This window comes from Salmo salar, chromosome 17 (genome assembly GCF_965601325.2).
Source record: "Salmo salar chromosome 17, fSalSal1, whole genome shotgun sequence".
NCBI classification, from domain to species: domain Eukaryota; kingdom Metazoa; phylum Chordata; class Actinopteri; order Salmoniformes; family Salmonidae; genus Salmo; species Salmo salar.
The window spans coordinates 19,467,697-19,611,875 of record NC_138307.1 but is presented as its reverse complement, the minus strand read 5'-3'; the positions used below and the strand labels follow the sequence as shown (position 1 = coordinate 19,611,875).

Below are 144,179 nucleotides of genomic sequence, written 5' to 3'. Positions count from 1 at the left end.
GAAACTGCAGGTAAACACACACTTAACAAACCCTGCCCTGCCACTCACACCTGCGTCCCCCTGCTGATTCCGTCTCTACACATTCACACACTAATCTGTACATCCTCGGTGCTCCCAGCTCCTGGACCAGTTGAGGAGTAACCGGGCCAGTCTGAAGCCCCTGCAGCTGCAGATGCTGGAGCAGCTGGAGGCACAACTCAACCTAATGCAGCAGCACCAGCAGCAGGTACACACATACACACGCTTATTACCCCCAGATGTTTACCTGATGGCCTGCAAGCAGTATACTGTATGTCTCTTCTAATGTAGTGTAATATATTGACTAATTCATGTTAATCCACTGAAAGTGCTGTTGTTAATTAAAGACTAAACCCTGACGTTCTGTTCTACAGATGAGACAGAATGCATCTGGACAGCTGCGTCCCTCCCTCCCCAACGGCCCATCAGCTACCAACTCTCTTCCCCCTCCTCACTCTAGTCTGCCCCCCTCCCGGCCCCACCTGGCCCCTCAGGGCTTGTTGCGGCCCCCCTGCCCTCCTGGACCACTGGCCAACGGGCCTCTGGCAGGCGGGACACCACACGGACACTCTGACACTCTTTCTGTGGGCAATAATAATAATAATAATGATGATGACCCGGTGGCGGCCACAGGACCCAACGGAGACGTGCCTTACCTGCAGCCCGGCGCACTACTACCTCACACCTGCACAAGCACCCAATCACAGGACACAGCGCGCCGGGCCCTGCACCTAAACTCCACTCAGGTAGGACTCTACCTGTTCACTCTATTCAGGTCTGTGTGAAGCTCATATACAGTGGGGGAAAAAAGTATTTGATCCCCTGCTGATTTTGTACGTTTGCCCACTTACAAAGAAATGATCAGTCTATAATTTTAATGGTAGGTTTATTTGAACAGTGAGAGACAGAATTACAACAACAAAAATCCAGAAAAACGCATGTCAAAAATGTTATAAAATGATTTGCATTTTAATGAGGGAAATAAGTATTTGACCCCTCTGCAAAACATGACTAAGTACTTGGTGGCAAAACCCTTGTTGGCAATCACAGAGGTCAGATGTTTCTTGTAGTTGGCCACCAGGTTTGCACACATCTCAGGAGGGATTTTGTCCCACTCCTCTTTGCAGATCTTCTCCAAGTCATTAAGGTTTCGAGGCTGACGTTTGGCAACTCGAACCTTCAGCTCCTTCCACAGATTTTCTATGGGATTAAGGTCTGGAGACTGGCTAGGCCACTCCAAGACCTTAATGTGCTTCTTCTTGAGCCACTCCTTTGTTGCCGTGGCCGTGTGTTTTGGGTCATTGTCATGCTGGAATACCCATCCACGACACATTTTCAATGAGCCTGGCTGAGGGAAGGATATTCTCACCCAAGATTTGACGGTACATGGCCCCGTCCATCGTCCCTTTGATGCAGTGAAGTTGTCCTGTCCCCTTAGCAGAAAAACACCCCCAAAGCATAATGTTTCCACCTCCATGTTTGACGGTGGAGATGGTGTTCTTGGGGTCATAGGCAGCATTCCTCCTCCTCCTCCAAACACGGCGAGTTGAGTTGATGCTAAAGAGCTCCATTTTGGTCTCATCTGACCGCAACACTTTCACCAGTTGTCCTCTGAATCATTCGGATGTTCATTGGCAAACTTCAGATGGGCATGTATATGTATTCTTGAGCAGGGGGACCTTGCGGGCGCTGCAGGATTTCAGTCCTTCACGGCGTAGTGTGTTACCAATTGTTTTCTTGGTGACTATGGTCCCAGCTGCCTTGAGATCATTGACAAGATCCTCCCATGTAGTTCTGGGCTGATTCCTTACCGTTCTCATGATCATTGCAACTCCACGAGGTGAGATCTTGCATGGAGCTCCAGGCCGAGGGATATTGACAGTTCTTTTGTGTTTCTTCCATTTGCGAATAATCCCAACAAATGTTGTCACCTTCTCACCAAGCTGCTTGGCGATGGTCTTGTAGCCCATTCCAGCCTTGTGTAGATCTACAATCTTGTCCCTGACATCCTTGGAGAGCTCTTTGGTCTTGGCCATGGTGGAGAGTTTGGAATCTGATTGATTGCTTCTGTGGACATGTGTCTTTTTTACAGTTAACAAGCTGCGGTTAGGAGCACTCCCTTTAACAGTGTGCTCCTAATCTCAGCTCGTTACCTATATAAAAGACACCTGGGAGCCAGAAATTGAGAGCGGGTCAAATACTTATTTCCCTCATTAAAATGCAAATCAATTTATAACATTTTAGACATGTATTTTTCTGGATTTGTTTGTTGTTATTCTGTCTCTCACTGTTCAAATAAACCTACCATTAAAATTATAGACTGATCCTTTCTTTATCAGTGGGCAAATGTACAAAATCAGCAGGGGATCAGATACTTTTTTCCCCCACTGTAGGCTCTGACTGAACTGCTATTCTTCTCTGTGCTAGTTCTTGCTTAGTTAAATCCTTAGTTCTGGAATCTCAGATGTTCCTTAGTGAGAAGAGAACTAGACCGACTATGTTCTTTAGCTACAGTCCTTATTCTGATCTAACGGTGGGGTTCCCTCCCTGCTCCCGTCTCCTTACAGGGGCTTCAGAAGGGTTCCGCTCCACATTGGGCGGGTCCTAATGGGGATGGGTCTCTCTCCTCCTCTGGGGGGTCAACCCACCCCCTCTCGCACCCCCAGACGCCCCACAATCAGGTTGGACATTCCGCCACCCCATCGCCGCGGCAACAGGCTCTCAACCACCTCCCGTCCCCCCCTTCTCCCCCTCACTCTGCTACCTCAGGTGGAGCACCCGGCACCCCTGCTACCAAAGAGAGCACGCCCCTCGGCAACGGCCCCACAGCCACGGCAACAAAGGGGCCTGGGGAGACGACGACGGCCAATAGCACTGCCGCTGCGGAAAGCTTATCCAATCACATACAGTCGGCGGCGGGAGACGGCGGGACGAGCAACCGGTCCCCTCACCACAGCTCAGACAATCCTAAGGGGGGCGACCACACCCCCACCACCTCCGCCCCCCACAAGAAGATCAACAACATCCACCCGGCTGTCTCCTCGGCCGCTTCCTCCCCCATCTCTGCCATGTCCACCGCCACCCCCTCGCCCAAATCCACCGAGCCCGGCCAGTCGACGGGCCCGCACGGCCTCAACAGCCCCTCCACCACCACCGCCGCATTATCATCAGCCGGCCCCACCACCGTCGTCAATGGCAACGGCAAGGGGGGCATCTCCGAGGACTCCCAGAGCCCGTTGAAGGCGGACCCTCCTGCCACGTGTCGCAGACCCACGCCACCCCATGCCCGCACCCCCCCATCATCCTCTTCCTCCGTGTCCATCTACCCCTCCTCCACTGACGTGCTCAAGGCCTGCAGGTTAGACTGGGGGGGACCCACTAGCATGTCTTCTTGGGCTGTAGGAACTTTTTGATTGTCTCCCTCTTTTGGGAAGATGTAGTATTGCATTTGTTGGTAGAGGGAACTGTCAGAGCAGAGATTATACTGTAAAAGCAAGAGGCTAATCTTGTTTGTACCTTCTCTCTATTTGTCTCCTTTCCCTGTTTTTCTCTCTTTCAGAAATCTGGGGAAGAACGGTCTGTCTAGCAGCAGTATCCTGCTGGATAAGTGTCCCCCTCCTCGCCTGCCCCCTTCTCCCTCCCCAGTCCTGCCCAAGGACAAACTCAACCCCCCCACACCAAGCATCTATGTGAGTATGGAAGAAAGACTTCTTGTCATAGTATAATAATGAAAGGGGAATGTTTTAGTCAATGTTGTGATTCTGATGAGAATCTTACAAGTGTATATGTACTCAACATTCAAAAGGTGGTGTTTTGAAGACGTGAGGTATATATTTTCAATTGAAATAATATTGAATGTCCTATAAAAAAAAAATGTTATTGTGTATTTGATCCCCAGCTGGAGAATAAGAGGGATGCCTTCTTCCCTCCGCTGCACCAGTTCTGCACAAACCCCTCCAACCCTGTCACTGTCATCAGAGGGCTGGCCGGGGCGCTCAAACTGGGTGAGTCTACCATTTCTACTGCCACCTGCTGGTTAGGACTGTCATTACAATACCCGGTTTTGCCTTTTCTCATTTGGGCAAAAGTCCTTCCACCACCCTCTCTCCTCAGTGACCTTGAAACCGATAAGTGGTGGAGGAGATGTTAATTTGTTAGTAGGTGAACGGATGTGTCCTCCCCTCCTCAATAGCCATCTTTCATCAACTGCTCCCGAGTGGCGCAGCGGTCTAAGGCACTGCATCTCAGTGCTAGAGGCGTCACTACAGACCCTGGTTCGATTCCAGGCTGATCACGACCGACCGTGATTGGGAGTCCCGTAGGGCCCAGCGGGTTAGGGTATGGCCGGGGTAGGGCATCATTGTAAATAAGAATTTGTTCTTAACTGACTTGCCTAGTTAAATAAATAAATGGTTATGAGTATCCTACCTGATTCCTTCGAAGAGCTTTAAAATCCTCCCTTTGCCGCCTCCCCTCAATTACCTTTGACCTTTTTCGAAATGAGGCGAGAGAGGACGCAAGAGTTGAACCAATTCAGTTGAGAAATGCCCCATGAAGGAGTCCTTGGTGCCGACCATTAACTTTGATGTTGCACTTATGCAAGCCCCAATGCAGCTTGAGCATTAACAGGTTTCCATGCCCTTTATTTGAGTGAGTGCCCGCTTCCACCCCTTGTTCACTCTCGCTCTTTTTTTCATAACCATGTCCTACCTCTTTCCCCCTCTCTCAGACCTGGGTCTGTTCTCTACTAAGACCCTAGTGGAGGCTAACCCAGACCATCTGGTTGAGTGTCGTACCCAGCTGTCTCAGCCCGCTGACGAGAACTGGGACCTGAGTGGCACCAAGAAGATGTGGCGCTGCGAGAGCGGCCGAGCTCACACCACCATCGCCAAATACGCCCAGTACCAGGCTGCCTCCTTCCAGGAGTCACTACGGGTTAGTAGAGGGACATACATACATACATACACACACACGCGCGCCCACCCCCCCGAGTTTCCGTTAGGAAAATGTGGCGCTGGAGAACGTGAATGGAGAGATGTAAATTTACCGGATCCGTATGCAATGGGTGCGTAGACCATTAAGGTATCCACCTACGGTGCTCAGAATGACAGAAATCACATGTAGATTATGGTAATGCAGCTTAACAGAACATGCAACTCCTGTAATGAAGCTGACAATAAAACATCATTTTCAAACGTTTGCCAAAATGCAATTTGTTGGGAAACGCCATTCTAAACAGGTCACCTGGTAGCAGTTCCATATGTGACCGATGAAAATCTCTGTTAGAAACTTAGAAAGAGGGGGGATCTAGAGGAAACAACTAGGATGGGTTGTTAACCTCTATGGGCTAGGTGGGACGCAAGCGTCCCACCCGTGGTGCACTCCATCAACAGCAGGTGCATTTCAAGAGCGGCAAATTTGAATCCAAATAAATGTCAAAATTCAAATTTTTCAAACATACAACTATTTTACACCCTTTGAAAGATAAACATCTCCTTAATCTAACCACGTTTTCCGATTTCAAAAAGGTTTTACGGCGAAAGCATAAATTTAGAGTATGTTAGGACAGTACATTTACAAGAGTTGTGTGTAATGTTGTGCCAATTCAAAGACAGGCGTCACCAAAACCATAAAATCAGCTAAAATTATGCACTAACCTTTTACAATCTCCAACAGATGACACTCCTAGGACATTATGTTAGACAATGCATGCATTTTTAGTTCTATCAAGTTCATATTTATATCCAAAAACAGCGTTTTACTGTGGCGTTGATGTTCAGGAAATCGTTTCCCTCCAATAACCGGCATTCAAGTCAGCACCACAAATTAAATAATTAAAATTAGAAAACATTGGTAAAATATTATATTGTCATTTAAAGAATTATAGATTTACATCTCTTGAACGCAATCAACTTGCCAGATTTAAAAATAACCTTACTGGGAAATCACACTTTGCAATAATCTGAGCACTGCGCCCAGAAAAATACGCGTTGCGATACAGACTAGCCGCCATGTTGGGAAGATCTAAAATCGAAAATACTATGTAAATAATCCATTACCTTTGATTCTCTTCATCAGATGTCACTTCCAGGTATCACAGGTCCATAACGAATGTAGTTTTGTTCAAAAAAGCTCATCATTTATGTCCAAAAATCTCAGTCTTGTTAGCACATGATCTAAGCCCGCTGGACTTCACTTCATGAACGAGGGGGAAAAATATATTTACGTTCGTTCAAACATGTCAAACGTTGTATAGCATAAATCATTAGGGCCTTTTTTAACCAGAACATGAATAATATTCAAGGTGGACGAATGCATTCTCTTTTATAACGTATTGGAACGAGGGTACCCAACATGAACTCGCTCGCCAGGTGTCTAATGGGCCATCATCGTTCCATGGCTCTTGTTCGGTCAGATCTCCCTCCAGAAGACTCAAAACACTTTGTAAAGGCTGGTGACATCTAGTGGAAGCAATAGGAAGTGCCAAAATATTCCTCAGCCCCTGTGTTTTTCAATGGCATAGGTTTAAAGGTAATACAACACATCAGGTATCCACTTCCTGTCAGAATCTGTCTCAGGGTTTTGCCTGCCAAATGAGTTCTGTTATACTCACAGACACCATTCAAACAGTTTTAGAAACTTTAGGGTGTTTTCTATCCATATATAATAAGTATATGCATATTCTAGTTACTGGGTAGGATTAGTAACCAGATTAAATCGGGTAAAAAAAATTATCCAGCCGTGCAAATACTGCCCCCTAGCCCTAACAGGTTAATATGACTAGGATGGTGCCTTGGCTTCTGGACAACTAAAGAAAGTTGATCTGAAAACCAATAGAACAGTAGATAGATGGCATAGTGGTGGGTCCAATAGGGAAGTAGATGTAATAATTACACCTGTCTGTAGTCATTCTAAATACTTCACCAGAAAGCATTACTTGGCCACAGAGGGATTGAGGATCATTAGCTTATTTTGACAAAAATATCTGATTGTTTCAAATCACAAATCACCTATTCGGGAAGCCCGTAATGTGGGCAACGCGTGAGCCTATCTGAGTTGTGGCTGTCAGTAGAAAAAAACATCTCAAATATGAAGATAATGTGTGTTGAGTAAAATTAATGTTTAGACAAGAAGAAGGGGAGGGGTGTGTGGCAAAGATAGAGGCGAGTCGCTCTCCAGAATGACTCGACTGTTTCCCGCCAAATCTTACGCTTTCATTGTATGAATATTTAAAATAAATGTTTTATCAATTCCCCATTACATACAGTACCAGTCAAAAGTTTGGCAACACCTACTCATTTAAGGGTTTTTCACACATGGAATCATTTGGTAACCAAAAAAGTGTTAAACAAATCAAAATATATTTGAGATTCTTCTAAGTAACCACCCTTTGCCTTGACAGCTGTGCACAGTCTTGGCATTCTCTGCAGTGATATGCCATCACCAGTAGTAAATGTACCATTAATCCCTGTCATTTGGTAACATTGTTTTATAGTATTGCGTGTATTAGGGCTGGGCAATATGGCCAAAATGTCATATTCCGATAACAATACATATCACGATATAGCACATTTTCTGTAAATTCAATTTAGAAATAGACTCTCTCTGTACTGTTTCACATGATTCTTGCGACCGTCCTGCGGCATATTTTGCGTTGGACGGTTTTCTGGTCCATGTCAGACTTTTCATACCCTAACCACGTCCATGCAACCACCGGTGACCCTCTTTTAGGTACGAGCTCTGTGTCTCCGTGCTCTATGTCATGTTCACTCTCTTCCATGTTTGTGTTGCAAATTTCCTTCCACACGACAATTTAATTCCACTAAATTATTCAAATAATCTACAGACCGATAAGTATGTTAAAATGTATTTCCATCAAAATAAATGGCAATATTTTGTAATGGGATTTATTTTGGCCGGCGACTGTTTTATTCATCGGCTTTTCATCGGCAATTGTAGGCTAACGGAAACCCTGACCCACACACAGACCTGTTTCCCAATGCTCGGTGTCTTTTTGAATGGGATCCTCTTTACTCTCAGGAGGAGAATGAGAAGAAGGCGTTGAAGGAGCCCTCAGACACTGAGCCAGCATCAGCAGAGAGGTGAGCAACACACACACCTGTCAGGATTTCTCACTGATATATTCACAACCGTTGAACCTTTTCTAATCATCATTTCTTCCTGCTGTGTTCAGTGCGGCACGCAAAAGGAGGGGTCCCCTAAAGCACATCAAATTTGGGACCAACATCGACGTGTCGGACGAAAGAAAGTACGTGTTTGTGTGGTCAGACATGGCATTGGTCACACGTTAGAAAATTTTGCTAAACCACATTGCCTCCTCTGAACACACCCCCTTTCTCCTTGTCCCCCAGGTGGAAGCTACAGCTGCAGGAGCTGAGTAAGCTGCCTGCGTTCGCCAGGGTGGTGTCTGCTGGCAATCTGCTCAGCCACGTAGGACACACCATCCTGGGCATGAACACTGTCCAGCTCTACATGAAGGTCCCCGGCAGCAGAATACCAGGTAGATGGACACATTATACGCACGCGCGCACACACACACTGTACATATTAGGCAAGGGCACGGTACTGCGATTCAATTTTATAGGACAAGCTGTTGTGGCTTCTAGTGCTTTTTTATATATTACTTACAAAGACAGACTGTTAAAGATGCACTATGCAGAAATCCCTCTACCATTTCCTGGTTGAAATTCTAATAGTTTGCCTAATTCACTTTGTGCCAAGACAAGCAAGTACAGTGTAGAGAATCATTAAACCGCTGTGAAATATATTTTCCGTAACCAAGAATATTGTATTTTCAGCTGTTTTAAAGCTGGTGTACAAAACCGAAAGAGGCAAAAACTAAAGTTAAGAATGGAAAGCATGGAAATGTATCACATAACAGATCTAGTGCGTTCTAGACTTGCTTTCAATGAGAATGACAGATCTATAAATAACATTTCTATGTGATTTATTATTTTTTTGGTGGGGGGGGGGCGCCCAAAAAGTTACATAATACAGTTCTAACTCGGTCTTGCTTTATCTCTGTGGTCCAGGTCATCAGGAACACAATAACTTCTGCTCTGTCAACATCAACATCGGCCCTGGGGACTGTGAGTGGTTTGCTGTGCCAGAACCCTACTGGGGAGTGATGAGCAACTTCTGTGAAAAGTAAGGACCTAACAACCATAGAGGCTAGTGATTATACAATAGTGATGTTGTCAGTGAATGAGAAATGTGTGGGGGGGGTCTGCGAGAACAGCAGAGAAAAGGATATATACAAAAGAAGGAACGACGTCAGATGGGGTGTCAAGGTGAGGATCGGCTTCTTTTGTGCCTCGCTTTGAACACGAAGAACAAACTGTCTGAATGAAAAGGGAGTGATTCAGAGAGATATTGAGTGAAAGGAAGGAAAGGAGCTGAATTGAATCCAGGAATGAGGGCATTAATGAAACAAGGGAGATCTAACTAACCCATCTCTTCTCTCTGGCCTTCCACAACAAAACTAGTCTGATTTTAAACACAGACAAAGGAATGGCCCAGAAGACAGAAAAGACTGAAATTAGATGGTCTTTAATACGAGTCCTAATTCCACATCTCTTACAGAAATGAGAAAAGACTGAAAATAAATACTTCCCCTCGCTCTTTTCCTCCCCCTCGCTCTTTTCCTCCCCCTCGCTCTTTTCCTCCCCCTCGCTCTCCATCAGAAACAACATCAACTTCCTGATGGGTTCGTGGTGGCCCAACCTGGAGGACCTGTATGAGGCAGATGTGCCTGTCTACCGGTTCATCCAGCGGCCGGGGGACCTGGTGTGGCTCAACACAGGCACCGTCCACTGGGTCCAGGCCATCGGCTGGTGCAACAACATCGCCTGGAACGTAGGACCCCTCAGTGGTAAGCCTCTGATGCAGCTTTTGCTTGCTCCTTCGGTTACTGTAAAACACTTAGTAATTAAAAAAATACATTTATGAATAGAATTTCATACATGGATATTATCTCTTGAAGTGATAGTTGACTCCAGAATCAGTTTGTCAGCTGTTTCTGGACCTGTTAAGTGTTGTAATTAATTTCACAACATCCACAGCCCACCAGTACAAGCTGGCCGTGGAGCGTTACGAGTGGAACAAGCTCCAGAGCGTCAAGTCCCATGTACCCATGGTGCACCTCTCCTGGAACATGGCCCGCAACATCAAGGTGTCTGACCACAAGCTCTTCCAGATGATCAAGTAAGTCACCATCTTTTACAGTTTAGTTTCACCCTGTGAGCATCTCTCCTGCCACATGTTAGAACTGTGTGTCCAGTCTGCCATGAGGGGTGGAGAGTGACACAGGGATGCAAACTAGTTTCCTCTCGGCCAAATAGGTGACCTATGTGATTCGTGTAGATCCGATGAGAGGGGGGGGGGCACTTTGGATCACTACTGGCTGTAAGCGAACAAGTGATGTGCGATAGGCGCAATACTGGCTGTATCCAAGGCTCAGCCAATCATTCACATAACAACAGAATGCAGCACAGCACGCGACTGAAGAGATGATCAATTTGCTAGTTACAGAATCAGTGCGCGCTCTGGAAAGACAGCAGTAGGGTGCAAAGGCAGTTTGCCAGTTACAGTAGCGCATCCCTGAACGATAACGAAGAGGCAGGTGAGAAGTTTGACCACGGAGACGGGGTGAGAAGGTGATGAAGCGTACTTCATGAGCTGCAACCGAAACACAACTGGTATTTGGAAAGTTTTTGAGGTGAGGGAGAAAGTGTGGTGGATCAAGAATTGTAAGCATGATTAAATATCTTGCTGTGGTAGCTGGATCGAATTCTCTGTTAGCTAGCCAGAAAAATGTTGAGCAACAACTTAACTGATCAAATAATTGAGTTTGTTTTGAAAATTTGCTGCCTAATGAAGTCCGATAGCTAGCTAGATAACGTTACAACATCAGATGAGCTAACGTTAGTAACCTAACCAATTCGCTATAGTATTAACTGGTATATGACTCCTTGCAGTGGATAAAAAGAGGTATGCCAGGTGTACTCTCTGCCTGAAAGAGATCAATTATGTCAACAAAGGGTATCATGCTCTGCTGGCACATTGTACAACAGATGTCCACAGGCAGAAAGTGTACAATGTAATAACGTGCAGTGTAGCCCAAAGATATTGCTTTTGTTGTGTTGAACTTGACAGTAAAACTTTTGTGTGAGTGGGGAATATTACATTTTTTACTCAGTGAACGTTATCTTTGTACAAATGTGCACTTGATCGACGTCTACTAGACTGGCCACTATTTTAGAGCAAAAATAGAATGCCTGTTTCATTCTATTTCTACATAGTTTTTTCCCCTCGTGCAATATTTAGGTGTGTGTGTGTGTGTGTGTGTGTGGTCACAAGCGTTCTATTATAAAGGCTGTCATGGCTAACTGCAATATTAGTGTATTGTTTTTTTCCCTCAAGACTTCGAGTGTCATTTGCAGTAAAGTCTAGGCAACAAATAACACTGGATTGCTTTCCTTACGTTATTTTGCTCTGAGTTAGGTTCACATTAACTACTTTTTATTTTACACAGAGACTGATCATGTTATTTTGTTGTTTAATTAGTTAAAACCTGCATTTCCCCTTAGCAGGGATATTTTTGCATGTCTCAGCGCAACCAAAAAAAAGTGACCTTTTTATGCCCTCAGCAGTTTGCATCCCTGGAGTGACAGGGCTTCAGATTGGATGATGACGTGCATTTTGATGATGTGGCTGCTGGAAAACGTAACCTTAAAATGTGTAGGTGTCTGAGTTTCTTTTAATGTGATGGTGTGTTTGCTGTAGGTACTGCCTGCTGAGGACGCTGAAGCAGTGTCAGTCGGTGAAGGAGGCTCTAGCCGCAGCAGGGAAGGAGACAGTACTGCAGAGCAGGAACAGGGATGAGCCTGCGCACTACTGCACCATCTGTGAGGTACGTCAGGGGCTCCGGCCCATTTCAACCCCTAGTCCCTTACCCAAGCTGCTACCCCACACAGTCATTACATTGTCAGTATTGATAGGTTTGTTTTGAGTAACTGACAGTAATGTTCCGGTTGACGACTGAGTAAATGACTACAGTCCATGACTATCATATGAGTAACTGACAGGATTATGTGTTGACGACTGAGTAATTGACTACAGTCCATGACTATCATATGAGTAACTGACAGGATTATGTGTTGACGACTGAGTAAATGACTACAGTCCATGACTATCATATGAGTAACTGACAGGATTATGTGTTGACGACTGAGTAAATGACTACAGTCCATGACTATCATATGAGTAACTGACAGGATTATGTGTTGACGACTGAGTAATTGACTACAGTCCATGACTATCATATGAGTAATTGACAGGATTATGTGTTGACGACTGAGTAATTGACTACAGTCCATGACTATCATATGAGTAACTGACAGGATTATGTGTTGACGACTGAGTAATTGACTACAGTCCATGACTATCATATGAATAACTGACAGGATTATGTGTTGACGACTGAGTAAATGACTACAGTCCATGACTATCATATGAGTAATTGACAGGATTATGTGTTGACGACTGAGTAATTGACTACAGTCCATGACTATCATATGAGTAACTGACAGGATTATGTGTTGACGACTGAGTAATTGACTACAGTCCATGACTATCATATGAGTAACTGACAGGATTATGTGTTGACGACTGAGTAAATGACAGTTTCTGACTTGAGTGTCTGTGTTGGTTGACTGTTACTGGTGTGTGTGTGTGTGTGTGTGTGCGCGTTGGTTGATTGTATTACAGATAGGAATGGGCATTTTACATGTTTTGACTGTTCATATTTTTTTTTAGTACTCAAATGGAGAAAAAAAAGCACATTTATCTATTTGTGAACGACAATGCCTAATATCATAAGCATTACAGATAACGAATCCTAATTGCTAAATTGCCTTATATTTATTCAGTGAATGAAAAAAAAAAAAAGTGCCATTTAAGATGAGTTTGTTAACTGTAATATCAACAGGTTATATTATATCGTGGAACAGTCCTCAAAAAAGTAGTAACCTCAGCAATGTGGCGCTTGCTTGTAGAATGGCATAACCTTGTTTTGTTAATTTGGCAGACAAGACTCTTCTTTCCCGCGCGCTTATCAAAGTCAAGACACCTACACTACATGACCAAAAGTATGTGGACGCCTGCTCATCGCCTATCTCGTTCCAAAATCATGGGCATTAATATGGAGTTGCTTCCACTCAGCCGCGAGCCTCAGTGAGGTCAGGCGATTGGGCCTGGGTCGCAGTTGGTGTTCCAATTAATCCCAAAGGTGTTCGATTGGGTTGAGGTCAGGGCTCTGTGCAGGCCTATCAAGTTCTTCCACACCGATCTCGACCAACCATTTCTGTATGGACCTTGCTTTGTGCACGGGGGCGTTGTCATGTTGAAACAGGAAAGGGCCTTCCCCAAACTGTTGCCACAAAGTTGGAAGCATAGAATCATCTAGAATGTCACTATGTTGTAGCATTAAGATTTCCCTTCACTTGAACTAAGGGGCCTAGCCCGAACCATGAAAAACAACCCCAGACCATTATTCCTCCGCCACCAAACTTTACAGTTGGCACTATGCATTCGGGCAGGTAGTGTTCTCCTGGCATTCGACAAACCCAGATTTATCCGTCAGACTGCCAGATGGTGAAGCGTGATTCATCACTCCACAGAACGCGTTTCCATTGCTCCAGAGTCCAATGGCGGCTAGCTTTACACCACTCCAGCCGACGCTTGGCATTGCGCATGGTCAACTTAGGCTTGTGTGCATCTCCTCAGCCATGGAAATCCATTTCATGAAGCTCCAGATGAACAGTTGTTGTGCTAATGTAGCTTCCAGAGGCCATTTGGAAGTTGGTAGTTAGTGTTGCAACCGGCAACAGACAATTTTTACGCGCTTCAGCACACGGCGGTCCCGTTCTGAGCTTGTGTGGCCTACCACTTCGCAGCGGAGCCGTTGTTGCTCCAAAATGTTTCCACTTCACAATAACAGCACTTACAGTTGACCGGCGCAGCCCAAGCAGGGCAGAAATTTGACGAAATGACTTGTTTGGCCATGTGTATTTTATTGTTAAAAAAATATGTAATTTAACAGAATAACATAGAATAGTGTGAATTGCATCTTGCGTCTGGAACAGTTATTCTCAGGGATCATTTTAAACGGGGCTCAATTTGGCCAGTTCAGGGTTACAGACCCAAACCTTTTGGATATACAGAAGTTCTATTTAGTTATTATGCCTGTTCTTTGGAATATTTTTAATGGGTTAACAGTTCTCCATTGAACACTGCATGGGGATGAATTATGGCCAGGACATCAGTTTCGTGAATAGGCCTAGGCTTAGTGATTCTGATAAATGTCTTTATCAAAGTCATGTTTTTAGTGTGGAACAACGTTGAATAACCAATTCTGAATGCCGCTAGCAGTTTGCAAGGTAGGGTTGTCATTAATGTTAGTTACCACAGCCACATAGTCAAAGTCAGCCTGTTTCAACAATTTTAGTTTCATAAAATCTCTTATTTTAAACCTTTATCCCTAACCACACTGTTAACCTTATGCCTAACCTTAAGCACATTTTTGTTTGCGGGACACAGCCCCTATATGGAAAGATAAGACTCACGAACATGGTGTTCTCCATTTTGCTTTTAGGAACCCAAAAGCATCTTGACTCGTCTGAAGTCTGTACAGCCGATTATGCCAACTTCTGTCTGTAGCCCATCAGTTTGGGCTACACACTAATATGACCCCTCTGTGGAAAGGTTTTGCTCCACAGGCCTCACAAGACTCGTCTGAAGGTGCACCAGTTGAAAAAATGAATGGAAGTATATATGGAGACAGTTTAGTGCCAAAAATAAGGGTTTAAATATATGTAAAAAAACAAAAATATTTTGTTGACTGATCTTATCTCTCAGATATAGGACAGACACTACAGAACAAACTTCATTGGGTTTATTTTTGGGAACTGTTCCATGTAGTGAATCTGTTATTCATTGTGTTTGTATGGGCTATATATCTATCGCCCTCTCACACTACCGGGGTCACTAAGAAAGGTCCATGTTTTTGAAAGAAAAGCAAAACAAAATTGCCCTTTTAAAATAATATCAAATTGATCAGAAATAGTGTAGACATTATTAATGTTGTAAATGACTATTGTAGCTGGAAACTACTTTTTTTTTTTTTAATTTCATGGAATATCTACATAGGCGTACAGAGGCCCATTATCAGCAACCATCACTCCTGTGTTCCAATGGCACGTTGTTAGCTAATCCAAGTTGATCATTTTTTAAAGGCTAATTGATCATTAGGAAACCCTTTTTGCATTTGTGTTAACACAGCTGAAAACTGTTGTTCTGATTAAAGAAGCAATAGAACTGGCCGCCTTTAGACTAGTTGAGTAGCTGGAGCATCAGCATTTGTGGGTTCAATTACAGGCTCAAAATGGGCAGAAACAAAGAACTTCTGAAACTCGTCAGTCTATTCTTGTTCTGAGAAATGAAGGTTATTCCATGCGAGAAATTGCCAAGAAACTGAAGATATCGTACAACGCTATGTACTACTCCCTTCACAGAACAGCGCAAACTGGTTCTAACCAGAATAGAAAGAGGAGTGCTTCACAAGTCCTCAACTGGCAGCTTCATTAAATAGTACCCGCAAAACACCAGTCTCAATGTCAACAGTGAAGAGGTGACTCCGGGATGCTGGCCTTCTAGGCAGAGTAGCAAAGAAAAAGCCAGATCTCAGACTAGCCAATAAAACGAAAATATTAAGATGGGCAAAAGAACACACACTGGACACACGAAGATTGGAAAAAGTGTTATGGACAGACAAATTAAATTTTGAGGTGTTCGGATCACAAAGAAGAACATTCGTGAGACGCAGAAAACATGAAGATGCTGTAGGAGTGCTTGACGCCATCTCAAGCATGGTGGAGGCAAACTGATGGTCTGGGGGTGCTTTGGTGGTGGTAAGGATTTGAACAGGGTTAAAGGGATCTTGAAGAAGGAAGACTCACTCCATTTTGCAATGCCATACCCTGTGGACGGCACTTAATTGGAGACAATTTCCTCCTACAACAGGACGGGACCTAAAGCACAGCTCCAAACTATGCAAGAACAATTTAGGGAAGAAGCAGTCAGCTGGTATTCTGTCTATAATGGTGTAGCCAGCAAAGTCACCGGATCTCAACGCTATTGAGCTGTTGTGGGAGCAGCTTGACCGTATGGTACGTAAGAAGTGCCCATCAAGCCAATCTAACTTGTGGGAAGTGCTTCAGGAAGCATGGGCTGATATCTCTTCAGATTACCTCAACAAATTGACAACTAGAATGACAAAGGTCTGCAAATGGAGGGTTCTTTGACGAAAGCAAAGTTTGAAAGACAGTTACTTCAATTAAAAATGTATAACACAGCCTTCCCTGTGGCTCAGTTGGTAGAGCATGGTGTTTGCAACGCCAGGGTTGTGGGTTCGATTACCACGGGGGGCCAGTACGGGGGGAAAAAATTGTATGTATGCATTCACTACTGTAAGTCGCTCTGGATAAGAGCGTCTGCTAAATGACAAATGTAAAATGTATAACCTTGTCAACATCTTGACTATTTCCTATTCATTTTGCAACTCATTTCATGTATATTTTAATGGGAATTTAAGTGACCCCAAACTGTTGAACGGTAGTATGTATGTTAATTCTACTTCAAGGTGTGTTAAAATTCTAAATGAAATAGCTAGATGGTCCTTGGTATGACCTTAAACCAATTCCCTACAGCTCAGTAGAACCCTCCCCCGGCTTACAGGGATATGACTGAACAGCTTCAAGATGGAGTTTTCACCTCAGGTCCACTACTCTATTACGCATGCCCATCCCTAGTTACTGACGTGTTGGTTGACTGTGTTCCAGGTGGAGGTGTTTAACCTGCTGTTTGTGCGGAGCGAGCTCCTCTCCAGGAAGCAGAAGCAGTACGTGGTTCACTGTCAGGACTGTGCCCGGAAAGGCAGCGCCGAGCTGGACAACTTTGTGGTTGTAGAGAAACACCGGATGGATGATCTCATGCAGGTCTACGACCAGTTCACACTAGTAAGTCACACTTTGATTTGGCTCTATTGACATTGTTGGGTTGTACATAGAGATCCTATTAAAGGACTACTTCCTCATTTGATTGGTATATTGGCCAGTGTTTGTCGTGTGAGTTCCATGTGCATTTCAATAAATGGAATTCTATAAAATACCTTTTCCTGTTTCATGCGTTGAATCGGTATTGAACTCTCCCCCTCTTTCTCGCCAGGCCCCTCTGCATTCATCTTCATCTTGACATTAGACATCCCTTTGGCTTCTGTGGGGCGACCAAGCATTACAGGAACTTTCATTTCAAAGGAAAAATGGACCATTTCTGATATTCAGGAAAGTCGAGACAGTCTCCCCGTATGGCTGTTCTCCACAGCGACGGCTGGAGGCAGCAGCGGCTGCGTGTGTCTATGCAACCTGTCAAGTGCGCCGTGTCAACCCCCCTCTTCCCCCTGGGGGGCGCCAGAGAGCGCACTTCCCAACACAGGACTCCCCCCCTCGTAACAATGGTTCAGCTCTTTTTAATGGAGGACTTAATCCAAAAACATTTGGGAAAGGGGCGGGAATTATTATTGAGTGAAGATGTTTTGTAGATATTGTATCCGTCACAACTGGCAACACCACCCTAAAAGACTACTGACTGGACAACCTGTTCTCTTTTTTTATTTTTATTATTCTGTTAACAGGCTGAGATGTGATCCCTTTGTTTTCCTGAATTCTCCAGGTGTTTTCCTTCCCTCTAAGGAGCACTAGCCTAACTGGTCTTTTTCTATGGTAGATAGTAATTTTAAGACTCTTTGGATGGCAAAATCTACAAAAAAATTGTAATGTGAAGAGTTTAGGTGATTATCCTTTTTTTTATTTTTTACAGCTTTTATGTTTTATCTTTGTTATTTTGGAGCTATGACGTTCAGTTTTTGGTTGTTTATTAGGTTTAAAAAAAAAAGAGAAATGTTGGGGAAAATCAATAGCCAAGTCACAAAGAAAAATGGGTTGCACATTGACCTAAAGGAGAATTTAGCTTTTTTTTTTACAACCAAATATATTTTTGATGTAAATGGCATGTTATTGAAGGGTCCAGACAGTTTTTATAGCGATTTGAGAAACTTACCGCAACCAGCGATTGAATTCCTTCATCCCCGTTGTGCAGTATGTGGGCTCTGAAAAATGAACAAAGGCTCCAAAAACACCCAAATATGTCCTTTTTGAAACGGAAATGCTCTCAGTAGTGATGCATGTCTTTAGATAGTGTACAGATGACGTTGTCATTCTGAACTTTATCCGCAACGTTAATATTCCATTTTGTTGCGACTCAAGCGATACCTCTGTCCATTCTACAGGTCACAGCCAAAACACTTGCGTAAATGAGGGATACAAAGTATATTGAAAGCAGGTGCTTCCACACAGGAAGTTCCAGACGCTTGTTGAATCTATGCCAAGTTGCATTGAAGCTGTTCTGGCAGCTCTTGTTGTCCCAACACCCTATTAAGACGCTTTATGTTGGCGTTTCCTTTATTTTGGCAGTTACCTGTAGCAGCAGTCTACACGGAGAATGAAACGGCTGGATATGGGAAACGTCTTGAGACACACAAATGGAATATAGCATTGCGGAATGACACAATTTCAAAGACCTGCATCATGTTTTTTCAGGGGCCCCAAATAATTAGCTGGTTGTGTTAAGTTTCTCAAACAAGTGAAATCGCATAGAAGTGTGGACTTCAATAACATGCCATTTATATCAAAATACAGATTTGGTTGTTAATAAAAAAAGAGCTAACTTCTCCTTTTAAGGAATAAAGTTTGATTTGTGATTTTTGTTATGTTTCTAATCTTGATGTAAATTTACACTATTTATAAATACATATTTATTGCTTGAAAATATTTGTTGATGGAATGCTGTTATTTTTTTCCAGAGTACCTGCCATTAAATTTGAAGGAGTTTTGTCATTTTAACACAACTCCTCGTACATTTTCTATATATAAATAAAACTGCTTAGCAAGCGTTGTACAGAAACTGACATTTAAAATTGTTTTATTGTTTTGAAGAATGTTTTATGATGAGTCATTAAACACAATTGTCAAATAATCCATGAATGTAATTACTTTCACCAGTGTGTGCGTACAGTATGTCTGCAGAAATAATGAATTGTTTTGTGCTGCAACTTCTAAGACAATGTACATTTCAAGGCCACGGTGAAATATTGTTCTTTCTAGACAAAAAAAAACAATCCAAATACAGCGGACCTCATTAGAAATCACAACTCTGCTTTTATAACTTGTATTTATTTGATGAAAAAGCATTGTCACACGGTCTCTGAATTGGGAGAAAATACTTACCGTGAGATTAAGTGAGTGATTATTTGAGTAGGGCCTAAAACCCAGCAGACAATGTAGCTGTAGAATCACCCACACAGAATTCTACACTGTATGCCAGGTCAACAACCTACCAGCAAACTGAAGTAAAGATGGCTGTATGTACATTTAGAATACAACATATACTAAATCATAATCACAATATTTGAGACATGAAGAACACGGCAGCCATCAGCGACCCAGTAGCCAGATGTAGCTGCTGACTGCCCCACAGGATCTACACTGACTACTGAGCAGCTGACAGACACCGACACGTCTGCCCATCCGTCCACAAGGACCCAAAAATGGCCAACCTTGCTTGGCACAGTCCAAGCAAAGACCGCCGTCTCTTGTCACTGAATACCTGGGAGCTTGTGACTCATTTAAACACATCCAGCTGAGGATCACTAGTAATCTAATAAGGCCTTGTTAAGGGTTTCTCCGTGTCTGTTTTTAGCCTCTGAGATGGAGTACTGCTGGTTAAGACCCTTGCAGTAAGTAATCCTGACTGGGCAAAGAGGGGAGTTTTTCTGCAAGGCCAGTCTGTATAGCAGCGCTGTCATCACGTCTAGGCAGCTTCATACCTATACAGTGAACAGAGAAGAGAGGTCAGTTGCATAGAACTGATGTTAAAATGCAGTTATTGACATGCTCAGTTGACCACATCTCTTCCAGGTTAATGGTTCTTGTTTTATTATTATACTGAGGACTTCTAGTTGGAGGGAGATTGATTCTCCTTTAATCAGCCTGTTGTGACGTGGAAATAGAAGATCAAAGGGAATCTGGTGGCCTTGGGTTGAAGAGAAAGTCAAACAGAGGAGCAAAGTTCTACCCCACCTTAACCTAACCCCAATCCCCAGGTGTTGGTGATAAACCATTTTATTTAGCCCCTCCCCCACCTGTGTTTGTGCAGTGTGGCTGTATGTGATGGTGTCTGAGTGAATTTTACACATGTTATAGGTCGCACTAGGAGGGAGATTATACAATATGATGCCCCAGACCCCTCAAATTCAACTCTGGACCTCGAAGCCAGTTCCACTGCATTGTTCCCCTCTAATCAGGGACTGATTCAGGTAGAACAGACAACCAGAATCCTCCAGACCTCGTAGGGTAAGAGTTGAGTACCCCTGCCCTAGACGTTTCTGCTCTGAACTGCTGATTTAATCATTATGACACTGATCCAGGTGCAGTTAAGTAGACTAGTCACTAGAGTGACAAAGCACTTTTCCATGACGCCACTGAACCTGGCTGGCCCATAGAGATTGATAGAGGAGTCATCTTTATATCTGTACCATTATAGCATCTGTGACAGCTTGGGTAGCGCCATTGAGGTTACAACCCATAGGAATCCCCACCCAGTTTACTACTAGACTACTTTAAAATGGTGGATGATGGCAATGTCTATGCTAAAACGGGTTATATCCATGATGAGTCCTCTATCTACCTCTATGGGGTGGCCCCCTCTATTACTGTATCCCTTTGGTTGAAATCTTGAGGCCCAGGTAAGGGAATTGGGTGGTCAACTGCCATATATGGGTATGGAGACACTAAACAGTCAGGTGTGTGTGTTTGTGTGTTGAGGGACTATCACTTGTGACATAGGCTAGGATTCAATCCGATCGCGCCGGCAGAGCAGTGCCGACAATTCATGGTAAACGCTGCAGATGTTGGCTCAATCTGAAATGACCTTGAAATGTCAAGACAATTTAACTGCTATCCACTGACTTCTCTGTTTTCCCCTCAGACCTGTCTAGCTATAATGGACAGAGCAGACAACACCAAGGCCTAGATTCAATCAGATCAAGTGTTAAACAGCGATAGCAGACACCCGCATAGCAGATGTTTTGGCAGTGTTGGAAGTGGAACTGGGTTGGAGCCCTCAAAGCAGCTGCTCTTGTGATAATTGTCACGAAGCCACACCCACGCGTTAGAAATTCAGAATGAGAACATTTAGGCTATATAGAAATAATTACACTCAAATTGAAAAATCATTCAACGTAATACACAATCCGGTGTTTGAACTTGTAAAGAAGGCTGCATGGGATTTCTGTTAATGCGACTCCGTTCAGCCAATGGCAATGTCCGCTTCTGGTATAATGCCAGGAGCCGCTTGTGGATTTGCCAGCTCTAACACAGCTCCACCACCGCCAAAACAACCCCTATGCAGATGTCGGGCAAAGCGGATCTGATTGAATAGAGCATTAAATGAAGAGTCAAGTTCACCATGAGATGGATCATGTGACTCGCAGGCTTCTTAGAATGAAGGCTTTAAATGCTAGTTCCATTTACAACCAGTTGTGCAAACGCAGTCTATGGCTAGGTTCCTACTACCCATGGTGATTGAATTCTCCTAGACTTGCCCTTGTCCTAGAGACTGGGGGGAAAGGTAGGGGCAGCAGGTGAGAAACAGAGGAGACTTCATGGCTTGTCTGCTATCAGGTAGACAGGAAACTAGCGGGACATGATAAGATGTTAAAGAGTTAGCAGAACTCATAACACTGAATATGTCTTTCCACCACCATGTGAGCACTAACCAACGGTCATGGCCCATTTCACTCCCCCCTCTCTCTCTCCCTCTCTCTCTCCCCGATGTGAGAGGTATTTGAAGAGAGAGGCAACCTTTCTGCAGGGGTAAGTGTGAGCTTTGCCCTTAATGGCCCCCGTTTCTCCCTCCCTCCCCCTCTTCGTTTCCTTCCTGTTTCCTCTCTGTGGCCTTGACTGCTAATTTTAGCCCTGTTCATTGTCCCGATGGGTTTCTCACAGCTATGGGCCTGCAATCAACCAACTGGTTCAGTGTGTGAGCTGGGGTCAGTCGAACAACTCTCTTTGCACATGCACATGCACACCCACACACTCACCTTCATCATCTCTGACTCATTCATTCATCCTGACTTCTACAATTAACATGCTGTATTTTGATTGGCTCCTGTCCCCAGCCAATGCCAGGTCTCTCTCATGTAGCCCATTGATAAAGTCAGGGTCCTATAGAACATGGCACACACTGTTCCTCCAGAGGCCAAGTCCATTCATTCATAACACAGCCATATGCTCAGAGGGTGTACAAGTGACACTAAGCCCTAAACATTACCATACATAACAACAGAATTACAACCACATGCACACACACACTGCTGCACACATGAGAGAGACCTGTACAACTAGTAAAACATCTGACGGATACATAACCACGATGACACACACTCGCCCCAACAGGTTTTGTACTCACTGTGTTTGATGTGTGTGTGATTCCCAGACCCAGGGCTCCTGGCATCTCTTCCAGTCCAGCTTCACAATTCACACACTCACTCTCCCGCTTCTCTTCTTTCTCTCAGTGGCAGCTCTTTTCCTTGTCACCTTTCTTTCCTCTGCAAAGAACGAGAGAGGGGTCAGAGAGAGGGGGAGGGGAAGAAAGAGAGAGAGAGGGGTCAGAGAGAGGGGGAGGGGAAGGAAGAAAGAGAGAGGGGGCAGAGAGAGGGGGAGGGGAAAGAAGAAAGAGAGAGAGGGGAGAGGGAGGGGGAGGGAAAGAAGAAAGAGGGGGCAGAGAGAGGGGGAGGGGAAGGAAGAGAGAGAGAGGGGGCAGAGAGAGGGGGAGGGGAAAGAAGAGAGGGGGAGAGAGGGGGAGGGGAAAGAAGAAAGAGAGAGGGGCAGAGAGAGGGGGAGGGGAAGGAAGAAAGAGAGGGGGCAGAGAGAGGGGGAGGGGAAGGAAGAAAGAGAGAGGGGTCAGAGAGAGGGGGAGGGGAAGGAAGAACGAGAGAGGGGTCAGAGAGAGGGGGAGGGGAAGGAAGAAAGAGAGAGGGGTCAGAGGGAGGGGGAGGGGAAAGAAGAAAGAGAGAGAGGGGAGAGAGAGGGGGAGGGAAAGAAGAAAGAGGGGGCAGAGAGAGGGGGAGGGGAAGGAAGAGAGAGAGAGGGGGCAGAGAGAGGGGGAGGGGAAAGAAGAGAGGGGGAGAGAGGGGGAGGGGAAAGAAGAAAGAGAGAAGGGCAGAGAGAGGGGGAGGGGAAGGAAGAAAGAGAGGGGGCAGAGAGAGGAGGATGGGAAAGAAGAAAGAGAGAGGGGGCAGAGAGAGGGGGAGGGGAAGAAAGAGAGAGAGAGAGGGGGCAGAGAGTGGGGAAGAAAGAGAGAGAGATTCCATGTGAAACAGCATTCCAGTGTGTTCAATAGGTAATGAGCTTTAGATGTGCCAGTCTTGAGGCAGGGCCCAGTGTTCTCTATTTCTTCCTACTTGTCTGTTCTTTGGCTCTTTTCTCACCTGTGTCCATCGTGTACTTCTCCTATCCTAGATTTCTCCGTCTTTTATCTCTCAATGAATCCACATACTTCAGTATGCATGTGTGACATTAAGTCACTCAGTGACGCAGTGTGACATGGAGATGGCAGACTTCTTTAAAAGGAGCCGGTGGCATTAGGGGGCTGGGCATTCTCAGTCTGGCCAATGACTGGTCCGGAGGCGCAAGTAACTCTGACATATTTGTGAATGGGGAGGCTTGGAAGAGGACACTCATTGAGAAAACTAGGGGAGTTGGTTTTCCGTGTAGCAACTGACCCAGAGACAGTGCCATGATCTCAAGTACAGAGCAATCATATTGTGTTGCATCTGACTCTTGATCCTTCATTGTGTCAGTGTTTTAATCAAATAAATGAATACAATTCATCTACAGTAGTTCTGTCAAAATTTGTTTGGCCATCAGGTGACCGAGTGGCGGTTTTCCATTGGTTCTTCCTGTGCTGCGTTTCTGCAGTATGTTGCCATGGAAACCTGGAGCCAAGGGTACTTGGCTGTTCAAAGTGGAGGAGTGGAGGAGTTATGTGTGTGTGTGTGTAGAGATGGATTTTTAAAAGTAAAACACTGCCCCTATGGGGAGGGAAACAGTAAAACACTGCTCCTATGGGGAGGGAAACAGTAAAACACTGCTCCTATGGGGGGGAAACAGTAAAACACTGCTCCTATGGGGAGGGAAACAGTAAAACACTGCTCCTATGGGGAGGGAAACAGTAAAACACTGCCCTATGGGGAGGGAAACAGTAAAACACTGCCCCTATGGGGAGGGAAACAGTAAAACACTGCCCCTATGGGGAGGGAAACAGTAAAACACTGCTCCTATGGGGAGGGAAACAGTTAAACACTGCCCTATGGGGAGGGAAACAGTTAAACACTGCCCCTATGGGGAGGGAAACAGTAAAACACTGCCCCTATGGGGAGGGAAACAGTAAAACACTGCTCCTATGGGGAGGGAAACAGTAAAACACTGCCCCTATGGGGAGGGAAACAGTTAAACACTGCCCTATGGGGAGGGAAACAGTAAAACACTGCTCCTATGGGGAGGGAAACAGTAAAACACTGCTCCTATGGGGAGGGAAACAGTAAAACACTGCCCTATGGGGAGGGAAACAGTAAAACACTGCTCCTATGGGGGGGAAACAGTAAAACACTGCTCCTATGGGGAGGGAAACAGTAAAACACTGCTCCTATGGGGAGGGAAACAGTAAAACACTGCCCCTATGGGGAGGGAAACAGTAAAACACTGCTCCTATGGGGAGGGAAACAGTAAAACACTGCTCCTATGGGGAGGGAAACAGTAAAACACTGCCCCTATGGGGAGGGAAACAGTAAAACACTGCTCCTATGGGGAGGGAAACAGTAAAACACTGCTCCTATGGGGAGGGAAACAGTAAAACACTGCCCCTATGGGGAGGGAAACAGTAAAACACTGCTCCTATGGGGATGGAAACAGTTAAACACTGCCCCTATGGGGAGGGAAACAGTAAAACACTGCCCCTATGGGGAGGGAAACAGTAAAACACTGCCCCTATGGGGAGGGAAACAGTAAAACACTGCCCCTATGGGGAGGGAAACAGTAAAACACTGCTCCTATGGGGAGGGAAACAGTAAAACACTGCCCCTATGGGGAGGGAAACAGTAAAACACTGCTCCTATGGGGATGGAAACAGTTAAACACTGCTCCTATGGGGAGGGAAACAGTAAAACACTGCCCCTATGGGGAGGGAAACAGTAAAACACTGCCCCTATGGGGAGGGAAACAGTAAAACACTGCCCCTATGGGGAGGGAAACAGTAAAACACTGCTCCTATGGGGAGGGAAACAGTAAAACACTGCCCCTATGGGGAGGGAAACAGTAAAACACTGCCCCTATGGGGAGGGAAACAGTAAAACACTGCCCCTATGGGGAGGGAAACAGTAAAACACTGCTCCTATGGGGAGGGAAACAGTTAAACACTGCTCCTATGGGGAGGGAAACAGTAAAACACTGCCCCTATGGGGAGGGAAACAGTAAAACACTGCCCCTATGGGGAGGGAAACAGTAAAACACTGCTCCTATGGTGAGGGAAACAGTTAAACACTGCCCCTATGGGGAGGGAAACAGTTAAACACTGCTCCTATGGGGAGGGAAACAGTAAAACACTGCTCCTATGGGGAGGGAAACAGTAAAACACTGCCCCTATGGGGAGGGAAACAGTAAAACACTGCCGCTATGGGGAGGGAAACAGTTAAACACTGCCCTATGGGGAGGGAAACAGTAAAACACTGCTCCTATGGGGAGGGAAACAGTAAAACACTGCCCCTATGGGGAGGGAAACAGTAAAACACTGCCCTATGGGGAGGGAAACAGTAAAACACTGCTCCTATGGGGAGGGAAACAGTAAAACACTGCTCCTATGGGGAGGGAAACAGTAAAACACTGCTCCTATGGGGAGGGAAACAGTTAAACACTGCCCTATGGGGAGGGAAACAGTAAAACACTGCTCCTATGGGGAGGGAAACAGTAAAACACTGCCCTATGGGGAGGGAAACAGTTAAACACTGCCCTATGGGGAGGGAAACAGTAAAACACTGCTCCTATGGGGAGGGAAACAGTTAAACACTGCCCCTATGGGGAGGGAAACAGTAAAACACTGCCCTATGGGGAGGGAAACAGTAAAACACTGCTCCTATGGGGAGGGAAACAGTAAAACACTGCTCCTATGGGGAGGGAAACAGTAAAAACACTGCTCCTATGGGGAGGTAAACAGTAAAACACTGCCCTATGGGGAGGGAAACAGTAAAACACTGCCCTATGGGGAGGGAAACAGTAAAACACTGCCCTATGGGGAGGGAAACAGTAAAACACTGCTCCTATGGGGAGGGAAACAGTAAAACACTGCTCCTATGGGGAGGGAAACAGTAAAACACAGTAAAACAGTAAAACACAGTAAAACACTGCTCCTATGGGGAGGGAAACAGTTAAACACTGCCCCTATGGGGAGGGAAACAGTAAAACACTGCCCTATGGGGAGGGAAACAGTAAAACACTGCTCCTATGGGGAGGGAAACAGTAAAACACTGCTCCTATGGGGAGGGAAACAGTAAAAACACTGCTCCTATGGGGAGGTAAACAGTAAAACACTGCCCTATGGGGAGGGAAACAGTAAAACACTGCCCTATGGGGAGGGAAACAGTAAAACACTGCCCTATGGGGAGGGAAACAGTAAAACACTGCCCCTATGGGGAGGGAAACAGTAAAACACTGCCCTATGGGGAGGGAAACAGTAAAACACTGCCCCTACGGGGAGGGAAACAGTAAAACACTGCCCTATGGGGAGGGAAACAGTAAAACACTGCTCCTATGGGGAGGGAAACAGTAAAACACTGCTCCTATGGGGAGGGAAACAGTAAAACACTGCTCCTATGGGGAGGGAAACAGTTAAACACTGCCCTATGGGGAGGGAAACAGTAAAACACTGCTCCTATGGGGAGGGAAACAGTAAAACACTGCCCTATGGGGAGGGAAACAGTTAAACACTGCCCTATGGGGAGGGAAACAGTAAAACACTGCTCCTATGGGGAGGGAAACAGTAAAACACTGCCCCTATGGGGAGGGAAACAGTAAAACACTGCTCCTATGGGGAGGGAAACAGTTAAACACTGCCCTATGGGGAGGGAAACAGTAAAACACTGCTCCTATGGGGAGGGAAACAGTAAAACACTGCTCCTATGGGGAGGGAAACAGTAAAACACTGCCCACATGGACACTCACTAGTCCTCTCACACAAGTCATCCACCTCAAACGTCTGACAAACACACCTACAGTACAGGGGATACTGCAGCCTGCACATCACTACCTGTAACACAAGTCTACACACACACACACACACACACCAAATGCACCACAAGTTCTCCTCTTTTCATTGCAACATGAAATGTTGAGGAATGTGTGGTAGACTAGTCATTCCAATCTGATGTGGGTGCTGGGAGCTGATAGAATCCCACTTCAGGATCGGGTTGCTCATTGGAATAATTGTCATTTGTGAGTGGGCGATTGCTTTTGTAGGCAGGCGTCGAAGAGTGAACAATCTCAGATGGTTTTATGCTAATCCAGCAATGCCATTACTGCTCTAACCATAGTAAACTCTGGTAGACTTCTGCCTTTGATGCTACACTATTATATTCAATACTGACATCTATTATGTGTCTCATATTTTCATTTCCGCATTTATCTACTTGAAATATTTGGGGAAGCGTAGGCAGTGGTGGAAAAAGTACCCAATTGGAAAGGGGGATACCTAGTCAGTTGTCCAACAACATATTCAACTGAAATGTGTCTTCCACCAGAGTGGTGCGGGGGGCTGCCTTAATCGACATCCACGTCTTCGGCGCCCGGGGAACAGTTGGTTGACTGCCTTGTTCAGGGGCAGAATGGCAGATTTTTACCTTGTCAGCTCAGGGATTCGATCCAGCAACCTTCCGGTTACTGGCCCAACGCTCTAACCACTAACTGTCATACTTGAGTAAAAGTAAAGATACCTTAATAGAAAATGACTCAAGTAAAAGTAAGTCACCCAGTAAAATACCACTTGAGTAAAAGTCTGAAAGTATTTGGTTTAAAATATACTTAAGTATCAAAAGTAAATGTAATTGCTAAAATATACTTTCAATTATATAATTTCAAATTCCTTATATTAACCAAATGGCATGATTTTCTTGTTTTTTACACTTACGGTCAGCCAGAGGCACACTTCAACACTCAGACATAATTTACAAACAAAGTATTTGTGTTTAGTGAGTCCGCCAGATCAGAGGCACTAGAGATGACCTGGGATGTTCTCTTGATAAGTGAGTGAATTGGACCATTTTCCCATCCTGCTAAGCATTCAGAATGTAACCAGTACTTTTGGGTGTCAGGGAAAATGTATGGAGTAAAAAGTACATTATTTTTCATTAGGAATGTAGTGAAGTAAAAGTTGTTAAAAATATAAATAGTTAAGTACCGATACCCCAAAAAACAACTTAAGTAGAAATGCTTTAAAGTACTACTTAAGTACTTTACACCACTGAGCATAGGCTAACTGTCAATATTCTTTGATAAATGTCAATTTTGTCTACCTTCTTTATGACAGTGGATAGTTGGGATATTTTGGAGATTCCATTGTCAGGTATTTTGACCCTTAGCGAAAACCATTATACAGGTGTAAGATCTTAATTTGACCACCCTGTTGCCACAGGAAATGCAAACATGTAGTGTATTCACGGTTTAAAAATACTTCTAAAGTTTGTATCAACACCTACAAACATATCCTTTAATTATAATCCACACAGTAATTTACATTTCCTGTTGCTGCAGGATTATTTTCCTGTTGTGAGAAACTGGTCAAATGAATAACCTACACCTGTAGCTCAGTAGCCTACCATACTCTCTACCTGTTGGAAAGGATTGGAAAAAAACATGCCGGAAATCCAAAGTAACCTATAACTGTGACAGCATTTTGCATTAGGCTCGGGCTATATCTACAATGTTGCAGTGCAAACAAAGAAATGTGCTGGTGGTAGCATCAGTGGCGGTTCTAGACCATTTCAACTGGGGGGGCCAAGCTGGGGCCAGTTGTACTGTTAGGGGGCCAGTTACATTAGACGTTATTGTTGTCATGTCATTTTCTTCACTGCATTGCAGGCATTAGCAGGCAAAAGACCATGTTCATAATCATTCAACAATTTACTTGCATTTTCTGTCTAATAACGGATGTAAAAAAAGAACGATAGCAAAAATTAGTTATGTAAAAATTATTTCATACTCCACATTTAGGGGGGCCACAAGGGGGTCCAAAATTGTTGTCACAGGGGCACTGCCCCCCCCCCCCCCCCCCCCCCCAGAACCACTAGTGGGTAGCATAATCATGTGCTTTTTTCTATTTCTTTAAAAGACTGACCTTTGAGTGAAAGAAACAGTAGTTTTGGTGTAAAATTGGTGACAGTGCTAGTAGCCTAGTTAGTCTTCATCATCTGACTACTTTCCCTTGGACACTGGTCAGTCAGCAGATCCATCAGCATAGACAGTATCATGTGAAGACGAAACAACATGCCAGCAACCCAAATGCCGTTTAGAACTAATGAGGAAGCCGAGGAATGTGTGTAGTCCTTTCAGAACTTGCCTCATTCTTCCTTCTGGCCCCTTCTCTCCCTCTTTTCAGTCATGGGTTCTCCCCTGGGTAATCGCATTCCAAAACACACAAGAATTCCCCCTCTCCTCACATACCACCCCTCCAACCTAGACTCAGGGGTAGATGTAACATAGTAAACGAACATCCGAGATGCTCAAATTAGTATGATATGTATTAATTTGTGGATGTCCATCATCCATTTCGTATATGTTATGATTTACAATTCGTATGATATGTTACGAATTCCAATTTGTTGTGGCTAACGTTAACTAGGCTATGGGTTAAAGTTAGGGTTAAAAGAAAAATCCACCAAAACCACTAATTCCTATAATTTACAGTGCTAAATAACACTTATATGTGAGAACAATGTTTTTTGTGAACACATTTTTATTTTTATCGTTATAATAAGGTTGGTAGCAGCATGTGAAAATCATTGTGGAAATCTGTTGCAGCTCAAGTCAACTACAAAACCCACAATGCAATCCTCTCTTTTTGCTGGCTGGCTAGCTATCAGACGTAGCTACACACAATAATACCAAAGTCAATATCAGCATGTGAAGTAGCTAGCTGGCTGTAAAATAGTCTAAACAAACTGCACTATCAACTTTGGAGACTACAATCTCACCATGTTCAACCTGCAGATTGATGTGCCTCACAGAGTGGAGTCTGACATTCACAATGGCCATGCAATGGCACCATGCAATGCACCCTGGACTGAAGAGGCAGACAATGTGGTGGACCCTCTGTTAAATTACACATTCTCAAGGTAGGAATACTGCAAAGGCTCATTCAAGAGAAGACAATCTCCCGCGTTGACATCGACCTGTATCGAAATCGGACATGTACGTTAAGACGTTTTCGCAATCCAAAAGTTGTATTCCTATTAACTTCCAGTGTTGTGAGAGCAGCTTTATCACAATGTTACGTCATACCGGCCTAATTTCTGCCTGCTTGAATGGCAATAGCTCAGATACACATGAAAACATGAAATGACCCCAGGAATGGATAGAACATCACTCAGAAATGGGTGACTCTTTCCTTTAAGGTTAGGAGTTAGGTTAAAGGCTTAGGGTTAGCTAACATGCTAAGTAGTTGCAAAGTAATTGCTAATTAGCTAAATTGCTAAAGTTGTCCGTGATGAGATTCGAACACACAACCTTTGTTGCTAGACACCCGTGATGAGATTCGAACGCAACCTTTGTTATACCACCCTCCTTTCATTTTTGCATTAAGTAATCTATCTTATATAACCATACCAAACTTAACATATACTAATTTGAGTGTTAATATGTTCAAACTTAACATATTCTGACTTGAGTGTTGATATGTTACGTCTAGTCTATGAAACCAGGCTGTCCATTCTCTCCTCCAAAAGGCAAAAAACCCACAGCTAACTACAGAAACCTTTCCAAAACCCGTTTCGTTTAACATTATGGTTGGTTCACGGTTCTATGTTAAAATAGACAAGTGTCATTTAGTATATGAGCGACCGTTGTGTTTATTAAAGAGATCAAAACGCTAGGCGCATTCCAGTGATCTGGAGCCAACTTCGTCCGACCGTGAGACCCTGGCTGCGCCAAGCCGCGAGACCACACACTTTGTTGCGCTACCACACACACGGGACCACAACTTGCCCCAAAATTCTGCAGTAGCCTCTATAGCTTCGTTATAGCATTGCCTTAACAACTTTAATGATAAAGTAGAATACTCTTACAACTTTCATCAGTTTAATTTACAGAATAAACAAACGTGATAAGCGCATTGGAATGTGGCATTCTATTTTGCCCTGCAAGCAAACATTATATAACATTATTTTCAGAACAACCAGATTTCAGAAAATCTAGCCATTATTCTCGCCACTAAAGTAGCTCAACCCCTAAGCTAAAGAAAATTGTTTATCCCTTCAACCAGCCTACCTTTTGTGACTGCATGTGTTGAACGGTCCACGTCGAGTTGTTGCCGATCTGGGAAAACATTGAGAAACAAACTGACTTCTGTTTTCAAGAAGCAACCAGGAGAAAGTGGACAGGAAAGTTCTTACAAATGCGTAATAAGTGCATTATCGAGAATGTAGCCAAGGCTACCTCATGATGTCTTACCAATATCCTCTCATCTCCTCGTGCCTATTCCCCGTCTATATCTTTAGCCTGCCTGCCCTGCGCCTCGAGGGTTTTCTTTTATGGACCGCACACCAATAGGCTATGGGTCGGAAGTGCCGCGCTCCGCAATGCCTTCCAAGAAGGCAAGTTGGTGCCTATCCACAGAAGACGCACATTCTCCATAATTACCGCTGATCTCATTGTCTACCGCAAACACTTCCGAAACCCCCAGGCCAGTCGAGGGAGGGGTCTCTTGTAGGTCAATATAGGCTTAACCAATGTCACAATCAAATGTGTTTTTCATGCCATGGTTGGTTATTCGACGTCTGATAATGAAGACAGACGGTTCATCGAGACTGTGAGTACACTGTCGCAAGTACATGACACACCGATTGCTTCAAATCATTTAGAAATTGAAAATCAAAGAAGTCAAAAGGTAATGTGAGTCAACATCTCAGCAATTGACTGGGAGAGAGAGAGTGATAATTATTTGTGTAGTCAATCTGCAGACACAGCCTTTCTTCTTCAATCATTTCTTGGGTGAGTGGCAGACTACTTGTTATTTATTCCCCCTAACACACCTGCGCTATCACTGCCAAGTCTAAACCCACAGACACTCATAAAGAAACACAAAAAGACACCAAGGATTCTAAAGTGGCAAAACTGTGCTATAAGGAACAATAACGTGAAACCTACTTAGACAAGTATAAAAAAAAAGGCAATATCAACCACCTATCATGGGCCCCACCCTCTTCAGCCTTCACCATACCCCCAACACACACACCGGCACTCACCACTTTCCCAATATCATTGGTTCCGAAAGAAGTGTCCGGGAACAAATCATAAGTGAACACATGCACACGCACAAACACCATCTTTTTCCTTAGCAGCTGTTGTCACTGGTAAATGATTCTTTCTCCTTCATCTCAACAAGACTGGAGATATCGGTAAGACAAATATCCTTATCACATTTCTACAACATGATCGGTAGAGCTCATTTTTAAAGAGTACTGTAAGCAGAACAGTACTGATAGGATTTCAGAGTAATCAGCAGCGTGACTGTTTGACTGCAGAGCAATATCTAGGCAAATTTAACACAGCTGTTGCTGTGAATCGTCTGCAGTGCTCCAAATACAAAGACACACATATACATCCACATACAGTATGCACACACACACACACGCACAGCTGAGATAGTGAGTTCTTACCTGACAGTGTCTGCTCAGAACACTGCGAACAACGTGCTCTGGCTCCTCTCTCTCTCTCTCTCTCTCTCTCTCGCTCTCTCTCTCTCTCTCTCGCTCTCTCTCTCTCTCTCTCTCTAATATCGTTTTTTTCTCTTAGTCTTGTTTTGCATATTTTTTCTGTTATTATTTATCTTCTATCTCTTCTCTCCATTCACTGGTCACCCTTCTTTCATTATCTGATCTTCAATTCTCTCTATTTTCTCATCTCCCTCTCATTTTCTCTCACTCTCTCGCTACAGCAGTCTATGGAAACCTGTTGTGGCAATCTCACTCTTTTTTGCTCTCTCTCTCTGCAGTAGCCTACGGAGTATAGGTGCTGTCCTCTGTCTGTTGGTCAGTCTGTCTGTTGGTAAGTCTGTCTGTGAGCAGTGTCTGTTGTGGCAGTCCCAGTCCATACTGATCAATGGGCTAGCTGCAAGCAAGCTTAACTACCTAGCGCCTCCCACCCTCAGCTTAACACTCCCGAGTGTGTGTGGTGGCGTGTGCGTGTCGGTGTGTGTGAGAGAGAGAGGAGGCTTCCATCCCACACACTGCTTTCCAGAGCTTTTAGCCCCCACAGTACCTACCCAGAAAACACCTGCCAGCTGACCACTCCATACCCCACGCAAAGCACTTCAGCGCCGACACACACACACACACACACAATTCACATCTTAGTATTGAACGTCATTACCCATTTCCCTTCCTTCATCAGCTATTATATTGACAGCCTTATGACTAGGAAGATGTGTTCTTAATTCAGGCCTTGTATGGACACAGAGACTAGCTATAACCCTTATATAACAGCCAGTTTCTTCTCCATCCACTATCTGAGCAACAGCAACCAGCACACAATCAATGGGAATTATTTAACCTCAAGAGTCACAAGGGTCAAATCTAATTAGAATGAATTAACCAGCAGTTTGGGGAGAAATCCATGGATCAGAAGAGCTGCTGTGCCTCGACCCAACCCAAACGGGTGAAACTAGACCAATGTTATTGAAGCTACTCTAGATGTAAGGATTCCAATGTTTTTCTGTATAGCCTACAGTATGTGACAATTGTATGGAAAAAGACAGAGTAACTCTGAGTTATGTAATGAAAGTATGCGTTATCGAGTCTCTGTGCGGTGTAGCTTGAATCATCTCACTGAATGTTTTAGCAATATTCCCAGAGAGTGTCTGGCTCACACCATAGTCATTTAGATTCAGGTAATGTATTGGTGTCTAAAGGGCTAAAATCTGGGTGGGTGGAAAATATACACTGTCGCCGGAATATGAAAACAGACTGACTGTTAGAGAGATCGAGTGAGAGAGAAAGAGAGAGAAAGTAAGACAGAGAGGGGGGTGAGAGAGAGAGAGAGAGAGAAAGAGAGAGGGGGAGAGAGAGAGAGAGAAAGAGAGAGGGGGGAGAGAGAGAGAAAGAGAGAGGGGGGGAGAGAGAGAAAGAGAGAGGGGGGAGAGAGAGAGAAAGAGAGAGGGGGGAGAGAGTGAGAACGAGAGAGGGGGAGAGAGAGAAAGAGAGAGGGGGGAGAGAGAAAGAGAGAGGGGGGGAGAGAGTGAGAGAAGGGGGGGAGAGGCTATCAGACAGTTAAGTCACTCAGAATTTACGAAGAATTACATTTCAAATCACCGCTGGGAAGGAAAGAGTACTCTCTAAGAGGTAGTTGTTGGGCACTGGGCAAAATGAGAAGAGGAGTGTTATGTGTTTAGGGAGAATGCTTTGCATGCAAGCACAGAACATTGACAGAGCACAACAAGAAACCATATTAGACAGTATCATTTTTGGGGCTTGTTAATATTGCCCCGTATTAATTACACCATCCCTTTTGTGTCTCTGGCTTGGAGATGTAGGTGTTTCAAAATGAAGGGCAAACAAGGAACCAGTTTCACCATGTCCTGCGGTGTCATGCATAACCTCAAACCTTACTGCTGAAGTAGATGTGCAGCCGGTTTTTATTTTATAAAGACGGAGGGTCTGTTCACTCTCTTTGTCTTCTCTACATCTGGAGTATGGTTCATGATGATTCACTGTTCTGTATTAATATAATTTTCCAAAAATACTAAATTCAATACAGGACTAGCTTTATATAAATAGTCCTTCTAGAGATTCTGCAGTGTCATGATTGGAAGAATTTGACCGATTTAGTACAATTCCTACCATTCTCGAGAGGTAGTCCATTTCCAAAGAGAACATTGTATTTTGCAACTGCAATAGACAACTCTGCCAATCATTCCAATGTTTTCTTTTCTGCGGCAAAGCTTGGAGAGACCTGTTGAGGGAGGCCTCCCTCTTTACAAAAAACAGTCAGCGACAGTTAGTGAAACAATACCAGACGAGAGGATACGCTTCCCACACCGGCACATAAAGTACACAATAATATAGACTAGGTGTGCTGGAACACTCATCCTGCTGGGTGCGCTGGAACACTCATCCTGCTGGGTGCGCTGGAACACTCATCCTACTGGTTTTAGGTGGGCTGGTATTTTTTCTGCAGGCATTTTGGTGGACGCCCCGGGCGGGTGGCGAATCCAGTTCCTCTTGCTGAGTGGTCAGCCTCTTGCTATGGAATGTGCTTTACAACGCCCAGGACAAAAGAAGCAGAGATGTACTGTTCAGGAGAACCCTGTGACCTCAGAGAGAGGCCTCTTTAAAAGGTCCACAACTGTCACGTAAAGCTAGAGTCAGCCAGGTACTACACACACACAATCATATACTGTATGCACGCACATGCACAAGAACGCACACACACACATGCATACCACATGCACACAATCACATTATATGTGTGTGCGCGCACACACACACACACACACACACACACACACACACACACACACACACACACACACACACACACACACACACACACACACACACACACACACACACACACACACACACACACACAAATGTGTGGGAATCCCCCTCTGGCTACCTCCATAACCTGCATCTGTAGTTGGTGAGGGGCCAAGAACCCACCAGACCCAGGAGGATGACTGCTGCAGCTAAAACCTTAGTAACAGTCAAATGAGTCTCGTTGAAGGATTTCACATAGCCACTGTTCTGTAACACAACTGTTGGAGAGTACGTGTGTGTGTGAGAGAACACATTGTGTGTGTGTGTGCATACGGCCGGTGGGTGTGTGTGTGTGGGTGCAGGCGTGGGTTCTGTGCGATACTGACTCACAGTGTGGTCTGTGGAGAGAACACTGCTACAGGCAGAGGAATCACCCTGAAATGGAACTCACTGTTTCATAGGGCTGGTAGTAATAATAATAATAATAATAATAAATGTATTACTTTAATTGCAGCATAAATACTGCTGTTATATGAAAAATATTTCATTTTATTTGGATATCAGTAGTTACACTGTCACAACAACTACTACTACTGCTGCTACTACTACTACTACTACAACTGCTGCTACTACAACTGCTGCTACTACTACTACTACTACTACTGTTACTGCTACAACTACTGCTACTGCTACTACTACAACTACTGCTACTACTACTGTTGCTACTGCAAACACTAACTACCATGTAATAGACGGATAATGGAAGGACACATTGAAAGATACATTACAAAACAATACTAAGTACAAGGACACATTTTAAATGTATATTAATTCCCACGTGTGCTTTATACAACATATCTTAAGTTGGTATAGGATGATGTTAGAATAGGATCTAAAGTAAGTCAGTGGTATTTGCTCTGTCATACCATATAAAGACCATGGGATGCATCTCTGCCTTGGGGAGTTGACCCTGAACAACCTATTCAATCGCTTTTTGAAATTAATGCTTCTATGTATGAGTGTGTGTGTGTGTGTGTGTGTGTGTGTGTGTGTGTGTGTGTGTGTGTGTTCTCAGAGGGAGAACGAGAACACATGGGGTGTGTAGGCGTATACTGGCAAAGAACTGCTCTCTTGCCTCCTGGAGAAAAAAAAGAAGCGCTCTCTTGCCTCCTGGATAAAAAAAAGAAACGCTCTCTTGCCTCCTGGATAAAAAAAAGAAGCGCTCTCTTGCCTCCTGGATAAAAAAAAGCAGGAAATATTGGAGGTACTGCCTTTTGCTGTCTATAAGCACAATCAACATGATCAACTTGATCAAAATGAAATTGAAAATGAAACGTGCACAGAATTGTAACACTGCAAACCCTCAACAGCTGTGATGTGAAGTGTCATATGCTGTACACGACAAGGCAATTTAGTTCAGGTCTGAGCATTTCATAAATAGGATGTTGAGGATGTCAATGTTTTTGATCAGAAAGGTTGAGCCACAAAGATTCCCGATCGTCTTCAGATGTTTGAGCTGCTGTATTTGAAGAGAATTGTGTTGGACTCTCATATGAGTCTCTCTCCATCAGTAGTCTCAAGGCAGCACATACAGTGTGGAGCAAAATGATTCATCTTTTCAAGACAATATCTTTGTCAGACAACAGCCTTGACGGGCAGACATCAGTTGTACACAAAGAGATATGACTCCCGAAGCCATAGCAACGAAGGAGAAGTGTGAATGCACAAGGAGCAAGGAGTGTGTGTGTGTGTGTGTGTGTGTGTGTGTGTGTGTGTGTGTGTGTGTGTGTGTGTGTGTGTGTGTGTGGTGTGTGTATGGATGAATAGATACAACACAAAGCAAGACAGGCATATTTTTCATGTGAACACACAAATCAGTGCCCCCCCACAAGCCCCACTCCTGTTGAAGAGCACATGTTCTGAGCAGAGAAACATTGTCGTTGGATCAAAAGGCATTATCAGAATTCGACTGACAACAAGTGACCATTTTGCCCAATCACAATGTTGTGTTTGACAGAGCCGGGGCAAATTTCCGGTTGCCAAGCGACGCTGCTAAAATGCTAAGAAGAAGACGCCCTCATTTTCTGAAGCACCTGGTGAGGGGGCTGTGTTCTTCATGGAGGGCTCCAGGCTAAGTCATGCCAGGGGTTGGTGTGACTGGCTCTTAACAGCATCAATATGTGCCCTGGGTTGTCATACAGCTGAAGTCAAAGTATGTTTTGGAAGTTAAACAATGATACATTCAAAAAGTTCTTGAAAGAGTACTTTTTTGCAGTGACAAGTAGTGTTACACAATATGAGTGATCGACAATGAGTCATTTGAATAATGTCTTGTTAGACATTGATCTGCATGAGTGATTCTAGCCCGCTATCCTGCCTACACCTGTACATGTGTCGAACTTTGACTGATCCTACAACATTCAGTATTCAGCCTTAAAGCCCACTCATTTTAAGAGAAGAAGGAAAAGCGTCTTCAGTGAACGGAGGAGGAGGAGGGATGGAGAACATGAGGCCACTCTCTCTCAGGCACACACACACACACACACACACACACACACACGTGGGTTGTAGGAACAGAACACAAAAGCCCAGACGTGTTCCTAATTCACCAGTGTAGAAGGGAGAGAGAGAGAGAGAGATGAAACCATCTAAGCCTGTGGATCAACACAACTATGAATAAATATAACCCACACCAAAGTAATGGTGCCTGCTGCTGTCCACACACACACACACACACACACACACACACACACACACACACTTCCAAATCCTCTAAGGCATTTCTAAAATAGATGTCACAATCTTGTCCAAGGACCAGTTTGAGATTAACTTCAGTGATAGAGAGAAAAATCAATTCTGCATTTAGGCCATGCAGTAAACATTTACTTTTCCAGCTCTTTTGTTTTGCTCCATCTCCATCTATCTAGTGGTTGCTAGAATTGTATGGCAACGTACAGCAGGGAGGCTTGCTGAACAGCTCGGAAGAATCTTGGCTACCCACGCACACATACACACACTTTCTGGCCAAGAGAAGAACTCGTGCTGAGCTGTGTTGTTGCCAGGGTAACGGATGAAGAACAGGCGTTCGGGTGGTGATGCTCTTGATCTGGAGGAGTTTCAGGAGGGCTCTTATTGGCCTCTCCACCGACAGCCACAATCCCCTGCTGCTACTGAGTGGCCCCGTCACAGGCAGTTAGAGAGGGGTCAGAGGGCAAATGCAACCTCCACCATGCAGTGGGAGAGAGAGAGAGAGAGAGAGAGAGAGAGAGAGGAATCACAGGGAGAGAGGGAGAAAGAAAGAAAACAACGTGACAAAGAAGTAAAGGAACGAGAGAGAGCCCTTCCCCCAGGTTTACTCTCCTCTCAGGACCCGTAGTGCAGTTTCTCCTGTCTCTGTTTACCATGTTCTAACAGGTGTCACGTTTCACCCTGTCAGGTAGCTGGCTTGGGTTTCCCATACCGTTTGCGGGAATGCTCGGAGCCATACCGGGACACACTGGGATCAATGGGATTCCCCACATTCCTGGCATAGCCCCTGTGAGAGAGAGCAAACATTGTCTTAACAACCTCTTCTACTCTCATCCAACATGTCGACCCTATTGGAGAAGCAAGGGGGTCCTATTATCGCATGTAGCAGTTTAGAACGTGTACTTCTCTATTCTGAAATCCCAAGACAGACGGGGTACATCAGACATGCTGCCTCTATCATCACGAGGTCTCAAATCACAAATATGTCAATTCTCATTCTCTTAAAGGATTTAAACTTGTGCAAAACACTTCTCTCACATTAATAAACAGTGAAATACTGATACATTTCCACTCAAATTCTAGGTTACAGTTGGCTAATTTCATATCTCACTATGACGTACCACCTAGCCAGTTGGCTAGCTAGGCACTTAGTATACAACACAGTACAGCTGTTTGATCTTAATTTGATCACTCTTTTGTTGCTGAGAATTTCCCTGCACAGCAGGAAATGCAAAATTGTCGTGTATTCAAGGTTTAAAAAGGCTTCTAAAGTTTGTCATGTCCACTTTAAAGTTGCCCTAACAAAAAATGTATCAACCCCTACATAAAATGTCCATTAATTATTATCCATATAATAATATAATAAATAATATAATAATAATATAATAATCACCTGAAATCACAAGACATATGGGGTACATCAGACATGCTGCCTGTAACATCACTAGGTCTCCTACTGATGGTCAATCATCTAAAACCTCAAAGACTGGTTTCCACTAGTTACCATAGCTGCAAAATTGGCAAAAAAATTAAAGACCAAAACTATTTTTGGTTTTCATGATTTTTTACGAGATTACTTTAAAGTTAGGCATAAGGTTAGCAGTGTGGTTAAGGTTAGGTTTAAAATACAATTTTAATAAGACAAATTGAAAAAATAGGCAGGGTTTATGACTTTGTGGCTCTGGTAACTAGTGACGAACCCTAAAACCTCTTAGCGGGCCTAACAGTGCCTGACAAGGCAGTACTCAGTAATAACCACAAAACCATCTCAAATACTAAAATACTAGTCTGCTTTACAGTACCATGTGAATGAGCCACATGTCTTAAGTTATTACCCCAAAATAATAATATAAAAAAAGGGGGTGTATATTTATGTCTAATATTACTATTACAATCACTTAATCACACACTCTCAATCTAGCATCAGATCATCTCATCCAAATAACCAGTGACGTAAAACTTAAGCCCCGGAGGAACTATTGCTGCTATAAAAAGGGACAGACTACTGCATTTGGGGCCCAGCAGACTTCCTGCAATTCTACCCATTTTACCATAGGGCAGAGAGAAGAATATGCTGTGTAGAATTGCAGGAAATTAGCTTTTAAACTGCTGAATTTTCTCTTCGTATCTTTTCGCGCTTCGTAATAATACATTTTGGGGGTTGGGGGCCCCCTGAAGGCCGGGGGCCCGGGGCTTGTGCCCGGTTGGTAATCTGGCCATGCCCATAGTATAAAGACAGATATATGTACTATTCATGTTTATGTAAGTTGCCAACAAGATGAATCCCCAGATAACACCGATCCAGATTCTGGTTGCCATTACAGCACCTGTTAATCTCTCTGCTAAGGCCAGCCTATTACCATTGCTTACAGCATCACTTAGGAAACAGCCATGAGCCTGAGTGTGTACGACTAATAAAACGATTCTTTCAGATTCCTATTGAACGCTTCCATCTGTGTTCCACTGGTGAGGATCTTAAAGAAAAAAAGGCACTTTTCATACTAGCTAACAAATACTTAGAGGGAAAATGCACTTGATACGATTGTGATGTGTTGTCTCACCTAGCTATTTTAAAGATTAACGCACTCACTAAGTCGCTCTGGATAAGAGCCTCTGCTCAATGACTAAAATGTAAATGTGTTGTGCCAGAGTAGGTGAGAGAAGATACATAACATACACTTGAAGTTAGCACTGCATTTCCACCCTCCAGGCTAACACACACATTACACAATATAATTATCATGGGCTCTCCTAGTTGTTATGAACATGCTGAGTGGGGTAGGGTAGTACATCGAAATGCACGGGCAAGGATGTGTGGGTGTCCCTCTTCTCCCTCTCTGAATGTAATTATGCATCACACTGATTTAGAAGCATCCTGCTGCTAACCGACAGTACATGCTAAATTATTATAGAGCATTGGCCTCCATCTTCTAGCATTACCTTTGTAGGCCTTTTAGGTGTTCAGTATCTACCAGAGCTGTCCTCACATTTCCCTTACATATTAGTCATTAACTAGCCTGGTTAACGCCTGGTTAGCCTGCATAGTATTAAGTCTGGTTTAATCAGTGTTGAGAACTTAACACCAGTATTATTAGTGTTTCACATTAGGTGAAAGACACTAGATTATTTTCTCCTAACATTGTGATAACTGGTTGTAGTTCCTATGGCGATACTGTTGAAATACACCTGGTAATGTATGGCTTTGATGCATTTTGTGATGAATAACTGAGTTGAAGCCGAACAGATATCTGGGCGGCTAACAAACTAACGGTCTCATATTGTTCTCTTCCTCAGATGTGTTTCTCCAACACAGACATCTTACTTTACGTCTCCGCTGACATCTAGTGAAACTCCAGGGGAAGTTACACTACAATGTGTCACGCTGCTGTTACGACCACCCTGCAGGTACATGGTTCACCCAGCGAGTAGCAAACAAAGAGACTCTCTCCCCAAACTCTCTCGGGGTCTCTAATAATTTCAGTGGTCGTACGGATCAAAGGTCTCAGAGCAGGGGTGCTGATCTTCTGTCCAGTAATCTTATTAATTCATCATCAAAAAGGCCAAACTGATCTTAGATCAGGACTCTCTACTCTGAGACGCTTTATGAATACTGGCCCAGATCTACACCAGTGCCTAGGACGGTTGTGGTTTCTGGACAGGGCCTTTGATACTCAAGAACATATTGACTTGACATAGGTCTGGTAACTATACATTTTTGGATTCATAAATATAGCATCACAATTAACACACAAGACAACTTCATTTTTCAGAAATATATTTTAGAGTTTATGTCTGAGACAAAATGTCAAAAGCATATAGGTCCCAACAAGATATCATTTGTAACAATGGAATGGAAAGAAAACAAAAATAACTTTTTCATTTACATATGTAAACCGAGAATAGCTCTTTTTAACCACAGTGGTTTTAAATACAACTGGCTTAAGTGGATAAGAGTCTGCAGAAAATTCCCTTCCAATCAACCACATATGGAGTGTTTTAAAGGTCTGACGTTTTAGCCATTGTCTACTTTGTGTGTCTGTCCCCAACACTCTAGAAACACTCTTAGGGAGAGACAAGCAGTCTAGATGGGTGTAATGCCACATTCGTGTGGTATCGGAAGTTCCTATTTCCAACTGAGAAATTTCACTTGAGCGACCCTCCCAAGTTGGAATTTCAAGTGGGAAACTGAGAAAATGTTGTCGCCCGAGTTGGCGAGCTGTGATGTTTCACCACTGACCTTTAACCTTTTCAACCAAAAAATAACAAATCAGTTTGACAACTACGACCTCATCAATATGGAGAACGTAGCTAGTTTGACCATATTGTCAATGTTAAGCAAGTTAGCTAACATTATTATTAGCAACTTTGATAAGCTAGCTAAAATCCTATTGGTTGAAGAACTTTTCCGACTTCAAAAGCACTTAAACACAATCATGTCGGACTTAATTGTCCCACTTCCCATGAGCATGTGAAGCCAGCATAAATACACTCGGAGATTAGCCTAGCTAATCCATATTTCTCTTACTCTAAACACAGTCAAGTCTATTGTCCATTATCTTGTTTAAGTGCTGGGTAATTTCCCTACAAAAACTGAGCATTGAATTTTTTTTTAATCTAATGTGGAATTCATTTTGACAAGTTAAGTCCTTTGTATCCTTAGTACACCAAAGAAGAAGAGACATTCACGCTGGGTTTTCTGGGATGGGATTTAGTCCTCCAGTTTTCTTCTACTGTGCAAATACAGTGTTACACAGACGTACAGCCAGACAGGCATGCGGACAGACAAACCATGCAGAGAATTAGAGGCCGTGAAAGAAAAAAAGCAGAAACGTTAAAGAAATGTTTTTTAAAGGAACATACCAAACCCTGGGGCTCTGAAACAATTCATAGGAATGGTGAGTCTGAGAGCAAACACAAAGCAAAGCAAAAATAAATACAACGTTTACTAAATCTTGAAAAGGAAACATGATACTACCAAAATTAGTGTAAGAACATTATTGAAAAGTAAAAGGAGTTATATACTAGGGATGAGAATAGTTTGAACTACAATGAGACCATGCCTACCCACTAATATCATGACTCTCGTTTCTTAACAACCCCACTAATGTAGCGACAACAGGAAGAAGTGATGTCACAACATTTTCTGAAGTTGAGGTATGCTAATGTACAGTAACTATGGCAGCACAGCAGTGACCATGGCAGCACAGCAGTAACCATGCTATCAATCAACAACAGTGTGTTATGGTGTCAAAAGTAACCTCGGTATGTCATTTTGGTTGGTCCCAATGAAGTAAAACGCGAAAGCTAAGTGTCTTTAAAATGCCCCATGCTTTTCTTGAGAGTCTAGCTAGCTACAGTGTAGCCAGGAACAATACAGTACAAAAACAAATCAGTGTGTTCCCCTTTCTGTGTTCAGAGTGATGTGTGGAAGAGAGACCAAATACAGTGCTGCTGAGTGCAGGGCCTGTTCCAACCAGGGCCAGCTTAAAACAGTGCTGCTGAGTGCAGGGCCTGTTCCAACCAGGGCCAGCTTAAAACAGTGCTGCTGAGTGCAGGGCCTGTTCCAACCAGGGCCAGCTTAAAACAGTGCTGCTGAGTGCAGGGCCTGTTCCAACCAGGGCCAGCTTAAAACAGTGCTGCTGAGTGCAGGGCCTGTTCCAACCAGGGCCAGCTTAAAACAGTGCTGCTGAGTGCAGGGCCTGTTCCAACCAGGGCCAGCTTAAAACAGTGCTGCTGAGTGCAGGGCCTGCTCCAACCAGGGCCAGCTTAAAACAGTGCTGCTGAGTGCAGGGCCTGCTCCAACCAGGGCCAGCTTAAAACAGTGCAGTCAACCTCAACCCCCCCCAAATAAGGTTTTTAGAGTTATTTACTGGAGTGATACCATCTTTGCCATAGCTAGTCTCTTTCACAACGTCATAGCTCTCATGTAGGCTACGTATATAATATATTTCTAGGTTTCCCCATGTACAACTTCTCTGTAAACAGGATCATTCTGTAAGTAAATAGACAATTGCTGGAATCATGGTATAAAGTAGAAAGGCTGATCTCCATCCCAATGCATGATGAGGACACTAAGAGCAAGTGGCACATCAACTGTACAGAGTAACAACACAAAATGACAAACACACAAATATAAAAAGTATGTTAAAAATTAGAGATTTTCATACATGCCAAAAATAGAATTGTCACACACTTGAGATCATTGATTAAGAAAAAGTTGATGATGGTATAGTCGATTGACTAGCTTGATGTGGAAATGATAGTTTCAAAGATGGCAAATTAACACTTGGCTTTACAATATGTTCAATTCAATATACATGACAAGATGTTTATAGGAACTATTAACTAAGGTAGTTGCCAAACAATACATTGGAATTGAATAATTATTTAACTAAAGGTTGAGATATACATGTTTGATCCGTTACCTCCAGAACAGTGTGCTTGGAATCAAAAGCCTTGTTTGAGAAAGCCAGTAGCAGTACTGTGTGTGCCTGCTGTTACTAGTGGTACGAAAGAGCTGGATGCAAACTCATGCTTTGGCTTTTTTCTTTTGCTTGACTACTTCTTTTTGGATAACCTTTAACCTCGCAACCGACAGGTCTTTCTGGTGAGACATGCTTTTGTTATCGTTAGCGATTCGTTATGTGATAAAGGGAAGCTACATAAGGCTAACCTTCAACAGTGCTTTACGAATCAACTGGAAGTTGAACGTTTCAAATGTTTGCTTGCAACTACCTTTTTGAAGCATTTTTACAGGAAAATATATCAATCCAAAAGTTGAATAACCCCTAAAAGAGGCTGTGAGAGACAAACGGCGTCTACGTCACAATCCTGGTAAACATGCTGAAAGATCAGTTTTTCCACCATCCTGTCCTCTTTCAAACAGGGAAAATGTATTTCTCTCTCTCCCCTGGTCAGGAACATCATTTAAGGCAATCTTCATTTCTGACTCAATCCTGAAATCCATCAGAGCTTCACAAAGGCACTCTCTCATTGGTGGACCCTCCATCACAGAACTACCAGCTGCATCAATAAGGCAAAGATCCAATAGCCTCATCATCCAATAACGGCAAAGGCCGCTTGCTCAACGGCCAACCACAGTCAAGTCTACTGTCCTCAGCCAATGACAGCCCGACAATTCTCCTAGGGGCTTTTTTGTCCGCCATCTCTCATCAGTAGCCACCATCTCCATCAGTAGCATGTCCTCCATTTAGGAGGACAAAAGCAGGAGAGAAAATAAATGTCCAAGCTGGGTGTGACAGCCAGACTTGTCCTGTCCTCTGTCTCCATATTTGGCCACGGGGGAGCTCTGTAAAACACCAGATCTTTCCCTTCTCCTCCTCCACTCTGAGTACCCACGCCCTGCCTCGGGTGCTAGGGTGTCTTATGGGGGCGTCTTCTGGGGTTGCCTCAGTCTGACTGGCAGAAACAAACGTCTCTTTAGAGTCACGGTGAGCTGACCACGCTGAGCTGCCTGGCTGCAGCGCTTTGTCACTTCCGTCCTTCATATCGTACCCCCATTGACTCCCTACTCTGAAGCCCATCCCTCTCCCTCATTGGCAGAGGAGCTGCCAATCAAGGTGATAGGCACGGCGCGGAGGGACTAAATGAAAGGGACAGTTGAGACTGTCCAGAAGGTAGTATTCCGAGCTTCAGAGGCCGACAGTCACGGTGCGACGCCCTTATGCTTCCCCCCCTATAATGGTGCTTCCTCCTCCATGGGTTCCTCCTCCGACCTGCTAAGGGGAACAAGAGGAGAGAAAGGTGCGTCAGCAAAACGGGTGCATCTCAATAGACCTGGATGGTAGTAGCTATGGTGACCTACCTCTGTTTGTTGGCCACGGAGAGAGAGGCCATGGCGCTGACGGTCTCAGCCTCCTCCGAGTCTCCTCTCTGAGCCTCCAGCACAGACAGGCCCAGCCTGGGGGAGTCACGCTGCATGGAGCGCCAGTACTTACCTGGAGAAAGAGGGAGGGGAGAGAGAGGGAGGGAGGGAGCAAGGGAGCGAGGGGAGGGAGCGAGAGAGAGGGGAGAGGGAGGGAGGGAGGATAGAGAGAGAACAATGTTAAAGGACCAGTAAGTTAACTTCAGAAGCTAGCAGATTCATTACTTACCAACAACAGCTGCAAATCCCAATAAAACTACATCACACTTTGAAGTTCACATTCCTTGATTTGTCGAGCACTATCATGTTTCCTTGATTTGTCTAACACTATCATGTTTCCTTGAGTTGTCTAGCACTATCATGTTTCCTTGAGTTGTCTAGCACTATCATGTTTCCTTGATTTGTCTAGCACTATCATGTTTCCTTGAGTTGTCTAGCACTATCATGTTTCCTTGATTTGTCTAACACTATCATGTTTCCTTGATTTGTCTAACACTATCATGTTTCCTTGATTTGTCTAACACTATCATGTTTCCTTGATTTGTCGAGCACAATCATGTTTCCTTGATTTGTTTAGCACTATCATGTTTCCTTGATTTGTCTAGCACTATCATGTTTCCTTGATTTGTCTAACACTATCATGTTTCCTTGATTTGTCTAACACTATCATGTTTCCTTGATTTGTCTAACACTATCATGTTTCCTTGATTTGTCTAACACTATCATGTTTCCTTGATTTGTCTAACACTATCATGTTTCCTTGATTTGTTGAGCACAATCATGTTTCCTTGATTTGTCTAACACTATCATGTTTCCTTGATTTGTCTAACACTATCATGTTTCCTTGATTTGTCTAACACTATCATGTTTCCTTGATTTGTCTAACACTATCATGTTTCCTTGATTTGTCTAACACTATCATGTTTCCTTGATTTGTCTAGCACTATCATGTTTCCTTGATTTGTCTAACACTATCATATTTCCTTGATTTGTCTAGCACTATCATGTTTTGTGGGTCAGAGTGTAGTATTTATTTAGTTTCAGAGCACAAACATTTCTCACACTGGCTATAGCCCAGGCCCAGGAAGGGGCAGGCCTGCCCGGGAAAATCCGGGGGGTTGCCTAGCAACACGTGCCTCGGAAGAAAGAGAATGTCTGCATAGCGCAACAAAATTCCCATGATTCAATGCTAGGTTTGGCCTGAACAGCTAGCGCGATAGCGAAAAATTGATTTCAGCTAATAAGGAGCAGTATCTAACAAAATAATTAAATTACGGCATTTACTAATCATAAACTATTTACAGTACATATAATAGAAATATGGGTAAATTTGTGGACCAAAAAAATCTAACTTACTCAACCTTTAAGACAGGAGTAAGTTGAGGGAGAACTTCCTGCCTCTTCAATCTCAGATAGGAAACTGTGCTTGGTACTCACTGTGTGTTTCTATAACCTTCTCTATGGAAGACACAGCATTCTGGTTGGGTCTCTGCTCCAGAAGCACCTGAGGGAGAGGATCCAGCTGTGGACAACACATAGCACAGTTTGACAGTGTGTATCTGATAACTCTGATAACTGGACACAGACCATTCCACCTTCACCATTCATCCATTCCCTCTCCTTTTCAGTTCTTCACCAGACCTCTATAAATGATCTAGTCTGATCATTACCCTTCCTGATTCCTGTCCCCTCCCTCCCTCACCTGGTTGCCAAGCAAAGCGGAGACGCAGGCCTCGGAGGCGTCACAGATGGCCATGAGGTCGTGACCTCCCTCCAATGCCAGCACCACGCGACCCTCCGCCAGGGTCATCAGCTGACGCGTCAGGTACCCAAAACCTGCAGGGGAGGGTGTGTGTGTGAAGGGAGGGGAAGAGAGAGGGATCATCAATACAGTGCATTCGGAAAGTATTCAGACCCCTTGACTTTTTCCACATTTTGTTACGTTACAGCCTTATCCTAAAATGTATTAAATAAATGTTTTTCCTCATCAATCTACACACAATGCCCCATAATGACAAAGAAAAAACAGGTTTTTGGAAATTTTGCTAATGTATTACAAATAAAAAACTGAAATATCACATTTACATAAGTATTCAGACCCTTTACTCAGTACTTTGTTGAAGCACCTTCAGCATAGAGTCTTCTTGGGGATGACGCTACAAGCTTGGCACAACTGTATTTGAGGAGTTTCTCCCATTTGTCTCTGCAGATTCTCTCAAGCTCTGTCGGGTTGGATGGGGAGCGTCGCTGCACAGCTATTTTCAGGTCTCTCCAGAGATGTTCGTTCAGGTTCAAGTCCTGGCTCTGGCTGGGATACTCAAGGACATTCAGTCCCAAAGCTACCCCTATGTTGTCTTGGCTGTGTGCTTAAGGTCGTTGTCCTGTTGGAAGGTGAACCTTTGCCCCAGTCTGAGGTCCTGAGCACTCTGGAGCAGGTTTTCATTAAGGATCTCTCTGTACTTTGCTCTGTTCATCTTTCCCTCGATCCTGACTAGTCTCGTAGTCCCTGCCACTGAAAAACATCCCCACAGCATGATGCTGCCACCACCATGCTTCACCGTAGGGATAGTGCCAGGTTTCCTCCAGACGTGATGCTTGGCATTCAGGCTAAAGAGTTCAATCTTGGTTTAAATCAGACCAGAGAACCTTGTTTCTTATGGTCAGAGTTTTTAGGTGCTGTTTGGCAAACTCCAAGAGGGCTGTCATGTGCCTTTTACTGAGGAGTGGCTTCTGTCTGGCCTCTCTACCATAAAGGCCTAATTGGTGGAGTGCTGCAGAGATGGGAGAACCTTCCAGAAGGGCAACCATCTCCACAGAGGAACTCTGGAGCTCTGTCAGAGTGACCATTGGGTTCTTGGTCACCTCCCTGACCAAGGCCCTTCTCCCCCGATTGCTCAGTTTTGCCAGGCGGTCAGCTCCAGGAAGATTCTTGGGGGCTTGTTTTTTGCTCTGCATGCACTGTCAACTGTGGGACCTTATATAGACAGCCTTTACAAATCAAGTCCAATCAATGGAAACAGGATGCACCTGAGCAAAATGTTTTGTCTAATAGCAAAGGGTCTGAATACTTATGTAAATAAGGTATTTCTGTTCGTTTTTTTTGTATACATTTGCAAAATGTAAAAAAAATCTGTTTTCGCTATGTCATTATGGGGTATTGTGTGTAGATTGAGGACGAACATTTTTTATTTAATCCATTTTAGAATAAGGCTGTAACGCAACAAAATGTGGAAAAAGTCTAGGGGTCTGAATACTTTCCGAATGCACTGTATACCACAGCAGCAAAGAATACAGTGCATGACATACACTAGTATGTGGACACCCCATTAAATTTGTGGATTCCACAAGTGTCCACATACTTTTGGCCATGCAGTGTAACATCTTTTGTCTGTCGTGTTGTGTGTCTGGACCTCAGGCGTCAGCTAATAAAATAAAAGATCCAGATATCATTGCACCAGTGCTACTTTACACATATACGTACATTTGGAGGTGAGGGTGTAACCGCCTAGGGGAGGAGGGTGACCCTCAACGGCGTCGAAGCCTGAGGAAACCAGCACCACGTCAGGAGCAAATTCATTAGCTATGGGCATCACCACAGACCTAGGGAGAGGGGGAGAGAGAGTTGGTCAGGTTTGCAACTTCAGTTCATATGTGTTTTTTGATATCTGGTATTTTATTAGAATCATTAGCTGTTGTGAAAGCAGCAGGTACACTTCCTGGGGTCCACGCAGAACATGAAACATAACATAATACAGAACATAGACAAGAGCAGCACAAGGACAGAACTATATACATTTAAAAAACGGCACACAGCCTACACATCAATACATACTGTACACACAAACTATCTAGGTCAAGTAGTGGAGAGGATGGTGTTGTGAGGTGTTGCTTTATCTGTTTTATGAAACCAGGTCTGCTGTTCATTTGAACAATATGAGATGGAAGGGAGTTCCATGCAATAATGGCTCTATATAATACTGTACGCTTTCTTGAATTTGTTCTGGACCTGGGGACTGTGAAAAGACCCCTGGTGGCATAAGTGTTACCTGAAGGCTGCCAGGTACTCTGCATCTCCCATAGGTGGCTCCAGACCCCCGGTGAAGGCCATGTTAACGTTAAAACCTACTCCTGGACCACTGCCCACCTGACAGAGAAGGGATGGGAGGAATAGCCATGAGAAAACACACACACACACACACACACACACACACACACACACACACACACACACACACACACACACACACACACACACACACACACACACACACACACACACACACACGTTTCCATGAGATTTGTCACCGTTACCTCGTCGGGTGCTCCGCTGCCAGGGAAGAAGTTTCCATCGTCGTATCGATGGAGAGACAGGTACAGCACGTTGGGGTCGTCGTAAAATGCCTGCTGGGTCCCGTTGCCATGGTGAACATCCTGATGGACAGCACACAAGGCCAATCAGATGACCATTGTCCCATTTCTTCTTCTTACATCCAATGGTAATTCTACAGTCATTTACAAAACCCACATTCTCTTTAAAAGGTCAGGTGAAGGACCAGGACCAAACTCACCCAGTCTACTATGAGGATCTTGCAGACGTTGAGTCTCTGTTGGAGCAGTCGGGCTGCGATGGCTACTGAGTTAAAGTAGCAGAAGCCCATGGGAGTGCTCTCTTCTGCATGGTGTCCAGGGGGTCGAACCACAGCAAAGCCGTTCTGGGAACCAGACACAACAACTACATTACCCACAACTCCATCCATGAGGGGGAGAGATTGAGTCCATTCTTTGTGAAGGGGGGAAAAAGTGTAGAGCGACCTAACATTAATGGAGGGATAGAGGGATGAAAAGGAGAAGAGGAGGGTAGAGAGGACGCACCTTCAGTTCACCAGTGGCCACTTTGAACACCAGCTCCACCACAGAACCTACAGCCAGACGAACTGCAGTAGAGGAATGGACCTCGTTCCAGATGGTGTCACTGTCCACCTGCAATCATCATCATCACAGTTAAAGGGACACTTCAGGATGTTGGCAATGAAGCCCTTTATCTACTTCCCCAGAGTCAGTGGAACTCGTGGAGACCATTTTTATCTCTGCGTGCAGTTTGAAAGGAGTTGCTAACTAGCGTTAGCACAATGACTGGACGTCTGTGGTAACAGCTTGCATGTTACCATAAGCTAGCATGATAGCTGTTACCATGGACGTCCAGTTATTGTGCTAACGCCAGCTAGCATTGACTCGTGAAACTACCTCTAACTTCCTTCATACCGGACACAGAGACGTGTCCACGAGCCACGTGTTCATTTGACTTTGGTGAAGTAGATAAATGGGTTCATTGCCAAAATATAAACGGGGTTAATGATTTCACCATTGAGGAGGAGGAAAACGAAGATGAGGAGGAGAAATAGGAGGAGGCAGAGGAGAAAGAGGAGATGAAAGAAGGGGAGGAGGACGACGAAGAGGAGAAAGAAGAGAAGCAACACACACCCCCACTCCTCCACATGGTAATCTGACCAACATGGGCGTGACTGAACAGTCTAGTTTCTGTCGGAGGGGGTTGGTTCCATACAGCAGGACGTGGGCTTCAGAGTGGACTGTCTGGAGCTCCTCCAGAGTGGCCTTCCTACCACGGATACACTACACACACACACACACACACACACACACACACACACACACACACACACACAAAATGGAGACATGCAGCATTTCCTTTCTATTCATTTGTTTTATTTTCTCTGTGTTTAAGTGAATCACAAATGACAAAGTACATGGAAAGGATAAGCAATGATGTCTTTTTATGAATCAGTTGGTAACTCCTAGCAACAGAAATTCATCCTTGTTTGAAGACTACAAATACAAATAAAAATTGTACTATAACAGAGAATAGCAAAGAGAAGGATGGTTGAAGGCTTTAGAATGTACCTCACACTGTCCCCTAAGTCCTGTCTCCTGCAGTCTGGACCAGATGCTCTGGACGCGGCCGGCGTGCTCCGGATGGGTGTGTGTGTTCCCGCACATACACTGGTGCTTTTGCATCAGAGAGTCATACACCAACCCTGCAGGAATAACCCAGGACATTACTACTGACGCACACACACATCCACATCCACTCACACACATCCACTCACACAAAATCTTCTACATCTGCATTGCTTGCTGTTTTAGGTTTTAAGCTGGGCTTCTGCTGATGGAAAAGGGCTTTACAAATACATGTGATTGATATAAGAGAGAAGAGCATTACTACTAACCTGTGGTGAAGCGAGGTTTGGTGGGAGGCTCAGGGGGCGGGACAGAGATGGGGAAGGAGGAAGCGGAGGCCGGAGACGATTGGGCCCTGGAGAGGGGGCGGTGACCTGGGAAGGTGATTGACAGACCGGCTGCCTCCATGGAAGCCTGATAGTTTCTCAGCTGGTGGATTCTCTGCTGCTCCAACAACATGGCCTGCTGCTCAGAGAGAGGAAAGAGGTGGAAGAGGGGAGAGAGAGGAGGGGAAAGAAGGAGAGAGAAAGAGAGAAGGGGGAGAGGAAAGAGAAAGGAGGGATAGAAAACAACATTGCATGATAGCAACAGACACAGCCACCGATGGCTATTGTGACATCACCTGCTCTTTATAATGTGTTTACAACATTTGGCCACACGGTGGCAGTCAAGCTATGTGAGATGAACCGAAACACATGACATCTGCAGGAGAGTAAGCGGATTTGAAAGATGCATGGTTTCCTCTCATTAAATGACTCTGTCAGAAGCATAGCATCCTGGGACAGGAAATAGCATATTATTTCCCAAGTGGATCATTCAATGAACACAACTACTGCTAAACGAGATAATTTGTGTGTGTGTGTGTGTGTGTGTGTGTGTGTGTGTGTGTGTGTGTGTGTGTGTGTGTGTGTGTGTGTGTGTGTGTGTGTGTGTCAATACCGATATGAAAGTTCTTGTTTTGTACGCTGAGAATGAGCCTCAAATTTGCATCATCAAAGTCATGAAAATGCGGTCATTTAAGATAAATATTAAAATGTATACTTGTTTGCTAGTGAATTTACTATCTGGTTTTCAACATTTTTGGGGTCCAAGAAGAAGCCAAAAAGTTACTATTGTTTCATGAGAACTACAACTCCTACCAGGTGTACACTGAGTATACAAAATATTGTTCTTTACATGACAAAGACTGACCAGGTGAAGCTGTGATCCCTTACTGATGTCACTTGTCAAATCCACTTCAGTGTGTAGACGAAGTGGAAGAGAACAGTTAAATAAGGATTTTAAGCCTGGGAGACAATTGAGACATGGATTGTGTTTGTGTGCAATTGAGGGTGAAATGGGCAAGACAAAAGACTCAAGTGCCTTTGAACGTGGTATGGTAGTAGGTGCCAGGAGCACTGGTTTGCAACGCTGCTGGGTTTTTCACGCTCAACAGTTTCCCGTGTATCAAGAATGGTTCACCACCCAAAGGACATCCAGCCAACTTGACACAACTGTGGGAAGCATTGGAGTCAACATGGGCCAGCATCCCTGTGGAACGCTTGACACCTTGTAGAGTCCCTGCTCTGACGAACTGAGACTGTTCTGATGGGATGATAAATTGATGATGATCTTGAAACCTATTCAAGACATGACCCTGGAAGTATGACGTAGAATGACATCACTAGCACATCATATTGACCTGTGGTAGATCCCTCTCTCACACTCACTCCTCTCCTCCTACCTGTCTGAACAGTAGTTCCTGCTGCATGTCCTCCTCCTGGTTCTCTTGGGGGTCTGGGGGCTCTTGTTTGATGGCGATCCCACACGGAAAGCCTCCGTCCTGGGGAGAGAGGGCCTGGTGCTCCCTCAGCTCTTCCTCGGTCTCCTCCGGGTGACTCTGGTGCTGCCGGGCCACCGTGGGCTCACTGGGCTTGCCCATCATCTAAGGAGAAGGTATGGGTCAATCCATTGTCTAGTCATTGATGATATGCAGTACAGTAAGTAGTAATACAGTAGTAATACAGTAGTTACTGCAGTTGTTACAACAGTAGTAGTATAGGAGTTCTATAGTGAAAGATGTCGCTTTATTAAGACGTGGCGGTCAACATTTTAACATTGAGGTGTGTGTGTGTGTGTGTGTGTGTGTGTGTGTGTGTGTGTGTGTGTGTGTGTGTGTGTGTGTGTGTGTGTGTGTCCTTAAGACTTTTGAAGTCAGTGGAAGCTGCTAGAAGCTGTCCACAAAGCAGTGCACTGAGCTCCACATCTCCTATCCACACATACTGGCCATGAATGGGAAACTAGATCACTATGTAATAACGGCTGTGAGCGGGATCAGGGGTCCATGGAGACAGGGGTCCATTGGCCCCAATCCTCTCTGTCTCCAGAGACTCCAGTGTGTAGGTTCTCATACACTGTGAACGGTCAATGGGAAACCTCAGAGCACTAGTTGAAAAACCAAATGAAGCTTGTTAAAAGGGAAAGAAAAGGAGGGATGAAAGAAAGGAGAGGGGAGATAGTGTGTGTGCCAGGGACATGAATCAGTCATCCCACTCTGTACAGGGGAACATCTCTTGGCAGTGTTCCTGTGTGTACACAATGGGCAGAAAGAATGATTTGTATTTTAAGCATTCATCAGTGTCGGTCAGTTAGTAGGCCGACTTGGAAATGTCTAGTGTGCTACTTTGTTTTGATCCATATTAATAGTGTACAATTATCTAAGTCATTCAACACAAGTGCACTGCAAAATGTCTGCACTGCAAAATGTCTTCCAGATAAAACTATTCAGGTGAAATTGAAACACAGCAATGTATTTTACTCCGGTCTAGTGTGTGTGTGTGTGTGTGTTTAACAGAAGTCCCCACAAGAAAAGTAAAACATTTTTGGGGTCCACACAAAGTCAAATGATATTTCCCGGAGGTTTAGGGTTAAAGATAGAATTAGGTTTAGGAGCTCAGCTTAGTTTTTCAGGTTAGGGTACAGGTTATGGAAAATAGGATTTTGAATGGGACTGAAGGGTGTGTCCCCACAAGGTTAGTTGTACAAGACTGTGTGTGTGTGTTACTGGCAGGCCTGTCAGCCCTCGGGGCCTGTGGCAGGGTGCCAGAGGAACAGCGTTGACGTCAGAACCCTCGCCAGCTACCTCATCCCCCGTCCTCCTCCACAAACAAGCTGCTCTTTTCCCTTCTTCACTCCCCTCCCTCTCTACCTTATTTTTCCTTCCCTCTCTCTCTCTCTCTCTCCCCTCTCTCTCTCTCTCGCGCTCTCCCCTCTCTCTCTCGCGCTCTCCCCGCTCTCTCCCCGCTCTCTCGCCCTCTCGCTCTCTCGCGCTCTCTCGCTCTCTCGCGCTCTCTCGCGCTCTCCCCCCCTCTCTCTCGCTCTCCCTCCCCCTCTCTCTCGCTCTCCCCCCTCTCTCTCGCTCTCCCTCCCCCTCTCTCGCGCTCTCTCCCCTCTCGCGCGCTCTCTCCCCTCTCGCGCTCTCTCCCCTCTCGCGCTCTCTCCCCCCCCTCTCGCTCGCGCTCTCTCCCCCCCCTCTCTCCCCCTCCCTCCCCCCTCTCTCTCGCTCTCCCTCCCCCCTCTCTCTCGCTCTCCCTCCCCCCTCTCTCTCTCTCTCTCGCTCCCCCCCTCTCTCTCCCCCCTCTCTCTCGCTCTCTCCCCTCTCGCGCTCTCTCCCCTCTCTCTCGCTCTCTCTCTCTCGCTCTCCCCTCTCTCGCTCTCCCCTCTCTCCCCCTCTCGCTCTCCCCCTCTCCCCTCTCGCTCTCCCCTCTCTCTCGCTCTCCCCTCCCCCTCTCTCTCTCTCTCGCTCCCCCTCTCTCTCGCTCCCCCTCTCTCGCTCCCCCTCTCTCTCTCTCGCTCCCCCTCTCTCTCTCTCGCTCCCCCTCTCTCTCTCTCGCTCCCCCTCTCTCTCTCTCGCTCCCCCTCTCTCTCTCTCGCTCCCCTCTCTCTCTCTCTCTCGCTCCCCTCTCTCTCTCTCTCTCTCCCCTCTCTCTCCCCTCTCTCTCTCTCTCTCTCTCCCCTCTCTCTCTCTCTCTCGCTCCCCTCTCTCTCTCCTTCTCCCCCCTCTCTCTCCCTCTCCCCCCTCTCTCTCCCTCTCCCCCCTCTCTCTCCCGCTCCCCCCTCTCTCTCGCTCCCCCCCTCTCTCTCTCTCTCTCTCGCTCTCCCTCTCTCTCTCGCTCTCCCCCTCTCTCTCTCGCTCTCCCCCCTCTCTCTCTCGCTCTCCCCCCTCTCTCTCTCGCTCTCCCCCCTCTCTCTCTCTCTCTCCCCCCTCTCTCTCTCGCTCTCCCCCCCTCTCTCTCTCGCTCTCCCCCCCTCTCTCTCTCGCTCTCCCCCCCTCTCTCTCTCGCTCTCCCCCCCTCTCCCCTCTCTCTATGGGAAGTACTGAAAGTTCCAACACATGAAATGTTGTGATTTTTCACTGGAATGAATGCAAAATGTGTACTTGTGTGGCAGCACTTGGAAACCCCCCTTGACGTCACATGCGTTACTAAGGGGAAATTCTGTTTCATTGTAAACAGAACCCGTTGTTAAGGACGTACTATACATCTTCATCCTGAAATTGCCTTTTTCAGTAGCGATGAGAGAAATATACCTGAATCACATGCGGTGGGCCCACTCCCTCTCTCCCCAATGACTACGGCGGCACCCCCAAAGTGGCTCCCTATTCCCGATATAGTGTGCGGAAAGTAGTGCACTACACTACATAGTGCATAGGGTGCCATTTCAGAAAAGAGCCTATGACTGTGTGCTTTCTAGGTTGTTGTTTTTTTACCCTTTTTTTCTCCACAATTTCGTGGTTTCCAATTGGTAGTTACAGTCTTGTCTCATCGCTACAACTCCCCTACGGACTCAGGAGAGGCGACGGTCGAGAGCCGTGCTTCCTCCGAAACACGACCCAACCAAGCCACACTGCTTCTTGACACAATGCCCACTTAACCTGGAAGTCAGCCGCACCAATGTGTCGGAGGAAACACCGTACACCTGGCGACCTGGTCAGCGTGCACTGTGCCCGGCCCACCACAGTAGTCGCTAGAGCGCGATGGGACAAGGACATCCCTGCCGGCCAAACCCTCCCCTAACCCGGACAACGCTGGGCCAATTGTACACCACCCCATGGGTCTCCCGGTCGCGGCCGGCTGCGACAGAGCCTGGACTCGAACAAGGATCTCTAGTGACACAGCGATGCAGTGCACCACGCGGGAGGCCGTGCTTAACAATAGAAGAGTAATGCAGCCTGTACAGGCTACACCACCTAATACCCTGTGACCAAGTCATACTGTAGGATTTTTCCCATCTGGCCCTTCAAAGCCCATCTGCCCTGCTCTGACAGATTACTTTCATATACAGTATTAGATCTACTCTGGTCAGAGATAAAACACTAAGAAAAACTGAAAGGAACATTTGATTGAATGTTGAGAAACGTTGTAAATTAGTTGAATGGTGACCCTCTTACTGTTTCTCTGTGGGGATGTCACCTAAGGGCATGAAAACTGATGAATACAAAAGAGAATCCCTTGTTTCATCGAGAGAGAGAGAGAGAGAGAGAGAGAGAGAGAGAGAGAGAGAGAGAGAGAGAGAGAGAACACATCAAACCAAACGGCGCTCAGCAAAGCACAGCTACCTACTTCCTGAATGACCATATCTGGCAGTGGGTTCCTCTGTGTTTCCATGGCGGTGTGGAATTAGCTACATTCTGCCCTTAGCAACTGTCACACACATGAACATTGCTTCCTGTCCCTAATGTACCTGTGGGAGGATTATTAACAAACACACATACATACCCTCCAGCTATACCTCGTTCTCTTCCCTCCCCACCGTTCCTCGCCCCCCCCCCCCCACCGCTACTCCTCTACCTTGTTGATGTGTAGCTGCTGGAACTGCTGTTTGTGTTTCTCCAGGAACTGTTGGTGTTGCTGTTGGACCACCAGCTGCTGCAGGGCCTGGGCCTGGGCGTTCTGCTGGGGCAGTGGGGCCGACTGGGTCCGACCCAGGGGACGGTGCTGCCCACGCAGCTTGTGGATGGAGGGAGACTGGAGGGCGTCCACACCTGGGTTGGGAATACACACACCAGGGTATGGTTATAGGCATGGATACACACGTCTGAATCCACACAAACACACTGGTCCCAGGACAAGAAATATCCGCAGTAGAACTGGCTCGGTTCATCACACACAGAACAGTGGAATGGAGCTTAATAGCAGCACAGTACTACAAGCCTGGCAGAAGAACCTTCTCTAGTCTGCCAAAAAAGGAGCCCCCATTCACTTCCAAGGCTGTGCGTGTCACCAGTCATTTACTCCACTGTCAGCTGAAAATAGCACCGGGAAAGTGACTCAATGGATGTGTTCCTTCAACACCGGTGGGCACAATCTTCTCTCTCTCATTGACCCTGCTTAATAGAAGTTGATGAAAGGAAGTCTGTCAATAGAAGGAAGGGGGGGGGGATGGGATGGGGGGTTATCTGTTGGGACACTGTGTGTGTGTGTTCTCCACCAAAGTACCATTCTACTGCTGTACCCACCTGCCAGGAGGGGCCCGTGCGCGCCAGTCTGTTCCAGCAGGACCAAGTGCTGCAGTAGTGGGCCGTGCCCCCCTGCGCCCCCTCCGTCAGCCAGGTAGGTGGCTAGGGGGGCACCGCCTAGGTAGGGGGGGCTGAGGGAGAGGGCCGAATGTTGACCCCCATCCTGCTGGGCTGAGGTCACCTGGAGAATGGGGTCAGTATAGAAGTGTTTTACATAGAACTGTTGGGATAAATCTACATGTTAAACTGACATTGGTTTGATGCTTCTATTGTCTTTACTGGTTTCCTACCACTAGCTTTTGGAAGACTGAGTTACACATTACACGCCTGTTGTCGTTGCTATTGTAAACTGATTTATTTTGGCAATATTGTGATTTGTGAATTCATCTTTAAGGGGTGGTTCCCCCAAAAAACACAAGGTCACATGAGATGGAGACAGACGGGGAGAAAAAGAGAAATAAAGAGGGAAAGAGAAAGAGCATTAGATAAACAAATATCCCGTTCATACGAAGACGAAAGTATGGAAACTTTTCTTTATCTGTGAAAGGTGTTGCAGGTAAGAAAGCCTGTACTTCTATTTCTGCAAACCGACCTGGTAATGATAGTGGTATTATGTTTAAAAGTCCTGCCACCCCATCAGTATAAAACCTTGCCTTTCATTTTACCGGCTTTGCCACACATCAAAGCATTCTATTGTTGTCTGACATCAAACTTGTCCTCGTCGATAACAAAGCTTCACAGAAATGCTTGTAATGCATTTATATTTCCTCCATAAAAAAATGTAATTCTGTTGTTGAGCCGTCCTTCTATTGTCACAGAAATGCGTTGGCATTTAGCCTGGGAGAACACACACCCACCCACCGCCATTTAGCCTGGGAGAACACACACCGCCATTTAGCCTGGGAGAACACACACACTGACATTTAGCCTGGGAGAACACACACACTGACATTTAGCCTGGGAGAACATACACTGACATTTAGCCTGGGAGAACACACACACTGACATTTAGCCTGGGAGAACACACCCACTGACATTTAGCCTGGGAGAACACACCCACTGCCATTTAGCCTGGGAGAACACACCCACTGCCATTTAGCCTGGGAGAACACACACCCACCCACCGCCATTTAGCCTGGGAGAACACACACACTGACATTTAGCCTGGGAGAACACACACCCACCCACCGCCATTTAGCCTGGGAGAACACACACCCACCCACCGCCATTTAGCCTGGGAGAACACACACACTGACATTTAGCCTGGGAGAACACACACACTGACATTTAGCCTGGGAGAACACACACACTGACATTTAGCCTGGGAGAACACACACACTGACATTTAGCCTGGGAGAACACACACACTGACATTTAGCCTGCGAGAACACACACACTGACATTTAGCCTGCGAGAACACACACACCGCCATTTAGCCTGGGAGAACACACACACTGACATTTAGCCTGGGAGAACACACACACTGACATTTAGCCTGGGAGAACACACACACTGACATTTAGCCTGGGAGAACACACACACTGACATTTAGCCTGGGAGAACACACACACTGACATTTAGCCTGGGAGAACACACCCACTGCCATTTAGCCTGGGAGAACACACCCACTGCCATTTAGCCTGGGAGAACACACACCCACCCACCGCCATTTAGCCTGGGAGAACACACACACTGACATTTAGCCTGGGAGAACACACACCCACCCACCGCCATTTAGCCTGGGAGAACACACACCCACCCACCGCCATTTAGCCTGGGAGAACACACACACTGACATTTAGCCTGGGAGAACACACACACTGACATTTAGCCTGGGAGAACACACACACTGACATTTAGCCTGGGAGAACACACACACTGACATTTAGCCTGGGAGAACACACACACTGACATTTAGCCTGGGAGAACACACACACTGACATTTAGCCTGGGAGAACACACACACTGACATTTAGCCTGGGAGAACACACACACACTGACATTTAGCCTGGGAGAACACACACACACTGACATTTAGCCTGGGAGAACACACACACACTGACATTTAGCCTGGGAGAACACACACACACTGACATTTAGCCTGGGAGAACACACACACACTGACATTTAGCCTGGGAGAACACACACACTGACATTTAGCCTGGGAGAACACACACACTGACATTTAGCCTGGGAGAACACACACACTGACATTTAGCCTGGGAGAACACACACACACTGACATTTAGCCTGGGAGAACACACACACACTGACATTTAGCCTGGGAGAACACACACACACTGACATTTAGCCTGGGAGAACACACACACACTGACATTTAGCCTGGGAGAACACACACACTGACATTTAGCCTGGGAGAACACACACACTGACATTTAGCCTGGGAGAACACACACACACTGACATTTAGCCTGGGAGAACACACACACACTGACATTTAGCCTGGGAGAACACACACACACTGACATTTAGCCTGGGAGAACACACACACACTGACATTTAGCCTGGGAGAACACACACACACTGACATTTAGCCTGGGAGAACACACACACACTGACATTTAGCCTGGGAGAACACACACACACTGACATTTAGCCTGGGAGAACACACACACACTGACATTTAGCCTGGGAGAACACACACACACTGACATTTAGCCTGGGAGAACACACACACACTGACATTTAGCCTGGGAGAACACACACACACTGACATTTAGCCTGGGAGAACACACACACACTGACATTTAGCCTGGGAGAACACACACACACTGACATTTAGCCTGGGAGAACACACACACTGACATTTAGCCTGGGAGAACACACACACACTGACATTTAGCCTGGGAGAACACACACACACTGACATTTAGCCTGGGAGAACACACACTGACATTTCATTTTTTTCCTCGACATTGACAGATAAATATTTAAAGGCCCTGATGTTTAATAATAAATGATGGGTTAACATGCATTTTTAACTTGTAGGCCATCGGTCTTCAGAAAAAATAACTGATGGGCAGTTTGAAAGGAGAGAAAGCACACGATGGTGTAATCACATTTTCTGGTGATGGTAAAATGACTGCAGTATTAGGCTTAATATTTAGCCAACGAATGATTAGGTTAATATGAATGAGTTTGTTCAGCCTACACACAGCCTCTCTTTTCCAGATGAGCCAATACGCAACTATGTAAGCCGCTCCCCCGCTCATCCTCTTCTCCTGGAGGGGCGAGACGCTCCCCGCTCATCCTCTTCTCCTGGAGGGGCGAGACGCTCCCCGCTCATCCTCTTCTCCTGGAGGGGCGAGACGCTCCCCGCTCATCCTCTTCTCCTGGAGGGGCGAGCCGCTCCCCGCTCATCCTCTTCTCCTGGAGGGGCGAGCCGCTCCGCTCATCCTCTTCTCCTGGAGGGGCGAGACGCTCCGCTCATCCTCTTCTCCTGGAGGGGCGAGACGCTCCGCTCATCCTCTACTCCTGGAGGGGCGAGACGCTCCGCTCATCCTCTTCTCAAGGAGGGGCGAGACGCTCCGCTCATCCTCTTCTCCTGGAGGGGCGAGACGCTCCGCTCATCCTCTTCTCCTGGAGGGGCGAGACGCTCCGCTCATCCTCTTCTCCTGGAGGGGCGAGACGCTCCGCTCATCCTCTACTCCTGGAGGGGCGATACGCTCCGCTCATCCTCTACTCCTGGAGGGGCGATACGCTCCGCTCATCCTCTTCTCCTGGAGGGGCGAGACGCTCCGCTCATCCTCTTCTCCTGGAGGGGCGAGACGCTCCGCTCATCCTCTTCTCCTGGAGGGGCGAGACGCTCCGCTCATCCTCTTCTCCTGGAGGGGCGAGACGCTCCGCTCATCCTCTACTCCTGGAGGGGCGAGACGCTCCGCTCATCCTCTTCTCAAGGAGGGGCGAGACGCTCCGCTCATCCTCTTCTCCTGGAGGGGCGAGACGCTCCGCTCATCCTCTTCTCCTGGAGGGGCGAGACGCTCCGCTCATCCTCTTCTCCTGGAGGGGCGAGACGCTCCGCTCATCCTCTACTCCTGGAGGGGCGAGACGCTCCGCTCATCCTCTACTCCTGGAGGGGCGAGACGCTCCGCTCATCCTCTACTCCTGGAGGGGCGAGACGCTCCGCTCATCCTCTACTCCTGGAGGGGCGAGACGCTCCGCTCATCCTCTACTCCTGGAGGGGCGAGACGCTCCGCTCATCCTCTACTCCTGGAGGGGCGAGACGCTCCGCTCATCCTCTACTCCTGGAGGGGCGAGACGCTCCGCTCATCCTCTACTCCTGGAGGGGCGAGACGCTCCGCTCATCCTCTACTCCTGGAGGGGCGAGACGCTCCGCTCATCCTCTACTCCTGGAGGGGCGAGACGCTACAGGCTACAATAACTGGTAGGACATTTATTATGTTGAACGTGTTCTGCTACGATTCCAGTTCTATTTCGATAACTGTCTGCTGCTACTATTAAAGAAGCTGTTGGCGAGGACGTTTGCTAGCAAGCTACCAATGTGCGTGATATCTAACAAAGCAGAGTGAGGGCAGGAAAATAAAGACGAAACGTGGAACAAAAAAAGTTACCTTTTCAAATCATCCTACAGGTGTTTTGTATTTCTTTACATGAGCAGAAAGAGCAGTTTGTAACGCACATAAAACAATTTGACCAGTGTTTCTGCCTAAACAAATGAATCATAGATTTCTTTGTGGTGTATATTCACAGGATTTATTACAATACACACCCACCCACATCGGCACCGCCTACTCCTACTCCCACCTCCCACTCCCACCCCCTACTCCTACTCCCACCTCCCACTCCCTACTCCCACCTCCCACTCCCACTTCCTACTCCCACCTCCTACTCCCACTCCCTACTCCCACTCCCACTCCCACTCACCTCCTACTCCCACTCACCTCCTACTCCCACTCACCTCCTACTCCCACTCACCTCCTACTCCCACTCACCTCCTACTCCCACTCCCACCCCCTACTCCCACTCCCTACCCCCATTCCCACTCCCTACTCCCATTCCCACTCCCATTCCCACTCCCTACCCCCATTCCCACTCCCTACCCCCATTCCCACTCCCACCCCCTACTCGTCAATGGTGCCGGCATGCGCACGGGATACATAAAAAGGCAAGAATGTGGTTAAATTGGGACTGTTTGAAAGGGCGTCATAAGCATTGGCCTTTTTTCACAGGCAACATACCGTAAATCCTGTGTGACTACAGAAAGAGACCGACCAGCACACAGGGAGATATATATATATAGATATATAGATAGAGCGAGAGATACAGAGAGAGAGAACGAGAGAGAGAAGAGAAGAGGAGAAACAATATATCAACAGAGTCTTACATTGGAAGCAGAGGTGGCCGTGGCAGGCAGACCTAGGGTGATGTTGGGGAGGGAGGGGGACGTGTACAGAGACAGCTGGCTGAGTTCACCACCACACAACCGCTGAGCCAGGGACACGTCAATGCTGTTGGAGACTGCCACAGTGACGCCGTTCTCATTGGGGATGTTGCTGATGCTGTTAGGAGAGCTGGGGCCGGATCCAGGAGCGCTGTTACACGCTGAATCTAGAGAATGTATTCATATCGTAACTCCGTCATGACTGTTACACACCAAGTCTACAGCTACAGTACAACATCAACCTAATATAACCAGTCAGTCAGTCATCTCTTCCATGTTAAATGTACTACACAGCTCTGTTGGGTGCGAGGTCTGAACCTCCTGGCCGTTCCTCTCCACAGCGTTGAGTGTGTCCCCTACCTGCCATATCCAGTGAGCGTTTCTTGGCGGTTGTGATCGGGCTGTCTTTACGCCTCAGTAGGGGGCTGCTCCGTCGCTCGCTCACCTTCTGCTTCAGACGAGAACGTAGCTTCAGGTTGGGCTCAGAGGCTACAAGACAGACACAGAAAGAGAGAGAGAGAGAGAGAGAGAGAGAGCACAGATATGGTTATCTAACTATGACCAACACAACCCAGGCTTGTAACAGAGGCTAAGACTCAAGAGAGGTCTATGGTTCTGAGACAGCTCTGTCATACCTTATCCCTGCAACTTAAACTGCAGTAAACAGAAACCAGTTTTGATGAGGCAAACCGTTCGAGGTTAAACCTGTCGATCAAACAGGGTCCATTTTATCTAACCAACGACTAAGTTACACAACCTGTGCTGCTGTACACCATCATGGAGGTGGATGAGGTACGTTTCCTCCCCATTACAATGTACAGAGCGTTGAGCGTTGGGAAAAGCTGCGCTAGCCACGTCAACAAGGAAATGAGAGTGTAGAGGGGAATGAACTGATTTCTGGGAGCGACGTTGCCAATTACAGCAGGCTTTGTCAGTGTGCATTCAAATGGAGAGAATTTAGAAAGACAAGGACGGAGAGAGGGAACGCAATGTCATGACTACCACGTTCTGCAATGATGCTAATGTTCTGTTTACACGGCATGGACAATCAGGGCCCTCTGTAGGGACACTGCTAACCAATAGAAGTCCAGGACTAATTATCCAGCCAGGGCGCTATTTCAGGCCTTTTGGAAAAACAAAGGGCACAAAGCAGGATTGGAACAACAAGAGCCCTCTCTCTCTCCATTGCTCCCTCCATCCTTGTTTTTATTCACACGTTTGTTTCTCTCCGTTTAACAAGTGACAGACTAATGATGCAGGCGCTAGTTTCATAATTCAAAGGTGGCCGCGGACTGCGCCACTACGGGGGAAAGTCTGGGGGGGTCAAATATAATCATATAAGGCACTACTGAATGGATGGCATGACACACGTTTGGTCAAATGTAATGGTCTCCCATCTGAGAAGAGACAAAAGAGGAACATGGATTGATTCTAGAGGGCGACTGATTAATCGAAATGGCCAATTAATTAGGGCCGATTTACAGTTTTCATAACAATCGGTAATCGGTATTTTTGGACACCAATTTGTCGATTTATTTATTTAACTAGGCAAGTTAGTTAAGAACACATTCTTATTTTCAATGACGGCCTAGGAACAGTGGGTTAACTGCCTTGTTCAGGGGCAGAACGACAGACTTTTACCTTGTCAGCTCGGGGATTCGTTTTTGCAACCTTCCGGTTCCTAGTCCAACGCTCTAACCACCTGCCTTACATTGCACTCCATGAGGAGCCTGCGTGGCAGGCTGACTACCTGTTACACAAGGGCAGCAAGAGGCCAAGGTAAGGTGCTAGCTAGCATTAAACTTATCTTATAAAAAAACAATCAATCTTAACATAATCAGTAGTTAACTACACATGGTTGATGATATTACTAGTTTATCTAGCGTGTCCTGCGTTGCATATAATCGATGCGGTGCCTGTTAATTTCTCATTGAATCACAGCCTACTTTGACAAACGGGTGATGATTTAACAAGTGCATTTGCGAAAAAAGCACTGTCGTTGCACCAATGTACCTAACCATAAAACATCAATGCCTTTCTTTAAAATCAATACACAAGTATATATATTTAAACCTGCATATTTAGTGAATATTGCCTGCTAACATGAATTTCTTATAACTAGGGAAATTGTGTCACTTCTCTTGCGTTCCGTGCAAGCAGTCAGGGTATATGAAGCAGTTTGGGCCGCCTGGCTCGTTGCGAACTGTGTGAAGTCCATTTACTCCTAACAAAGGCCGTAATTAATTATGACATAACATTGAAGGTTGTACAATGTAACAGCAATATTTAGAGAACGGTTCCGTATTTCACTGAAAGAATAAACGTTTTGTTTTCGAAATGATAGTTTCCGGATTCGACCATTTTAATGACTAAAGGCTCGTATTTCTGTGTGTTATTATGTTATAATTAAGTCTATGATTTGATAGAGCAGTCTGACTGAGCGATGGTAGGCACCAGCAGGCTCGTAAGCATTCATTCAAACAGCACTTTCGTGCGTTTGCCAGCTTCAAGCATTGTGCTGTTTATGACTTCAAGCCTATCAACTCCCGAGATTAGGCTGGTGTAACCGATGTGAAATGGCTAGCTAGTTAGCCGGGTGCGCGCTAATAGCGTTTCAAACGTCACTCGCTCTGAGACTTGGAGTAGTTGTTCCCCTTGCTCTGCATGGTTAATGGCTGTTGTCGATGTGTTCCTGGTTCGAGCCCAGGTAGGAGCGAGGAGAGGGACGGAAACTATACTGTTACACTGGCAATACTAAAGTGCCTATCAGAACATCCAATAGTCAAAGGTATATGTAATACAAATCGTATAAAGAGAAATAGTCCTATAATTCCTATAATAATTACAACATAAAACTTCTTACCTGGAATATTGAAGACTCATGTTAAAAGGAACCACCAGCTTTCATATGTTCTGAGCAAGGAACTTAAATGTTAGCTTTTTTACATGGCACATATTGCACTTTTACTTTCTTCTCCAACACTTTGTTTTTGCCTTATTTAAACCAAATTGAACATTTTTCATTATTTATTTGAGGCAAAATTGATTTTATTGATGTATTATATTAAGTTAAAATAAGTGTTCATTCAGTATTGTTGTAAATGTCATTATTCCAATTAAATTAAAAATAATAAAAAATAAACAAAAAAATTTCCAAAAAATTATAAAAACAATAAAAAAAGATTTTAAAAATAAAGTAAAAAATAAGCATTTAAACAAAAAAAAATGTTAAAAATTGGCCGATTAAATGGTATCGGCTTTTTTGGGTCCTCCAATAATCGGTATCGGCGTTGAAAAATCATAATCGGCCGACCTCTAATTGATTCATACAGAGCCCACCTTTTAAACCTATTAATCCTTTACACAGGTGGGAATTGGCCTATATGAATAGGGGCAAATTAAAATGTTTCTAACAGAAGAAATATGAATTGCATGTGCATAACCATGGCAGCGATTGAAAGGGAACACTTTTCGCAGCATTTTTCAGGAAAGAAAATCTAAAAATAGTCTGGATACATTCAGTAACATAAGAATACTGCTGGAAAATGTGGGGTAGGTGGATAAAACAAACAAATGACAAGGGTTGAAGTGAGAGGACTAACCGGTGTCTCCAAGTGTCCACACAGCTCTCTAAAGTGTACACAGTTCCTAAGTCATTTCAATGTACTATCATGACTCAAGGAAAGAGCCTTCAGGTATTATCTACATTTCTGAGCTCTCCTAACTGTTTTGTTTGAAGCACAGCCCTGCATCCCTGGTTCTTCCCCATCACACAATTATTACCGTTGTTGACGCAATCCAAAAACGCTACATTATAAATAACAATCAAGATCAGATGAGCATCATTTGAAAGCTTTTCCCATTGCCAACATGACTAGCTAAGTTATAAAATACCATCTTACAGTGTTAGGCTTTCACAAGGCACTTCAGTGAAACAGATAGTAATTTTGGTGCGCAGAGAACTGAGTTATGAGCGTGTGAAGACAACGAGCTGCGGAACAATATGACTAACATCGGCTCATTCTTTTCAGATGTCATCGTTGGAACTGTACATCAGACAGTGATCATAAACGTTGACACAGGAAATGACAAACGTTTTATGATATGGAAATGTGAAGCGGGTGTGTGGTTTGCTTGTATGACATTAAAAAGCGGTAATTATCTCACATCTCATCTTCCAGAACACATCAAGTCCCTTTTCATTTACAACATTCGCCTCACTCAGACAACAGAAGGAACTGTGGAGGAACGTGCAGCCTTTCTAATTGCTAGAGATGATTAAACCCCCATGTTGGCTGAATGGACATAGACAGGGATGGGGGTTCATGTACTTGTTAACAGTGAGGTCTGTGTCCCATTGATCTCATGAATGTTCATCAGTCTGGCTTCAGGCCAGGTCATAGCACGATATACAGTGGTGGTGCAGAATTATTGGCTCCTTGATAAAGATGAGGAAAAAAACACTATATAAAAATACGGAGCTATATTGTATGCTTCAAAAAATTCAACAATTATATTATTTTATACTAATAAAAATCTCTTTCTCAGAGCAATTGTGTTTAACAAGTAATAACAACAAATCTCTAAAAGATAGGGGTCAGAATTATTACTGGTTCCAATCCCGTTTAGCAAACCCCAGGCGGTGCTATGGTCACATGACACGAAGAGAGAGGTCTTTGGCCACGCACACCAGCCGTGAGTTTGGATTTGAAAGAACAGTGCTTATGCAGAAAATACCTCATCACTAATGTAAAGTATGGTGGTGGATCTTTGATGTTGTGGGGCTATTTTGCTTTCCACTGGTCCCGTTGGCCCTTGTTAAGGTCAACGGCATCATGAACTTTAACAAGTACCAGGACATTTGTGTCAACAACAAGCTTTTTTATAATAAAGTACTTTATTTGAAACACAGCCCTGCGTCCCCACCATTACGCAGTTATATAAGCAATCAAAAAAATGGCCCATTATATGTTGCAATCTGGATCAGATGGGCATCATTTGAAAGCTTTTTCTATTGTCAAAATGACTAGCTAAGTGGTAAAATACAATCTTAGAGACACAGGAAATGTGGTGAGCATAGAATGGAGTCACGAGCGTGTTCCACGGCTAACTTTCTTCACAATACGACAAACATCTGTTCAAAACAACCCAGGGTATGATGCCATGTCATTGTTGGAACAGTACATCAAAACATGTGATCAGAAACGTTGATACTGTAAATGACATAACTTTTATAATATGGACATGTGAAGTGCACATTAGCATGTGGTTTGCTTGTATGACATCAAAGCGATATTTATTATAATCTTCCATGTCTCATCTTTCAGAACAGAGTCCCTCTCCATTTATAACATTCCCCTCACTCAGACAACAAAACATTAGCGAAAGAAGTTCAGTTAGCGTGAGGGATGAGGGCATCTTCTTGTCGCCCCTGGTACTCCCGTTGAGAAGGCACGTCAGCTGAATCCCATACAGCGCTAGAAAGCAGAGACCCTGCGCTCTGATGTCATCTATAGCAGTTTACTATACAGCTGCTGCATTCCAATTTAACTTCTTGGTGACAGGGGGCAGTATTCAGAAATTCAGATGAATACGTGCCCAAATTAAACTGCCTGCTTCTCGGGCCCAGAAAGTAGGATATGCATATTATTATTAGATTTGGATAGAAAACACTCTGAAGTTTCTAAAACTGTTTGAATGATGTCTGTGAGTATAACAGAACTCACATGGCAGGCAAAAACCTGAGAAAAAATCCAACCAGGAAGTGACTTGTAGTTCTTCTATCTAATCCCTGTTCAAACTACAGTGTCTGTGGGGTCATTTTGCACTTCCTAAGGCTTCCATTGGCTGTCAACAGCCTTTAGAAACTTGTTTCATCCGTCTACTGTTACTGGGCAGAGAATAGGAGCTCAGTCAATCAGTGGACTGCCTGGGACCAGTGAGTTGTTTACTGCGTGGGCACGTTTGGCGCGCCGCTCCTTCCTTTTCTTCTGTAATGAATACGCTATTGTCCGGTTGGAATATTATCAACGTTTTATGTTAAAAAGACCCTAAGGATTGATTGTAAACATCGTTTGACATGTTTCTATGAACGGTAATGGAACTATTTGACTTTTCGTCTCTGGTTCTGCATTCTCTCGCGTTATGCCTTTGGATTAGTGACCTGAATGCGCGAACAAAACGGAGGTATTTGGACATAAATATGGAGTATTTCGAACAAAAATAACATTTCTTGTGGAAGTGGGAGTCCTGGGAGTGCATTCCGACAAAGATCAGCAAAGGTAAGGGAAGATTTATAATACTATTTCTGAGTTTAGTTGACTCCAGAACTTGGCGGGTAACCTCTAGGTTTCTTCCTAGGTTTTTGGCCTTTCTAGGGAGTTTTTCCTAGGGAGTTTTTCCTAGCCACCGTGCTTCTTTCACATGCTTTGCTTGCTGTTTGGGGTTTTAGGCTGGGTTTCTGTACAGCACTTTGAGATATCAGCTGATGTACGAAGGGCTATATAAAAATAAATTTGATTGAAATTTGATTATAGCTTGCTTTCATGGCTGAGCTCTGTACTCAGAATATTGAAAAATATGCTTTCGCCGAAAAGCTATTTTAAAATCTGACACAGCGGTTGCATTAAGGAGTAGTATATCTATAATTCTTTCAATAACTGTTGTAAAGTTTATCAATGTTTATGATGAGTATTTTTGTAAATTGATGTGCTCATTCACCGGAGGTTTTGGTGGGAATACATTTTCTGAACATCACGCGCCAATGTAAAATGGGCTTTATGGATATAAATATGAACTTTATCGAACACAACATACATCTATTGTGTAACATTGAGTCCTGGGAGTGTCATCTGATGAAGATCATCAAAGGTTAGTGATTCATTTTAGCTGTATTTCTGGTTTTTGTGACGCCTCTCCTCGCTTGGAAAATGGCTGTGTGGTTTTTCGTGTCAAGGTGATGTCCTAACAATCTAATGTTTTGCTTTCGCCGTAAAGCCTTTTTGAAATCGGAGACTGTGGTTAGATTAAGGAGAATCTTATCTTTAAAATGGTGTATAATACTTGTATGTTTGACAAATTTGAATTATGAGATTTTTGTTGTTTTGAATTTGCCGCCCTGCTATTTCACTGGCTGTACCGCGGATGGGACGCTAGCGTCCCATATAGCCCATACTAGTTAAGGGCTTATCAGTGACCAAATCTGCTATTTTCATACCGTATAGGGAAGAGGTATTCAACTCTTAACCTGGGAGGTCCGGAACCTGCTGGTTTTCTTTTCTACCTGATCATTTAAAAAACGCAGTGGAACAGGCTTTGCGGTCCAGAGTTGAGTTTGAAGGGTATAGGGGCTGTGAGCTTGAAGGGTTACCTAGCTACCATACAGTGTGAAGGGTTACCTACCTACCATACAGTGTGAAGGGTTACCTAGCTACCACGTTGGGGTCCCGGCCCGCCTATCAACTAGCCTCTGTATGCCTCCATGTAAAGGCTGGTCTCGATAACCAGATGAACTTACAGCCTTGCTAATCACTAGCGATGGTTTTAAACACCATGTTGGCTGAATGGACAGAGACAGGGGTTAATGTACTTGTTAACAGTGAGTGTCCCATTGATGAAAGATGGAACCACATTGTGATATAAAAGCCTGTCAGCCTGTCTACAAACCCCTATAAATGGGGAGGGAAAGCCAGACAGCGGGAGACTAAGTGTTATGCATGTCAAATCTTTGGGGGAGGGGTGTGGGGAGATGAAGGGTCATAATCAAATCTGCAATTCGCCGTTTACCGGCGTCTAAATCACACACACAAAAATTGCATAGCTAGTATGGACATTTAGATGAATTCAACCAAATAATATTTACAATGAAAAATAAAAATAAACGCAATAACGCTGATTCAAAAGCACATTATCAGCCCCCACATTTATGTAGAAGCAATGAAATAAGAAGCTCTTTGAACGGTGCCCAACCTAGAATTAACATAAGTAAACCCCACAAAACTGACAAGATCTCCCTGCATCGCTTCACGAACCTCCATGTTATTGACAAAGGCATGTTCTGTAAAAAGTTGGTTCAGTTTGAGGTATACTAGCTAGAGTAAATGGTTTGTTAATCCAAAGTCTCTAATGGCGAAATTGCTAGCATGTAGCTAACACAGCATGTATGTAGCTAAAACAGCATGTATGTAGCTAACACAGCATGTATGTAGCTAACACAGCATGTATGTAGCTAACACAGCATGTATGTAGCTAACACAGCATGTATGTAGCTAACACAGCATGTATGTAGCTAACACAGCATGTATGTAGCTAACACAGCATGTATGTAGCTAACACAGCATGTATGTAGCTAACACAGCATGTCGGCCTCAATGTTCTTAAAAAGGCTTCCGCTCCTTGTCTAATTTTCCTTCATGCCCACCACTGTTAAAGAACTGCAGGTAAAGGTAAAAGTAATTTTCTAAACTCCCCTCCCTCCCTCCCTCCCTCCTATTCTCCAACCTTCTCTTTTCTAAACTCTCCTCCTCCCTCCCTCCCTCATCTCTCCTATTCTCCAACCTTCTCTTTTCTAAACTCTCCTCCTCCCTCCCTCATCTCTCCTATTCTCCAGCCTTCTCTTTTCTAAACTCTCCTCCTCCCTCCCTCATCTCTCCTATTCTCCAACCTTCTCTTTTCTAAACTCCCCTCCCTCCCTCCCTCCCTCCTATTCTCCAACCTTCTCTTTTCTAAACTCTCCTCCTCCCTCCCTCATCTCTCCTATTCTCCAACCTTCTCTTTTCTAAAATCTTTCTCCTCCTGTGGAATGTGGCCAGTGTCAACTGTGGTCTATGTGCAGCCTTGAGGCTTTTCTCCTCTTCCACCTTCCTCTTTCCCCACACTCCCCCTGTTCTACTCCCCTGGCACTCTCTCCTCCCGTCTCGTCTCTCTCAGTCTGGGTGGAATGTGGTCTCAGTGGCCAGTGTCAACTGCGGTGTATCTGCAGTTTGAGTCAGCCTTGGGGCTAGAGTCAACATGGCCGTGCTCTGTTCATACAGGCCCAGCCCGCTAAGTGAATAATTATACTGGAAGACCACCGCTTCACAGCCCGGCACGGCCGCACCATTTTAGTTTCCACTTCGTCTACTGTCAGTAGAGTACACCTCTCTAAAATATAGAAAGGTTTTTTTTTTGTTCACTCTGGGATTTGTCATGATGTATGATTTAGAAAACATTGGCAGGGTGATAAAAGGTCTGTCACATATTACAGAACCTTTCAATCCCCCCCGTCGGTACAGTAGGACATGCCAGAATAGCAATGGATGTCTGGAACGTTTTAGGTGGTGAAGATAGTCAATATTAATATCAGCAGTTCATCTAGAACTCAAATAACGTATATCTTCTCAGTGCTGCTTTGCTGAAGTGAACCTCACAACCCCCCTCACAGCTTTACAGTACCTCTCAGAGCCCTGGGGATTCCACTGAGGGGGCAGCAGAACCCCTGACAGCCTAATTTGGGTTTGATTAATGGTGGGAGGCTCTAATACTATCTAAATGAGGGGAGGTGTGAGCCCGCAGAGAGCCTACTGGACAGTCCTCTAGCAGAGCAAGGTGTGAGCCCGCAGAGAGCCTACTGGACAGTCCTCTAGCAGAGCAAGGTGTGAACCCACAGAGAGCCTACTGGACAGTCCTCTAGCAGAGCAAGGTGTGAACCCACAGAGAGCCTACAGGACAGTCCTCTAGCAGAGCAAGGTGTGAACCCACAGAGAGCCTACTGGACAGTCCTCTAGCAGAGCAAGGTGTGAACCCACAGAGAGCCTACAGGACAGTCCTCTAGCAGAGCAAGGTGTGAACCCACAGAGAGCCTACAGGACAGTCCTCTAGCAGAGCAAGGTGTGTGTGTTTAGTACCTGTCTTGCGGAGGGGGAAGTCGTCTCTAGCGTTGTAGATGCCCAGGACAGGGTGGTTGTAGGTACCCATACCAGTCTGAGGAGGAGAGCTCTGGTCCAGGGAAGTGTGCTGAGTTTTCCTGCAGCAACACACACACACACACACAGAGAGAAACCATCAGATCCTTCATTTCAACATTTTTTTTAGCCTTTATTTAACTAGTTAAGAACAAATTATTATTTACAATGACAGCCTAGGAACAGTGGGTTAACTGCCTTGTTCAGGGGCAGAACGACAAATTTTTACCTTGTCAGCTCTGGGATTCGATCTTGCAACCTCCCGGTTACTAGTCCAACGCTCTAACCACTAAGCTACCTCATCACACAACACCGCGGTGGGGGGGGGGGGGTCTCAATAGTCTAAAGCCACGACCTCACTCCTCACACAGGATTAAAGGATAAGGTGTGTCTCAATAGTCTAAAACTGTGCCTCAGTAGTGGGTAGGGCAGCCTGAGGTACAGCCTGAGGTACAGCCTGAGGTACAGCCTGAGGAGTTTGGTTTCCAGTCAGCCTGGGCTGGAAGATGGGCAGAACAGAGGTTAGCTAGTGCTACAGAGCAGGACTGATCTCAGGCAGTAAGGTAAACTGTGCTGGCCCAGGCCCAAACCCATGTTCTGGTCTAGCGAACACACTCTGTGGTGCATATACCTCCCCTCTCTACCTCTCTTCAGGTCTGAACGACTGGCAGCTTTAAAGTGCTGAGAGACTCTTTACATTGAGAGAGAGAGGGAGGGAGAGAGAGACAGTCCTAATAATACTGAATCAATACTCCACTGGGTCATTATGGTAGTAGTGGAGAAGTGGTTTACTGTATGTGTGTGCTGAGTGCTGGATGATTTTACTAAGACAATTGCAAAACAGTGATCACACAGTTTCTACTAAGGACTTCTATAAACTCTTATAAAACATGATCGCGCACACAGCACCTAACACTGATCACACAGACCACAGCTGGACGTGGGTTCACACAGCACCTAACACTGATCACACAGACCACAGCTGGACGTGGGTTCACACAGCACCTAACACTGAGCACACAGACCACAGCTGGACGTGGGTTCACACAGCACCTAACACTGAGCACACAGACCACAGCTGGACGTGGGTTCACACAGCACCTAACACTGAGCACACAGACCACAGCTGGACGTGGGTTCACACAGCACCTAACACTGAGCACACAGACCACAGCTGGACGTGGGTTCACACAGCACCTAACACTGAGCACACAGACCACAGCTGGACGTGGGTTCCACGGCTCGATAATAAACACTCAAGGCTTAGGAGGGAGAGCTCCTCTCAACAGGACCAAATAGTCTGCTGTGTCCTCCGTGTGTGTGTGATCTCATCCCCACACAGCTGATGGGACAGGAATGTGTGTGTGTGTGTGTGTGTGTGTGTGTGTGTGTGTGTGTGTGTGTGTGTGTGTGTGTGTGTGTGTGACAGTACTCACCCGTACCAGTAGCGGGGGTCGTTGGGCAACCCCCCGTGGTTGAGACTCCTCTGGGCCAGAGCCTTCTTCTTGTTCAGCACAAACTCCTGCAGTCGCATCTTCACCTCCGTACTGGCCACTGCACCTGAGAGGGGGTACATGGTACCAGGGTAAGAAGACACTCCAGCCTCCAGCACTGCAGATGGGACAGATCACTCACACCCAACTCCTGGCCTTAAGGCCCTTCACATAGATCAAGAAGGAAAGGGTAGACTTGAGCAATATGCTAGCAGAGTGAGGGAGAGGTTAAAGGGCGTCGCTGAAGGTAGGTGTGAGCTCTGACGCCATTTCAGGCAGAGTTTACTAGGAGTCTATCTATCACAGACTCCCATTGATATGATGGGCCATTCAAACGGTCACGTTTCCAGTTCCCAAAGCTGTGCAACACACTGCCATCTGGAATCATTGGGGCAGTGAAGCATTTTCTCTTATTTTGGCTCTATACTCAAAGTTTGGATTTGAAATCAAACAATGACTATGAGGTTAAAGTGCAGACTGTCATCTTTAATTTCAGGGTATTTTCCTCCATATCATTATAACTGGTGATTGTGCAGAGAGAGAAGATGAGGATCTAGACAAACAGAATCAGAGAGAGAGAGAGAGACAGAGAGAACCCTCAGCTCTAGACTAATGAGGGTTGTATCAGACCAAACTCCTCCAGGGCAGCTGCCGTTTCCATCCTTCCTGTCTGGTGACCCTGTGTGTGTGTTTCGCCCATCCAGATCACTAGATGATTAATGAGCCAGTGGCCTTGTGGTGACGAGGCCAGCCCTCTACCTGTAGCCTGCTGTCTGTCTCAACACCTCTCCACTGACAGAGAGCAGGCAGCATGGCAACACCAGACAAGCCCATCCACTCTAGGACAGAGGGATGACCGGAATGGAGGTTGGTCTGGTGAGAGAGATATATATACACTGTCCTCCGTAATTACATCGACAGTGAAGCTTTGTTTCTTCTTTGGGCTCTATACTTCAAAAGTTTGGATTTGAAATCAGCCAATGACAGAGGTTAAAGTGCAGACAATCAGCTATAATTTCTGGGTATTTTCGTCCACATCAGGTGAACCGTTTAGAAATTACAGCACTTTTTGTACATAGTCGCCCCATTGTAGTTGTACTAGTAATATTATAATGTATTGTTCCAGCAGCTTACTCTCCTGTCCTCTCTCCTTGTTCTTCAGCAGCTGTAGTTTCTGTTCTCGCTGGTGTTTCTCCAGTTCCTGCTCCAGACGGTGGTTCTCCATCTTCCTCTGGTGCTCCAACAGCTCCTGCTGATGTTTCAGGGCCAGGAGCTCCTGTTGGTGCTGCATGGAGAGGAACACAACGTTACTACAACATTAATATAACATCCTGGGCCAGGAGCTCCTGTTGGTGCTGCATGGAGAGGAACACAACGTTACTACAACATTAATATAACATCCTGGGCCAGGAGCTCCTGCATGGAGGGGAACACAACGTTACTACAACGTTAATATAACATCCTGGGCCAGGAGCTGCTGCATGAGGGAACAGCGTTACTACAATGTTAACATAACATCCTGGGCCAGGAGCTCCTGCTGGTGCTGCATGGACGGGAACAACGTTAATATAACATCCTGGGCCAGGAGCTCCTGCTGGTGCTGCATGGACGGGAACAACGTTAATATAACATCCTGGGCCAGGAGCTGCTGCTGCATGAGGGAACAACGTTACTACAACATCCTGGACCAGGAGCTCCTGCTGCATGGAGGGGAACACAATGTTACTACAACGTTACTACAACGTTACTACAACATCCTGGGCCATGAGCTCCTGCTGCATGAGGGAACAACGTTACTACAACGTTACTACAACATCCTGGGCCAGGAGCTCCTGCTGCATGGAGGGGAACACAACGTTACTACAACATCCTGGGCCAGGAGCTCCTGCTGCATGGAGGGGAACACAACGTTACTACAATGTTACTACAACATCCTGGGCCAGGAGCTCCTGCTGCATGGAGGGGAACACAACGTTACTACAACGTTACTACAACATCCTGGGCCAGGAACTCCTGCGATAACGTTATTTTACTACAATGTTACAGCAACAGTACTATAATGTTAACACTACTGTTCGTTCTGGGGCCAGGAGTCAATGCTGATTTCTCCCTCTCTCCTCTCTCCTTGCCCCCCTGCAGGTCTTGTCTCTCGCAGCTATCCCCCATTCCTGACACGTTCACCCAAGAGAACATGCTAGCTCGGTCACCTCACGCTATCACAACACATCTATTCAGCCTCAGCCCAATCACTGTCCATGCAAATGTTCCCAGCGTGTTTACAGGAACCAGACCACTCCAGTCAATACGTGAATAACCTTTCCTCTCTGTACTTACCATGGACCCTCTACATCACGACCAAACTGAACCATTAGATCCACACACACACACACACACACGACCCCCTGCTCTCTCCTTAGTAGAGTGCCCAACTCCAATATTTGATTAATTTGATTGGACGTAATTTGACGGGGATGTTTGTTATTGCCTTGGATGGTTTAGTTTATTTAAATAAGCGCCTGCTAGCGAGGACATGCAGCCGTGTTTACCGTCAAGGGAAAGTGACTGGAATAAGAGTCCTGCTGATGGATACATTCATATGGGAGGTGAGGAGGTGCGTGAGAGAAGGGCAGCAGCCAGGCACGGTATGCTTTTGGATAGGTCCCAAACTTTCCCTCTTTCAATACTCAAGGGCCAATGGAAGGGAGTGCTTTAAGTTTGGAATCCAGCCTTTGGTGCATTTAAGGGGAGACACCTTTAACCTAAAGGCACCTTAACCTAAAGGCACCTTAACCTAAAGGCAACTTAACCTAAAGGCACCTGAACCTAAAGGCACCTGAACCTAAAGGCACCTGAACCTAAAGACACCTGAACCTAAAGACACCTTAACCTAAAGACACCTTAACCTAAAGACACCTTAACCTAAAGGCACCTGAACCTAAAGACACCTTAACCTAAAGACACCTTAACCTAAAGACACCTTAACCTAAAGGCACCTGAACCTAAAGGCACCTTAACCTAAAGGCACCTTAACCTAAAGGCACCTTAACCTAAAGGCACCTTAACCTAAAGACACCTGAACCTAAAGACACCTGAACCTAAAGGCACCTTAACCTAAAGGCAACTTAACCTAAAGGCAACTTAACCTAAAGACACCTTAACCTAAAGACACCTGAACCTAAAGACACCTGAACCTAAAGGCAACTTAACCTAAAGGCAACTTAACCTAAAGACACCTGAACCTAAAGACACCTGAACCTAAAGGCACCTTAACCTAAAGGCAACTTAACCTAAAGGCAACTTAACCTAAAGGCACCTTAACCTAAAGGCACCTGAACCTAAAGACACCTTAACCTAAAGGCAACTTAACCTAAAGGCACCTTAACCTAAAGACACCTTAACCTAAAGACACCTTAACCTAAAGACACCTTAACCTAAAGACACCTTAACCTAAAGGCACCTTAACCTAAAGGCACCTTAACCTAAAGGCACCTGAACCTAAAGGCACCTGAACCTAAAGACACCTTAACCTAAAGACACCTTAACCTAAAGACACCTTAACCTAAAGACACCTTAACCTAAAGACACCTTAACCTAAAGGCACCTTAACCTAAAGACACCTGAACCTAAAGACACCTTAACCTAAAGACACCTTAACCTAAAGACACCTTAACCTAAAGGCACCTGAACCTAAAGGCACCTTAACCTAAAGGCACCTTAACCTAAAGGCACCTTAACCTAAAGGCACCTTAACCTAAAGACACCTGAACCTAAAGGCACCTTAACCTAAAGACACCTGAACCTAAAGGCACCTTAACCTAAAGGCAACTTAACCTAAAGGCAACTTAACCTAAAGACACCTTAACCTAAAGACACCTGAACCTAAAGACACCTGAACCTAAAGGCAACTTAACCTAAAGGCAACTTAACCTAAAGACACCTGAACCTAAAGACACCTGAACCTAAAGGCACCTTAACCTAAAGGCAACTTAACCTAAAGGCACCTTAACCTAAAGGCACCTGAACCTAAAGACACCTTAACCTAAAGGCAACTTAACCTAAAGGCACCTTAACCTAAAGGCACCTTAACCTAAAGACACCTTAACCTAAAGACACCTTAACCTAAAGACACCTTAACCTAAAGACACCTTAACCTAAAGACACCTGAACCTAAAGGCACCTGAACCTAAAGGCACCTGAACCTAAAGGCACCTTAACCTAAAGACACCTGAACCTAAAGGCACCTGAACCTAAAGGCACCTTAACCTAAAGGCAACTTAACCTAAAGGCAACTTAACCTAAAGACACCTGAACCTAAAGACACCTGAACCTAAAGACACCTGAACCTAAAGACACCTTAACCTAAAGACACCTGAACCTAAAGACACCTGAACCTAAAGACACCTGAACCTAAAGGCACCTGAACCTAAAGGCACCTGAACCTAAAGGCACCTGAACCTAAAGGCACCTGAACCTAAAGGCACCTGAACCTAAAGGCACCTTAACCTAAAGACACCTTAACCTAAAGACACCTTAACCTAAAGACACCTTAACCTAAAGACACCTTAACCTAAAGGCACCTTAACCTAAAGACACCTGAACCTAAAGACACCTGAACCTAAAGACACCTTAACCTAAAGGCACCTGAACCTAAAGGCACCTGAACCTAAAGGCACCTGAACCTAAAGGCACCTTAACCTAAAGGCACCTTAACCTAAAGGCACCTTAACCTAAAGGCACCTTAACCTAAAGACACCTGAACCTAAAGACACCTGAACCTAAAGGCACCTTAACCTAAAGGCAACTTAACCTAAAGGCAACTTAACCTAAAGACACCTTAACCTAAAGACACCTTAACCTAAAGACACCTGAACCTAAAGACACCTGAACCTAAAGGCAACTTAACCTAAAGGCAACTTAACCTAAAGACACCTGAACCTAAAGACACCTGAACCTAAAGGCACCTTAACCTAAAGGCAACTTAACCTAAAGGCAACTTAACCTAAAGGCACCTTAACCTAAAGGCACCTGAACCTAAAGACACCTTAACCTAAAGGCAACTTAACCTAAAGGCACCTTAACCTAAAGGCACCTTAACCTAAAGGCACCTTAACCTAAAGACACCTTAACCTAAAGACACCTTAACCTAAAGACACCTTAACCTAAAGACACCTGAACCTAAAGGCACCTTAACCTAAAGGCACCTTAACCTAAAGACACCTGAACCTAAAGGCACCTGAACCTAAAGGCACCTTAACCTAAAGGCAACTTAACCTAAAGGCAACTTAACCTAAAGACACCTGAACCTAAAGACACCTGAACCTAAAGACACCTGAACCTAAAGACACCTTAACCTAAAGACACCTGAACCTAAAGGCACCTGAACCTAAAGACACCTGAACCTAAAGACACCTGAACCTAAAGGCACCTGAACCTAAAGGCACCTGAACCTAAAGGCACCTGAACCTAAAGACACCTGAACCTAAAGACACCTTAACCTAAAGACACCTTAACCTAAAGACACCTTAACCTAAAGACAACTTAACCTAAAGACACCTTAACCTAAAGGCACCTGAACCTAAAGAGTTCCATAGAGGTATACAGGGAAAACAAGAAGATTCCATGTCTTTCTCTTTCCAATCCACCAGTGTCTGTCTCCTACTTTCTTTTCCACTCCTTGACCTGTCTTGGTGATTGGTGATAGGCAGAGGTGTGTGCTGCAGTTCTCGGTGTGTGAGCTGCAGGTCTCGGTGTGTGTGTGTGTGTGTACAGGCTCTGAATGGGGCTGATTGAGCCTGGGCCTCCCTGCCTTGGCTTTGCGTCACTCTCTGCTACCTGAGTGGTCTTCCAGCCCCACCACAGGCCAAAGGAGTCCTTGTGCTGTTAGCACTGTACTGGGATCAGCCCTCAGCCCTTCAATCTACAGACTCTAGGTCACTTACAGCCCCAAACACTGACCCAAGAGCAGGGCTAATATCATAGGGCTGAAAGGCTTCTGCTGCACTGAGAGAGATCTAGCTTAGACATGTATGAGAGGCTTCTGCTGCACTGAGAGAGATCTAGTTTAGACATGTATGAGAGGGAAATCACCGTCTTTCTTGACATGCTTCTGGAGCGGAGCCTTACACCCTCCCTCCCTCCCTCCCTCCCCACCTTAACGTGTTCCTGTAGCTGGGCTTCATGCTGCCGGTTGAGCTGCTCATGTTGCCTCTGGAACTCAGCGATGAGCTGCTGTCTCTGGATCTGTTGTTTCTGTTTCAGGGACAGGAGCTCCTGCTGCAGCTGCTGCTCTCTGGCCTGGGCTGCAGACGCCTGGGCCTGGGCTGCAGAAGGAGACATGGACAGCTGCTGCTCTCTGGCCTGGGCTGCAGAAGGAGACATGGACAGCTGCTGCTGGTGATGGTGCTGGTCAATGCGTAGGTCCATGGGGATGGCAGCCGGGGGCAGACGCAGGGGCAGGGCAGAGTTAATGTCCACTAGAGAGAGGAAAACGGTGGGGGGGAGACAGAGAGAGACAGAGAGAATGTTAGTCCATGCATATTGAATAATGAAAAGACTAAATGATGGGACCCAAGTAGATAATAAAATAAAACAGCCATCCCATTCGGTGCGCGCACACACACACACACACACACACACACACACACACACACACACACACACACACACACACACACACACACACACAGCATCCTTATCAGCACAGAGAGCCCCTTCACAGTACTGTCCATCTGGCCCTGATAAGTCAAACATCAAGTCTAGCACTCCTCTCACAAAGACTGCATTGAACTGTAGCGTGGTGGTGGAGATCTTGGCCCTGGCCAACCACCCCCAGAACGCACTGCTACAGGAAGACCTCCAATTGCACGGCTTCCTCTCCATTAAATCTGAATAAATAGTCGCGATTGGACGATTATTTATCTACCAGTTTCCCCAACAGCGTGCCAGACAGACAGATATGTTTCCCCAACAGCGTGCCAGACAGACAGATATGTTTCCCCAACAGCGTGCCAGACAGCCAGATATGTTTCCCCAACAGCGTGCCAGACAGCCAGATATGTTTCCCCAACAGCGTGCCAGACAGCCAGATATGTTTCCCCAACAGCGTGCCAGACAGACAGATATGTTTCCCCAACAGCGTGCCAGACAGACAGATATGTTTCCCCAACAGCGTGCCAGACAGCCAGATATGTTTGCTTGGAACGTTGTCTTAATCGTGTTACACCCACACAGTCAGTCACACACACAGTCTCACACACACCGTCACACACACACACAGTCTCACACACACTGTCACACACACACAGTCTCACACACACTGTCACACACACACAGTCACACACACACAGTCACACACACAGGCCCGAAAGACTCATACACACAACACACACTCAAGGCAGACACAGTCACTGGGTTTATCAGATGAATGAGTACGGTTACATACACACAATAATAGTGAATAGTCAGATCACGTTGAAATGCTTTGCAAGAAGAACAATTTCCATAATAATCCTGTTTACATGGACACATCTGAAATCAGGCTCCCTGATGGGACTTGGCTATATGCAGAAAAATCCCCAATCAAAACAAACGTTTTACCACAGTGATCATGTTCTTTTTGGGAAGCATTTGAGTTGGGACATATACAGTTCGTATGTGAAAACTATTTTGAAGATGCATACTGTCAGTTTTTCCCTAACTCACTTCCCCTGTGCTGCTGGTGCCAGGTGGGACATATCAAATACACCGCTGAAACGCCAATTAAGGTGTTTACATGTCCTAACAATTTGAAAGATCGCTCAGAAAACCAGATGTTTTAATCGCTGTATGCTTACTTTGATTTTGACCGTACGCCCATGAAGATAAGCAGAATAAGGCGTTTACATGACTAATCCCATACTCAGCCTTCTAATCAGTTTAATATTGAATTATAAGTGTTGATGTAAACGTACTTAGTGATGCTGCACAAACCAATATGTATATTCTCTCTCTCTCCCTACTGTCTCTCCCCTAATTCTTCATCCTCCTCCCTAAGGACCCTGCCCCTCCCACACACAGTCAAGCACAACATTCCAAGACCAACCACTGGCGCTTCTGTCCCGTGCACAGACAGACACACACAAACATACTCACTCGATACAAACACACACAACCATAATGTCCTAGCTCTGAAACACATGCTGCAGCCACTGACTGGTGCTGCCTGTCTGCATTGACTATACCACTCAGTGGACACAACACTAACCAACAAGCAGAGAGAAAGAGAACGTAACACAGAGGAAGAGTTTAAAAGAGGGAGAGGAGAGAAGGAGAGAGAAAGAAAGAGGAGAGAGGAGACAGAAAGAGACAGAGACAGAGAGAGACAGACAGACAGACAGACAGAAAGAGAGAGAGAGACAGAAAGAGGAGAGAGGAGACAGAAAGAGACAGAGACAGACAGACAGAGACAGACAGACAGACAGACAGACAGAAAGAGAGAGAGACAGACAGACAGAGACAGACAGAGACAGAAAGAGAGAGAGACAGAAAGAGAGAGAGAGAGACAGAAAGAGAGAGAGAGAGACAGAAAGAGAGAGAGAGAGACAGAAAGAGAGAGAGAGACAGGAACTACTTTCAGAGAAGCAATGTGTAATAGAACATATATAATTGACATACCCATCAGTGCTGTACTGATCATGGCGATAAACACTCTTTCCCCCCTCCTATCGTTTCCTCCTCGTCAGCTCGTCTCTGCTGTGCGTAAGGATCTATTTAGCTGTAGTGGTGCTACTCTTTATGTTTCTGTCAGTCTCTGTCCTCCTCTCCTTTCCTCTGAGTTCTCTTTTCTGCTTTCTCAACACTCCTGCTCCCTCGCTAGCTACCTCTCTCTGTGTCCCTCCCCTGACTTTACCCGTCTGTGTCCCTCCCCTCTCCCGCTTCCCTCTTTTTACCTCTCTCTGTGTCCCTCCCCTCTCCCTCTTTTTACCAGTCTGTGTCCCTCCCCTCTCCCCTCTTTTTACCAGTCTCTGTGTCCCTCCCCTCTCCCTCTTTTTACCAGTCTCTGTGTCCCTCCCCTCTCCCCTCTTTTTACCAGTCTCTGTGTCCCTCCCCTCTCCCTCTTTTTACCAGTCTGTGTCCCTCCCCTCTCCCCTCTTTTTACCAGTCTCTGTGTCCCTCCCCTCTCCCCTCTTTTTACCAGTCTCTGTGTCCCTCCCCTCTCCCCTCTTTTTACCAGTCTCTGTGTCCCTCCCCTCTCCCCTCTTTTTACCAGTCTCTGTGTCCCTCCCCTCTCCCCTCTTTTGACCAGTCTGTGTCCCTCCCCTCTCCCTCTTTTGACCAGTCTCTGTGTCCCTCCCCTCTCCCTCTTTTTACCAGTCTCTGTGTCCCTCCCCTCTCCCCTCTTTTTACCAGTCTCTGTGTCCCTCCCCTCTCCCCTCTTTTTACCAGTCTGTGTCCCTCCCCTCTCCCCTCTTTTTACCAGTCTGTGTCCCTCCCCTCTCCCCTCTTTTTACCAGTCTCTGTGTCCCTCCCCTCTCCCCTCTTTTTACCAGTCTCTGTGTCCCTCCCCTCTCCCCTCTTTTTACCAGTCTCTGTGTCCCTCCTCTCTACCGCTTCCCTCTTTTTACCTCTCTCTGTGTCCCTCCCCTGACTTTACCCGTCTGTGTCCCTCCCCTCTCACGCTTCCCTCGTTTGACCAGTCTGTGTCCCTCCCCTCTCCCTCTTTTGACCAGTCTCTGTGTCCCTCCCCTCTCCCCTCTTTTTACCAGTCTGTGTCCCTCCCCTCTCCCCTCTTTTTACCAGTCTCTGTGTCCCTCCCCTCTCCCCTCTTTTGACCAGTCTCTGTGTCCCTCCCCTCTTTTGACCAGTCTCTGTGTCCCTCCCCTCTCCCCTCTTTTTACCAGTCTCTGTGTCCCTCCCCTCTCCCCTCTTTTGACCAGTCTCTGTGTCCCTCCCCTCTTTTGACCAGTCTCTGTGTCCCTCCCCTCTCCCCTCTTTTGACCAGTCTCTGTGTCCCTCCCCTCTCCCCTCTTTTTACCAGTCTCTGTGTCCCTCCCCTCTCCCCTCTTTTTACCAGTCTGTGTCCCTCCCCTCTCCCCTCTTTTTACCAGTCTCTGTGTCCCTCCCCTCTCCCCTCTTTTTACCAGTCTCTGTGTCCCTCCCCTCTCCCCTCTTTTTACCAGTCTCTGTGTCCCTCCCCTCTCCCCTCTTTTGACCAGTCTCTGTGTCCCTCCCCTCTCCCTCTTTTGACCAGTCTCTGTGTCCCTCCCCTCTCCCCTCTTTTTACCAGTCTCTGTGTCCCTCCCCTCTCCCCTCTTTTTACCAGTCTCTGTGTCCCTCCCCTCTCCCCTCTTTTTACCAGTCTCTGTGTCCCTCCCCTCTCCCTCTTTTTACCAGTCTCTGTGTCCCTCCCCTCTCCCTCTTTTTACCAGTCTCTGTGTCCCTCCCCTCTCCCTCTTTTTACCAGTCTGTGTCCCTCCCCTCTCCCTCTTTTGACCAGTCTGTGCCCTCCTCCCTTTCTGTGCTGGTGACATCACAGGGCAGTCGTAGGCCTGCTGTCTGTTTATTCTGCTGCTCCTCCATTTCCTGGAACTGACTGCAGATACACAGGAGATAGATAGCAGAGTGGACGGAGGAAAAAAACTATTCTCTGTGTCTTCCTCTGTTGACACTGCATCCCCCCTCTACCCTCTGAGCACAGAGAACTAGTTCCCTCTAGAAATAGACCCACAGTGTTGGACATTCTCTGGCGTCACACACAAACAGACACACACACACACACACACACACACACACACACACACACACACACACACACACACACACACACACACACACACACACACACACACACTACTCTCTATTCTTCAGATCACGGTTCTGTGAAATATATGTATATGGCCTCAAGTGAACTAATTAAGGCTATAAGGGCTCTTTATGGTTGCTAGGAGACTCCCCGTCATCACACACCCCCTTTGTGTTATTTGCTCTGACGTTGGCGTTGCTAGCGGGCGGAAGCGTAAGAGAAACTTCACAGTTGTGTTGTACATTACAGAGCATTGATTTCTGGGACAGTGGAAGGACGTGGGGGAAGGTCTACAGCAGAAGGGTTCAGTCCAGCCGGGCAACAGGTAGGCTGCACACAACTATAAGCATGCAAGCTGCTATAGGCACCACTCTCCAGTTGTTTTAAACCACGGTGCACAAGCTCTGCACAAGCTCCGATTCCATTCCAACAACAACCTGGCTATGTGACGCTCTCACGGGAGCCACTTATTTTGGCAAGATAAACCTTTGATATCTGCCCATCTCCCCCGGCTCGCGGTGACGTCAACGCTTGCATCAAGTTCACGGCGATATCCCACTTCCTCTCACCTAAACAAGGGCCAACGTGCACTCTGGAGCAGACACACTTGGCTTGCAGTAAAGAAAGCCCTCCAAAAGCGGCTCTTACACAATACCCTACCTGCATCAAAACAGCTGGCACGAAAACAACTTTTTTTCCTCCTTCATCTAAACGGCTTTGAAAGCCTCTCAACTGTGTCTTGTGTAAAATCCTACCGTCTCACCCAGGAATTCCACTCATTTATAATAAGAGGAATTATTTCTGACGCAAATCCATTTTGGTAACACCCTTTATCAGCTACCTGTTTATAATGGATGATATTAAATCATTTATACTTCATTCTATCAATGCATTATATAACCTGTAATAAACATTCATAACAGCTCACGGCTCCTTGTGTAATACAGCACGTGCAACAGTACCTCAAATGAAGAGAGAGAAAATCCTGAGAAGTAGAGAGAGACGGCTGAGACCTTTCACCGTTTTCCCCCTGTCCTCTCTTCCGTATTTCAGCTTCCACGGGGGAAAGCTCCCCGCCATGTGAGTCATAGATTATTCAGTAGTGACTCGGCTTATTCATTACACCAAACAGACTCTCTTCCATATAAACAACCACTACTCCTCTTCCTCTGTCCTTCTCTTCTCTCCTCAGACAAGCAATGTGTTTACCACCCCTAGGGGGCCTCCCTGCTCCCTCCTTCTGCTGGCTCCCATTACAGAATACAGATAGAAATAGATCTACCAGACAGTACAGCCGCTCGCGCTGCAGCGCAGCTCTGATTTAAAGCCTGTTGTCTGACGATGTCCCTCAGTCTGATTGCAAAGGCTCTACACTCCGCTCATTAGGTCTAATAGATGTCGAGCTCAACCCAGGCCGAGCCCAGCCTATCGCCGGGCAGAATGGGCCAGGGAGATATTAATTATTACGTTTAGAGATGTGAATGGTGAGAAGTTTGTCACAGGGCCTGGCGGGTGGCGAAACAAGGAGAGGGAGAGACGGCATGACAGAAACAGGTTGTGTATCTTATGAGGACGCAGCTTGCTGCGATGGGAAACTGAGTGGTCTGTATGGGGACTGGAAGGTCAAAGGTTGGATGGGTCTGCTTTCACCTTCCAGGTGGTTCAAGATCAATGATTATGAAGGAAACCAGAGATTTTGCAAAACAGTGACAATAAGTGCAGGTTCATGTACACCAGGCTTTCATATTAATACCTAGAGGGACAGAGGACGAGAGCCAACACGTCCAAGCCAACACCCCACAGGAAACCGCGAGGAACTCTATCAGAGATCAGCCACTCAAATGGCCGGTCTGTCTGTCAGTCAGTGTCTTGCCACTGCCCGCTGGCAGCTCATCTTACAGACAGAGACAGTGGAGTTCCTCCACACATCTATGTTCCTCTAGCGACAGAGAGACAGAGAGACAGGTGGGGTGTCTGTATGCAGCGAGCCCGACTCATCCCAACATGCTCCGGCCTGTCCCGGGCCTCCGGCTGACGTCAGCGTTCCAGTCTGCAGCGCGGCACCCGGAGGGGGGACGGGGGAAAGAAAGGGGGAGATGTGGGACGTGAGGAACAGAAGGGTGAGACGTGAGGATAAGAGGGTGCCCATACATACGTGCACAAGGACATCTCTCGCTACTTAACCCAGACTAGGGCACGTCCCTGTCATACAGGAGAGAGGACGCCCTGTCCTCCACGTCTGTGGGAGAAGACAGGTTCAAGCAGAGGTGGAGCTCCAAAAGAGCTCATCCTCACCCGTATAACAGAAATCTGTGTCAAGGCTGGGGTCAGTGTTTCCCCTAGCTCTATTCAGGCTAAAGCAGCGATAACAGAGACCCTGTATCAGGGGAAGTTGGGTCATCAGGTATTAACATGGTTCAGTATCAAACTCAGAGATGAAAACCAACACCAGACAGGCAAAACAGCTCGACCAATGTGGTCAAATCTAACTTCCTTTCTCAAATTACAAATAAGCCGTTTAAGCGAGAGGTGTTTTCTTTGCCATGCATCGCGACTCGAGAGCTCGATGTGTATCAACCACATGGATTTACATCTGAGCGAGGGGAGGACAGGGGGCGGCCTGTCGTGTGTTATGGGAGACGTTTTCCACACGCCAAAACATTATCCTGGGGTCATGGCATCAGATGACAGCTGGGTCACACTGGGTATTACACACAGACAAAGGTCTGGGACTGGACACCAGCGGCTGGATGTGTCAAGTGTCTCACAGTAGGAACTGATCTAGGCTCAGTTTTGCCTTTTAGATAATATTGAATGGACAGATGGGGGGGGGGGGGGGGATCTGAGCCAAGATTACCACTCCTATCCTAGATCTAATGCATCCAATTATAGAAGCTGTATCAACAGCCTTGGAGAGACTGACATCATCCACATGTACCGTGCTTCAATGAGTGGCTAAACAATGCTAACCAGGGACATGACTGTGGTTAAAATGAGGCAGTTGAACCATTCAGGCTAGTCACACCGCCGGGTGCATACTCTTACTGCCTTGTTATTCTGGGACGCAAAGAAATACATGTAGAAAAGTGCCCATAGAGCATATGAGAGGAGGTCCATTGAGTCAGAGTATTGAATGGGGTTCTCCATATCCGTCTGTGGGCAGCAGTACAAGACGTACACGGTTTCTATGACAACCGTCCCCAGAAATCTTCTATGATGTCAGTAAGGGATATTTCAATATTTAATGGTGTCACTGCAGCTAAATAAAGAACAACGCATGGTGTAAAGAGAGAGAGACGGACAGAGCGCGAGACGGACAGAGCGCGAGACAGACAGAGCGCGAGACAGACAGAGCGCGAGACAGACAGAGCGCGAGACAGACAGAGCGCGAGACAGACAGAGCGCGAGACAGACAGAGCGCGAGACAGACAGAGCGCGAGACAGACAGAGCGCGAGACAGACAGAGCGCGAGACAGACAGAGCGCGAGACAGACAGAGCGCGAGACAGACAGAGCGCGAGACAGACAGAGCGCGAGACAGACAGAGCGCGAGACAGACAGAGCGCGAGACAGACAGAGCGCGAGACAGACAGAGCGCGAGACAGACAGAGCGCGAGACAGACAGAGCGCGAGACAGACAGAGCGCGAGACAGACAGAGCGCGAGACAGACAGAGCGCAAGACAGACAGAGCGCAAGACAGACAGAGCGCAAGACAGACAGAGCGCAAGACAGACAGAGACATGTGGAACAATTTAAGCACAACAAAGCCACAAGAATTAGCCATACAAGATGTAGGAATTTGGAAAACTTATTTTGATAATCTATACAAAAACATCCCAAAAAAAGACTTACAACAGAACCAATTAGAAATTAAAGAAAAACTGAACATCCTTGAATCAGTCATTAAAAACAACCAAAATCCACTAGATTACCCAATAACCCAACAAGAACTAAATGAAAACCTCAAATCTATTAAATCAAAGAAGGCGTGTGGTCTAGACAACATCAGAAATGAAATGCTGAAAAACAGCACACCTGAGTTGCAAAATGCTGTGCTTAAATTGTTGAACATGGTTTTAACTTCTGGCTGCTTCCCTGATGTCTGGAACCAGGGCCTCATCTCCCCTATGCACAAAAGTGGAGACAAATCAGACCCCAATAATTACAGGGGAATGTGCGTAAACAGTAACTTGGGAAAGGTTTTCTGTAGCATTTTGAATTCAAGAATTCAAACCTTTCTTCAAGAAAAAAATGTAATAAGTAAATGTCAAATTGGCTTTCTCCCTAACCATCGCACTACTGACCATATATACACACACCTTACACACACTAATTAATAAACACGTCCACCAAAAAAAAGAGGGCAAAATCTTTGCTTGCTTTGTTGACTTTAAAAAAGCATTTGATTCAATTTGGCACGAAGGGCTATTCTACAAAATTCTCCAAAGTGGGCTTGGTGGTAAGGTGTATGACTTAATAAAATGTATGTACACAGAAAACAAATGTGCAATAAAAATCAAAAACCAAAGAACAGAACTATTTTCACAATGTCGAGGTGTGAGACAAGGAGTCCAAATCTTATCAACATTTAAATCAATGAATAAGCAGACATGTTGGACCATTCTCCAGCCCCAGGACTATTTGACACAGAGGCGAAATACCGGCTATATGCTGATGACTTGGTACTTCTATCACCAACCATAGAAGGTCTTCAACAGAACATTAATATTCTAGAGCAATATTGCCATAATTGGGCCCTGGCAATAAATTTCCAAAAAACGAAAATCATGATTAAAAAAAATATATAAAAAAAAAGTCAGAAACACAAATATAAATTCACCCTGAACAACACCATCATTGAACACACAAAAAATTACACCTACCTTGGTCTGACCATATCTGCATCGGAAAACTTTAATATGGCAGTGAATGCACTCAAAGAAAAAGCCCGCAGAGCATTGTATGCAATAAAAATGAAATTATTCAAAATCAACATCCCAATTAGAATTTGGACCAAAATATTTGACAGTGTAATCCTACCAATAGCTCTTTACGAAAGTGAGGTTTGGGGGCCACTCAATAAACTGGACTTTAAAATGTAGGACAAACATCCAATTGAAGCCCTACATGCAGAATTCTGTCGGAAAATCCTACAAGTCCAGAGAAATACACCAACTAATGCATGTAGGGCAGAATTGGGCCGCTTTCCAGTAATACTGAAAATACAGAAAAGATCATAAAAATTTTGGCTACATCTAAATTCAAGTCCAAATTCAAGTCTGCAATTTAAAGCACTTCAAACCCAAGAGCTGAGCCCAGAAACGAGCGCTCTCAGTCAGCTGGTGTTGGACCTCACCAACCAAGCTGACACCAGCACTGCTTCAAAAGAAAGAATTCAAATTAACAAAATCATAAACCAATCAAAGGACTCATATTTACAACATTGGAAAAACGAAACAAAATCCCAAAGCCGACTAAATTGCTATCTGACCCTAAACAGAGAATATGAATTGGCTGATTATCTCTACTCTGCCAGAGATACGAAGCAGAGACAGATCCTTACCAAGTACAGGCTGAGTGACCACCGATTGGCAATAGAAACCGGCAGACATAAAAAGACATGGCTACCCAAAGAGGAGCATGTATGTGGCCACTGCACGACAGGGGAGGTAGAGACAGAGATGCACTTTCTCCTTTACTGTGATAAATATTCCTCACAAAGAGATTCATTATTCACAGAAATGACTACATTTATTTCAAATTTGAACTTATTAAACCCAGAGGAAAAAGTAAAAATACTCATGGGCGAAGGAGCAATGGCTCCTCTTGCAGCCAAATATGTATTTGCCTGCCATAGCCTGAGGGACACTGAATAATGACATCTGCATAGTAAGCAGTAACTTCCTTATTATTACAATTATTGTTATTACTGTTATTGTTATTTCTATTATTATTGTTGTTTATCATTCCAAATAGTAGTGGTATGGGTGGTAATGGTAATGATAACAGTTTAGTGATGGTGGTGGTAGTAGTAGTGGTAATGATGATAGTAGTTGTAGTACTGATGTAATGGTGAAGATGACCGTTATTTAGTTATAAGTTAGTTATAGTTTCATTTTCCATATTTAGATTTTTTATATTTAATTTTGTATTATTTACTGCCATTTTATATTATTATTATTTGTTATTGTTTATAATTTTATTACAATGTATATTGTATACATTGTTGCTTTGGCAATATTGACACAATGTTTTTCATGCCAATAAAGCAGCTTAAATTTGACATTTGAGAGACAGAGAGAGACAGAGAGACAGGGAGAGACAGAGACAGGGAGAGACAGGGAGAGACAGGGAGAGACAGGGAGAGACAGAGACAGGGAGAGACAGGGAGAGACAGGGAGAGACAGAGACAGGGAGAGACAGGGAGAGACAGGGAGAGACAGGGAGAGACAGAGACAGGGAGAGACAGGGAGAGACAGGGAGAGACAGGGAGAGACAGGGAGAGACAGGGAGAGACAGGGAGAGACAGGGAGAGACAGGGAGAGACAGGGAGAGACAGGGAGAGACAGGGAGAGACAGAGACAGAGACAGGGAGAGACAGGGAGAGACAGGGAGAGACAGGGAGAGACAGGGAGAGACAGGGAGAGACAGGGAGAGAGAGATGGTTCCGTACGGGAGGAAAGGAGAGAATTATTTTTTTGGGCCCGGCAACAGGGTGAAGGAGTGGTAGATGGCTTATTTATGTGTTAAATACCAAGACTACCAAAATAAAGGAAACACTTGAGTAAACGATATAAAGTATATTGAATATTCCTGAGTTAATTAAGAAATGAACATGCCATCATACGTTGGGTCATGTATAAAAAGGACCAGTTGCCCGTTATATTGGCTACCATGGATAGAAGAGATCTCAGTGACTTTGAAGTTAAGACTTATGGGAGATTCTGGAGCGGGATGTGACAGTGTTTCCCACCAACATCAACAAAACAACAAATGCTGGAATTTCTTGTGGAAGAATGGTGTCGCATCCCTCAGAGTTTCAGCCACTGGTAGAATCTATGCCAAGGCGCACCGAAGCTGTTCTGGCCCAACACCCTATTAAAAGGGTAGGAAGCAACAACAGTGTGGTCAAAGACTTAGTAACTTAGTTGTAGCTTAGTTGTAGTCACGATCTGGTTACCTAGAACTACAAACATATTTATTCACTTATTTCCGGATATCTTCAGAACTACCCACAAAGCACTATTTCTCAACGTCATATGGAGAACCGGTGCTAGCCATCTAGTTCCAGCTGGCTAACGTTAGCTACTAGCCATGCTAGCATGGTATTACATTCCTTGGCAAGCTACTATGTACATCCATGAAGAAGAAACTATAGAAATCCTCGTCTCCCGTGCATTTGGTAGTCGAGCGAGTGTTGTAGTTTTCCGTCATTTGTAGCTAGTGCAGTAATACACGCGTAGTGCAGTAATACACGCGTAGTGCAGTAATACACGCGTAGTGCAGTAATACACGCGTAGTGCAGTAATACACGCGTAGTGCAGTAATACACGCGTAGTGCAGTAATACACGTGTAGTGCAGTAATACACGCGTAGTGCAGTAATACCCACAAGGACGGGGTTACGACTCATTTGTGGCCCAAAAATGAGAAGCAACATTTTAAGTTGGAACAGTGTGTCTGGTTGACGTGAACAGATTGGAGTATGGGAACAGTGTGTCTGGTTGACGTGAACAGATTGGAGTATGGGAACAGTGTGTCTGGTTGACGTGAACAGATTGGAGTATGGGAACAGTGTGTCTGGTTGACATGAACAGATTGGAGTATGGGAACAGTGTGTCTGGTTGACATGAACAGATTGGAGTACGGGAACAGTGTGTCTGGTTGACGTGAACAGATTGGAGTACGGGAACAGTGTGTCTGGTTGACGTGAACAGATTGGAGTATGGGAACAGTGTGTCTGGTTGACGTGAACAGATTGGAGTATGGGAACAGTGTGTCTGGTTGACATGAACAGATTGGAGTATGGGAACAGTGTGTCTGGTTGACGTGAACAGATTGGAGTATGGGAACAGATTGGAGTATGGGAACAGTGTGTCTGGTTGACGTGAACAGATTAGAGTATGGGAACAGTGTGTCTGGTTGACATGAACAGATTGGAGTATGGGAACAGTGTGTCTGGTTGACGTGACCAGATTGGAGTATGGGAACAGTGTGTCTGGTTGACATGAACAGATTGGAGTATGGGAACAGTGTGTCTGGTTGACGTGAACAGATTGGAGTATGTGAACAGATTGGAGTATGGGTTGAGTTGAGACTGACTGAAACCAGGTGCTGTGCCGAGCGTGAATGTGAAGCCTGCAACATCTACTTCCTACCGACCTACTGGTACACTGCGAGTGTCAGCAGTGCTGGAGATAAACCGGGTAAATTCTAAATGGATTTACCTCACTATATCACTATTGGATAAGCTACACTACATGACCAAAAGTATATGGACACCTGCTTGTCGAACATCTCATTCCAAAATCATGGGCATTAATATGGAGTTGGTCCCCTCTTTGCTGCTATAACAGCCTTCACTCTTCTGGGAAGGCTTTCCACTAGATGTTGGAACATTGCTGCGGGGACTTGTTTCCATTCAGACACAAGCGCATTAGTGAAGTCGGGCACTGATGTTGGGCGATTAGGCCTGGCTCGCAGTCGGCGTTCCAATTCATCCCAAAGAAGTTCGATGGGATTGAGGTCAGGGCTCTGTGTAGGCCAGTCAAGTTCTCCAACACTGATCAACAAACCATTTCCATACGGACCTCACTTTGTGCACGGGGGAATTGTCATACTGAAACAGGAAAGGGCCTTCCACAAAATGTTGCCACAAAGTTGGAAGCACAGAAACGTCTAGAATGTCATTGTATGCTGTAGGGTTATGATTTCCCTTTACTGGAACTAAGGGGCCTAGCAGAACCATGAAAAACAGCCCCAGGTCATTATTCCTCCTCCACCAAACGTTACAGTAGACACTATGCAGTCTGGCAGGTAGCGTTCTCCTGGTATCCGCCAAACCCAGATTTCTCCGTTGGACTGCCAGATGGTGAAGCGTGATTCATCACTCCAGAGAACGCATTTCCACTGCTCAGAATCCAATGGCAGCGAGCTTTACACCACTCCAGCCGAAGCTTGGCATTGTGATCTTTGGCTTTGGCTGCTCGGCCATGGAAACCCAGTTCATGAAGCTTCCGACGAACAGTTCCTGTGCCGATGTTGCTTCCAAAGGCAATTTTGAACTCGGTAGTGAGTGTTGCAACTGAGGACAGACTATTTCTACACCTGTCAGCAATGGGTGTAGCTAAAATAGCCGAACTAACTAATTTGAAGCGGTGTCCACATACTTTTGTACAGTCTTCCGTCAAAGGTTTGGACACACCTACTCATTCAAGGGTTTTTCATAATTTCTACATTGTAGAATAATAGTGAAGAAGTCAAAATGTTGAAATAACACATATGGAATCATGTAGTAACCATAAACGTATTAAACAAATCAAAACATATTTTATATTTGAGATCCTTCAAAGTAGCCACCCTTTGCCTTGATGACAGCTTTGCATACTCTTGGCATTCTCTCAACCAGCTTCATAACGTAGTCACCTGGAATGCATTTCAATTAACCTGTCTGGGCTAGGGGGCAGTATTTTCACGGCCGGATAAAAAACGTACCCGATTTAAACTGGTTACTACTCTTTCGCAGAAACGAGAATATGCATATTATTAGTATTTAGATTTGGATAGAAAACACTCTGAAGTTTCTAAAACTGTTTGAATGGTGTCTGTGAGTATAACAGAACTCATATGGCAGGCAAAAACCTGAGAAAATTCCAAGCAGGAAGTGGCCTGTCTGACAATTTGTAGTCCTTCTTTTGCTTCTCTATCGAAACTACAGTATCTGAGCTGTTACGTGGCACTTTCTAAGGCTTCCATTGGCTCTCTAAAGCCTTCAGAATGCGGATTGAGGCGTCTCCTGTCTCTGGGCAGAGTATGGTAGCTCAGTTTGTCAGTGGTCTGCCTAGTGACTAAGAGATTGGAGATGCGCATTCACGAGACCACGCTGTTTTTTCTTTCCCTCTTTGAATGAATACACTATTGTCCGGTTGGAATATTATCGCTATTTTACGAGAAAAATACCATAAAAATTTATTTTAAACAGCGTTTGACATGCTTCTAAGTACGGTAAAGGAACATTTTGAATTTTTTTGTCACGAAATGCGCTCGCGCGTTACCCTTTGGATAGTGACCTGAACGCACGAAGAAAACGAAGGTATTTGGACATAACTATGGATTATTTGGAACAAAAACAACATTTCTTGTGGAAGTAGCAGTCCTGGGAGTGCATTCTGACAAAGTTCAGCAAAGGTAATAAAAAAAATGTAATAGTAATTCTGAGTTTAGTGAGCCCCGAAGTTGGCGGGTGTCAAAAAAGCTAGCCGTGATGGCTGAGCTATGTACTCAGAATATTGCAAAATGTGCTTTCGCCAAGGGCTAGGGGGCAGTATTTTCACGGCCGGATGAATATGCATATTTTTTATAGATTTGGATAGAAAACACTCTGAAGTTTCTAAAACTGTTTGAATGGTGTCTGTAAGTATAACATAACTCATATGGCAGGCAAAAACCTGAGAAAAAGTCAAGCAGGAAGTGGGAAGTCTGGTGCTTGTAGTCCTTTCAAGTGATTGCCTTGACTGTATACAGTGACTTAGGGTTCATTTTGCACTTCCTAAAGCTTCCACTAGATGTCAGCAGTCTTTAGAACGGTGTTTGAAGATTCTATGGTGAATTTGAAGGGAATACCAGCTGTGGTAAACTGGGGTCCCATTATAAGGCATGGGCTCAAGTCACGCGCAATGACTTGGGAGCGAGCTGAGTTCATATTCACTCCTAAAGAGAACTGATAGGTCCGGTTGGAATTTTATTCAAGGTATATGATAAAAACAACCTAAAGATTGATTCTATACATCGTTTGACATGTTTCTAGAAACTGTAGTATAACTTTTTTGACTTTTCGTCAGGACTAAGTAAGCACGCGCGTAGTGGATTTGGATAGTGAACCTAACGCGCGAACAAAACTGATTATTTGGAAAGAAATATGAACTTTATCGAACATTTATTGTGGAGCTGGGATTCCTGGGAGTGCCTTCTGATGAAGATAATCAAAGGCAAGTGAATATTTATGTAATTTCTTAGTTTTATTGACTCCAAGATGGCGGGGTTTCTGTTTGCTAGTTGTTAGTGTCATCTGGGCTGTACTCAGATTATTGCAAATTGTGCTTTCGCCGTGAACCTTTTTTGAAATCTGACAAAGCGATTACATTTAGGAGAAGTGTATCTATAATTCTGTGCATAACACTTCTATATTGATCAATGTTTACGATGAGAATTTACATACTGTGTGTGCTCATTGTGCTCATTCACCGGAAGGTTTGGAGGGAAAACATTTCTCAACATTACGTGCCAATGTAAAATGCTGTTTTTGGATATAAATATGAACTTTATCGAGCAAAACATACATGTATTGTGTAACATAATGTCCTAGGAGTGTCATCTGATGAAGATCGTCAAAGGTTAGTGTTTCATTTAGCTGCGTTTTGGGGTTTTGTGATGCATCTAGTTGCTTGGAAAATGGCTGTGTGGTGTTTCTTGTGAAGTTTATGTCCTAACATAATCTAATGTTATGCTTTCGCCGTAAAGCCTTTTTGAAATCGGACAATGTGGTTAGATTAACGAGAAGTTTATCTTTAAAATGGTGTAAAATAGTTTAAATTATGGAATTATGAGATTTTAGCTGTTTTAAATTTGGCGCTCTGATTTTCCACTGGCTGTTGTCAAAATCAATCCCGTTAACGGGATGAGAACGGGAAGGGGTCCCATAGAGGTTAACCAGCATAGTTACCACAGCATTCTGCAGCGATACGCCATCCCATCTGGTTTGGGCTTAACGGGACTATTATTTGTTTTTCAACAGGACAATGACCCAACACACCTCCAGGCTGTGTAAGGGCTATTTGACCAAGAAGGAGAGAGATGGAGTGCTGCATCAGATGACCTGGCCTCCACAATCACCTGACCTCAACCCAATTGAGATGAGTTGGACCGCAGAGTGAAGAAAAAACAGCCAACAAGTGCTCAGCATATGTGGGAACCCCTTCAAGACTGTTGGAAAAGCATTCCAGGTGAAGCTGGTTGTGAGAACGCCAAGAGTGTGAAAAGCTGTCATCAAGGCAAAGGGTGGCTACTTAGAAGAATCTAAAATATATTTTGATTTTGACACTTTTTTGGTTGCTACATGATTCCATATGTGTTATTTAATAGTTTTGATGTCTTCACTATTATTCTACAATGGAGAAAAATAGTCAAAATAATATAAAACACTTTAATGAGTACGTGTGTCCAAACTTTTGACAGAGACAGAGAGAGAGACACAGAGAGAGAGACACAGAGAGAGAGACACAGAGAGAGAGACACAGAGAGAGAGACACAGAGAGAGACACAGAGAGAGACACAGAGAGAGACACAGAGAGAGACACTATATAAAAATAAATGTATCTGACTATCCCTCTGAAGGCCTCTCCTTGGTTCTTCTTTGACTATTGTAGCTAACTCAGCCGTCAATCGGTAAGTCTCCGCTTGTTGTTGTGTTCTGTGGGTTCCTACCTGTGACTAGTTGTTCTATGGCTTACTCCTTAGCTATGTCGACCGTGGTGGTTGGCTAGCTAGGCTAAAATAATGAACTTTAGTTGGCTGGCTTAGATAACTGCATATACCGGTAACATTATTTGATAACTGGTTAGATGACGTTATGTATTTCCAAAACGTTGCTTTACTTTAATGTAGCTGTAAGCTAGGTGATTATAGCAACTGTCTGACTTACCCAGTGCTAATGTAACATTAGCAAGCTAGTAGGGTTAACGTTAGCAGGCTAGTTGGCTAGCAACCTTGCAAGCTAGTTGGCTAGCAACCTTGCAAGCTAGTTGGCTAGCAACCTTGCAAGCTGATTTGTTATAATAAATTCATAAAGTACTTGCTGCAAATTAAATTGAAACCAGTAGTCATAATTGGAAATTGTTTGGTTTAATTTGAAGTTATACGTCACACCCCGCAAATGTTTTTTTAATGAAATTACTTCAGCATTCTTATCAGTTTTAGTACACAACGTTTCTCCTCCAAGAAAGCCGGATTGCTTTCATCTTAGCTTTGGGTGACAGACAGACCTTAAAAAACACACATTCTAAAGACAACGGTGGACATTCAGTCACAGAAAGAAAGAAAGACAGACAGGTAATGTGTTGGTCTCCTACCTGTGGGGATGTGGTTGAGGGCAGACGTCTTCAGGACATCCAGCTGCTGCTCCTTGCCCAGGAGTCCTTCTGTGGGAGAGGGAGAGAACTCCGCTTCAAATATGGTCCGCAACATCGAGACAACCCTCCCGCAATCAACCGACAACCGACCGAAATACACCTCTCTGAGAGGGAGCCACCGCAGCGTCGAGGCAAGCAGCCTAACGGAGCAACCGTCGGTTCGCTATGGACCCAGAGAGCCTGAATCGCCTGGAAATAGCAGAGAATCTACGCTGGGAACTCATGCTGAGATGCCAGGGCTTCTCTGCCCTGAAGGAAGCTTAGTGGCATGGCACCGTTCATTCATCAGACAGTGTGTGTGTGTGTGTGTGTGTGTGTGTGTGTGTGTGTGTGTGTGTGTGGTGTGTGTGTGTGTGTGTGTGTGTGTAGGCTGGTTGTTGGGCTCAGCTGAAACTGGCTGTGCTCAGCATAGCAAGTGTGGGAGAAAGGGATGGAGAGGGTGGGAGAGAAAATGAGGAGGGGAAAGGTAAAAATAACACTCCCTTTGGGTACAGCGAACACGCGCACACAGACACACACACACACACACCTAGCCGTGTGCCCATGCCTCTCTCCCGTCTGTGTACGTAGGCACAGTGGCTGAAATTATAGTGGCAACATGAAAAGGCTCTTGTACCAGCCGAGCCCTGGGAAGACGGCTATAAATAGACCAACCACAGAGGAGAGGAGGGGGGAGAGAGGAGGGGGGAGACAGAGGGGAAACTGGGCAGGGGCTGAGATGAAGAGAAAAGGAGGGGGAGGGAACAGGGGCTAAAGAGAAAACGATCAAGAAAAAAGGAGGGAAAGGAAAGAATCAGGGAAAGGAGAGAATCAGGGAAAGGAGAGGCTACGATAATAGAGATCAGAGAGCATAATGACATGACCAGGAGCACAAAACACCTCAGAGAAGGACATGTCCTACAGATGTAAAAACTAAAAACATCTCCCCTCTCTCACACACACAGGTTTGGTGTCCAGACATGCACACTTGGCAGTGGTGTACATAATGTTGCATCAAACCATGAAGATGCTTTGCTTTCTTTAATTGCTTTAAAAACAGATAGGAGTGGAAAACAAAATGTGGGGGTCCCTTCGGGGGAAAGAAACAGGAAAACAGGCTAGCGTCTTGCTGTGTTTGGTCTATTTCTGGATCTCTCCCAGGACCAGACACACACAGAGGTTTAATTAGCTACGGGCCTTGGGCTATACCATGCACTACTAACTCAATCGGCTGTGTGTGTGTGGGGGGGGGGCGTATATTCTCAGCTCTAGCTATAGGAGCGGTCTGTATGTCTGTCTGCTTCACCTTGCAGATCAGGGAGGATGAGGCAAAACATGGTGCAAAAGAGCATTTTATGACAAATAACAACATGTGATCAAAGCCTTGCTGAGTATTTCATCTTCAGAGTTACAGTCCAGGTAGGTGAGTGAGTGAGTGAGTGAGTGAGTGAGTGAGTGAGTGAGTGAGTGAGTGAGTGAGTGAGTGAGTGAGTGAGTGAGTGAGTGAGTGAGTGAGTGAGTGAGTGAGTGAGTGAGAACAGATGGCAGACCCACACGTTACCTCTCAGATGACCCAGATTGACGTCCACTGTTTATAGGACTACACACAGATACACACCGTTAATACACACAGACACACACTGCTAACACACACACACACACACAAAACCGTTAATAGACACACAGACACAACGGTTAATACACACACAGACACACAACGTTAATACACACAGATACACAACGTTAATGCACACAGACACACAACGTTAATGCACACAACGTTAATACACACACACACACAACCGTTAATACACACAGACACACTCAGACACACTTAATACACACAGACACACACCGTTAATACACAGACACACACCGCTAATACACAGACACTGTTAATACAGACACACACAGACACTGTTAATACACACAGACACACACCGCTAATACACACAGACACACTTAATATACACAGACACACACCGCAAATACACACAGACACACACCGCTAATACACACACCGCAAATACACACAGAGACACACCGCAAATACACACAGACACACACCGCAAATACACACAGACACACACCGCAAATACACACAGACACACAATACACACAGACACACAATTAATACACACAGACACACAATTAATACACATAGACACACAATTAATACACACAGACACACACCGCAAATACACACAGACACACTGTTAACATACACAGACACACAGACAATACACACAGACACACACAGACACACTGTTAATATACACAGACACACAGTTAATACACACAGACACACAGTTAATACACACAGACACACAGTTAATACACACAGACACACAGTTAATATACACAGACACACAGACACACAGTTAATACACACAGACACACAGTTAATACACACAGACACACAGTTAATACACACAGACACAGTTAATACACACAGACACACAATTAATACACACAGACACACTGTTAATACACACAGACAATACACACAGACAATACACACACAGACACACAGTTAATACACACACAGACACACAGTTAATACACACACAGACACACAGTTAATACACACACAGACACACAGTTAATACACACACAGACACACAGTTAATACACACAGACACACAGTTAATATACACAGACACACAGTTAATACACACAGACACACAGTTAATACACACAGACACACAGTTAATACACACAGACACACAGTTAATACACACAGACACACAGTTAATACACACAGACACACAGACAATACACACAGACACACAGACAATACACACAGACACACAGACAATACACACAGACACACAGACAATACACACAGACACACACAGACACACAGACACACTGTTAATATACACAGACACACAGTTAATACACACAGACACACAGTTAATACACACAGACACACAGTTAATACACACAGACACACAGTTAATACACACAGACACACAGTTAATACACACAGTTAATACACACAGACACACAGTTAATACACACAGACACACAGTTAATACACACAGACACACAGTTAATACACACAGACACACAGTTAATACACACAGACACACAGTTAATACACACAGACACACTGTTAATACACACAGACAATACACACACAGACACACTGCTAATACACACAGACACACTGTTAATACACACAGACAATACACACACAGACACACAGTTAATACACACACAGACACACAGTTAATACACACACAGACACACAGTTAATACACACACAGACACACAGTTAATACACACAGACACACAGTTAATACACACAGACACACAGTTAATACACACAGACACACAGTTAATACACACAGACACACAGTTAATACACACAGACACACTGTTAATACACACAGACACACTGTTAATACACAGACACACTGTTAATACACACAGACACACAGTTAATACACACAGTTAATACACACAGACACACTGTTAATACACACAGACACACTGTTAATACACACAGACAATACACACACAGACACACAGTTAATACACACACAGACACACAGTTAATACACACACAGACACACAGTTAATACACACACAGACACACAGTTAATACACACAGACACACTGTTAATACACACAGACACACACAGACAATACACAGACACACAATTAATACACACAGACACAGTTAATACACACAGACAATACACAGACACACAATTAATACACACAGACACACAGTTAATACACACAGACAATACACAGACACACAGTTAATACACACAGACACACAGTTAATACACACAGACACACAGTTAATACACACAGACAATACACACAGACAATACACACAGACACACTTAATACACACAGACACACTTAATACACACAGTTAATACACACAGTTAATACACACAGACACACAGTTAATACACACAGACACACACTGTTAATACACACAGACAATACACTGTTAATACACACAGACAATACACTGTTAATACACACAGACAATACACTTAATACACACAGACAATACACTTAATACACACAGACAATACACTGTTAATACACACAGACAATACACTGTTAATACACACAGACACACTGTTAATACACACAGACAATACACTGTTAATACACACAGACACACTGTTAATACACAGACACACTGTTAATACACACTGTTAATACACAGACACACTGTTAATACACACTGTTAATACACACAGACACACAGTTAATACACACAGACACACAGTTAATACACACAGACACACAGTTAATACACACAGACAATACACTGTTAATACACACAGACAATACACTGTTAATACACAGACACACTGTTAATACACAGACACACTGTTAATACACAGACACACTTAATACACAGACACACTTAATACACAGACACACACTGTTAATACACACAGACACACTGTTAATACACACAGACACACTGTTAATACACACAGACACACTGTTAATACACAGACACACACTGTTAATACACACAGACACACACTGTTAATACACACAGACACACACTGTTAATACACACAGACAATACACTATTAATACACACAGACAATACACTGTTAATACACACAGACAATACACTGTTAATACACACAGACAATACACTGTTAATACACACAGACAATACACTGTTAATACACACAGACAATACACTGTTAATACACACAGACAATACATTGTTAATACACACAGACAATACACTGTTAATACACACAGACAATACACTGTTAATACACAGACACACTGTTAATACACAGACACACTTAATACACACAGACACACTTAATACACACAGACACACACTGTTAATACACACAGACACATGCAAACCAATGTCAGATGATATCTCCACAAATCACACCCAAATGATCCAGCTCCCTGCAGCCGGACTTCGCTATGGAAATTAGGTGTGTGTGTGTGTGTGTGTGCGAACCGTGTGTGTGTGTGTGTGTGTGTGCGTGTGTGTGCGAACCGTGTGTGTGTGTGTGTGTGTATATATATATATATATATTCTTTGCGACTATGTTACAGGTCAACCATGTAGAATTGTTAGCATCACTACTAGAGTGAAGGGCCTGTTTTGCATGGCTGTGTGCTGAGGTTCAGGTAATGACGACACTTGTCTGCAGCCTGTAATGGTACAGCAACTTAGGGTTATACTAGCTGGCTTAGTCTCACTCTGTGGGCTGTAGTTAGACACACAGAGAGACTCTCACTGGAAACCACAGCTGATACCTGAGACACACACACACTACAAGTGGAGGGAGGGAGATGAAGGTAAAGGAACAAACCTCCACACCACCTCCCTTCCAGGCCTGAACCAGGGGCTTCACTACTGCACCTCAAGAGGGCGCTCTGGTCAGGCTGTCAGTCTGGAGGTGATGACTGTTCTTCAACACTAGTCCTGAGAACCTGACAGGGTGTGCAGGCTTTTGTTCCAGCAAAGCACTAACACTCCTGATTCAAGAAATCAACTGTTCATCAATACCTTCCACATCAAAAGCACTACATCTCCATGCTGTGCAGAAAAAATATCAACACATGTGTGTGTGTGTGTGTGTGTGTGTGTGTGTGTGTGTGTGTGTGTGTGTGTGTGTGTGTGTGTGTGTGTGTGTGTGCATGGGTGTGGGTGTGTGTGTGTGTGTGTGTGTGCGCGCATGGGTGCGTGTGTGTGCGCGCATGGCTGCGTGTGTGCGCGCGCATGGCTGCGTGTGTGCGCGCGCATGGCTGCGTGTGTGCGCGCGCATGGCTGCGTGTGTGCGCGCGCATGGGTGCGTGCGCATGGGTGCGTGCGCATGGGTGCGTGTGTGCGCGCGCATGGGTGCGTGTGTGCACGCGCATGGGTGCGTGTGTGCGCGCGCATGGGTGCGCATGGAGTCTCTAACTAGACCAAACTGTTAGTGGTGGAGTCTCTAACTAGACCAAACTGTTAGTGGTGTAGTCTCTAACTAGACCAAACTGTTGGTGGTGTAGTCTCTAACTAGACCAAACTGTTGGTGGTGTAGTCTCTAACTAGACCAAACTGTTAGTGGTGTAGTCTCTAACTAGACCAAACCTTTAGTGGTGTAGTCTCTAACTAGACCAAACTGTTAGTGGTGTAGTCTCTAACTAGACCAAACTGTTAGTGGTGTAGTCTCTAACTAGACCAAACTGTTAGTGGTGTAGTCTCTAACTAGACCAAACTGTTAGTGGTGTAGTCTCTAACTAGACCAAACTGTTAGTGGTGTAGTCTCTAACTAGACCAAACTGTTAGTGGTGTAGTCTCTAACTAGACCAAACTGTTAGTGGTGTAGTCTCTAACTAGACCAAACTGTTAGTGGTGTAGTCTCTAACTAGACCAAACTGTTAGTGGTGTAGTCTCCAACTAGACCAAACTGTTAGTGCTGTAGTCTCTAACTAGACCAAACTGTTAGTGGTGTAGTCTCCAACTAGACCAAACTGTTAGTGGTGTAGTCTCCAACTAGACCAAACTGTTAGTGCTGTAGTCTCTAACTAGACCAAACTGTTAGTGGTGTAGTCTCTAACTAGACCAAACTGTTAGTGCTGTAGTCTAACTAGACCAAACTGTTAGTGGTGTAGTCTCTAACTAGACCAAACTGTTAGTGGTGTAGTCTCTAACTAGACCAAACTGTTAGTGCTGTAGTCTCTAACTAGACCAAACTGTTAGTGGTGTAGTCTCTAACTAGACCAAACTGTTAGTGGTGTAGTCTCTAACTAGACCAAACTGTTAGTGGTGTAGTCTCTAACTAGACCAAACTGTTAGTGGTGTAGTCTCTAACTAGACCAAACTGTTAGTGGTGTAGTCTCTAACTAGACCAAACTGTTAGTGGTGTAGTCTCTAACTAGACCAAACTGTTAGTGGTGTAGTCTCTAACTAGACCAAACTGTTAGTGCTGTAGTCTAACTAGACCAAACTGTTAGTGCTGTAGTCTAACTAGACCAAACTGTTAGTGGTGTAGTCTCTAACTAGACCAAACTGTTAGTGGTGTAGTCTCTAACTAGACCAAACTGTTAGTGCTGTAGTCTAACTAGACCAAACTGTTAGTGCTGTAGTCTAACTAGACCAAACTGTTAGTGCTGTAGTCTAACTAGACCAAACTGTTAGTGCTGTAGTCTAACTAGACCAAACTGTTAGTGCTGTAGTCTAACTAGACCAAACTGTTAGTGCTGTAGTCTAACTAGACCAAACTGTTAGTGGTGTAGTCTAACTAGACCAAACAGCTCACACATGGAAGGAGGCCACAGCCACACTGTCCACTGTTGTGTTTCTTCCTGTCATGACATTGGCCTGTGGGTAAGGTTTATGACCCCCCATAAATACCTTTCTCCCTTTCCTCTCTCTTGACTCTACTGAAGGACTCTTGAAAAGCCTTTGTTAAACATAGAGAGTCGGGGAACATCAAAAGTTGGGGGGAAAGGAACCATATTTCGGTAATAGAACCAGTTGAAAATATGCGTTGGTACTTAATGAATATGATGTCAGTTTGGTTGTCATCTGAGACATTCTTATTAATGATAGGATGACAAACTGTATCGTGGGAAGTCTACACATTATAGTTATCAGATTCACATGGAATTGTTGTGCAATTTAAATATTTAAATATGAAACTATTTGTGAAAAGATCAAATGTAATTTTAGCTTCCAAATGAGAGAATTGGGTTTTCATAAAGTTAGAGCTCTGCTCAACCAGCGGCCCGCCCCTGTGAAGAGACATTGGTTATAAACTATGAAACACACCCTTCTCTCCCTCCACTATATAAGCCCGAAAATGTAACCTCCTGTTCCGGGTACGCGAGGCCTGCAGCCTCTGTGTTAAAAGGGCGAATAACTTGCTGTTCCGAGTACGCGAGGCCTGCAGCCTCTGCGTTAAAAGGGCGAATAACTTGCTGTTCCGGGTACATTAGGGCAACAGTCCGATGTCAGAAGGATTCAGATAATAAGCTGTTCCGAGGACGTGAGGGCGACGGTTCCACGTTAAAAGGACTAACATGTCAACTACAGAACTAAGCCAACCTCAGCGTGAGCTTTGGTTGCGAATGGTATGAACTTTTAACTCTTATTCACTACAGAAGTGATACCTCCTAGCCGTTGAGTTAGCAGCGGCCGCTGTAAACGTGGGCTAGGAAAGGACGGACGACGGATCCAGTCTAATACACAACGGCAATACTACAACGTATCCAGTTTACCACCAGAGACATTCCTCCGAGGACAGGAAGATCTCTGTTGGGCAACACGTCTTTCCATCTACAACCAACCTATTGAGGCGCAGCTCAGAGTAAATATTTATTGCATTTTCCTTTTCCAAATGGGCGGTAATTTAGAATGCATAAGATACTGTATACGATAGCAGAGATTCTCCCTTTGTTCCTCAGTCTTCCCGCTCTTTCACTCAAACCCAACCCCCTCTCCTTTGTGTAACCAGCCATCATGTCGGCTCCGTCCACCAGGGACGTTTTCTGTATGACATCATTTGCATTCTGTGTATATGTAATTCTGTGATTAGTTAGGTATTTAGTAAATAAATGATTAAACCAAATGTTGTATTGCTGATTCAACTTATTAGCCAGGGTTCGTTAAGATAACCAAGAATTCTACGATGTTCAGATGAGACTGAAATAAGGTGACGATTAATATTGACTGCTATTGATGTAAAATATTACTAGGTCTTTAAGAGTTTATTCGGAAGATAACAGCTCTATAAAACATTATTCGTGGTGCCCAGACTTCCTAGTTAATTACCTACCTGATTAGCTTAATCAGGTAATATTAATTACAGAAAAAGTATTTTATAGAATAGCATGTCATATCACTTAATCCGGCATAGCCAAAGACACGACATTCCCATGGGAAAATAGACTGCTATGGGATGTGTGTTTTACAATAAGTTGGTACTCATTAGGACCAGGACAGTACCAGTATGGCGATACTTGGTAGTATCGTGGCCAGGAAACAAAACACAAAGCGGATTTCACTTCTTTAGAAAAACAGCCCTAATGTTGGAAACAAATATCATTATGTTGTCATCAAGAGCCACATTTTCCAAGCTACAGCACATAATGTTTTACATACAGCAGTTATTAAAAGACCAAAGAGTTTGATCTGTTCGCAATACTGGTATCATCACAGCCCTAGTCCTCATGTACCCATTTGCAGTCCACGTTCATGCACTCCACGCTCATTAGTAAATCACTCGCTCTCTCTCTCACACACACACACACACACACACACGCGAGTCAGGAAGGATGCTCCTGTCTCATTACACTGGTTGCACTTCCCCTCCCCGCTGTGTGTACCATGGAGAGATCACACACAGAGGAACAATACCATCAACCTGACAGGCCTCTCCTTAGGAGACACTTCCTCTAGGGCCACCCCATTCACTTCCTGGGGTCAGCATCTGACGTCATAGCAACATGCCCACAATCAGCGACCCCTGACTTCTGGGGCAGGCTCTGACATCCTGTCATAAAGAGAGACCCGCTCTGTGAACAGAGACGACCTTTAGGTTCCCGTTCACACTGGGAGGAAGAGCAGAGAAACATTGGGACGATAATGAGTGGAGGAGTAGGCATGTATCTCTCTGTTTCCCAGCATCACAGAAGCCATTTGACATGGCATAGCATGGTTAGATAACATGTGACCTATATGCAATGCATATGAATGATTTAAGGAAAATGGGCAATATTAATTGAGGAGAAACGTGAACAAATGTCATTGAAAAGTGTGGCCTTGGAAGACTGGCTCTAACGATCAGAGAAGGGAAGCTGCCTAGTAAATAAGCCCATCATTAACCTCACACTTTCAGAACCACCAGAACTCAAGAGGCACGAGCGTTGCAATGCCGCTAAGAACCTCCTAGCTTCATGTCAGCCTGGCTTATAAGAGATACCCGACAATGAACAAAGAAATCATCAATAAAGAAGTTAGCACTTCAACCAATCGCGCATCTATCCAGCCAGCCATCCATCCAGCCATCCATCCAGCCAGCCATTCCGCTCACATCTCAAACTTGATATTGTTGTCCTCCTCCCCTTGCCTGTCCCTCGGAGACAAACAATGACAGTCCGTGTCAAAAGCCAGAATAGGTTTGCTTTCGTCTGTGTAAACTATAATTGCGGCTGGCAGTACACCCTGTATCCAGTTTCTCTCTGTGTGGAGTTAGGGACATAAAGGAGTCGGGCGGCTCGGGCACAAAGAGACTCTTTCCTCTCATTATCTCCTTTCCCCCGCCGCTGTCTCTAGCCTAATGCCAATTAAAAACAGAGCTGAGGAACAGGCAGAGGGACAAGGCCCCAGTATGGAGCCCATAATGGGGTGTTTGTTTAAGGGGGACGGGACGCTCAGTGGAGCCTTACTCTGGACAGTCAGGTTGGATGGTAGGGTCCAGGACGGTTTCACCCAGCCAGGACATAACCCTGGTCCTGTATGTGTTGGGCTGGGGTAGGCTAGAGTGGACCAGGCCAAAGCCAAGTCTTGGTGAGGGAGAGGACAATCTGCCAGGCTGGAAGGTCTGTCAGAAGTTATTGTCAATGGTCATTGGGTGCAATGAGGACATTTGACAAGAGAAGCTGAAGATGTGCATTTTGACAGAAAAATATCTGTTTGGACACTTACCAGTACGTACAAATGCACACGCACGCACACAATGTAACAATGGTTCCGTTTCTGAGATGCTGGCCCGGCCATTCCTCAGCTACATCACAGACTATACCACCTGTCTGTCCCAACCCACACCCCTCTCCCGGGACTGAATGACCTCACCCAACCACATCCCCCTGTCAACAGTATAACATGTTATTCTACGTATAGATATTCTGTCTTCACCTCTCAAGGGCAGACGAGGTGCCATTAGCACTAACATCCAACAAACCTGGGCTCACACTGATTACAAAGAGATGTGGCTACAGGTGTTTGACAGAGACAACCATCTCTCCTCTACAGTCCATGCTATTGAAAGCTGTTGAGTTACATTGACAACAGTTGCTAACAGAAGAGTGTTTTTGTCATGTAGCCTTGTGTTCAGTGTTCTTGTTGTTCCATTTATAGGTCTGCTCTGCAGCACATGACAGCAGCCACTGACAACTGCTCCATCATGCAGAAAACACACACACACACACACACACACACACACACACACACACACACACACACACACACACACACACACACACACACACACACACACACACACACACACACACACACACACACACACACACACACACACACACACACACACACACACACACACACACACACACAAAGAAACCAGCAACAATGGTTGTTTGTTCACCATGCATTCACTCACGTGTTGCTATAAATAGCCCAAGGATAAGTGAATGGCTCTCTCATATGCAGAGTGGGAGACATTTTAACCCCTTCACCTCTAGTTGGATTGGATAGTGTGCGGTTTAACCCCTTCACCTCTAGTTGGATTGGATAGTGTGCGGTTTAACCCCTTCACCTCTAGTTGGATTGGATAGTGTGCGGTTTAACCCCTTCACCTCTAGTTGGATTGGATAGTGTGCGGTTTAACCCCTTCACCTCTAGTTGGATTGGATAGTGTGTGGTTTAACCCCTTCACCTCTAGTTGGATTGGATAGTGTGCGGTTTAACCCCTTCACCTCTAGTTGGATTGGATAGTGTGTGGTTTAACCCCTTCACCTCTAGTTGGATTGGATAGTGTGCGGTTTAACCCCTTCACCTCTAGTTGGATTGGATAGTGTGCGGTTTAACCCCTTCACCTCTAGTTGGATTGGATAGTGTGCGGTTTAACCCCTTCACCTCTAGTTGGATTGGATAGTGTGCGGTTTAACCCCTTCACCTCTAGTTGGATTGGATAGTGTGCGGTTTAACCCCTTCACCTCTAGTTGGATTGGATAGTGTGCGGTTTAACCCCTTCACCTCTAGTTGGATTGGATAGTGTGCCGTTTAACCCCTTCACCTCTAGTTGGATTGGATAGTGTGCGGTTTAACCCCTTCACCTCTAGTTGGATTGGATAGTGTGTGGTTTAACCCCTTCACCTCTAGTTGGATTGGATAGTGTGTGGATTAACCCCTTCACCTCTAATTGGATTGGATAGTGTGTGGTTTAACCCCTTCACCTCTAGTTGGATTGGATAGTGTGTGGTGGAAGGAGAGAGATCTTCATAATGGACATAGGGGATGACAGGAGGGTAAGGAGGGTAAGGAGACAAAAACAGTGTTCCGCCATCACACATGCACACTCACTCTCGTGAACACACACAAGCTCAAATTGACACACACAAGCTCACATTTAGACACACACGGTCAGGCTACTAGTTTCACCACTTATTCTCTGAGGAAGAAGAGAACATGAAGATCAAACCCTCTGCCTAGACCAGTCTACTCTGATCTGAAGCAGTAAGCCACAACCAGGTGTGCTGCTGTTCACCATATGCCTTTTATCAGAGAGCCAATCAGCACCTTAAAGTTGTATAATACTAGAAACCATTTCCTCTTCGAACCCACATCAACAGGACAAGGAGGAGCATGTTGAGTTCACTGGTTCAACCACATAAAAACCCCATAGAAACAGAGATAGGAGAGAATTGAATTACAGTAGGTTAAAGTCCTTTGTCAACGTGAATACACTGGACCAGCTTCACTTGTCATCTGCTGGGCCAAAGATGTATTGGCTCAAAAAACTACATCTTTCCCAGGAAAAGATCAAGCTCAAAAAAAGCCACCGCCCAATCACTTACTGACCGTGCCTCTGCTCTGAATGGAACAGTGTGTGTGTCATGACTCAGTGCTGGGCCAGCGCTAGCTATGGTAAACATGTTTGCGGTGGTTCCAGGAAACCCTTAGAATCACTGAGTGGGACAACGTAAAACCTTGCCGGCTAGAGCCCACTGCTGTCATTTCCCAACACTATCAATGTGCTGCTTCCTACTCTGCTGAAATATTAAGCCTATTTATGAGGCCCGGTGGGATACTCGTTCAATATCTCTTCACGACCGCAAAAACAACATTAGTCTGTGTGCTTAGACATTACGTTCAGTAGATGGTTAAGCAATCTCTGCACTGCAGGCATCCAACTGTTCCACGAGGAAGCTCTAAAACCTAGGAACAACACAGGATGTAAGGGCTAGGGCAGGGGTATAAATCGGTACCAGATTAGAGGGAAACAATGACAATATGCAGTGGAACTAGCTTCGAGGTCCAGAGTTGAGTTTGAAAGGCTTAGGGCCTATGTTTTCCGAATGCGCGTGCATGCTTGCTTTGTGTATGATGAGTATTCAGACTTTTGTCAAAGTAAATCATTAGAAGACAAAAATCTCCGATATGTTCTTCCTAACAAATGGAAGAATGGAGGAAGAGAAAACCAATGGGACAGTTAGAGAGCGACACACCCACACAGAGCTGTGATTGTGGGCAGGCAGGTCTCTTATCTACCGCAGCTAAACTGACAGGCACTGCATCGCCATGGGAACTGATGATAAGCGTGCCTGTCTGGCCAGTGACCACAACCACAGAGGGGCCGCCGCCGAGGATCATGGGAAAACCACAGGGGCGTGACGGAGAAGACTGCCAGGTCCTGGCAGAGAAGCACTGGGCTGTTTTTTATGTGGGAAAACCTGCAGCAACAGTCTGAAATACCTGGTAACCCCACTGTTTACACTAGGCCTGCAGATCCATTTCAGAGGCCTGCAGATCCATTTCAGAGGCCTGCAGATCCATTTCAGAGGCCGACATGTCATATTCAGCTGTGTGAAGAAGATGTGCTCACCATGTGTATTAGTAGCTCTAGTCTAGCGAGGATCCACAAATCACGTTGTTGAATGGGTATGGACTGACTTTTAATGTGTGAGGACACACAAATGGATCTCTGTGTCACTCGTCACCGTCTGCATCAGCTGATGGTCACCAGGCCAGGCTAAGTAGCTGTGCATATTGTTAACAATTTTTTTTCAAATGTAGCACTAAGCATCTTTCAATAAAACTAGGCTACTGTAGCCTGTGTGCGTTAATGCAAGCGCAATGTTGAGCAGATGTCAACGGCTAATAAGCTAAGCTCTCCGAGCAGATAATCACTTCTATGCAAACAGTCATATTTGTTTAAAGATATACGCTCATACAGACTGCACAGTGAACCAACTATCTGGCTGATCCTATTCCGGGGAACTAGCCTATAGCCCAACTTGTAGAGAGATTGGGGGGGGTTCTTAGAAAAGACTTAGAGGAAGTATAATATTTAAACTGAAGAGCCTGCAATTCCACTAATGATCGACAAAAGGGAGCAGTTATGGTAGGTACGAGCAAACGCTTGAGTATGTGATCAAATCAAATGTTATTTGTCACAAGAGGTGAATACAACATGTGTAGACCTTACAGTGAAATGCTCACAAACACGCCCTTAACCAACAATGCAGTTAAGAAAAAAAGTTTAAGTATTTACTATAATAAACTGAAGTAAAAAAAGCAGCTGGAAGTAAGCTCATAATGGACTCAATGCCCATGCAGATCATAGACATGGGTGCAATCACACACAGGCACACACACTAGAGGTCGACCGATTATGATTTTTTTCAACGCCGATACCGATTATTGGGGCCCCGATGCCGATGAATCGGCCGATTCCCCCCCCCCGTTTGTTTATTTATTTGTAATAATGACAATTACAACAATACTGAATGAACACTTATTTTAACTTAATATAATACATCAATAAAATCAATTTAGCCTCAAATAACTAATGAAACATGTTCAATTTGATTTAAATAATGCAAAAACAAAGTGTTGGAGAAGAAAGTAAAAGTGCAATATGTGCCATGTAAAAAAGCTAACGTTTAAGTTCCTTGCTCAGAACATATGAAAGCTGGTGGTTCCTTTTAACATGAGTCTTCAATATTCCCAGGTAAGAAGTTTTAGGTTGTAATTATTATAGGAATTATAGGACTCTCTCTCTCTATAGGATTTGTATTTCATATACCTTTGACTATTGGATGTTCTTATAGGGACTTTAGTATTGCCAGTGTAACAGTATAGCTTCCGTCCCTCTCCTCGCTCCTACCTGGGTTCGAACCAGGAACACATCGACAACAGCCACCCTCGAAGCAGCGTTACCCATGCAGAGGAAGTGACGTTTGAAACGCTATTAGCGCGCACCCCGCTAACTAGCTAGCCATTTCACATCGGTTACACCAGCCTAATCTCGGGGGTTGATTGGCTTGAAGTCATAAACAGCGCAATGCTTGAGGAATTGCGAAGAGCTGCTGGTAAACGCACGAAGGTGCTGTTTGAATGAATGCTTACGAGCCTGCTGCTGCCTACCATCGCTCAGTCAGACTGCTCTATCAAATCATAGACTTAATTATAACATAACACACACAAATACGAGCCTTTGGTCATTAATATGGTCGAATCCGGAAACTATCATTTCGAAAATGAAACGTTATTCCTGTTACATTGCACAACCTTCAGTGTTATGTCATAATTACGTAAAATTCTGACAGATTACCCAAACTGTTGCATATACCCTGACTGTGTGCAATGAACGCAAAATGACACAATTTCACCTGGTTAATATTGCCTGCTAACCTGAATTTCATTTAGCTAAATATGCAGGTTTAAAAAGATATACTTCTGTGTATTGATTTTAAGAAAGGCATTGATGTTTATGGTTAGGTACAGTCGTGCAACGATTGTGCTTTTTTCGCAAATGCGCTTTTGTTAAATCATCCCCCGTTTGGCGAAGTCAGCTGTCTTTGTTAGGAAGAAATAGTCTTCACAGTTTTCACAGTTCATAACGAGCTAGGAGGCCCAAACTGCTGCATATACCCTGACTCTGTTTGCAAGAGAAGTGACACATTTTCCCTAGTTAAAAGAAATTCATGTTAGCAGGCAATATTAACTAAATATGCAGGTTTAAAAATATATACTTGTGTATTGATTTTAAGAAAGGCATTGATGTTTATGGTTGGAGCAACGTGTACCTAAGCGATTATATGCAACGCAGGACAGGCTAGATAAACTAGTAATATCATCAACCATGTGTAGTTAACTAGTGATTATGATTGATTGTTTTTTATAAGATAAGTTTAATGCAAGCTAGCAACTTACCTTGGCTTCTTACTGCATTCGTGTAACCTCGTGGAGTGCAATGTAAAGTAGGTGGTTAGAGCGTTGGACTAGTTAACCGTAAGGTTGCAAGATTGAATCCCTGAGCTGACAAGGTAAAAATCTGTCGTTCTGCCCCTGAACAAGGCAGTTAACCCACTGTTCCTAGGCCATCATTGAAAATCAGAATGTGTTCTTAACTGACTTACCTAGTTAAATAAAGGTCAACATATATTTTTTTAAATAAATAAATAAAATATCGGCCAAATCGGCGTCCAAAAATACAGATTTCCGATTGTTATAAAAACTTGAAATCGGACCTAATTAATCGGCCATTCCGATTAATCGGTCGACCTCTAACACACACACACATCTACAGTAGTTCAGTTTAAAGTGAAAGAAGAATGGAGAGAGAAAAAGAAAGGGTTGGTATCACACTATATTCACAGAGAAAAGGATGGAGAATCTCCAACAAGCATTAGACTGGATTTAAAACGCTAAGTGTTGAGGCTAACTAATCCAGGCATCAACTAACGATGTAATGTCCTTACTTTGGCTTGGCTTCAGCTCGGCTGGGGAATGGGGACTACCTAGTATGGTGTAGACCTACCTCAAGGTTTCTCACAACTTAGGACAATCCTATATGGCACCCTATTCCCTATATAGTGACTGTCAAAAGCTAGTGCACTAGGCCTATATAAGGAATTGGGTGCCACTTAGTACGCAGACCAGTATGTATTTAGGTCAAATTTAAACATCATGGCCGCCACATGAATTAAGTCCAACTAACAAGACTCTTGAAATAAAATGGCCGATATCATAATATTTGAAGTACTCCAGGTACTGTAAGCCTGCCTTGGGCTCCTAGCAGATGTGGTATAGGTGTGATTCCTGTATGAAACATTATGGAGTCTTAAAAGGAAGCCTGGGTAAGGCAAAAATGTCATAAATATGCCAACTTTGATTAATTATTTCTCAATGATGCTTTTATATACAGATGTCAAATATATGTCAGCAATCCTTCCTCCAAAGGACCATCCTATGAATACAATTTTGATAAAATCATGATATTTTCTTGTCCTGGTACCTTCTGGAATCATTCATAAGATATACTTTATGGGGTTACCTCAGCCTTTGCAGGGGCACTCCAGTTGTTACCTGGGCGATGATATTTATAGTGCACACATCCCCCAGTGTGTTAGGTAAACACGGCCAATCGCACCATCCACAACAGTAGAGATCTTTAGTTAGACTAACTGTTTAACGTGGACGCAATCTGACGAACACAGGCGGAACAGTAAGACACTTCACAGCATCATACTGTATATTCAATCATGTGCACAAATTACGTTTTCTACGGGACAAGCCAAAGAAACAGAAAAGAACCGAAAATATTATTTTGAGTGAGTCCATGTCATGGTTTGTTATTGACTTCAATAAGATTTGACAGGGAGGTATTCTGAGATGGTACAGCTATACAAAGCACACATTAGGCCTACGTGAGATGGATCCAGTGAGCATGGTAAAGGGCTTACCTTGGTGACTGTGTGATGTCATTGTTGACAGGATGGTCCTTGGAGAATCCTCAGTGAAGTTTTAAAATATATACGGCCTGGAGAGGAGGAGGACGGGACAGGTGGAGTGTGTGGGGGTCAGGGGGGTTATAGTGTGTGTGTGGGTCGGGGGGGGTTAGTGTGTGTGTGTGTGTGGGTCGGGGGGGTTAGTGTGTGTGTGTGTGTGTGAAGGGAAGGGGGCTGGTCTGATGTGTACCAAGATCAGGGCCACAGTACTCCTCAGCAGGAAACACAATCACCCGCAAGTGTCTTCACTGGTCAGCAACAGGAAACACAATCACCCGCAGGTCCCTTCACTGGTCAGCAACAGGAAACAGTCCTCCACCAGACAGCGTACTGTTCAGGTAATCCAATCAGAGACACCCGCTCACTTGTACCAGCCTTTCAAAGAGAGAGAGAGAGAGATAGAGAGAGAGGGGCAGTAAGTCAGAATGACGCATCAGCAACATAAATCTGAGCTGGATTCAGAAACAATCATTATTCATTCTGAATATCCCTACACTAATACATCATTAAGTGTACAGATGGAATGAATAGCCACAACAAACACAGAGTACTAGACCACCCATCATGTGTAGGGCTAAGCTAATGGCCTGGAGGGAGGGAGGGAGGGGAGGGAGGACCATGTGTGTTGAGAAGGTGGGGTGGGGGGTTGTGGTGAGGGCTTCTCAAGACAGAGGGGCAGAGAGTGGAGCTGCGGGACAAACCTCCAAAAGTCGGTCACGGCTGGCACACATTCACGCTTTGTGATGGAAAGGGGTTTGTGTGCGTCTGTGTAGAGGAGGGGGTAAGGCCCTGGGGCGCTATGCCCCTGCACTCTCTCTCTATGGGCTTTGCTTGGTGTGTGTGTGTGTGTCCACACTTGTCTGGCCCCATTGTCCCCAAACTGGTTGTGTGATACATGGTGACAGATTTGGAGAGACAGTCCCTCTAGCTCAGAGAAAGAGACCCAGGGAGTATAGCTCTACGACCAATCTACAATATCATTTTGTTACTTATCTCCAGTACCTGGTAGATTTTTAACACGCCACATACACATCTACACATTCTTTAATTATGTTTACATTTGGCATGAATGTAAAAAAAAAAACAGCTTTCTGGTGAATAAATTAAACGTAGGCATACTAAAATATTCAGTAGGATGATGTATTAAAACACAATAGCTAAAATGCACTCCGTCTTTCCCCCTCTCTGACCACAATTTCACCAGCACGCCCCCCATTCACAAAAAAAGGTTGACGCATACAGCTACTTCACCACCGCCCATTGACAGACACAGCTGACTTTCCCACTCATTTCTCCTTTAACATTGCGTAACATTACGATCTATAGAACGGCAAAAGAAAAATGTGCTGATACACTATCCCTATCAACATTTATGTGTATAGCACTATCCACCGCCATGTTCTAAATATAGAACACAGGAACAAATCCAGGCACGTCAGAGACGGTGCGTAGATAAATATGTAGCGCGCCAGAGGCATTTAGCGATCTAACGTACATATTGTTCCCGCATGCAGCACGTTGGACAATAATAATAAGCACTCTTTCTATATCCAACATATTGTGCTAATTCTATTTATTTTTGTATGAATAAGTGTATTATTGAACTGGAAAGTTCAGGCAGCAGACATTGTTTTGATAGGATTGTCGTAATCGATGCATCATTGCCTAAGCAACATCCTGAATATTCTTCGCACTTCAACGAGCTAAAAATCGTCGAAGAGATAAACGATATGCTCACCTAGAAGCTCCAAGAGGCGGCCCCGTCGCGAGAAAGATCCTGAATAAATATATGGACTGTATCACTAGGGAAGTCTACAGGCGAAAGAACCGTTTTGTGACAGATTCCGCCATACTTGGTTTTGGTTACGGAGTCACGTGGCGCGGCCCTGCATTTATCCAACTATTGAGAGGCGTGGTTTGATATCAATATCAAATTGTTACAATGTTGCAATAGTGAGCATTTAGGACCGTTCTAATGATATTATATTTAATGTGTTCATATCTTTAATGTTATGGATTCACTACTTAGTGTGTCTACTTAACATAAAAGCCTACTTGTGTTATGGGTTGATACGAGAAAGGGCGTGTCGTGTGCCATTGACTAGTATTGTTACGATGCCAAAATAGCTAGGCCCCTACATATCATCTATTGATCTATGGAATTGTAGCCTTTCTCTACAATTACGTTTATTCATACTTTGTCATTAGATTCATATAATCGATATGTATTCAATATGCCGACTAAACCAGTAGCATAACGACGTTTGTATGACAGCATTGTTTAACAATATTAGGCTATAACAGCTGGCTAACGGGAAAGTCTAGTACACCCCCCCCCCCCCCCTTCCTCTAATATATAATACAAGAGTTTTTTTTTATTGCAATAAAGGTTCCATAAACTACATGGAACCATACTCTTGACGATAACACATCTCTCCGTCTACCTCTGGGATATTGTGTACAACAACATTGTGCCGCATTTGACAGCATGAGCAATATGAGTTGGATGATTTATCCAATTCTGGCTCATTGCCAGATGAAAACTCTTTCTCTCTGCAGCCGTGTAATTTAATAGTGTTTATTTCCATTACTTAATTCTATTTAGCGTCTCATCCACCCACAGACACAACACAAGGAGCGGTCATCAGAGTTAACCACATTGCTGTTTGACTGTTAAGGCGGCTGCTACTGAAACTGCCAACTTGAATCGGTCTATTACCCATCATCAGACAATTGAGATATAGGACTGCTCAATCAGTATCTGTTTCCAGGTCCGTTTTTCTGAGATGGGGAATAACAGCCTAAAATCCTTATTTTCCAGATTAGTTTATTTTGTTTAACCATTTAAAGGCGCAGTCCATAACATGTGCATATTTAAATATCCCATGTCTACTAAATATTTACAGTTGTTGGGCTCACTAACATGATTATATCATATTCTTCAAAAGAATCAAAGGTTGGGCATATTATAACTAATTACAATACACTATCAACAATCAGCTGAAGGAAATCGAACAGATTGTACCTTTAAAAAAATAATCCAAACCATATCCATTCTTTCATGAAGAGACATTGTGTTATTCCATCTTTAACCCCACATTTCCGAACACCAGTGATTGAATAGAATAGGACCCCTTTAGTTCAAGTAATTTCTCCCGCCCAGCACAAATGAAGGCCTGTTGGGTGGGCTGTATCCATAGTAACAGAGGATTATAATTTCTCTGGATGAGCTACATCAGTTATGTAACTGAGCGGTCTTGGAGACATGTCTCATGTTGGCGAGCCTGGGAAAGATAAGCTCTTTAGGGGAAAGCCACAGGGATATTTTCCCCAGCCTGAGAAAGTAGATATACCAAAAGGGTTCTCCTTGGAACCAACAAAGGTTCTTCTATGGGGACAGTTTATGAATCCTTTTTGAATCCTCTTTTCTAAGAGTTTATGCTAGTCAATACTAGCCATCTGGTGGCATTTTTACTCACAATTTGCAAGGCTTGAGTACTATTAGCAGGCCTAATAAAAATAGATTCTTCATGCACCTATCATTGTTTATCTGTCATCGATGGCTGCACTGGGTAAGGTGCATCATTGTCCTGCTACTGAACTACAGTGAGGCTTACCTCAACATCGTTCACATATCTATGCTATGCATTCTCTATATGGTAAATCAGGTATTTCAAGCAAAACAAGACCTACATGTGAGAACATTTACGATAATGCTGGAAGATAATGCTATCTCTGTGAGATGTATGGAGGCAAGCTGTACTGTATCCAACCCATGTGACAGTGTTTTCCCTATCTGATCATGAGCTCAATCTTATCCTTTCAGAGCACTGGCATTAACATTACTTGCACTAGTAGCCCTGCTTCCTGGAACACACTGACGAAGAATGAAGTGTGTGGAATTAAGTGTGTGTGTGTGTATATATATATATATATATATATATGTGTGTGCCTGTGGAACTACCTATACATGTGTGCCAGTGTGTGAGTGAGTGCATGCATGCGCGTGTAAGTATGTGTGTGCACGTGTGTGTGTGTCTGGGGTAATGCCTCCCAGGTGTGTTGGAGACGTACAGATTGAGAGCAATGACGTCAAAGGAGCATCAAGATTGGTGTATACTATCTGGGGCTCCCTAAACTCAATGAACATCTGATTAGCATTTTGGTTATTAGCGCATTAGCTGCTGTAACTGGGACTGCATGGACGTCTCCAGCTCTCACCTGGGAGTTGATTGTCTACAATCTTCTTGTTCAGTGGTCCCTTAAAAAGAGATCAGCTGTGCACGTTATTCATATAGATTGTGTAAATGCCTTGGAGGAAGATGTGTGGACTCATTTGCAAGTTCAGTGACATGCTAGAATTATTATAACATATTCTTACACAAAGTCTGTCAACATGAGAATATTTGTTAATACGAATCTTTGTATAACAAGCTTTCCATTGTTTTATCCAACGTCAACTTTGACATCTCTCTTTACACTGACACACACATACATTTGTAGAATCTTAATTTGAGCCAGTTTGCTACAACATGAAAATAGTCCTGCAGCAACAGGACATGTGAATTATTACGTGGATTATAATTAATGAAAAAAATTTTGTAGGGGTTGATCCATTTTTCGTTAGGGCAAATCAAATCTGACATTTTAAAGTGGAAATTGCTAACTTTAGAAGCCTTTTTTTAACCTCGAATAGACTACAAGATTGCATTCCCTGCAAAAGAGTGATCAAATGAAGATACTACATCTGTAAATAACCTCCATTTAGACAACAGCTAAAAGGATCTGCCATTTCTTCTGACAGCTAAATTACTGCATGACACACAAAAAACAGACAGAGAGACACTCCCCAACATGTTCTCTGGCCCTGGAAAGTAGGCACTCAGGAAAGCTTTACTGTTTACACGTGTGTGGGAGCCAAGGTTTTAATAGTAAACTGAAACTAAAACTAATCATGAAAAAACAATAATTAACAAACCCATTCAAAAAAATAAAACTACACTGAATCTATTATCTTTGACTCCAAAACGAACAGAAATAAAAATCATCATGAATTATGTTCAGCTTTAGTTGTTTTTTTCTAAACTTTGGGCAAAAATTGAAGGGGGTTTTCAAGCTTTTGGGGTGTTTTCAAGCTACTGAATCTGTCAGGTCGAGCCGGCAAGGAGATGGCGATGTTTCAAATAGGCTTAGCTTGTGCATCACTAGCTATCACCAAAGATAGTACAGTATGACGATAGGCATTCTCCAATAAAAATCCCAGGTCACACTTCTAGGCGATGTCATGTGGACGTTAGCTAGCTAAGATCATGCGCAGAACCACACGGTCTAACGGTCATCGCTTGCTGAACTGTGCATATGCAGGCCGTCAAATCAAAGGCACTCCTTCGATATAAAGTAGTTTTTTGACGAAAATGAAAACGTCAGTTTGTCAATTTCATAAGGTCTGAGTCATAACATGTTTAACTACTTAAGACATTGGCTCGAATCTAGGCTGTGCCTTTAGATTTTGATATAATCAACAACTAAGGAAGATGTTTTCTCACTTCCCTCATTGACTTCTCAAACTCATGCCTGTTCTGCTTGGTCTGTTTCACAAGCATTCCCGGTAGTCTCACGATGTTGCGCCTCTGGGTTTAGAGAAACTCTGTGCTTTTTATTGTGATGAGATTTGTCCTAGAGGCAGAACTGATCGATTTCCCCTTAGGCCAGCTGGTAAGTCAAAATTGACTATTGTAAAACATTTATGAAAACAGAAATGCGTTTTTTGGTCATCATTTAAGGTTAGGTTTATGCATTCGGGTTAGCAGTATGGTTAAGGTTAGGTTTAAAATCAGATTTTATAACTGTGTGGTTTTGCTAGCTAGTGACCACTCTACAGAGCTGCATCCAGAACAAGATTCATGACGAAAAACGCTAACCTGTAAAAAACACGGCTGGGTAGCTAACTTTATTCTTCTGTACATGTACTACTTAAGTTAAAAAGCATTGGACTGGTGGCAGGTAGCCTAGCGGTGGTTAAGAGGGTTGGGCCAGAGTGACTAGGTGAAAAATCTGCCGATGTGCCCTTGAGCAAGGCACTTAACCCTATTTGGTCCTCTAAGTCGCTCTGGATAAGAGCGTCTGCCAAATGACTAAAATATGTTAACATGGGCGAGAGACTTTCCTCCCATCATATTTATTGCATCAGTCTCTGCACTATTCCTTTAAATTCCAAGTCACAAAAAAAAAAACTGTACAACACAAATGGCTCCTAGCCTCCCACACTTGCTTTCTGACCATAACACTAAAACTGAAACTAAATAATATAAAAACGAAATGTATAAAAATATTTTTATACAACTTAAACTACAAAAAAACAAGCAAATCAGGTCTGAAAACTAACTGAAATTAAACAGAATTTCTAATAATTTAAAAACAACTAGAAAAATTCTATCTAATATAAAAACAGAACTATAATAACCTTGGTGGGAGCTATAGAATTAGCTATCAAAGTTAAGAACGACCAGCGCTGGTACAGTGGTAGATACATTTCATGGGAGTTGAGGCCATACTTCTATTCAGTTAAATGTTGATTTTACAGACACGACCGTAGGCTCTTTGAAAAGTTGTAGAGACCTTTGTATTTGGAAGAAAAAGCGTTCTAAATGCATTAGAAACTCTCAGCTCTTATTAAATATAACAACTGACTTGGGATCAGTTCTTCCCACCACAGCTACGGCCAAACCACACTGAGTGAATAGACCCACAGTGTTCCTGGACCTGTGGTTATGGCTTTAGCAGTTAACCGCAGCACTGAGAGCAGAGTGTATGGAGAACACAAGGCCCCGTTTTAGTCTAACTGGCTATAAGTGGTTGCAAAGGGAAGTCTGTTCCTCACCCAACATCAGCCACAAATCACTGTCCCACAGCACACAGACCTCACTGACACTACAAAGGAGTTTACAGCTGAAAAAATACCTGTTTACATACCCTGTTAATGTCAACTTGTCTTGTTTTACAGAGTATGTTTGGCCCAGGAAATTAATATTGAATGAGTATAGTGGATCTCCAAAATACCTATGTCTAGCATTGATGGGCCGGTCAGAGTCATACAGACCCATATACACTATGTAAGACTGGTGTGAATATGTTTCACACCAACTAAGACAAGGGTTCTAAATTCCACCAACAATTCTCAACACCAGCTTCTGGCCTGTTCACACGTTACTGGCAAAATGTTTTCTGTCCAGACATCAACTTGGCTATGACAGCAGTGAAGCAAAGAAGCCACAGTTTGTGAACTAGGCCATGCTCATTATTTGTAGCATGTGTCATACAGAACATCATGTGAGTGAAAAAAGGTGTCCTACATCAGTGGTGGTCAAACCTCTCCTCAGGGACCCCCAGCCGTTCCATGGATTTGATGTATTCCAGAGCTAGCACACCTGATTCAACTTGTCAACTAATCATCAAATCCTTCCTTAGATGAATCAGGTGAGCTAATACAGGGCTAAAACAAAATAGTGAAACGTCTGTGGGTCCCCAAGGAGAGGGTTGAGAACCACTGCCCTACATAACAAGAGAAAATGAAAAATCTATCACCTATATGTTTGCAAATGGAAACTAGGTTTAGGGAGAATGAAAGGGAAATGGGGGGCTGTAATGTGTTGAAACGGCCATAAAGTGTTCTCGTTAAACGAAAGCAGAGCAAGGCTTTTACCGTAGAGCCAACTAGTCCACAAGTTTCCACCAAAGGGTCCCAGACCTGCATACTCATTATGTTTCCCTCCCTCTCTAACAGCTTCCAGGCCCTAGAAAATGAGCCTGGAATTACAGTCTGTGTGTGTCTGTGTGCTAGCTTATGTGCATTTGTGTGAGTGTGTAAGTACACTACCAGTCAAAAGTTTTAGAACACCTACTCATTCAAGGGTTTTTCTTTATTTTTACTATTTTCTACATTGTATTATAGTGAAGACATCAACACTATGAAATAACACATGTGGAATCATGTAGTAAGCACAAAAGTGTTTAACAAATCCAAATATAATTTATCTGAAATTCTTCAAATAGCCACCCTTTGCCTTGATGACAGCTTTGCACACTCTTGGCATTCTCTCAACCAGCTTCATGAGGTAGTCACCTGGAATGCATTTCAATTAACAGGTGTGCCTTGTTAAAAGTTCATTTGTGGAATTTCTTACCTTAATGCGTTTGAACAAATCAGTTGTGTTGTGACAAGGTAGGGGGTATACAGAAGATAAGACAAAGGTCAGTCAATACAGAACATTTCAAGAACTTTGAAAGTTTCTTCAAGTGCAGTTGCAAAAACCATCAAGCACTATGATGAAACTGTCTCATGAGGACCGCCACAGGAATGGAAGGCTAAGAGTTACCTCTGCTGCAGAGGATAAGTTCATTAGAGTTACCAGCCTCAGAAATTGCAGCCTAAATAAATGTTTCACAGAGTTCAAGTAACAGACACATCTCAACATCAACTGTTCAGAGGAGACTGTGTGAATCAGGCCTTCATGGTCGAATTGCTGCAAAGAAACCACTACTAAAGGACCCCAGATAAAAGGAAGAGACTTGCTTGGGCCAAGAAACATGAGCAATGGACATTAGACTGGTGTAAATTTGTCCTTTGGTCTGGAGTCCAAATTGGGGATTTTTGGTTCCAACCGACGTGTCTTTGTGAGACGCGGTGTGGGTGAACGGATGATCTCCGCATGTGTATTTCCCACCGTAAAGCATGGAGGAGGAGGTGTGATGGTGTGGGGGTGCTTTGCTGGTGACACTGTTTGTGATTTATTTTGAATTCAAGACAAACTTAACCAGCATGGCTACCACAGCGATACGCCATCCCATCTGGTTTGGGCTTAGTGTGACTATCATTTGTTTTTCAACAGGACAATGACCCAACACACCTCCAGGCTGTGTAAGAGCTATTTGCCAAGAAAGAAAGTGATGGAGTGCTACATCAGATGACCTGGCCTCCACAATTCCCCGACCTCACCCAAATTGAGATGGTTTGGGATGAGTCGGACCGCAGAGTGAAGGAAAAGTAGGCAACAAGTGCTCAGCATGTGGGAACTCCTTCAAGACTGTTGGAAAAGCATTCCAGGTGAAGCAGGTTGAGAGAATAAAAACAGTGTGCCAAGCTCTAATAGTACATTTCAAGCACGGGCGCAACTTTCACTGGGGATGCAGGGGGACCGTCATGTCCGTCCCCCTACCACATTCTTAAAGTCCATTTTTGTCCCCCTCAGTTTTATTGGAATGTGATACAAACAAGGAAATGGTGGGATTTAGGACCATTCGGTTGCCTCCGAGCGGTCGGGTAGGCTGTTTGGAGTGAAAAATGTCCCCACCCACTTCTTAAACCAAAGTTGCGCCCGATTTCAAGTAATATCAAGCCATAAGAAAATACAAAATATGCCTCCTCACTTGGTATAGCATTTACCTTATGTACTGATAACCATTCTACCCAGGTTACCTTGAATGGTTTTCCTTATCATGGTGCAGTACTGTAGTGTTTGTCCACACTGAAGTTCTGCCCATCAGTGAAACCCTCCCGGGCACAATGCCCGCAGGCAACCCCATGTCAGGCCTGCCACCCTGGATCAAAGACTCAGGAGCACGGAGAAGTAAGCCCAGACAAAGTACACAGACACAGCCCTGAACAGTGAACAGACAAGTGTTTTCATTTGTAATAGTCAATGGCAACCACTCAGATATGAAAAGGAGCTCAATATAAAGTTTAAAAGGTCTGGCTAGCATGCGCAGGGAGAGAATCAAGCCAGGGCCAGTTACTCAATATTGATGCAAATTTCTCCCATGTAATTCTATTTCCTCCCCTATCCCAGTGTGCTGCTGAGCTTTCTCCATTGTCTGACTGGCCCATACTGGGCTCAAACCAGTGGTCCTCTGCATCACAACCCCTCTAATAGTCCAAACAGGTTGAGCCACGCAAAGGATACAAAATTGGATGGCTCCCGACACATTTCAAGCTAGCTGAGGGGTGCGCTGAAGTTACTTTAAAACACTGTTACACCGGCTTTTGGATTGAAAATAAGCCATTCAGATTCAGTTCTGCAATGCCCTAGTTTTTAAACTCAGTCACTAGAACCCAGTTATGCACATGTGTTGAAGCAGTCAGACCCCCACACAATCCCAGGGTATTGGTTTTAGCTCATGAAACCAGTAGGCCTGACTCTTTCCTTGCAGGGTTGGGGTCAATTCAAATTGAAGTCAGTCAATTCAGGAAGTAAACTGAAATTCACATTCCAGTGAACTGGCATTATTTATGTAACAACTTCTCAAACTGAGAAGCATTTCTTTGGCAAGTGTCAATGATTGAATTGAAAGCACTTCCTGAATTGAACCCAGCCCTGACTTATGAGGTTTGAATTTCAATGAATGAAATATTTTAATTAATCTTAACATTGGCCATGTCTGGACATTGCAGGGCATCAGCTGGCCAACACTAAAGAAAGACACTTTAAATTTGTCATTTTATTAAGGAAAACTGTGAAAGTGACGATTTTGCAGTAAAAAGCTTGTAAGGTACATTTTAAAACTCTTGAGACTGGACGTCTTTGGCATTGCTGCCGTCGTCTTTAGGTAGCTTGGTCTTCTTGGGGAGTAACATGACTTGGATGTTTGGAAGGACACCACCCTCCGATATGGTGACCGCACCCAGCAGGGTGTTCAGCTCCTCATCGTTCCGCACAGCTAGTTGGATGTGCCGTGGAGCAATGCGCGACTTCTTATTGTCACGGGCCGCGTTGCCCGACAGCTCCAGGACTTCAGCGCAGAGATACTCCAGTATGGCAGCGAGGTAGACTGCAGCTCCTGTACCAATGCGGGTAGCGTAATGTCCCTTCTTCAGTAGACGGTGAATTCTGCCGACAGGAAACTGGAGACCTGCCCTGACAGAGCGACTTGTAGGAGTCTTCGATTTGGAGACAGCTTTCTTTCCACGACCAGACATCTTGCAGTTTCTGAGATACAAAGTACATGTTTAGTGGCTGTTGAAATTATTCAAACATTGACTCAAGTGTATCGCCAATATGCAACCCCTCCTGGGAAGAGTTGTGGATGCAAAGAAGCTAATGCACCTGCCCTTCAGCTGGTGCCCACTCAATCACTACCATTCCACAGGCACACTATTTACACAGTTAACAAAACTACCAGAACACTTGCACTTTAAGTCAAAATATAGAAAGTTAAGAGGACAAGGCATTACACACAAAGGAGAAATTAGGAAAAAACGAAAGACGTCTATACTCACGGCGACAGGCTGTTTGCAAGAACTAGAAGAAGCCTAAACTGGAAATAACAGCAGCCATAGAGCGTTTTTTATGAAGGGAATAACAAGTTGCATAATTGAGGGGACCCGGTTTCCAAAGTCACATGTCGTAAATACTTATGTCTGATTGGATAGCCAATTAGATTAGAGGAAATTCACATGGGGTCCAATTCCAAATCGAGCCCTAGGCCCTACTCCTTACAACTCTGGATATATACAGTACGTTAGCAGATCCGATAGGGTAGGTGGAAGTTGTGCCATCTATCTTTCACCTATTCTGTGTTCAGATAATTTCACATTAGTCTACCAGAAAATATTATATTAGAAGAGTGTTTCCCAACTCCGGTCCTGAGTACCACAACAGTACATATGTTTGTTGTACCCGGACAAGCGCAGCCGATTGTACTTGCCAACTAATCATCAAGCCCTTGACAAGTTGAATCAGGTGCTTTTTCTTTTCCGGCGATACAACAAAAATGTGTGCTGTTGGAGGTACTCGAGGACCGGAGTTGGGAAACGCAATATCAGAAGAGGGGAAGGATGAAAGGCAGCATGATGATAATGGTGTTATTGTGCCATCTAGTGAACAAGTTAGGATGTTACTCTCCGATGAAGTAGTCATGTTGAAGACGTCCCGCCCACTTTGGCATGGATTGGTTGTTACTGTGAAGGGGGCGTGTCAAGCTGCAGGGTGAAACACCAATAGTATCAAATGTTTAATTGACGTCATCACGGAGTGCCAGAGAATTCCGGAGACTTTCCCACATGTGAAAAAAACATGGGGACACTATTTAGATGTTTTTCTCTCTAGCTAGTATTTGTTCTTCGGTCAGCACCAAGAAATAACAATATTTAGCGTTTTCTGTGATTGATTTAACATATTATCTTGACCTGTTTTCAACATTTGTCGCGCTAGCAAACTTTTCAGCTCTCAAGTTAGGCAGCTAATTTAAGTTAGCCACCTTGGTAACATCTAGCTAGCTATCATGGATTACTCGGACGAAAATGCGGTGCAATTCCACGGGGATGAAGAGATTATAGAAGTCATCGACCTTAACGAAACAGAGCAAAACCCAGGTAATGATGGTTGCATGCTTAGCTAGATAACGTTAGTTGGTCAGAATCAGATGCTTCAAGGGGTGTGATTTAGTTAATGACCTTATAACTATGTCATTGATCGAGCAAAATAAATTGTCTCTTGGACGCTGGTGGCATTGTCTTGGTTTGACCTTCTATGAGTTAATGTCGTGGTATAAAACTAAGAGAGATACATGTGTCAAGTACAGTAATACCTCACTCTAACGGACAGATGATTTGGCGGATGAGTTCGAGGACGTGGACGTCGGAGAGACTGAGGACGGAGACGATGAACAGGACGACTGGGATACCGATGACGAGATGGAGCAGGAAAAGGAGCAAGATGACAGCGAACTCACCTTTTCCAAACACACGGGTACTAGCTAGCTAACTATATCACCTGACTAGTGCTTTTCGTCAGTCTCTTCACAACTCAGTGGCAGTTGCCAGTAGTAGGTCCATCTCATTATCTTGTCCATCACCACCACCACTATGTTGATAGGATTTGACAGTAAAGGGTGGATTACTTTAGTCATTTCATGTATTCCAGGTATTGAAGGGAAGGAGACAGGGTGGAAGCTATTGGATAGGCCAGGGACATGTATAGGTCTCTTTTTTTCTGTTGTCACATTGACTTGTGTTTTCCAGGCTCAGTGTTCTGTGTGAGTCTGGACCCAGCCACAAACAGCTTGGCTGTGACCGGAGGAGAGGACGACAAGGCCTATGTCTGGAGAGTGAGTGATGGGGAAGTGCTGTTTGAATGTACAGGTGAGTCTCCATACTCTCCAAGCTGTCATCAATTAGTTGTTGTGGTTTTAATTTAGCTTTGACATCCCAATAGTACATTTCTTTATGCTACAGGATAGTTGAGCTCAGAATAAACAAATATTTGTGTTGCTCCCAATAGTAAACCCCAGTCCTTTTCCCACAACCGTAGGCCATAAGGACTCTGTGACCAGTGTTTTATTCAGCTATGATTCTTCCCTGGTGGCCACGGGGGACATGAGCGGGCTGATCAAGGTCTGGAAGGTGGAGACCAAGCAGGAGGTGTGGTCCTTTGAGGTGGGAGACCTGGAGGTGAGGAAGAACGCAGCCCGGCCCAAAACAGGGTGCGCATATTTGTTGTAGCCCAGCAGGAACACACTGCCACACCTGATTCAGCCTGATTAAGCTAGGTAGTTAAATCAAGTTTTGGCATCTGAAGTTGCTGTGTTTGTTAGTGGATGGAGTGGCATCCCTGCGCCCCGGTGCTGCTGGCGGGCATGGCGGACGGTAACGTTTGGATGTGGAAGATCCCAGGGGGTGACTGTAAGACCCTGCAGGGCCCCGGCTGCCAGTCAACTAGTGGAAAAGTCCTGCCAGACGGTGAGACTGTCTCCCCAGCCAAGAGTAAAGACAATTCAGCACAGAACACTCTACTATGATCTGTGCTGCCAGGTTGAACATGTAACAACTTTGTCTTTTCTCCACAGGGAAGAGAGCTGTGGTGGGCTATGAAGATGGGAACATACGACTTTGGGACCTCAAGCAGGGAAACGCCACCCATGTGATTAAAGGTGAGTTTGGCCAAGTTGTCGCACGCATGAACAGAGTTTGTGACAATCCCCACTACTGCCAGACGGCAGGATGTGTGTCATGATCACTGGGATTAAGTGTGGAATACCTCATGAAAATCAGTGTGGAATGTGTTTATTAGTGTACATGGCTTACTTTATATCTAGAGCAGATGACCAAACCCCAAATCCTAATCTTGACTATTCTGAGGATAAAACAATAATAACTGCCACTGGACCAGCGGTAAGGGACAACTTCTATCCCCACTCAACTGTCTCCTCACTTGTCTGGCCACCTCAGGTCATGATGGGCACCAGGGGGCGCTGACGTGCCTGGCCTGTAACAAGGACGGCTCTCTGGTGCTGACGGGCTCCGTGGACGGCCGCGCCAAGCTCATCAACACTGCCACTGGCAAGGTGGGCAGCGGGCACTACTGCATGATGGAGAACACATCACTACTGTATTATAGAGAACACATCACATACTGTATTATAGAGAACACATTACATACTGTATTATAGAGAACACATCACTACTGTATTATAGAGAACACATCACATACTGTATTATAGAGAACACATTACATACTGTATTATAGAGAACACATCACATACTGTATTATAGAGAACACATCACATACTGTATTATAGAGAACACACCGCATACTGTATTATAGAGAACACACCGCATACTGTATTATAGAGAACACACCGCATACTGTATTATAGAGAACACACCGCATACTGTATTATAGAGAACACACCGCATACTGTATTATAGAGAACACATCACTACTGTATTATAGAGAACACATCACATACTGTATTATAGAGAACACATCACATACTGTATTATAGAGAACACACCACATACTGTATTATAGAGAACACACCGCATACTGTATTATAGAGAACACACCGCATACTGTATTATAGAGAACACACCGCATACTGTATTATAGAGAACACACCGCATACTGTATTATAGAGAACACACCGCATACTGTATTATAGAGAACACACCGCATACTGTATTATAGAGAACACACCGCATACTGTATTATAGAGAACACACCGCATACTGTATTATAGAGAACACACCGCATACTGTAGGATAGAGAACACACCGCATACTGTAGGATAGAGGACACGTAACTACTGTAGGATAGAGGACACGTAACTACTGTAGGATAGAGGACAAGTAACTACTGTAGGATAGAGGACACGTAACTACTGTAGGATAGAGGACACGTAACTACTGTATTATAGAGTACGTGTACAGTTGAAGTCGGAAGTTTACATACACTTAGGTTGGAGTCATTGAAACTCTTTTTTTCAACCACTCCACAAATTTCTTGTAAACAAACTATAGTTTTGGCAAGTCAGTTAGGACATTTACTTCGCGCACGACACAAGTAATTTTTCCAACAATTGTTTACAGACAGATTATTTAACTTATAATTTACTGTATCACAATTCCAGTGGGTCAGAAGTTTACGTACACTAAGTTGACTGTGCCTTTAAACAGCTTGGAAAACTCCAGAAAATTATGTCATGGCTTTAGAAGCTTCTGATAGGCTAATTGACATAATTTGAGTCAATTGGAGGTGTACCTGTGGATGTATTTCAAGGCCTACCTTCAAGCTCAGTGCCTCTTTGCTTGACATCATGGGAAAATCAAAAGAAGTAAGCCAAGACCTCAGAAAAAAAATTGTAGACCTCCACAAGTCTGGTTCATCCTTGGGAGCAATTACCAAACACCTGAAGGTACCACGTTCATCTGTACAAACAATAGTACGCAAGTATAAACACCATGGGACCACCCAGGGTTGTGGGTTCGATTCCCACGGGGGGCCAGCACAGAAATTTTTTTTTTTTTTAAAATTGTATGAAATGTATGCATTCACTACTGTAAGTCGCTCTGGATAAGAGCGTCTGCTAAATGACTAAAATGTAAAAAAAAAAATACCGCTCAGGAAGGAGACACGTTCTGTCTCCTAGAGATGAACGTACTTTGGTGCGAAAAGTGCAAATCAATCCCAGAACAACAGCAAAGGACCTTGTGAAGGTGCTGGAGGAAACGGGTACAAGAGTATCTATATCCACAGTAAAACGAGTCCTATATCGACATAACCTGAAAGGCCGCTCAGCAAGGAAGAACCACTGCTCCAAAACCACCATAAAAAATCCAGACTACCGTTTGCAACTGCACATGGGGGCAAATATCGTACTTTTTGGAGAAATGTCCTCTGGTCTGATAAAACAAAAATTGAACTGTTTGGCCATAATGACCATCGTTATGTTTGGAGGAAAAAGGGGGATGCTTGCAAGCCGAAGAATACCATCCCAACTGTGAAGCACGGGGGTGGCATCATCATGTTGTGGGAGTGCTTTGCTGCAGGAGGGACTGGTGCACTTCACAAAATACATGGCATCATGAGGCAGGAAAATGTGCATATATTGAAGCAACATCTCAAGACATCAGTCAGGAAGTTAAAGCTTGGTTGCAAATGGGTCTTCCAAATGGACAATGACCCCAAGCATACTAGCAAAGTTGTGGCTTAAGGACAACAAAGTCAAGGTATTGGAGTGGCCATCATAAAGCCCTGACCTCAATCCTATAGAACATTTTGTGGGCAGAACTGAAAAAGCGTGTGCGAGCAAGGAGGCCTACAAACCTGACTCAGTTACACCAGCTCTGTCAGGAGGAATGGGCCAAAATTCACCCAACTTATTGTGGGAAGCTTGTGGAAGGCTACCCGACACGTTTGACCCAAGTTAAACAATTTAAAGGCAATGCTACCAAATACTAATTGAGTGCATGTAAACTTCTGACCCACTGGGAATGTGATGAAAGAAATAAACACTGAAATAAATAATTCTCTCTACTATTATTCTGACATTTCACATTCTTAAAATAAAGTGGTGATCCTAACTGACCTAAGACAGGGAATTTTTACTAGGATTAAATGTCAGGAATTGTCAAACTGAGTTTAAATGTATTTGGCTAAGGTGTATGTAGACTTCAACTGTAACTACTGTAGGATAGAGGCCACGTAACTACTGGAGCTACGGTAGAGGCCACGTAACTACTGGAGCTACGGTAGAGGCCACGTAACTACTGGAGCTACGGTAGAGGACGCGTAACTACTGGAGCTACGGTAGAGGCCGCGTAACTACTGGAGCTACGGTAGAGGCCGCGTAACTACTGGAGCTACGGTAGATGCCACGTACAGAGGATAGTGGGAATGAAAACAGTACTTCTGGGTTTACATGGTGGGACAGATGACGTGATGACATGGGGAGGTTGACATGCATTATTCACAAGGAAAAGGTTCTGTCATGTGTTCAATGGACCAACATGTTATGGGTTTTAGAGATGTGCTGTCCTGCTACTTATCCGTTGGTATATGCTGTATAACTGGAATGTATCTAACGGGGTGTGTAGGTGTTGGGTGTGTTCTCTGTGGACGGGGCCAAAGCCTCGCAGGAGGATGCTGAGGAGACCAACTCGGTGGAGTCAGTGGGGTTCTGCAATGTGTAAGACTTCATGTTTTTAACATAAGACCAGAATCACAAGTTAACCTTAAATGAACTACATGGCATAAGGTGTGTAACAGTTGCCATGTTTTGAACGATGCCGTGTTCTCTGTTGTCCAGGTTGCCCCTGATAGCGGTGGCGTATCTGTATGGGACCCTGGCTATCTATGACCTCTCCTCACAGGTCCTCAGACACAAGTGTCAGCACCAGGTAAGAAACCAGCCATCCAACAGGCTCCCAACTCACAACCAAACCCCCAATAATCCTCCGATCATGGAATGTAGAGACGTGTTGCTCTGCTATTTTCATATGCCTTGATATATGCTCTATAACCGACTGTGTGTGTGTGTGTCAGGCTGGCATTGTTAAACTGCAGTGGGAGGAGTCATCCTCTGTGGTGTCCACCTGTAGTCTGGACGGGGCGGTGAGGCTGTGGGATGCCCGCTCGGGAACCATGGTGTCAGAGTACCGTGGTCACCAGGCGGAGATCCTCGACTTCACTCTCAACAGGTACACACACACGCTAGTCACAGACCCTAACCTTTTCAATTAGGCGTATGAACAAAACGTCTGACCCTGCATCAGTGGTTATGGGGAACTTGTATTCTACTTACTTGAGCCAGAAAGGCTCCTATTCTCATCTGCCTCTCTCCTCCTCCCTCACAGAGAAGCCTCTATGGCAGTCACTGCCTCTGGAGACCACCAGGCCAAAGTCTTCTGCCTCCAACGACCAGACCGTTAACAAGAGGAGCAGAGGGAGAAAGAGCGAGAGAAATGGGGATGGACTCAACCCCGATCGCGCTTTGTCGACAATGCACCTTAAAGGCAGTGTTCCCGTTTTTGTGGAGACCGTTTTAACGGTGGACACTGCATATATCGGCTCAATCCGAAGTTGTCCTTTAAATGACGCATTGTCAACAAAGCGCGATTGGATTGAATCCCAGCCTTTCATTGTGTTTTCTCACAACTGAGGGTTTTTGAAGTGTCTTGTATTGATTGTGGTCTGTCTGATCTATAGTAGACCTGCAGTGTTCTAGAACTGCCAGCCATTCTACTCAGGTTTCTCAAGTAGAACCCACACAAAAAAAATGCATTCTAAGTAGTGTAGATGTTGGAACATGTCAACCTAGAGGCAATGAAGCATCTAACAGTAGACCAATGGGATACGTTGTGTGGTCCTTGATTTTTATCACTAAATACACTTTCAACTACACCTTGGTGTTCACTGTGCGATTTGGTTTGATGACAATTATGAATACACATTAAGGTAAAAGAGCTACGTAGAGATGGAGATCTCGATGATTTCGCCATAATATCTGGTGATTTGTGGAGTGTAATCCTCACTTTCCCCCTAAATCACCCCAAATTATGTCAACTCAACCTTATGTAAATATACTGCTAAAAAAAATAAAGGGAACACTTAAACAACACAATGTAACTCCAAGTCAATCACACTTCTGTGAAATCAAACTGTCCACTTAGGAAGCAACACTGATTGACAATACATTTCACATGCTGTTGTGCAAATGGAATAGACAACAGGTGGAAATTATAGGCAATAAGCAAGACACCCCCAATAAAGGAGTGGTTCTGCAGGTGGGGACCACAGACCACTTCTCAGTTCCTATGCTTCCTGGCTGATGTTTTGGTCACTTTTGAATGCTGGCGGTGCTTTCACTCTAGTGGTAGCATGAGACGGCGTCTACAACCCACACAAGTGGCTCAGGTAGTGCAGCTCATCCAGGATGGCACATCAATGCGAGCTGTGGCAAGAAGGTTTGCTGCGTCTGTCAGCGTAGTGTCCAGAGCATGGAGGCGCTACCAGGAGACAGGCCAGTACATCAGGAGACGTGGAGGAGGCCGTAGGAGGGCAACAACCCAGCAGCAGGACCGCTACTTCCGCCTTTGTGCAAGGAGGAGCAGGAGGAGCACTGCCAGAGCCCTGCAAAATGACCTCCAGCAGGCCACAAATGTGCATGTGTCTGCTCAAACGGTCAGAAACAGACTCCATGAGGGTGGTATGAGGGCCCAGCGTCCACAGGTGGGGGTTGTGCTTACAGCCCAACACCGTGCAGGACGTTTGGCATTTGCCAGAGAACACCAAGATTGGCAAATTCGCCACTGGCGTCCTGTGCTCTTCACAGATGAAAGCAGGTTCACACTGAGCACGTGACAGACGTGACAGTCTGGAGACACTGTGGAGAACGTTCTGCTGCCTGCAACATCCTCCAGCATGACCGGTTTGGCGGTGGGTCAGTCATGGTGTGGGGTGGCATTTCTTTGGGGGGCCGCACAGCCCTCCAAGTGCTCACCAGAGGTAGCCTGACTGCCATTAGGTACCGAGATGAGATCCTCAGACCCCTTGTGAGACCATATGCTGGTGCGGTTGGCCCTGGGTTCCTCCTAATGCAAGACAATGCTAGACCTCATGTGGCTGGAGTGTGTCAGCAGTTCCTGCAAGAGGAAGGCATTGATGCTATGGACTGGCCCGCCCGTTCCCCAGACCTGAATCCAATTGAGCACATCTGGGACATCATGTCTCGCTCCATCCACCAACGCCACGTTGCACCACAGACTGTCCAGGAGTTGGCGGATGCTTTAGTCCAGGACTGGGAGGAGATCCCTCAGGAGACCATCCGCCACCTCATCAGGAGCATGCCCAGGCGTTGTAGGGAGGTCATACAGGCACGTGGAGGCCACACGCACTACTGAGCCTTATTTTGACTTGTTTTAAGGACATTACATCAAAGTTGGATCAGCCTGTAGTGTGGTTTTCCACTTTAATTTTGAGTGGACTCCAAATCCAGACCTCCATGGGTTGATAAATAGGATTTCCATTGATTATTTTTGTGTGATTTTGTTGTCAGCACATTCAACTATGTAAAGAAAAAAGTATTTAATAAGATTATTTCATTCATTCAGATCTAGGATGTGTTATTTTAGTGTTCCTTTTATTTTTTTGAGCAGTGTATATTGGGCCCTGTTGAAATACTTTAGAAATGCATCCGTCCTTCCTTTTCTGATGTAATCACGAATCTGGATTGGTGGAAATAATGTGATAACTTTGCTTTCCCCTACCCCATCACTGACCTTAAGGAAACATGGAAGGAAGGGTCCATCTCTGAAGTATTGGGACAGAGCCATGGGCTTTGTTCTGCTGTTTGTTGGAACCATTAAAGACGTTTTCAACCCAAGTCTCTAAGTTGTCCTGGTTCTTTCCCAGCATCAGCTCTGCCTGAGAAGGCTTTGTGCAGACCGTCATTGACTCACATACTGTCTCACAAATGGCACCCTATTCTCTATATTGGCCTTCTTTTGGCTAGGGCTGTGGTCAAAAGTAGTGCACTATATAGTGAATAGGGTGCGGTTAGTTACACACTGTAGGGACCAGAACACTGCTCTGATTTAGAGGTATGATAAGCATACTACAAAGTCAACTGCATCATCAAGAGATGACCTAATTTGTTGTTGTAAGCTTGGATCTGTGTGCTTGATCTAATGCATTCAGCCACGCTACAGGGTGCCCTAGCCAAAATAGCTTCTAGGCTAATCTAACATTATACAGATATGACTCAGTAACAGTGCATTTGGAAAGTATTCAGACCCCTCGACTTTTTCCACATTTTGTTACGTTACAGCCCTTATTCTAAAATGTATTAAATAAAAAATGTTCCTCAGTCTACACACTACCCCATAATGACAAAGCAACTGTATTAAAATAAAAACGGATACTGTATTTACATAACTATTCAGACCCTCTGCTATGAGAGTCGTAATTTAGTTCAGGTGCATCCTGTTTCCATTGATCATCCTTGAGATGTTGCTACAATGTGATTGGAGTCCACCTGTGGTAAAATCAATTGATTGGACATGATTTGGAAAGGCACACACCTGTCTATATAAGGTCCCACAGTTGACAGTGCATGTCAGAGCAAAAACCAAGCCATGAGGTCGAAGGAATTGTCTGTAGAGCTCCGAGACAGGATTGTGTTGAGCCACAGATCTGGGGAAGGGTACCAAAGAATGTATGCAGTATTGAAGGTCCCCATGAGATGCTAAGCTACAGGACTGTTTTGCGTCTGAGTCTGTAATACCAACGTGTTTCAAGCAGACCACCATAGTCCCTGTGCCCAAGAACTCTAAGGTAACCTGCCTAAATGACTACCGACCTGAAGCACTCACGTCTGTAGCCATGAAGTGCTTTTAAAGGCTGGTCATGGCTCACATCAACACCATTATCCCAGAAACCCTAGACCCACTCCAATTTGCATACCGCCCCAACAGATCCACAGATGATGCAATCTCTATTGCACTCCACACTGCCCTTTCCCACCAGGACAAAAGGAACACCTATGTGAGAGTGCTATTCATTGACTACAGCTCAGCGTTCAACACCATAGTACCCTCAAAGCTCATCACTAAGCTAAGGACGCTGGGACTAAACACCTCCCTCTGCAAGTGGATCCTGGACTTCCTGACGGGCCGCCCCAGGTGGTAAGGGTAGGTAACAACACATCCGCCACGCTGATCTTCAACACGGGGGCCCCTCAGGGGTGTGTGCTCAGTCCTCTCCTGTACTCCCTGTTCACTCATGACTGCACGGCCAGACACAACAGTGGTAGGCCTGATCCCCGACAACGACGAGACAGCCTATAGGGAGGAGGTCAGAGACCTGGCTGTGTGGTGCCAGGACAACAACTTCTCCCTCAACATGATCAAGACAAAGGAGATGATTGTGGACTACAGGAAAAGGAGGACCGAGCACGCCCCCATTCTCATCGACGGGGCTGTGGTGGAGCAGGCTGAGAGCTTCAAGTTCGTTGGTGTCCACATCACCAACAAACTAACATGGTCCAAGCACACCGACAGTCGGAAGAGGGCACGACAAAACCTATTCCCCCTCAGAAGACTGAAAAGATTTGGCATTGGTCCTCAGATCCTCAAAAGGTTCTACAGCTGCACCATCGAGAGCATCCTGACTGGTTGCATCACTGCCTGGTATGGCAACTGCTCGGCCTCCGACCGCAAGGCACTACAAAGGGTAGTGCGTACGGCCAAGTAAATCACTGGGGCCAAGCTTCCTGCCATCCAGGACCTCTATACCAGGCGGTGTCAGAGGATGGCCCTAAAAATTGTCAAAGACTCCAGCCACCCTAGTCATAGACCGTTCTCTCTGCTACCACACGGCAAGCGGTACAAGAGCACCAAGTCTAGGTCCAAGAGGTTTCTAAACAGCTTCTACCCCCAAGCCATAAGACTCCTGACCATCTAATCAAATGGCTACCCAGAATATTTGCATTGCCCCCCCCTTTCTTTTACACTGCTGTTACTCTCTGTTATTATCTATGCATAGTCACTTTAATAACTCTACCTACATGTACATTTTACCTCAATTACCTCGACAAACCATTGCCCCGGCACATTGATTCTGTACCGGTACCCCCTGTGTATAGTCTTGCTATTGTTATTTTACTGCTGCTCTTTAATTACTTGTTATTTTTCTTTCTTTCTTTTTTACTGCATTGTCGGTTAAGAGCTTGTAAGTAAGCATTTCACTGTAAGGTCTACACCTGTTGTATTTGGCGCATGTGATAAATACAACTTCATTTGAACACAGTGGCCTCCATCATTCTTAAATGGAAGAAGTTTGAGAACAACCAAGACACTTCCTAGAGCTTGCCGCCTGGCCAAACTGAGCAATCGGGGGAGAAGGGCCTTGGTCAGGTATGTGACCAAGAACCCGATGGTCACTCTGACAGAGCTCCAGAGTTCTTCTGTGGAGATTGAAGAACCTTCCAGAAGGACAACCATCTCTGCAGCACTCCACCAATCAGGCCTTTATGGTAGTGGCCAGATGGAAGCCACTAAAAGGCACATGACAGCCTGCTTGGAGTTTGCCAAATGGCACCTAAAGGACTCTCAGACCATAAGAAACAAGATTCTCTGGCCTGAATGCCAATTGCCACATCTGGAGGAAACCAGGCACCGCTCATCACCTGGACAATACCATCCCTATGGTGAAGCATGGTGGTTGCAGCATCATGCTGTGGGGATGTTTTTCAGTGGCAGGGACTGGGAGACTAGTCAGGATCGAAGGAAAGATGATCAGAGGAAAGGACAGCAAGATCTTTGATGAAAACCTGCTCCAGAGCGCTCAGGAACACCGACTGGGGGCGACGGTTCACCTTCCAATAAGACAACAACCCTAAGCACACAGCCAAGACAACCCAGGATTGGCTTCGGGACAAGTCTCTGAATGTCCTTGAGTGGCCCAGCCAGAACCCAGACTTGAACCCCATCGAACATCTCTGGAGAGACCGATAATGTGTGCAGCGACGCTCCCCATCCAACCTTACAGAGCTTGAGAGGATCTGAAGAGAAGAATGGGAGTTAAACATGTTTATGTTTTGGGTTCTAATGGGGGTACGACAGTAGAACTAAGCTAATGGGGCATTTTAAGTTATATTCTTCAAGAATCAGGGGCTATATATCTTGATTTTATTCGTCAAATGTATTCTAGCTTTTAAAGGGGAAAGCACATACATAAAGTGTAGGAAAATCTAGGTGAGGATACCCTCCTTTCTAGGAGGAGGCAGTGGCCACTAGTCCAGTGTTTCCCAACTCCATTCCTCCAGTACCCCCAAGTAACAGTATACATTTATGTTGTACTACACCTCATTCAACTTGTCAACTAATCATAAAGCCCTTAATAAGTTGAATCAGGTGAGTTTTTTTGGGGGGGGGGGGGGCTACAACAAAAATGTGGGCTGCTGGGGGTTTCTGTAGGACTGGAGTTGAGAAAGTTAGGCTACCATATTTTCCTGTGAACCTGAGGGGCTAAAATGATCTCCTGTGTCATGACAAGCCCTTTCCTCTAGGAAAAGCCTCATAAGCAGATGTTTATGTCCTGTAAGAATGTAATGATATTGCTGTTTTATTGCAGTGGCCTATATATTCTACCCAGCAGGAAATGCATTAGCCAAGTAGCTACTGTTTTGTTGCTATGCCAATGCTTGTGAAATGTCTACCTCTTTACCAAACTGGTCTTTAGAGAGAGTGTGTGGGAGGGACAGAGCTAGTATAACAGAAAGACCAAGGCATTATCACATTTTATAGGCGTGTTTAGTAGTTGTTTGTCAGGATTTGCAAAGGCCCAAGCACAGTAACACTTACCATCCTCATCTAATTCCTATTTAATCATGTGTGGGTTTTAATATAGCTGAAGGATAGTGCTTTATCCTCTGTTGTAGTTGGTTGCCAGGATCCAATGAGACTGTGTATGATTGGTCATGGATATGGTGATGAAACCCAGACAGGGACGACACAGGTCTGGAGAACTCTACAGTCAGATGCACAGGAAGCTACTGGGTTTAACGTATGGCTTCCACCGCCATCACTCTTCTCCTCTCATCCCTCTATAGTCTATTCTATATCCTCCTGCATCATTCCACTCTCCTCCCAATCCTCCCATTTTATCTGTCTATTCCTCGCTATTGCTGCCATCACTCCCTCCTCTTCTCATGTCTGAATTCTCCCCCTCCTCCTTCCATCAATCCACTCCTCCCCAATCCCTCCTTTTACCACTCACCTGCTTTCTTTTCTCTCTATTCCATCCATCACCGTCCTCCTCTCCTTTCTCTATTCCCCCCCTCTTCCACACAACAGAGACCCCTTTTGCTACATACATACAAACGTTCACACAACATCCTCTCAACGTTACCTCAGCTTATGGGCATGGCTGGGGTTGGTTGGAGCTGGCCTGGCGACCTGGCAAAAGTAACACCTGCGATGCGTGTAATTGGTCTTAGAGCGATATGAGGGTTTTATGTTTGTCTGTCGCAGTGCCACTGCTAACGTTAGTGTTTTTGGCCTCAAAGGTTAATGTGTGTGTGTGTGTTTATCACAAAAGGAGCTGCCCAGGGATTTAGCAACAGCCTGTCTCTAAGGATTTACAGCCTGTGAGAGGTAGTTAGTGGAATTCAATAGGGGTCGTCCACAAAGAGAGTATAGGCTACTGTAGCAAACCGATTCAGTGAGAAAGAGGTGGTTATATTAGATGTAAAAGTCAACACATTTATTATTACAGCTATGTTTATTATCCTTTACTAAGTCAGTTGACTGAGAACACATTGATTCGTAGGAGATATGGGGAGAGTTGTGGCTGAGATTCTCCAAATAGCTTTGGAGAACCATATTATTTATAGAAGATTCTAGAGAACGAGATAAAAGGAGAATAATTTCAATTGTCTTTTTGCTGTTCCCTATAAATATCTTTGGAGAACCATATCATTTATAGAAGTTTCTAGAGAACTAGATAAAAGGAGAATCATTTCTATTGTCTTTTTGCTGTTCTCTATAAATAGCTTTGGAGAACCATATTATTTATAGAAGTTTCTAGAGAACTAGATAAAAGGATAATCATTTCTACTATTTTTGTTTTTTGCTCTTGTATTTCCTAGAAGACAGAAATCCTAAAAGTGAGGGAGCCTTTGGTTTATGTCTGAGTGTTCTCTGTCATCTTCATCCTTCAACTGACTGATAACCCTCCATATTGTATGATATGTGTGTGTGCACATGTTAGTATTGTGTGTGTCTGCTTGTGCATGTTTGTATTGTGTGTGTGTGTGTGGGGGGGGGGTATTGTGTGTGTGTGTGTGTGTGTGTCGTCCCAGCACAATGTCTCGTTAGCTTGCAGGCTTTGGAGAAGAGTTGTGTTTAAAAGCGTTATCACATTGTAAGCTACGGGCCCCCAGTGCTACGGACCATTCCGTCTCAGTCCAAACTATTGCTGAGGGAGTCTGTGTTTATACAGCATAACTGGCCGACTGGAAGCCCGGCCGTCCAACTACAGACATGTTTAAAGATGATGCTTATTTGACC

General features: G+C 44.8%; 4 protein-coding genes and 1 long non-coding RNA gene across 11 annotated transcripts in view; 2 read left to right on the top strand and 3 right to left on the bottom strand.

The window, feature by feature from the left end:
• The window catches only part of LOC106575616 (lysine-specific demethylase 6A), a 52,807-nt gene extending 33,619 nt beyond the window's left edge, over positions 1–19,188 (top strand). For 2 of the 4 annotated variants that reach the window (XM_045699152.2, XM_045699151.2), the window contains 16 exons: positions 1–10; positions 119–226; positions 393–764; positions 2,586–3,376; positions 3,578–3,707; positions 3,917–4,022; positions 4,748–4,953; positions 7,978–8,120; positions 8,213–8,287; positions 8,391–8,539; positions 9,072–9,186; positions 9,723–9,910; positions 10,101–10,242; positions 11,824–11,950; positions 16,938–17,114; positions 17,323–19,188. The exon at positions 1–10 is cut by the window's left edge and continues 68 nt beyond it. In XM_045699152.2, the coding sequence (XP_045555108.1) occupies positions 1–10; positions 119–226; positions 393–764; positions 2,586–3,376; positions 3,578–3,707; positions 3,917–4,022; positions 4,748–4,953; positions 7,978–8,120; positions 8,213–8,287; positions 8,391–8,539; positions 9,072–9,186; positions 9,723–9,910; positions 10,101–10,242; positions 11,824–11,950; positions 16,938–17,114; positions 17,323–17,349 (2,866 nt within the window). In that variant the 3' untranslated portion in view covers positions 17,350–19,188. The remainder of the gene's footprint in view (positions 11–118; positions 227–392; positions 765–2,585; positions 3,377–3,577; positions 3,708–3,916; positions 4,023–4,747; positions 4,954–7,977; positions 8,121–8,212; positions 8,288–8,390; positions 8,540–9,071; positions 9,187–9,722; positions 9,911–10,100; positions 10,243–11,823; positions 11,951–16,937; positions 17,115–17,322) is intronic. The other 2 variants (XM_014152229.3, XM_014152228.3) reach the window with 1 other exon arrangement.
• Positions 19,118–22,873, bottom strand: LOC106575619 (uncharacterized). Its single transcript, XR_001321812.3, has 2 exons — positions 22,681–22,873; positions 19,118–20,038 (listed from the first exon to the last, which is right to left on the bottom strand). It is a non-coding gene; the product is annotated as an uncharacterized LOC106575619 (long non-coding RNA).
• A 19,640-nt stretch (positions 22,874–42,513) lies between these two features.
• Positions 42,514–119,694, bottom strand: LOC106575618 (histone deacetylase 4). Of its 4 annotated transcripts, none has more exons than XM_045699149.2 (24): positions 119,577–119,694; positions 117,794–118,213; positions 100,094–100,162; positions 82,119–82,441; positions 77,103–77,253; positions 75,912–76,035; positions 74,419–74,537; positions 64,895–65,023; positions 64,478–64,701; positions 59,113–59,293; positions 58,445–58,638; positions 54,340–54,540; positions 52,886–53,081; positions 52,560–52,693; positions 52,122–52,271; positions 51,513–51,620; positions 51,209–51,352; positions 50,952–51,071; positions 50,687–50,784; positions 50,122–50,240; positions 48,343–48,476; positions 48,078–48,162; positions 46,581–46,713; positions 42,514–46,494 (listed from the first exon to the last, which is right to left on the bottom strand). In XM_045699149.2, exons 2-24 carry the CDS (start codon positions 117,813–117,815, stop codon positions 46,452–46,454), a joined length of 3,201 nt encoding a protein of 1,066 aa, XP_045555105.2. In that variant the 5' UTR covers positions 117,816–118,213; positions 119,577–119,694; the 3' UTR covers positions 42,514–46,451. The 4 variants fall into 4 exon arrangements, with proteins under 4 accessions (XP_045555105.2, XP_082819694.1, XP_082819696.1 ...); XM_082963568.1 differs by having other exon boundaries at positions 42,514–46,491; XM_082963570.1 differs by lacking the exons at positions 100,094–100,162; positions 117,794–118,213; positions 119,577–119,694 and adding an exon at positions 87,711–87,938.
• An 8,623-nt stretch (positions 119,695–128,317) lies between these two features.
• On the bottom strand, positions 128,318–129,211 carry LOC106575627 (histone H2A). The gene is made up of 2 exons (XM_014152237.3): positions 129,111–129,211; positions 128,318–128,820 (listed from the first exon to the last, which is right to left on the bottom strand). The coding sequence occupies exon 2, from the start codon at positions 128,808–128,810 to the stop codon at positions 128,391–128,393; it is 420 nt and encodes a 139-aa protein (XP_014007712.1). The 5' UTR covers positions 128,811–128,820; positions 129,111–129,211; the 3' UTR covers positions 128,318–128,390.
• Positions 129,212–129,860: 649 nt separating this feature from the next.
• LOC106575628 (angio-associated migratory cell protein) lies at positions 129,861–136,512 on the top strand. Its single transcript, XM_014152238.3, has 11 exons — positions 129,861–130,205; positions 130,438–130,581; positions 130,854–130,973; positions 131,143–131,282; positions 131,426–131,570; positions 131,678–131,761; positions 132,060–132,175; positions 135,207–135,298; positions 135,419–135,509; positions 135,655–135,809; positions 135,966–136,512. Exons 1-11 carry the CDS (start codon positions 130,115–130,117, stop codon positions 136,039–136,041), a joined length of 1,254 nt encoding a protein of 417 aa, XP_014007713.2. The 5' UTR covers positions 129,861–130,114; the 3' UTR covers positions 136,042–136,512.
• The last annotated feature ends 7,667 nt before the right edge of the window (positions 136,513–144,179 follow it).

Bases quoted from the DNA above. Each gene is read 5' to 3' on its own strand.
- LOC106575618 (XM_045699149.2), bottom strand. From the start codon at position 117,815: ATGACATCACACAGTCACCAAG. The intron at 64,702-64,894 runs GTAGGGGACACA...TACATTCTCTAG, and splicing joins ACGCTCACTGGATATGGCAG to ATTCAGCGTGTAACAGCGCT. The intron at 51,072-51,208 runs GTGAGTTTGGTC...GCTGTCCATCAG, and splicing joins AGATCCTCATAGTAGACTGG to GATGTTCACCATGGCAACGG.
- LOC106575627 (XM_014152237.3), bottom strand. From the start codon at position 128,810: ATGTCTGGTCGTGGAAAGAAAGCTGTCTCCAAATCGAAGACTCCTACA.
- LOC106575628 (XM_014152238.3), top strand. From the start codon at position 130,115: ATGGATTACTCGGACGAAAATGCGGTGCAATTCCACGGGGATGAAGAG. The intron at 131,762-132,059 runs GTGAGTTTGGCC...TGGCCACCTCAG, and splicing joins CGCCACCCATGTGATTAAAG to GTCATGATGGGCACCAGGGG. The intron at 135,299-135,418 runs GTAAGACTTCAT...TCTGTTGTCCAG, and splicing joins TCAGTGGGGTTCTGCAATGT to GTTGCCCCTGATAGCGGTGG.